The sequence below is a fragment of the Pyrgilauda ruficollis genome, unplaced genomic scaffold (assembly GCF_017590135.1).
Source record: "Pyrgilauda ruficollis isolate IOZ18807 unplaced genomic scaffold, ASM1759013v1 scaffold52, whole genome shotgun sequence".
NCBI lineage: Eukaryota > Metazoa > Chordata > Aves > Passeriformes > Passeridae > Pyrgilauda > Pyrgilauda ruficollis.
In genome coordinates this window covers 3,906,457-4,032,572 of record NW_024526822.1, presented here as the reverse complement: position 1 = coordinate 4,032,572, position 126,116 = coordinate 3,906,457, and the positions used below count along the sequence as shown (strand labels likewise).

General features: G+C 45.8%; 3 protein-coding genes across 3 annotated transcripts; all 3 read left to right on the top strand.

The window, feature by feature from the left end:
• Window positions 1-18,801: 18,801 nt before the first annotated feature.
• On the top strand, window positions 18,802-87,292 carry UBASH3B (ubiquitin associated and SH3 domain containing B). Its single transcript, XM_041480562.1, has 14 exons — window positions 18,802-19,033; window positions 63,680-63,733; window positions 64,548-64,734; window positions 65,157-65,355; window positions 68,091-68,260; window positions 69,133-69,341; window positions 72,062-72,197; window positions 72,984-73,104; window positions 75,185-75,325; window positions 79,195-79,236; window positions 79,340-79,502; window positions 80,693-80,799; window positions 82,180-82,289; window positions 84,027-87,292. Exons 1-14 carry the CDS (start codon window positions 18,891-18,893, stop codon window positions 84,162-84,164), a joined length of 1,920 nt encoding a protein of 639 aa, XP_041336496.1. The 5' UTR covers window positions 18,802-18,890; the 3' UTR covers window positions 84,165-87,292.
• A 2,461-nt stretch (window positions 87,293-89,753) lies between these two features.
• CRTAM (cytotoxic and regulatory T cell molecule) lies at window positions 89,754-100,574 on the top strand. The gene is made up of 7 exons (XM_041480561.1): window positions 89,754-89,802; window positions 92,754-92,906; window positions 94,721-94,852; window positions 97,280-97,450; window positions 99,103-99,186; window positions 99,651-99,761; window positions 100,536-100,574. The coding sequence occupies exons 1-7, from the start codon at window positions 89,754-89,756 to the stop codon at window positions 100,556-100,558; spliced, it is 723 nt and encodes a 240-aa protein (XP_041336495.1). The 3' UTR covers window positions 100,559-100,574.
• A 3,089-nt stretch (window positions 100,575-103,663) lies between these two features.
• JHY (junctional cadherin complex regulator) lies at window positions 103,664-119,470 on the top strand. Its single transcript, XM_041480662.1, has 8 exons — window positions 103,664-104,046; window positions 106,140-106,623; window positions 111,215-111,325; window positions 114,454-115,013; window positions 115,740-115,998; window positions 117,756-117,836; window positions 118,409-118,531; window positions 119,273-119,470. The coding sequence occupies exons 1-8, from the start codon at window positions 103,670-103,672 to the stop codon at window positions 119,468-119,470; spliced, it is 2,193 nt and encodes a 730-aa protein (XP_041336596.1). The 5' UTR covers window positions 103,664-103,669.
• The last annotated feature ends 6,646 nt before the right edge of the window (window positions 119,471-126,116 follow it).

The following is a 126,116-nucleotide window of genomic DNA, read 5'->3' as shown; positions in this document are numbered from 1 at the left end:
CCCTCCCCCCGGGTTGGTCTCTGAAAACCTTTTTTTTTTTTTTTTTTTTTTTTTTTTTTTTTTTTTTTTTAGTGGGGTTTTCAGCAGAGCATTTGGAAAAAGGGGGAGATTCTTTGTGGTGTAACATCAAAGGCTGCACACGAGGAATCTTGTTCTGAAGCCTCTCACCAGGAAAAGCCAAATGAATTAAAAGCTCACATCAGACACTTCGAAGACAGCAAAGACAACGGATCCAGAGGCACAGGGAAAGCTTAAAGCCAACAGTTTATGGCCAAGACTGGGGAGGCTGTGTCCTTATTTAAGGCTTTTTAAAACAGCAAAAAGCTGTTTGAAGAGGAACTGAAGGACATGCTCATAATGGGCTGTAATTTGTTTGTTTATCTGTCTGTTTTTAATGAAGGAACCGCAGAGTCTACTGGAGAATATTCGAGTTTCACTTCTGTCACCGGCCCAGCCATTCTCTAAAAGCGCTGCCACCACATCAAACAGCTGCCAGAGCTCCCTGGGAATGGGCCTTAAAACATATTTCAGAGCCCTGAGGGAAGAGAGTGGCTGGACACAGCCCCTGGAATCTCCTGGAATGCAAATCCCCTTTCAGCAGCCAGCCCCGACAGCAGCCGCGCGAGCATCCCTCAGCCTCCTGCTCCAACCTGCCCCCGGACCACCCTGGGAGGAGAATCGCAGGAGGAGGGGTTGGGATCAGCCGTGGAAGGGCTTTCCAAGCCTTGATAAGTGGAGCGGAGCTGCCGGCGAGCCGCCCACCCGCCACGGCCGCGGGATGCTGCACGTGGGATGGAGAGCTGGAGCTCCTGCATCCATCAAAGAGCTTCAGGGGGACACCTGGGCCAAAAGCAGGGCTGGCACCGGGAGGGGAAAGCCTGCAGATCGAGGTCCACCCCAGCTCAGAGCCACTGAGTGTCTGCTCCCAGCTCCCCAAGGTGTGAAACCCACACCGTGCTTCTTTGGCCCTTTTCCTTCCCAAAATGCACACCGTGCTCCTTTTGCACTTTTCCTTCCCAAAATGCACACTGTGCTCCTTTTGCACTTTTCCTTCCCCAAAATCCACACTGTGCTCCTTTTGCCATTTCCCTTCCCCAAAATCCACACTGTGCTCCTTTGGCCCTTTTCCTTCCCCAAAAATCCACACTGTGCTCCTTTGGCCATTTTCCTTCCCAAAATCCACACCGTGCTCCTTTGGCCATTTTCCTTCCCCAGAATCCACACTGTGCTCCTTTTGCCCTTTTCCTTCCCCAAAATCCACACTGTGCTCCTTTTGCACTTTTCTTTCCCCAACATCCATCATGCTCCTTTTCTCCTTTTCCTTCCCAAAATCCACACTGTACTCCTTCTGCCATTTCCCTTCCCAAAATCCACACCTCCTTTGGCCATTTTCCTTCCCAAAAATCCACACCGTGCTCCTTTGGCCATTTCCCATCCCAAAAATCCACACCGTTCTCCTTTTCTCCTTTTCCTTCCCCACCTGGGACACATCCCCGCTCCTTCCAGCATCACATCCTCCACCAGCACTGCTGAGCACAGTTCTCAAACTGCCCCGAAGTGCCCGGCAGGATTTAACCTCCCTCCCGGGTCAAGTTTTCCTCCAAGGCCACTCTGACTTTTCTCTGCCATTTCCACAGTGCAACACTGACCTCCTGTGGCTGCGGCTCCTCAGCCCTGCCCCACAGCAGCTCTTCCCTTCTCCCAGCCACCTGATCCATATTTAGATTATTTTTTGGGGGGAAAAAAAAACCCTGAAAAATTCGCCCCGTGCACATCTACTTGTGTTGTCTGCCAGCAAAAAGGGGGTGAAGGGAAACGTGCCTTTACTGGCATCAATCCCAAAAGAAAACCAACTTTTAGGACATCAAACTTCCTGTTTTGTGCATTCCTACAAAACAAGGCATGTGGTGTGCAGAGTTCTTGTGGAATTATTACAAACAGGTGGATTCCACCCCTGGTAATTTCTGGTTTTTTCCTCACAGCTGAATTAAAGCAGAAAAGGGATCTTGTCTGTGTTGGAAGTGGAGAAGTGAGGATGTACAACCACCCTGAGCAGCGCAGGGGGAAGCAGCTTCCTCAGGATTTTGTGCTTGTCACAGCTACCAGGTGTTGAAACAACTTCCACAGGGTGTTTTCCCTCCCTGCAAGCTGATGCTCTTAAACCAGAGGCAAGGTGAAAATCCCTTCTGGGAGACAAAGGTAGATTGTCCAGGAGAAATCCTGCTGGCCTGTTCTGCAGCTCAGAGCCCAGAAAAACTGGGGATCCCACAGGAACAGGGGATCCCACAGGAACAGGGGATCCCGCAGCACATTCAAGTGGTTCTAAAAGGTCACTGTGGTAAAGACTTCCAAAAGCTAGCTCCTACTCCAAAAATGTATAAGACACAGATCTCAAAAAAATCCCTCAGATCTCCAAAATCCCAAGATGAGGAGAGCTCTAGGGTCACCTCACAGGAGGAAACAGCAGATTCCTCTGGGAATTTCTCCACTCAGGACTATGACAAACCTGATTACAGGGATCCCCTGGGATGCTCAGCACGTTCCCAGCTCCAGCAGCCCCAGTCTGGCTCTCCGCACACCTCCAGACACCTGTTGGTGCTGCTGCTCCTCCCTAGCTTCAAATATTTCAGGATTCTCTTTAAAATAACCCAGAACTAGAAAATTTTCACCCTGAGCAGCAGCAACACCCCCCTCACAGACAAACAGGAATTCAGCAGGGACCAGCTCGTCACACAGAGGGAGATTTTACCTGTTGGGTGGCTCTAGGGGACCCCAAAACCCGTCGGAGTCCCACAGATATGGCTTGGGAGCTGCTCACAGGGGACAGGCAGCCAGCAGCTGTCACTTGCCATGGAAAGGACATTTTCCCTGTCATGCCAGCAGGCAGCAAGAGGGAACCGAGCCCTGCTGGCCTTGCCAGAAGCTGTTAATCACTTGGGTTCTGCCCCTGCACAGAACAGGGGCTCCTGCTGAGCTGAGAGGTCTGAAGCTGCATTTCCCCTCCCAGCCGCCCCTGTCCTGCCCCTCGTTGGGAACAGGGGGTTGTAAATGATGCATAACCCTTCTGGGCCTTCTGCCTGGGCACAGGAGCCCTCCCACAGCAGGGGAATTCAAATCTAGGTTAAACACACTTGCCACTCCAGTCAGCTCCTTAAAGCAGATGTAAAACACTTTTGGTTTTTGGTTGTTTTTTTTTTTTTGGTCACTTCTCATTAGATTTTCAGGACAAGATCAGCAAAGGCTGGAGGTGTGAGATCACAGCAGAGAGGGGCTTCTGGTGGCCCACAAGGAGAGACACCTCTGTGTGCTTCACAGGCTCCTTCTCCCACAGCTTTCAGCCATTTATAGATTCATTTTCCAGAGTTTCTCAGGGAAAAGCCGTAGCAGTCACATGAGAGGTGAAACTGGCAGGACAGCTGAGTGCACATTTCATTACCCTGAGTGCCTGATCCTTAACTGAGCAGGGTGGAGCTTCAGCACCTCCAAAAAATCCTGGGTGGGATGCTGGGATATGAAGCATCCCAAAGTACAAAAAGGCCAGGTTAGCACACAGGGCATCTCCTGTGGCAGCTCCACGGAACCCCAGAATGGTTTGGGTTGGAAAGGACCTTAAAGCTCATCTCATTCCACCCCTGCCATGGGCAGGGACAGCTTCCACTAGAAAAGGTCACTCCAGCCTGGCCTTGGACACTGCCAGGGATCCAGCTCCAGCTTCTCCGGGCACCCTGCCCATCCTCACAGGGAAGAATTCCTTCCAATATCTACCCCAAATTTCAGTTTGACCCCACTCCGCTTTGTCTTGTTGCATTTCCCGATGCAGAATCCCTCTCCAGCTTCCTTGGGCGCTCTCCAGACACTGGAAGGTGCTGTGCGGTCTCCACAAAACCTTCTGCAGGCTGAGCAGCCCCAACTCTCTGACCCTTCTCAACCTCATGGCCTTGCTCCAACACCTCCACATCCTCCTTTCTCTCACAGCACTCCAGGAGGGGCCTCCGGAGCAGAGGGGGAGAAAATCCATCCATGTCCTCTACAAAGTGGGAGCACTCAGAGCCCATTTCCAGCACGCAGTACCCACATCAGAGCTCCACAACCGAGTGCAGAGGCTGAGGCAGCGGCAGGAGGAATGCACAGCTGGAGGAGAAGAGAAGCAGCGAGACACGCCGCGACACGCTGTCATTAGGGAGTCACCACTCCCCTCCTGCAGTCACACAACAGCTGTCAGTAACATCTCCAGCGCAGACCCTGCATTAGAACACCCAGCAAATGCCTCTTCAGGCAAGAGAAAGAGAGGGCACGTGAAGTGGGTGAGGAGGAGGGAGGATATTTTGACAGCCCCGCGCGCGTTCACCTCCCCGCGCAGCGCCCACGGCTCTGCCAGAACGTGGCTTGGGACACTCCTTCCCCAGCTGGGAGGGGGGACAGGGACCAGCAGCACCCCCAGGGCCGCCAGCTGGCCAAGCCTGGCTGGCCAGGGGACATCCACTCATGCACTGTCACCTCTGGGCTCCAGATGTGCAGCTCCACCCTCCCAGATGTGCATTTTGGGTTCAGGAGGGCCAAGGGGATGCTGGATGTGCTGTGGGTGTCCAGTGCTGTGGGGACAAGTTGTCCTTGCACATGGGGATGACCTCCTGCCTTGCCTTCAGGAGCATCCAGGCATTTTTCAGGCTTTTTTTGCCTTTTTTTTTCCCAGGATTTTTACCAACCCCGTGTCCCTCCAATGATGCCATTTCAAACCAGAAGTAATTCAGAGCCCTCACGGCTCCTCCCTCAATCCTGAGCTTCTCAGGAGGCCCCACACCACCCTGCTCCACCTTCCCCTGGCCATAAGGTGCCAGCCAGCACATTTTCAGGACAAATCTTCCTCACACGGATCAAGTCCTCAAGGGTTACTGCAATTCAGGTGCCTCGAGTGTTTGCCATCAGCAGTTTATCTGAGGCAGCCTGATTATTAAAGCTTCCAGCGCAGCTTTTCCAGGAGCAAGAGCTCTCATTACGAGGCAGGCTGCAACAACTCATCAATCTTGGGCAAAAGATAATTAATCAGCACCCAGAGCCACTTTTGCAAATATAAAGCCTGGTTGAAACAAACCAAAATAAAGGGTGGGGGGGGGGGCAACCATGACAGAGCTGTTGGCACTTGCCAACTCCTCTTGATTAAACTTATTTTCACCTCCAGGTGCATACACAGGATGAGTTTTGTTAATTAAACCTGCCAGTCACCTCATTATGCATTCAATTAAAAAAAGCCTGATGCCTTGATTTTATGCAGCTGGCAGGCTGAGCAGTGACAGGCCGTGTTGTTAGAGTGCCCAACTTCTGATGGGGAGGGGAGCAGAGACTCCAAAATATAGCCAAGTGCAAGATTTGCTAATTGGAAACCCTCTCGGCGCTTTATCTTTATTTATTTATATATATATATTTATTTTGTGGGTCTAATGGATGGGTTGTTTATCAGGCAGGCTGTTCAGAGTGGAGGTGGAGGCAGAGAGTGGAAGAGTGTGTTCATCTCATTTGGAAACCCATAAAAGATGCTGGGAATATTCATGACAGGCTCTGGCAAGGTTAAGGGATGAGGAGAGTGGCACCTAGATGCCATGGTGATGAATGCTGTGTGAATAGATTAGACAGAGGCCCTGAAGCTTCTGTAAAATTGTGGGGTTTTAATTTAGATGAAAGATAGCCTTTATTCTTAAGGCATCACGCTGGGAAGAGCTGGATGCAGGTCCTGGCTCTGCTGCAAACTCCTTGCATGACCTTGAATAAATCCCAGGGCACCACTGTCACTGGGATATTTTATGAAAATCCTTTTTGCCAGGATTTTTCTCCTGACAAGCTGAGAAGCCTCAGAAAAGAAAGGTAAACAATAACCATCTGATGGCAGTGGAATGTGCTCTGGAGGTGGTTTACCAACAGGTGCATCTTGGATTGGTTCATGTGAGTTGTTTTTACTTAATGACCAATGCCAGACCAGCTGTGTCGGACTCTGTCTGTCACTAGTTTTTATTATTCATTCTTTTCCAGCCTTCTGATGTGTTCCTTTCTCTCTATAGTTTAGTATAGCACTTTTAAATATAATATAATATAATATAATATAATATAATATAATATAATATAATATATCAGCCTGCTGAGAAATATGGAGTCAGATTCATTTCTTCCCTCGTCCTGGCACCCACAAACACATCAACACACCATTCTCTAAAGGTACCTGCAGCTCCATCTGAGCCAGCCCGTGTCCCTCACCCATCCTGTCCCTTGTGCCTGGCTGGTGACACCCAGCTCCCAGAACAGCCAATTCCTGCTGTTCTACCCCACAAAGAGCCCTGGCATGGCAGATCTGGGCTGGCAGGACGAAAAGCTGAAATATTTGTGACAAAAAGCTCTACAGCTTTGCACCTGCCTCACACTGACATTTCTGAGCCAGCTTCACGCTGGCAGCAGCTCTGAGGAGTGACCTGCACCAGAGGTGACCCATCTGTCGTGCTCTGAGGCAGGGAATTTTTTTTTTTTATTTTTTTTTTCCTGCTGTTTCTGTTGTTTTCTGCAAATTTCCACTGAGCTGCTTGGACAGACAAGAGAGATTCTCTCCCAGCACCCTGCTAACATGTTAATGACATCTCTCCCTCTCAGACCCTTGTGAAAATCTGGGAATTGATGCCTACACCAGCCTTGGGAACACCTCTGGACACTGCCAACAGCATTGATTTCCTCTTCTCCTTTTCATTTTTTGGAGCAGTGCTTTACAGTTGTGCCTTTTCCCACCTTTGCTGCAGCTCCCCAGGGGTAACTGGATATTTTGTGGGTATTTTGTGCCTGATGAGGAGTGAAGCAGATATTCTAAACTCCCCCTGTGTCCTGGAGCTGACTGGAAGCATGAGGAGCTGAACTTTGACCAGGGAGATCCCTGGAGTGTTGTATGTTTGATCAGAGCATGAAATGGAGAGGGTGTTGTTGTTATTATTGTAACCTCCCCTGCTATCTGCTTTCAGGCCCCCTGTAAGCTCCACCAAGGACAAAACACGTTCCAAATCCTTGGAAAATCCCAGCAGATCTCTTGAATTACCTCAATCCACCAACACGAGAGAGCTGCTCCCAATCCAGAGTGTTCCCAAATGCAGATCTCTTGAATTACCTGAATCCACCAACATGAGAGAGCTGCTCCCAACCCAGAGTGTTCCCAAGTGCAGATCAGCATCCCATCCTCTCTTCCCTGTGGATTTATTTATTTTCCTGTCAGCAGCTGTGTCCCTGTCACAGCAAGGCCAGTCGGGGTCGGAGGAGCCACAGCAGCTGGGCTGAATGTTTTATTACAACTTCCATTGAGAAATACTTTGCCAGAACAACAAAAGGAGCTGTGAAGGTGTTGGGTTGGGTGTTCCCTGCTGGAACAAAGCACAGGATGGGCCGTGGAGCCCATCCTGCCAAATTCCCTTGGTACTGAGGCTGGGCTTGAAGGGTTTGGAGCAGCCTGGGATAGTGGAAGGTGTCCCTGCCCATGGCAGGGGAGTGGAACAGGATGAACTTTCGGGTTCCTTCCAACCCAAACCATTCTGGGATTCTCTGAAAAAGCCAAGTTTAGGCTCAGATCTGTTTTCTGAGCCACGCTTACAGTGGAGACTTTCCCATCCCAGGTGAGAACTCAGCCCCCTGAGCCAGCAGCTGCTCTGCTCAAGGAATCTCATTTCCCTGTGAAAGTTTCCTGAAAAATCGCAGCTTGGACTCAACATCTGGATGGAAGAAAGTGACAAAACAGGGGTTTTTTTTTAAGCGACCTGCCATTCTTGAATTCCAGCCGGGAACACACCTCAGCAGGAAGAGCTCATCACCTTTTCCAGCAGAGGAAGGTTTGCAATTCCCCCCACAGTTCATTAACACATCCCAACACACACAGACCAGCAGCTACTGCTCAAAAATATCAGGACAGGAAAAAATTTTCCTTCCTATCCCAAACTTCCAGCACAGGAAAATCACTGGGTAATTTTCCTGGTAACAGGAAAATAAATGGAAGGAATGGGATATGTACAGAAATATCCTCCTGTTCTTTGTCTTTCCAGCCCTTGACTCCAGGGCTTTTCTCAGGCAGAGAAAACCAGCTTAAAACATAAATTGCCACCTCAAAGGAAATCCAGATAATATAAAATTAAAAAAAAAATCAGATATTCCAAGAGAAGCTGGAAAGTTGTTTTGGTTTTTTGGGTTTTTTTTTCCCAGCCTACCACTGTAATTGCTGCTGTCCTCTCCTCACGTTCACTTGCAAGGATAAAATAGAAAAGTAGGGATCTCCAGCATCCATGAGGAAGGTTTTGAAGGCTGTTTGCTCCTCAGGGCCTTGTGAAACACAGCAATTCCCTGTGCTCAGCTCTCAGCTGACCCTGCTCTCCACCAGGGACTGCAGAGCTGGGGCTGGACAAGGCTGGTTTTGGACACCTTTATCCCCATGCCCTCACCTAGAAAATCCTGGCCTTTTCTGAGCTGCTCTTTTTGGGATAAATGTGCCCTGCTCGCTTCTCTCAGAAAGCAATGATTCAGTTATTCTGAGATCCACCTCTCTCTGTGCATTTCCCACACACAATTATTGCCCAAACAGCCAGAAGACAAAACAGAAATCAGGGATTGTGAGCTGCCTTGGAAAAACTCAATGCTGGGATTAAAATACAACCAGCTCCAGGCTCAGTACATTTTGTACCCACTAGATGGGGCAAAAAAGCCATATTCTGATTAAAAAGTCTCTCCAGGTGCTCCTTTCACTGCTTTCACCTGGGGAAAAGGTCTTAGGAATGTGTAAGGATTACAGAGAAGCTTCCACTGAGCTCCCAAAGAGAAACTCGAGGCTCCTGCCACCCTGGGATGGTCCTTTCTCAAAACATTCCTAGAAAACACCTGGAGGGTGAAGTTCAGCTCTCAGGGAGGTTTTGCAGGCTGAAATCCCAATTTTTCAGGCTGAAATCCCATTGCCAATTGCTCTGTAATTCCAAACCCCAGCATCCCAGAGCAGTTCAGTGCCTAAAAACCAAGCATTCACAGGGATATTCATCCCATGTCTCTCCTCCAAACAAAATCCCTGCAAAAACCCTTCCCACTGGACCTGCACATAACAAAATGAGAATTTGCTATAACCACAGACTGCTCTCCACACCCAGAAGCCCCAGCTGACAAATTAAATTTTCCTACCTCCAAAGGCTTCTCTTCTTCTTTATGAGGCCACAGCACAAAAATGGGATAAAACTTGGTGAAGCTTCATGAAAAAAACCCAAAATTTCAGTCTGAGGGACTGGGAACTTCCACTGCCTAAAGCCAGGGAGATTTGGTGCACCAAAAAAAGGAGAGGCTGTGCTCCTGCAGCTCTTTGTTTCCCACAGCTCTTTATTGACCACAGCCTGATTTCACCCACTCCTTGTTACACTCCACACTTGTGCCAAAGCTGACACAGAAATCAAGGTTTTAATTCCTCCTTTTGCAGGGATTCACCCACCAGACCTCTTGAAAATGCACAGAAAATCTGATTTAGCACCAAAATTTGAGTGAACTCACTGTAATGCTGCCCAGGTGAGCTGCTCCTGGCCAGAAGAAGGTTTCACCAGGTTGCTGAGAATTTTAGACTTTCTGTGCTGACAGAGAACACTGCATTGACCTGAGGTCGTGGAGAAGCTTCCAAAATTCAGTGATAGAACTGGGACTGTGAGTGTGGAGTTTGAATAGAAGTGTGTGATATCAGAGGGTGGAAAACTTAGAGTTGAAAGTTTTAGAATACAATAATATATATAAAACAAGGTGGAGGTTTTAGGGAGGAGGCTGGTCCTTCTTCTTCTTCTTCTTCTTCTTCTTCTTCTTCTTCTTCTTCTTCTTCTTCACCTTCTTCTTCTTCTTCTTCTTCTTCTTCTTCTTCTTCTTCTTCTTCTTCTTCTTCTTCTTCTTCTTCTTCTTCTTCTTCTTCTTCTTCTTCTTCTTCTTCTTCTTCTTCACCTTCTTCTTCACCTTCTTCACCTTCTTCTTCTTCTCCACCTTCTTCTCCTTCTTCTTCTTCTCCACCTTCTCCACCTTCTTCTGGTTATTGGGTTAAAAGTAAAAATAATTGAGGTGTCATTTCTTATTTGGACAGTTTATCCTTAAAAGGCCTTAGAGAGAGAGAGAGAGATGGGGCTCCATTTTTATTGTGCAGAATGGAGTGAAATTGTGGGTCCCTGCTTTGAAATGCCTCTATGAGAGCTTAACCTCCAGGAAAAAAAAAAAAAAAAAGGTTAGGAACAGCAAAACCAGGAAAAAGCCACTTTTAGTCACACTGGGATCAGGCAGCTTCAACCTCTTTCTTCATCCCAGTGAGAAATAATGAACGGGAGTCACTGTGCTTCAGTTTTCATGATTTTTCTACTACTCCATGATTTTTCTTTACAAAAAGAATTAGAAACCAGGGCTGGGACACAACAGCTGATGAAAAAACCCATCACTCCTAAAAAAAAGTCAGGGAATACAACCCTGCTGTAGGTGTCATGGCTCTGGGACAGAGCCTGAGTTTGGCACTGGTTTAAACTCCGTGGACTGGAGGGGGAAAGGACAGCAGGGCCTTTCCTTTTGGGAGAAATCTGGGGTTTTTTGTTCATCAAAAAAGTCAAAATGTCACCATCCCAGGGCAGCTCCTCTTCTCATGGTTGCCAAGCTGGGCAGAATTCTCTCAGTGCACAAAAACAGGGGGGAAAAAATATTCAATTAAATTGGTGAATTATTCAGTTATCCCAAAAAATCTTAGGGAAGGGGAGGATTGGGGGAGGGCAAATTAAAGCTGCATTCAGCAGGGTGTGGGGAGGAAAGGAGGCAGAGGAAATCCAGTGTGAGCAGCCAACAGCAGAGGGAAGTGCAGCACCAAAATCCAGCCCTGAAAGGAGCCAGGCTGGGCTTTGGGGTCTGTGCTCACAGCCAGGGGAGGGGAAGGTTTGGGGCATTCCCTGGTGGAGCCTTCCCCCTCCCCCTGGAGTGATGCTGATCCCACTTCTTTCACTCCAAATACTCAAGCAAAGGCTGTCATTTAAACCCAGGCTTAAGTTCAAAGTCATTTAAACCCAGGTTTAAGTTCAATTGCATCAAGGTGTGTTTGTAACCATCCACGTTTTTTCTCCTCTCAATTCAAGTAGTCCGTCAGCTGCTCTTTGTCACAGTGCCCCTAAAAACGACAACATTTCTACACCTAGAGCAGGAATCTGAACTCAGCCACTTTAGGACTTTTTCCTCCTGTATTTCAGAGGCTGGCACAGGAAATCCTTCCAGATTTTGTGGGGATAATGAGCTTTCAGGCTGTACTTTGAACACAGCCACAACAACTCTCCATCTTAACAATGCCACTGAATGATTCAAAAACACCTTGCTGAACAAAACCTTTTTTTTTTTTTAATTTCTTATTATTTATTTTGAGGGTGTAAAGAGGATTTTTGCAGGATGCCCTTGCATTTCCAAGAAAAACTCCGAGAAGTATATTCTAGGAACTCTAGGAGGTGTTTAGAAAATTAAAGGTCTTTGTGCTGCAATATCTTGTTGGCACTGAGGCAGCACCTCTGTCCTGATGCTTTAGGATTTTATCTTTTCTATTTTCTATCTATTTGTAATCCTGCAGTTCTTTAGTGCAGAACTCCAAACTCCACACACAGTGGGAGCTGCTGCTTCCCCATTTGGGGCAGACACACCAATTCCTCTGCAGGCCTGGCAATCAAGGACACCTCACTGCCTCAGGCCTGAGAGATGGAAACAAAAGGGAGTTGGGGGAGCAAACTTGGGGTCAATGACTTCATTAGCTGAAGCTGGAATTGGCAGATTCACCCCAAAATGCAAATGGACCCAACTTATAAAAGTGTGAAACCTGTCACTAACTGTCCATTTTTGGGTGGGTTTTGTCTGCCCTAAATGTACCTGGAGGCCCTTCAATAAATCGAACTGCTTTTAATTATCTTAATTTTGTCTGGCCTCTGTTTTTAGATAGCCCCAAAAGGCATCAGTCCAGGCAGGGAAATGATGATGTGACATCAGATCAGTTGGTGGCCATCAAGCCCTGCTGCATCCCCTCCATTCCCTCCTTTTTCCCACTCCTGACCAACTCTGTCCTTCACCAGGGAGCACCTCCTGCACCCAGCAGCCCCTGGAGCTGGGCTGTCACTGCCCCAGGGCTGCTGGTGATGCCTCAGGTTTCAGCTTTTCTATTTTTCAGATCCTGTGCTGCTTCAGTGTGTGGGTCTGGGTTCATATCAGGGGATGGGGAGCTCTCTGCACAGAGCAGGGACACAAAACAATTCCTGCTCCAGCTGGGCACCAAGGACAAATGATCCAAATCTCAGCCCAGGAGCACAAACCCCGTGGGCTGGAGAGAGAAAAACAAGCAGGATGGGAGTGCAGGGGCTGAGCTGGAATTGGACACTGAACTGCAATGTGCACATGGAGCAGAGCTGATCCCAGGGAGAGACCCCGTGAGCGCTCGTGCATTTTGGGACCATTTGGGTTCATCCTGGGTGCAGCCCTGGCTGGGCTCTTGTGCTGCCCAAGGTGCATCCATGGAGGAGATCCTTTGAATAAATCCCTGCTTTATTCTGGAACTCTGCCCAGCCTCTGCTCTAGGCCAGCCTGCACAAGTCTGTCTCAAGTGCCTTCAACCCAGACCCAGAGAATCCAATATTTTCCTTCCTATTTAAAGTAGGAAGGTTTCTCCCCCGGTCCAGTCTGTTCCAGGGCAGCCTCCTCAAGGCATCCCCGTCCCCTCCCCGGGGTCCTGCAGGGACTGGGGGGACTCAGAGGATGAAGTCCCAGCTCCCCCGGGCTGGTGCTCTCTGAAGGGAGATGAGCGCAGCGTGGAAACGCTCCCCAGAGCCAGGCAGAACGAGAAACAGATGGGCAGGGATCTGCAAACAGGAACTCTTTCCTTGCCTTGTTTGCCTCCCTCGTTTTGTTTATCCCTGAGGATCCTCACACAAAACACAAGCAGGGAAAACAACTGCAAGTGACTCCAGGCCAGGGCCGCAGAGCACGGACGCGTTTATTTTGGATGGGATGTGTTGAGTTGTTGTCCATCAAGTCTTACCTTGGGCCCCAGCCCAGCAGGTCCAGGGAATGATTTCCTTGCTGGGAATACAACAAGGATACTCTGAGTAGTAAAATTAAACATATGTGTGCACTTTTAGGATTGTCTTAATCAGGAAATCTGATTTATTCTTTTTTTTTTTCCCCAGATGACAAGAGCAAGGTTTATGCTAAATGTTATCAATCCAGATCAGAGTTTGGACTGAGTGTTTTTAATTCTCTGCAGCACTCACACAAAGAGAGAAGCAGCTGAAATCAAAGTTCCATGGAAATTTATGCTGCAAAGGATGAATGTAACATTTGAGTAAATGATTGCAAAGAGTTACACATGGAGCCACAGACGGGGGAATTTAATTTACACAGAGCAGCCTCTCTCTTTTAGCCACTCATCTAATGAAGATTTAAATATGAAATAAATTGCAGACACTTCCAGCAGGAGCAGGATGTTGGATGATGCTCATTCATTTTGAAATTGCAGCTTTAAGTTCCTCTCCAGCTACAGAAATGTGTTTATAATGGACACACGCTTACATGTGAAATAATCCTCTTCTCTAATCATTGCTAAAGTGATGTTTTCCAGATAAAAATCTTATCACAAACATTAAAAATCTGTCTCCTATGTCCCTAAGCCTGTTTGATGATTACATTAGAAATATTTCCTTTTCAAATTTTGCTTCTCTCTGCCATGTGCTGGTTGATTATTTCTGTTTCAATGAACTTTGTGAAACTTGGCTGAGCATTTTCACAGAAGCACTTCCAGGCTCTTCTCCATTCAAAGGCTGATGTTATGCACAAGGAGAGGAAAGTTAAGCAGTAAAAATAACTGAAAAATGAAAAATGAGGAAAGAAACCAAAGCATCACCCCATTGATTCGAGCTGGTTCCTGCCTGTCCTTGAGATCAAATTAAATCAACCCTCATATTATTTCAATATCCTCATATAATATTCTCATATTATTCCAAACAATTCTACAATTTCAATTCCAATTCTACAATTTCAACCAACTCTCCCAAAGAATTTGGATTATTTCAAATGACCACAAACACCCCATCCCCTTCCTTTCCAATATTCTGTTAAACAAAAGCAATTTTTTTTTCTCCAGGGAATCCAACAAGGGCCCAGGAATGCAGCTAAAAAAATCACCACCAAAAAAAAAAAAAAAGAAAAAAAAAATCCAAGCAAAGCAAAAGCCCCAAAAGAAAGAGATTTGCAGACTTTGTACAACCCCCTGCAGCTCAGCACATTTCTCTGTGTGGGGGAGTTGGGGAAATCCCAGCAGCTTTCTATTGTACCACGTTATTTCTTGGCTCAGTCCCCAGCAAATAAATGATGGTGGAAATAAACTGGGTTCACACCAGGGACAGCCAGGGGATCCAGGAGATATCCCAGCCAAGGATCAGGATCTTTCCTGCACATGGGCTGCGAGTTGGGGCTTTTTAAATAATTCATTTATTCAACTCTTCTCCTGCTAGCAGAGGAAACAGCTTCTTCTGCAGCTCAGAAAAAGTGGATTTTATACCAATAAAAGCGGTTTTTACACCAATAAAAGCAGTTTTTACACCAATGAAAGGGGTTTCTACACCAATAAAAGCAGATTTTACACCAATATTTTCATTTGCATGTGGTTTTAGCTGAATCCCACCTGGAAGGTTTGACCCAGCTCACTGCCCAGAGCTCCCCCAGCTGCTGGGCCAAGGCAGGAGAAATTCAAATAAAGGTTTGCTGAATGCAGCTCTTACTCAGGCAGGTGAAAGAACCCAGCCCTGCCTGCTTAGGAGAGGGTAAAGCCTCACTTTACAAAACCTCAGCCACTCTCCACAGCTGCTTGGTTTTTAATGACCAATAAAGGCAAATCCTGCCCTGACCACCCTCAGAACCCAGCTCTGGACTGAATCAGTGCCCAGCAACAAAATCCTTCCTCTCCCAGCAGAGCCAAAAATAGCTGAAAGCCTTTTAAAATTAATATATTCCTTTATTTCTCTTTTATTTTCAGGCTACACCTGCCATGTCCCACCCTGAAATACCTGAAGGACATTTTGCCTCTTGACTTATTCCTGCTCAGCTCCATAACTCTAAGCCCAAGTGAAGGGATTATGATGAAATTAAAGTGGATTTTTTTTCTTTATTTTAACGAGGAAAACACACTCCAAAACGGAAGGAAATCTGAGCTAGGAAAGCAAATTCTCAGTGTCCTTCTAATGGAGCTCGTGGTGCTTTTTTCACCCCACAATTCCACATCTGCAGCCGAGTTTGGAGCCCCAGCCCCAAAGGCAATAAAAGCTGGAGATGGATAAAAAATCCCCAGTCCTGAAGCTCTAATAACTCTCCCAGAGCCTAAAACTCATGGCAGAGGTTTGAGGTGAGGGAGAAATGGGGGGAAAAAAACCTCCTTTTTCATCCTTCTGGCCAGAGCACAGGATCCTGCTCCATCAACCAGCTGCTCCTTCTATTTTTAAACACTCTGGGGGACCCAAATATTGCAGAGCTGAGAGGAGGGAGCAGCTTGGCAGATGGGTGGGAAGGAAGGGAATTATCCCCGTGGGATGGGCTGGGAATAAATGCTGATTCCAGCTCCACATCCAGCCCCAACAGGTACCAAAGCTGGACAAAGGGGATTTATTCCTCAAGGCTGCTCTCAGGAATGTTGTTCTTCCACTTCCATCGAGGCTCAGCACCCACAGCACAGAAAATGAGCTGGAGTTTGCAGTTTTTTCTGCTCCCAGCTCCACAAAAACACTCCTAACTAATAATGAAATCATCATTTCCCCTCTGTTTTGGTGCTGTTTTGAATCAAGTGCGAGGCAGCTGTTGATTTTCCTCAGCCATAAATCAACGTTCCTTGACGCTTGGAAACTCAGGAGAGTGGGGAAAAAAAATAAATAAATGAATGAAAGGAGGTGAGAGGGGAGGGGAACTGCTGAGAGTAGGCTGAGTTTGATTTTTAATTTCCATTTCTTTTTGATTCTTTAGCTGGTGTGTTGCCACCTCTTGAGCAGGCAGGGAAATCAGAAAGAAGATGGACTTGCCAAGGATGGATTTGGGATAAGGGGAAAAGCAAAGCCCCTGCTCCATTTCCTGCTGCTGAGCTGTTTATTTCAGAATATTCCCATTGTTAGGGAGCAAAGCATTCCCGTGGCAGCACCAGGAGGGAGCATCAGGCTGGGAAAAAAAAGCTAAATTTGGCACAAATTCCTCAGAAACCTGAGCTCTTCCTATGGAAATCCCCCCTTCCTGCCCAGCTTTTTAAAACACTCCTCCTCAATTCTGCCCTCACCCCAGGAAGTGATAAAAATAACCCCCTAAAAATGCATTTTTCCTGTAGGTAAAGGGATAAGGATTGGAGTTCACTCAGGAAAATTTAGGATTTCCCAGAGGACACAGCCAAGGCTCTTGGGGCAGGAATTTTCACCCCTTTTCTGACTTTGGGCACCCAAAAATTGTTGCTCTAAACAGTGAGCAGCAATAAATGAACACAAATAGAAATATCTGAGATCAGGCCAGCAACACAAGGCCATGTGGGGAAAAAAAAAATGAAAAACCAAACCAGAAATGTTCTCTGTGAAAATCTGACAGCATTTTAAATAAACTGAATATCACAGCTTTCATACAAGCCAAATCATTTTGTGTATTTTGATTATTTCGCAAAATTATTGTTAATTTTGGAGGCTGCAACACATTTTTCTGGGTGTTCTCCTTTTTAAAAATTTGGCTTTCTACTTTTACTTTCTTCCCTTTCCTTATTTGATCACTGTGACAGCTTTCATTTTCAGCTCACAATCAAAAAAAAAAGAAAAAGAAAAAAAAAAGGGTGGGTGGCAGCTTTATTTCCAGGCACGCATTTGATAGCTGGGGGTAGAAAAAGAAACTTTTTTTTTCCCAAAAAAAAAGAAAGTTTCCATGTAAAAAAGCCCAGCCAGATCAAATGCAGGGACATTAAAGTTCCAAGGACATGATCTTGGCAGGCTTGGAAAATAATTTCCAGCCAGTCTCACCTAAAAAAAAAATCTGATTTTTCTTCCTTCTTGTTTGATGCAGCAGCTCATCCAAGCAAACCAACTTCAATATTGCAATTTCCCCAGTGTGGATTTATTTCTATTTGAATTTATTTTGTGAATCTGTCACAGGCAGAGGAAAGAGATTCCCATCTGGGCAAAGTCCCTGGAAGCTGCTTCCATAGCAAATTTCATTTTTATTGTTATTTCCTGGTTGAGTAATTCAGCTGGAGCACAGGAGGGAGGCCCAGGGAGAGAAGTCCAAACATTTTCTGCTGGCTGCAGATCCCTGCACTCCCCTGGGAGATGGGAAGGTGGGATCAGGATTAATTTGGGATTTTTATCTATCTTTTATGCTCTCAGCGTGGCTGGAATGAATTCATGGGTGCCAAACCCTTCTGGGGGCTCCAGCAATCCAAATTTGAGCACAAATATTGTTATTAACATGCTTAATTCTCCTCCTGCGCTAAAATGGAATAGAAAATATTGTTATTAATGCCCTTAATTCTCCTCCTGAATTAAAATGGAGTGGATTGGGTGCCTGATCCTGATTTCACACCTGAAATCCACAACTAAATGCATTTCACCCTCTGGCTTTAATGAAGTCCTTGCCAGTTAATAGTGGGGGCAAATTAAAGAATCTCAGCAACATCTGAGGAGTTAAAAGTGATTTTAAGAGAGGAACAAGAAGCACTTCTTTAGTTTGGTTTTGGGTTTTTGTGCTGTGTCTTTCTGGAGCTGGAATTTCTGTGACCTCCTTGGTTCAGGGATGGCTTTTCCCCAGGGATAAAATCACCTGGCACAGGAGGAGAATGAGCAGGGAGCTGTGAGGGGAATTATTTTCTCCCCTTCATTGACACAACAAAATGGAAATGGGCTGTTGGTTTTCCCTAATGCGAATAATAACAACTGCAGTGATAGATTTGTCATTGCCAGTATTGATTTCCTTCCCCAACATAAACTATTTTTAAAAATGCCTCTTCATGGGTTTTTATTTGCTGGCAGGGTTGGGATTTCAGGCTGCTCTCCACTGGGCCTGCAGGAGCAGGACCTGCCTGGCCTTAAAAGTGAAAGGAAAAGTGGAAAAAAGGGAAAGTCAGGGAAAAAAAAAAAAAAAGGCAAAGGAGAAGGATGAGGAGGATGAATTGAAATGGAATGAGGAGAAAAGCAGGAATCTCTGTCCCACCCAGCCCACGGGAACTGCAGGGAGGGGAGCAGAGCTGCTGGCAACACAAGCATGAGGCAAAAATTTTGGAGCACAGCTCTTTCTTCTGCCTTGAGCCACGTCCAGGTGAACCACAAAGAACATTGAGTGGAGCTGCTGAGAGAGCCCAGGGGAACCCCCGGAGCTGCTGCAGGGCTGGAGCATGGCAGGGGCGGGGTGGGATGAGATTTCAGTTTGGGGTGTTCCAACACAACCCATTCCATGAGAGTGGAAGTGGCAGAGGGAGACCCGGAGAGGCCTGACCCCCCCTCCTCGCTCTTTGTGGAGTTTGGTTGGGATCACAGAGAGGATTTCCTAAAAAAATGAAAGAAGGGAAGGGAGGGAGGGAGGGAGGGAGGGAGGATAATATATTTTTTTTTTTTTTTTTTTTCTCTTAAAGGAAACCTTCATTTCTCCCGCCCGCTCCCGCGCATCCCCCACCCACCCTCGGCGGGGCGGGGGCATCCCGGCTGCGCTGCCCGCATCCCTCCCCTCCTTCCCCTCCCTTCCCCTCGCTCCCTCCCCGCGCTGCCCGTGGGCGGTGTCGCCGCGGCTCCCCGGCCGTGTGGCTGTCCCCGGCGCTGTCCCCGAGCCCGCGGCGTGCATGGCCGTGCGCGGGCGGCGATGGCTGCGCGCTGATGGCCCAGCTCGCCATGGCTGCCCGGGAGGAGCTCTACAGCAAAGTCATCCCCCGGCGGAGCCGCCAGCACCGCGCCGGGACCATCAAACATGGCTCGTCGCTGGAGATCCTGCTCTCCATGGGCTTCCCCAAAGCACGGGCGTGAGTCGCTGCCCCGCGGGGATTTTCTCCTCTTTTCTTGCGCTTTACGGAGCGGGGAGAGGCGGAGAAGCGGCGGGCGCCGCTCGGATCCGCTGCTTCGGAGCGGCGCGGGGCCGGACGCGGGGAGGGAGCGCCCGGGAGCCGGGGATCCAGCCCGGGAAGAGGCGGGGATGCTCTGCCGGAGAGGGGGATGAGCTCCCGGAGAGGGGGGATGCTCTGCTGGAGAGGGAGGATGCGCTCCTGGAGCGGGGGGATGCTGTGCCGGAGCGGCCCGGACAGCGGGGGATGCGCTCCCGGAGCGGGGGGATGCTGTGCCGGAGCAAGGAGATGCTCTGCCGAGAGGGAAATGCGCTCCCGGAGCGGGGGGATGTTGTGCCGGAGCAAGGAGATGCTCTGCCGAGAGGGAAATGCGCTCCCGGAGCGGGGGGATGCTTCCCCGGCTGCGAGGGGATGCCTGCCCGGAGGGGAATGGACTCGCGGCCCGGGGGGCTCTTGGGCCGGAGCAAGGAGATGCTCTGCCGAGAGGGAAATGCGCTCCCGGAGCGGGGGGATGCTTCCCCGGCTGCGAGGGGATGCGCTCCCGGAGCGGCCCGGAGATGCCTCCTCGGAGCAGCCAGGGAAGCGGGGGATGCGCTCCCAGAGCCGGGGGGGATGCGCTGCCGGGGCAGCGGCGCGATGCTGTCCTGAGTTGGTGGGGGGGGATACGGCCTGGGGATGCGCTCTCGGAACGGCCCGGACAGCAGGGAATGCTCTCCCGGAGCAGGGGATGCTCTCCTGGCAGCGGAGGATGCTCTCCCGGGGCAGGGGATGCTCTCCCGGAGCAGGGAATGCTCTCTCGGGGCAGGGGATGCTCTCCCGGGGCAGGGAATTCTCCCCCGGGGCAGGGGATGCTCTCCCGGAGCAGGGAATGCTCTTCTGGCAGCGGAGGATGCTCTCCCGGGGCAGGGGATGCTCTCCCGGGGCAGGGAATGCTCTCCCGGGCAGGGAATTCTCTCCCGGGGCAGGGGATGCTCTCCCGGGGCAGGGAATGCTGTAGGACCCTCGGGATGCTCCGCTCGCCTCCTCCGGCCAGGCAGGAGCCCCGGGCACTCCGCGTCCCGTCCCCGCAGCCCGCCTGTCCCGAAGTTTGGGATGGCCAGGGAGGCACCAGGAGTTTTTGCCACCCAAAGTGAAATTGCTGTAGCTCGGACACCCGGGGGATTTTCTTTAATCCGTGCACAAGTCATCCTAAAAGCAGCGGAGCAACAGAAGCAGATTTCCATCCGCAGCCCGAAGTGGTTCGGTTTTTCTTGCCCAGTTCACGCCCTGGTGTAACCTCCCTGCTTGTGCTTATGCTTTAAATTAATCAGGCTGCAAACTAATGATAACTTAGTGAGGGAAGAGTGGCTCCTGAGGTGGGACTGCTCGCTTTGGGATGCAAATGAAACCGGGGGGATCGGGATGGTTCCTTGATCTCCCTAAGTTTTCCCTTTGTTGTTGAAACCCATCAGAACTCCGGAGTTTTGCAGCCTGTCTTGTCACAGTTTGGGGTTTTTTTATATATAAATATAGACAGGCACATGCAGTTTAAGGGCATATGTTCCTTGTGGATTCGTGGGATTGCACGGATCCACCAGCACATGCAGGAAATCTTATTTTTGTTTTCCACGGTGCTGCTTTGCACTCCTTCTGGCTGTCAGTTATCTACTGAGATCAGCACGCAGCTTTTAGACACAGTGAATGCAAATGAAGAGCAGGGCAGAGCGGTGACTTCATGCTTAGCTCGGCTGGGAGAAAAGATGGTTGGAAAAAAAAAGATGTGTATCTTTCAGAGGAGCTGGAATTTAAAAAAAAAAATCAGCTTGATCCTATGAATGAAAGTGGTTCTTACCTGCACAACAGTGCCATCAAGACTGCCAGGCAACCCTGCTCTTACCTGACTCAGGAACTGTGTCTATGGGCCACATTCCTGCCCAAAAAGAGCTGGCATTTGTTAAAATGCACTCAGAGCTTCACCACGCAAAGAAGAGATGGTTAAACACAGGGGACAAGCCAGAAAAATGGGCAAAATATCCCTAAATGCAAAAAGTACCTATTGGAGAAGCAGGTGGGTAAAGCTGTCTTGAGTTCAGGATAACCCTGTGTGACAGCTCAGCAGAGCACAGAAGGCTAAACACAGGGAGAAAGCCAGAAAAATGGGCAAAATACCCATAAATATAAAAAGTATCTATTGGAAAAGCAGCCAGGCAGGTGGGTAAAGCTGTCTTGAGTTCAGGATAACCCTGTGGGACAGCTCAGCTCTCTGCTGGGACAGGCTCCACTCATCCCATCTGAAGGAGCAAGGAGTGCCCCTGTTCCACCCTGCTGGAAATGCTACAAATAATTCATCATTAAAATTCAGACAAAAAGCAAAATGGAAATAAACCAAATAAAATGCAAGAGGTGCCACCAAGGGTAGGATGTGGATGGAGCACAGAATTGGGAGTTTGAGAGGGAGGAGTGCATGGCAAAAGGACATTTCCTAAAGGTCCAGAGAATGCTCTTTAACTCTCAGCATTTCTCTGGAAGTGGGAATGAGAACACCAAGATGACAGTGACATAAAATCATCTCCCTCCAGGGATGGTAAGGAGAGTAAAAAACAAAAAATCATCATCTCACTCCAGAGATGGTAAGAAAAGTAGCCTTAAAGCCCTTATGAGTTTTTCCCCCAAAATCTCCCCCCTCTGTTTTCTGCCCCAAAGCCACAGTTCCAGCAGGGATTTCAGTGAAATGGGAATTCAGTGGAATGGGAATTCAATGGAATGGGAATTCAGTGGAATGGGAATTCAGTGAAATGGGAATTCAGTGAAATGGGATTTCAGTGGAATGGGAATTCAGTGAAATGGGAATTCAGTGAAATGGGATTTCAGTGAAATGGGATTTCAGTGGAATGGGAATTCAGTGAAATGGGAGTTCAGTGGAATGGGATTTCAGCTCTGTGCACACAAACACGAGCCAGGCTGGTACTTAAAAGTGGTGACCATCTGTTTGGGTGGCTTATGCAAAACAAACCTCCAAGTTGTCAGACAAGTCTGTCAGGCATGTCACAAAATACCATCGCTGCCTCCTGGCTCCTGGCTGCAGCTGGGGACAGCAGGGGACAGAGGGGCAGCTCAGGCAGGGCCACAGGCACAGGGCTGAGCTGGAATCTGCATTTCCAGGGTGGTATGGGCAGAACTCACATTGCCTGGCTTCCAGCTTTACCCTGTGTGTGTTAAAATAATCAAAGGTGAAAGGCTGGATGTGATTTCCAGGTGTTGCTGATGGCTCAGTCAAGGCAGAAATTGGGCTGAGGCAGGCAGGAGCCAAGAGGGGATGTCAGTAGCAAGTGCCAAACTGCCATGGATCTTGGGTTCACAGCAAGGGGCTCCTAAAAAAGCCTTTATGTGTGCATCCCACGGGTGGTTTATGGGGGACTGGGGTGAAGGGCCCATCAAAGGACGTGTCCTTCCTCTCTGAGCTGAGACATCTCTGCAGTTAATGGATCTGCAGAGATGGCAGTGTCCCCCAGCTCACACTGAGACTTTGAGGTTTCCCCTGTTCCCCTCTCTGAAGGATTTTTTGGCACAGGTCTGTCTGTTTTCCTTCTTCCCAGCACCAGCTGCAGTTCAGGGCTGCTCTGAATCACAGGGTGAAGTTCAAACCACTTCTGGAAGGTTCTACCTGAGCATGGCACCTGCTCAAGCACAGTGTGTCATCCCTTTGAACCCTCACCACCAGCTGCTGCTCTGCCCTGCTGCCTCTTGCCAGCACACAGCCATTATTATTATTATTATTTTATTTTGCAATTAGCCCATTAGATTACGTACTGTCTGGCCCCACAGGCTGTCCCTATCCCCAGGAGTTTCTGATTGAAGCAAGCAAGGAAGGCAAAGGTGAGGTTGTAATTCCCGTTTCGCAATTCGGGCACCAAGAAAAACATTTTACCCTTGTTCACACAAGCTCTAATCAAACCCCCAGTGCTTCAATGCCTTAAACACAACACGAGGATACTTCCAGAAAGAGATTTCATACAAATGTTATTTCCCAGTTGCTCTAAAATATTATTTATCATCTTGTTATGAATTTCCCATCAGTGGTTCCACCTAATTGTCGTCCAGTCTGCCAGCCAGCACCTCTCACTATTGTTTATAATCCCTGTATATCCCTGAGAGCAGAGAGAAGAAAAGCACAAAGTAATTTACAGGCCATCAAAACCACAGGGGATCACTTACAACTCCTATGCCTGTAGAAGCAATTAAAAAAAATCCATAATGTGTCTATAAAAGGCTAAAATTGAAAAAAAAATTACTGATGGACTGCAGTTTCATTCAGGATAGAAAAAGACCTTTGACCAAACTTGAATTATTGAAACTTATTTATCCTGCATGGTGCAGAAATCAATGTGGCTCCAGAATCTGCAAGTTTTAAAAGTTTCATGTCAGGCTTTAAAAAAACATCCTCAAAACCAGAAAGTTAAAGGAATGGATCCTGCTTTCTTTGTTTTAATTCTGGGTGCACAGAATGAATACATAAATGGCTATAATGGATATAATGAATATATGCATGGATATATAAATGTATAAAATTCAAGATGTTTCAGCTGCTGCATACACCTCTGAACTCAAGGCACAGCTCTGAGATGCTGTTTCAGAAGAGATCCAGGCCTAAGAAAATGAAGATAATTCCCTGGTCCCTGCCATTACTCAGGCTGGGTAAATCACTGCCCACAACCAGAACACTTAAATTAGAGATATTGTGCTTTTTCTGTCACTGTGCTGTCTCTGATAAGCAGAAGAGATGACACAGGTGGCAAAGCTTTCCAAAACTAAATGGATCTTCCTTCCCCTCATCTGGGCCTGGAAAAGGGTTTAACTCTGTGTCCATGAGGAGGAGTTAATTCCCCTGGACCTGGATAAAACCAGACTTGGATTTGCCCTCTCAGAAACGAGGAGAATTTACAAGCATTAGAGGTTTCATTATTGTCGAAGAAATGAAACTCAGATACAAACAGTAAAAGCTTCTCTGGTGTTTTGAAAGGGATTTTAGCCTGCTAAGACATGTTTTGCTTAGTAACAGACTTAGCAACATGCAGGATTTCATCACAGCAAGGCTGGAGTCGCTCCTTCCTCTGGGCTTGGGGCTGGATTTGGGAAATGACTGCCTGGAAGCGAAGTGCTGCTCATAATTTTCAATTTTCAAGTGGTTTCCCTTCCTTCCCAGCTTTGCCTTCAGGGTGTTTGTTTTCTGCAGATACTCCTGGCTGAAACTCATCCTGCTGCAAAGACCCAGCCCAAAACCAGCCCCAAGAAGTCCCACTTGAGCCCAAGCATTTAAAGGATTTTCCTGATTCCCAGGATTTTTCTGGGAAACAAATGTGAAGGATTTTCCTGATTCCCAGGATTTTTCTGGGAAACAAATGTGAAGGATTTTCCTGATTCCCAGGATTTTTCTGGGAAACAAATGTGAAGGATTTTCCTGATTCCCAGGATTTTTCTGGGAAATAAATGTGAAGGATTTTCCTGATTCCCAGTGCCTGGTGCTGGCCCGGGGCGTGGAGGGAAACCCCATCCCAAGGGAAGAAGCTGATGGACAGAAATGTTGCTGGAAGCAGCAGCTTGGGAGGCTCCATTGAAAGGGATTTCCAAGTTTAGCAGCGCTGGAGGAAATCTTGAATGGAAAATCCAGGTGTTGTAGCCACAAGGGCTTAGGGAAAAGCTTCCCCTAAACTCTTGTCTGTGCTGATCACTGAGACAGGGAGCCGTGGGTTGTGTGGCAGGGAAACCATCTGGGCAAAAGCTTCCATTTCCAGTCCTGCCCGAGGACATTTGTGAGCAGGAGGTTCCTAGGAAGGGTTTGTGGCCTGTTTCCAAGTCTGACAGAGGGAGAGGTTCTGGAGGTGCTGCTTTGGGAAGTCGCTTGCACAAGCCCCTGCGCTCAGCTCTGCGCCTGTTTCAGGGTTTAGGGGATGGGACTGGAGCAGTCTGAGCACCGAGCTGCTCTGGTTTGTGTTCTGCAGTCCCTGGGTCAGCCCTGAGGCCTCAGAACTGTTCTGTCCATCTGTCTGGAGGGGATCCAAAGGTCTGCAGGACAGGGGCAGGGAGATAAGGCAGCAGCTGCCAGGGAGGTGCTCTGGGAAAGGCTGCAGAAACATCCATTTGGGACGCAGTCTGTGGCTGCTCTGCACATGGATTTTAATTTTTTAATTTTTTTTTTCCCCACTGGTTTTACTGCAGATCTCAGCTGTGGGACTGAGACGATTCCTGCAGGATTCAGGTTGTTCCGTGCCAGTGGCTCCAGTGTGTTTGGGGTGGGGGGATCTCCATGTGACAGTTCCTTACTTAAGAGATCCAAAGTGATAAACCACAGAGGGCTCTTATTTCCACTGTGTATTCTGAAAACTGAGGCACAGAGAAGCTTAGATATCAAATCTACAGTTAGACTGAGACTTGCACCTGAATCTGTGGAGTTTCAGTCCATTCATGACAAGACTTAATAGAACAACTATTTCCATGACATGGTACAACATTTTCAGAGGGAGGGAAACCTCTTATCAGAGGCAGAGGCATTCTTGTGATAAGATCACACTGTAAAATGATAATGGCAGCAGCAGTGCTTGGTGTTACCTCAGCGATTCAGGATGCTGGACACAGAAGTGCCATTAATCAAATGGACACAGAGGTGCCATTAATCAAACCCGATGGCTGGGAGCCCTGGAACAATCAGATATTCAGGGCAGAAAAGGTTTCTGCCACAAACATCTGAGGAAAGAGTTTAAGGACAGAGCACCCCTGCACAAAGATTGCTCAGCCAAGGTCAGGGAGTCCCTGCAGGACTTGCTGGCCCAGAGAACGAGCTCGTGTGTGTTCGGGGAGGAAAACAAAAAGCAAACTCCTTTGTAGTGCCTGCACACCCCCCACTTCACTGGGACCTGGTGTTTGAGTGTTGGAGCAGCATCACCATGTGCAGAGAGGTCCCGGCTCAGCCAGCATTCCCTGCATTGCTGAGATGTGGTTTTCAAGGCTGTCTGACTTGGCAAACGCTGACAGAGATGTCAGAGAGTTTCCTGGTCCCTGAGTACTTGGTTTGTTTTGGTATTAAAATTACATGGTGACAAGAAAACATTTCCTTGGGCTTCCGTCCCTCTGATGATTTCCTTGTCTCGGGGCCAAGGTCCTGAACTTGATCCTGCCCTCTGCTCTAGGAAGGAGAGGAACCCAGAAAGTGCAGCCCAGACCTCACATGTCACTGAGGGAGCCTGAAAAATTGCTCTGTGCCTTCTGTGCCAAAGCTCCAGGCGGTTAAAAACTTGATCCTTAGGATGCAATTCCCTCTCAAGCTTCCTATCAGCTTGGAGGGATACAGATACCAGTTTTATCTTTTCTGTCCCTTTTGCTTTCTCTTCACCTGTCTCCAGACCTGACACCACTGTCAGGAGCCAGCCTAAATGTACTGATGAGATTCTCAAGACAAAGAGTGGCAGGGAGAAGTCAGGATTTCAGGTGAAGGATTTCAGCTATCCAGCGTGTTTGACTGGAGCCTTGTTGGTGTTAAATGCTGATTCTCCTTCCTCCTTGGGCAGTGCAGCGTGTTGGGCTGTTTCCTGCACAATTCTGCCTCTTGTAAAGCCCTCTGGAAGTTCATCCCTGGATTATTGCTGCCACTTTGCTATGGAGCAGCCTGTGCTCGGAGGATGCTGCAAGCCCCTGAGAGTGGCAGAAATCAGGGGGGAATTCCATTCTTTGAAAGACCATGAGAAAAAAACCCCACAATTTTAAAAAGCCCTAAAAATGTGATACTTTATTTTTAAATATCAACTGCTAACCCTGCTGGCTCCTGAGGACCCTTTTTTGGTTTTAATTCACTTTTGAAAGTGAATTTGGACTCTCAGAGTTGAAAACACTGCCCTGGGTTTTAACTAAGAGCTCATCGTGGATGCACAGCATGTGCTGTGCAATTGCAGAAAGAATAGAGACATCCGTGTGTGTGTCTGTGCTGCACCAGTCTAATTATCCTCAACAAGCAGAGTCATCAAAGAGCTGTGCCTCAGCAGCTGACAGGATTTGGATTCCAGCACCGAGGCTCTCTGCAGCCTTTGTGCTCCACAATGGGCTGCACTGCCACGCCAGGGCTCCTCAGCCTGCTGCCTCAGGTTTGAGGTTTTATATTTTTCAGGTTCTGTGCTGCTTCAGTGTGTGGGTCTGGGCCCCTCTAGAAACACAGAAAAAGAAAAAGTCCTGGCTGTTTTTCTGTCCGCACCACGTTCTGTACTCCCTGGTAGTGCACAAAGGCTGAGGCTGGACAGCAGAAAAGTGGAGGGGGAAAAAAAACAGTGAGAAATTGAGGGAATTGCTGAAATTTCCATAACAGAGCAGCTGACAGCCTGCAGAAACAGTGTTTGAGACACCTTGGACCTCTTGGCTGTGTTCATTAGGTGCTGTCCCTTCAAACCCACTCTTAAAATTTCTCCTGAAGTTTAGCAAGTCCCAGCAGCCACAGGTGGGGCTTGAGGTGCTCCTGAACACCCACAACTCATGGTACAGAGTTTAGAGACACCAACCTCACACACCTGGGGAGCAGGAGTGCTCCTCCATTCCCATTTCCCACAAAGATTCCCAAAATAACACAGTGGCATGTGCAGGTATGACAATATTCTGTTAGGTGTGGTCAGGATTGGAATAAAATTTAAACCAGTAATTATAAATTGAGCCTGGAATGAGGGAGGGGAGATGTGTTTGATGCCTCTGCTTTCCCCAGGCACCAAATCTGTGCCCTTGGGGCTGGATTTTGGCACTGGCAGCACCTTGCAGGCCAGTCCCTGTCAGCAGAACACCTTGGGAATGCTGCTGGAAGGCTGGGGCTGAGCAAACCTTGGGAAGTCTGCCCTCTGTGCTAAACCCAGAGATGGGGAACTCTGACAGACACCCACGGCCTGGCAGGGAAAGAGGTTTAGCTGTGCTTCACTCCCACCCATCACCCCTGGCACTATCAAACACAAATCAAGTGCCGCTCTTCACCCTTCCATGAAGTCTTGGTGGTGCTCTGCTCTCCATGACTGTGCAGAATTAATCACTTGGGGCTGCTGACTGTGACATCACTTGCCAGCGTAGAGCTGGGGGTGTTTTAGGGAGATTTCTCATCTCCTGATGTGTAAAAAATGACTATTTTCCTTCCCCTGTGCTCAGTGAAACACCCAGCAAGTTCTTCCACCACTCATCCCATTAATGGGCTAAATTAGCCAAGCCCCTCAGGAATGGCTGAGACCAAGATGTTCCAAACATTTCCAGGCATTAAATGGCACTGGGAAGAGCTGAAACAGATGAGATGGTGCTGTTTTCCTTCTGAGCTGTTCCCCATTTCACCCCATTTTTGCACTTTCGTGATGCAAATTTCAAGCTGAGGTGAAACCCCTGTGATCATTTCCCCCCTGTGAGCAGAAATCTGATTTTTGTGTGCCACAGGAAAGGTAAACATCCTCCCTGCTCCAGGAGCTGACACTAAATAGGAGCCAGGAGGAGCCTCCAGAGGGGAGGATGGGGAGAAGGCAGGGAGAAGCCAGGCCCTGATCCCAGCACTGCCTCCAAAATCCCTTTTTTTCGCAGCGAGTTAGATTGCTGGGTACATCCACAGCTGCATGAGGAGCAGCTACTCCCAGATAAGCACCACTCCCATTTTATAGACAGAAAAATGCAGCTTGAGACAGCACATGGGTGCTCCTGATGCCAGCGAGGGCACCTTAATTAACATTTGCCATCCACTGGGGACAAAGGGCTCTCCAGAACTGCAGCCTCTAAGTGGTGTCAATGATGTCCTGCTCCCTTGTTCTACAATTATATTGGATTTCTGCCTCACAATCGATATTTCCTTCTGAGAGGAGCTGCCAAGCCCCAGTAAGTGTCAGCTCACAATATATTAGCCAGGGATAAGCCAGTTCTCCCAGGCTCCATTCAAAGAAATCTCCAGCTAACCCAGATTTGGAGCTGGTTCTTACTCACACCACTCCACGGGCAACAGGAGCAAGCCTGGCAGTAAATGGAGTTACAGCTGCACCTAACAAATCCCATTTCTGTTCCTTTTACAGCCTCTTCATAGCTGTACCATAAATGCATTCATGTTCTGAGGGGCAAAGCCTTCCAGGAGTGTAAATCAGCCCAGCACCATTTCCTTTGTTGGAGCAATAATAACACAGCAGCTGAGCATCTTCCCCAGAAATAACCCAACTTTCTTTGCTGGCAAAGTTTCCTTTAGAGAATTGGGTTTTTTATACCACTCAGGGAATGCACAAAAAAGCCTGAGCATAAAAAGAGTCAGCACCAAAGCCTCTGGGAGGGAAAATATAAACCCCAGGTGTTTCACAGCACATTTACGTGTTGGGACAGTGGAGTGTTTTATAAATAATGACTCCAGCTCCCTGCCTGGAGCTGGGGCACACAATCCTGCTTTTCCAGGCACATAATCCTGCTTTTCCAGGCAGGGGGATCCATGGGAGCCCTGATTATTTGTGTCTCAGACACACCAGCCAAGCACAGCAGAGGGTGAGGCAGGCAGGGCCCCCAGAGTGGTGGTGGCACAGGACTGCTCCTTCCCATCCACAGCAAACACAGGGGTCCATCCTCTGTCCTGCCTAGCCATCAGTTCATCTCTGATGAGCTGCACAATCAGGACCCCTCACACCCAGCCGTAGGGCAGGATTTTAAAGTGTTGCTTAGATTTGGTGAAAAGAGTGTGATTTGCAGGGGGGAAACGACCTGCTCCCCTTGGTATTGCCTGTTTTCCCCCTGAGGTAACATTTTCTGCTTGCATGGGAAGGTCAGACATTATAGGATCCTTCATTTCATCACCCAGCTTCCCAAAGAGGAAGAGAGGATTTAACTCCCTGACTTCAGGGATCTTTCCCATCTTCCTGCCCCAAAGCTGCTCCTCCTCACTGAGATCAAAACACTTTTTGGGAATTCCAGGGGGAAGGATGATGAGCTGGAAGTGCAGTGTGCCTGGGATTCAGCTGGACTCACATATTCCTGCTGAAATTTGCCAGCTTTTCTTGGCACAGCCTGTAACTCCTCTGGAAGTGCATCCCACGTGGAGGAATTTGCTCTTCACCCTGGCTGTGTCCTGCCAGGTCTCTGCTGTGACTCAGCCTGACCAAGGGCACGGGGGCTGCTGAGATCCTCCTCATCTCCTCCTGGGCAGCTCCAGGGAGCAGCTGCTGATTCCTTTGCTCCTTCTGGGCGTTCAGAGAGCCCCATCTGCTGCAAAGGGAACATTCAAAGGGCAGGGCCGAGGCTGCCCAGAGAAAATGTGACAACAGGAGGGGGAAAATGAGGAATCTTTCACAGAAAAGTATCAGCCCCAAAGAGCCTGAGGTCAGGCTGGCAGGGCTAGGTTTGGAAGCAAATTGTGGGATCACAAAGCATGGGAACAGGATTGCCATGTCTTAATATTCCCACCCCCCACCAATCTCCATGACAAATGCAGATAAAATTCTCCTGGAGCTGCTGCCACTGCTGCTTCTCCAAGCAGAGGAGCAGGAGCTTGCTGAGGTGTCATGGGATTTCCCTGGATGACAGCTCAGGAATTTTACAGATTTGCTGTCAGCAGCTTGTTTTGGGGGAGAAGGATGGCAGAGATGTCACCTCAGCCCCTCCTCATGGCCAGGGGGGCTGTGCAGGCGTGGGGAGGGATGAGAGCAGTGAGTGCCAGAGCACCCAACCCAAACCCAGCACCAAAACCCTCTCGTAATTCTGTGGGAGTGGGGAGGACACTCACGGGGCTGTTTCATCCCTCTGACAGCAAAAAGTCACTTGAAAAACTTCTCAGATCTCACAGGAAACTGAAATGAGCAACACAACTGAGACCCCAGTGCAGAAAAAAAAACCATCTTCCCTGGTTCCTGGAGCCACAGCCAGCTCCAAGTGCAGGATGCTGCCTTCTTTTGGCTTCAGAAGAGCAGTAACTCGCTGTCTCACAGGTGTTCTGGAGGATTAACCCATCAAAGATTCAGGCTGTGACAGTGATGGGGCACAGGAGTTGTGTGTGGACCACACAAAGGGCAGGATTCCCCCTTGGATCACCAAAAGCCAAAAAAAATAATCCCCTAAAAATCTAATTTAGCAGCACCTGGGAGGAAGTTGTGTTGCTGGGGTTTGGGTTTATTCACTGAAAGGAACTAATTCTGAAAGCTGAGGGCTTTGCTGTGTCTGGAAGCCAAGGCCTTTGTGGAAGTCCAGGAGGGATGAGCTGAAGCCAGCAGCCACTCTGGGAAGTCTTGGCTAAGGGATGCTCAGTGGCTCTGCAAATTAAGCACCTCCCTGAGCATGAAAGCATTTTAAGGTTTTTGCCTGAGGACACAAAGAGAGGCTCTGGCAGCACTCGGTTTGAATCTGGGTGATTTGGATTTGCCATCAGGCCATAAATAACCCCAAAATGTGCTCTTAGGTGGAAATTAGCTGCTGTTCCAGGCATCCACCTCAACCTTCCACCCACTGGATATTATTAGTTTTGCTGCAGCACATTCCCAAACCTTGCAGGACCTTTGATGTGACTTTCATTTCGGTAATAGACATGAAATTTTGTGGTTTCTTAGGCTGGATGTAAGTGATGGTGAGGAAGCAATCCTTTTTCCATGCTGCTTTATCTTCCCCTTGCTTGCAGCACATTAGCTCTGAGTGTCAGGAGCACGCAGAGAGTTTATTTGTGGAATATCTCTCTAATCACTGAAGTATCTGAAGCAGTGGAACAATTTAGATGAGCTTACGAAAACGGGATTGAGTGTTGTGATTAGATAATTGTCCCTTTGCTTCAAGGTGTGAGTCAAAGCAGAGACAAGTTTTTGGTTGCAGTGAAAATTCCTGAAAACTGTGGCTTTCGTGGTGGTGGTGGTGGTAAAACAAGCAGAGAATATCAGCAGCATCCCAGCTGGGTTTGGGAGCTGCTGGGGAATGTTTAAGGGATAAATATTCCTGTCATTTTGGGGGTTTAGGGCAAAGCTGGGCAGAGGGAATGCTCCCAGGTCCCCACATGTGATCCCACCTCGGGGGAGGAACCAGGATGGATTTTGGCGACAAAGGATTCAGAGGTGCTGCTCAGGCTGAAGCACACGAGCAGCTCTGGGGTCACTCAGCACAGCCTTGGGGGAATTTTGGTTTTCAGTCCAGTGCAGGGTGGACTCTGCTGAGTCCCTTTGGTGCTGGTGTTACGTGAGCTAACGGCCACCCCACAGAGCTGCTCCCTTATCTGGATCAGCTCTAATTTCATTTCCTCCTGGGTGTTGATCAGGGAGGGTTTTTCTCTGATGTGTTGGCGCATCCTGTTTGGGCTGAAATGTGCAATTCCATCCCCTGGCTCTGCTCACTGCTGGGCCCTCATCTCCTGGTGGAGGAGCAGGTTTTGAGCACAGGCATTGCCCTGGAGGAGCTGTGGCTGTTCTGCCTCCTCTGCGGGGTGAGGAAGGCAGAGAAATTTCCAGCAGCTTTCCTGCCACCAGCAGGGTGGTAAGTGTTATCTCCATCCCCCTCCGCGGCGAGGGGAGTGCAAGGACAGAAGGATGAAGCTTCTGTTTTCCAAACTGGCTGTCAGTTTTCCGGGTTTCCACGTGGCAAAGCAGGCGTGTGTGAGCTCTGCCAGGTGCATCCCGCCCTCCTCCAAAACCCTTCCACGGCTGAAATGGGAGCATCCAAAATCTGCACAGGCTCGTGGCTCGTGAGCCCGTCCCTTGTCCAAAGCCAAATCCCCAGTCCCATCGGAGCACACAGCCTGGGATGGGATGTGTGACAGAATCTAGGAATTCAGGAGCTGTTTTCAGTGGTGGTTTGGGGCTAGATTTTAAAAAGTATTCAGGCATCCAGACAACAATTCCATCCCCTCCTTGGTGATTCTCTCAGCTCCCACAGCCAAGTTCTGCACTTTCCTGCCTGCCAGATTTGGCTGCTTATCTGAACTGGCTCCTCTTGTACCTGTGGTGTTACAGTGCATCTTACAATTCAGAAAAAATTCAGAAAAAAAAAAATAGGTTTATATTCTACCTGGTTCAGGTTAACCTTTCTCTTTCAATGCTGCTGCTTAAGATCTTCTAACCACATGGAGGAGGAGGGGGATCTAACATCGAGCACAAGAGCTTTCTTTCAAGATGTAGATTGCATTATAGGAAATGAGAGGCAATAATCAAAGGAAGTCCTTCATTCTCGTTATCAGCTCTCGTTTCTCACGGCAGAGCACTTCTGTGTCTGCAGCACAGCCCCTCTCAATTCTCCTCATTAGAGGTGGGGCCTCATCCCTGCACCCTGTGCACAGCCACAATAACCTTCCCTGAGCCAGCATGGATTTTTTTTTTTTTTTTTGCCTTTACCTTTAAACAACTCATTTTCAAACCCAGCCAAAGACGCAGCTCCTCTCCCTCAAAAATCAATTGCTATCAGAGCTTCCCTTTGTCTGGCCTCGCTCAGAGCACGCTGCCTTGAAGAGGAATCATTCCCTTGGATTCAGCAGCCTTTGCAAGCATTGATTTTCCTGCCTGCCTTGTGTGCTGCTGATATCCCAGGCAGCTCTGGGAATGTGATAAGCCTGGCCAGGAGATTGGCAGCTGGTCAGGAGGCCAGGCTGGGAAGGGAAGGTGGAAATGTTTGCGGTAGTTGGCGACAATGAATCTCCTGTGCTGGTGGCTGAATGGGATCTGTTGGGGCATGCAGAGATGGATTTGTGGGTTCTGATTTAAGAAAGCCCTAAACATACATTTGCATGCCATTGATCTCAGTGAATGGCACAGACTGAGGTAAAGGAATATTTTGTTTCTGCCTCCCTGAGCACAGGCTGGTTAAGAACAGAGTCATTTCCCCACTCTGCACGTGTCCACCCAGCAAACCCAGTCCTCAGAGGCGGCTGTGCTTTGCTGGCACTGCTCAAAGTCTGCAGGCAGCACTGAATTAACTTTGGGCTTGACTTTCAGGAGGCTCCTGGATCCCTGTGAGCACCTCTGTCACCGCAGCACGCTCCCCGTGCCAGGGGACACCTCTGCCGAGGTTTGGGGAAGCACAAAGAGCAGAAGTGGAGGTGGCCGTGGCCACCACGAGCTCCCACATGGCTGCAGAGCACAGCCCTGCCCAGGGCTGGTTCAGCACCTGGGAACACGAGGCTCCTTTCCTCCCCACCGCGTTAACGCTCCCCAGCCCTGCTCCTCAGCTTTGTCAGGGGCTTGCACAGGTATTTCCCCTTTTCAGGGTCTCTGCTTCTGCAGAATCTCGTATTCCCATGGAGTGGTGGCTCAGAGCACTGAACGCATCCCAGAAATGCTCCCTGGCTTGGTTTCCATCCCTTCCCTCTCCCAGGAGCGCCGGAGGGAGCACAGCAGGAAACTGTTCCTGCTGGGGCAGGAAGCAAAGGTCAGAAATGTGCAGCTGTAAATCTGCCAGCAGTGGTTATTTCTGGGGTCAGCTCTGGTGGCAGCAGTGCTCTGGTGACAGGTGATCTGGCTGCTGGCCCACCCGAGGTGAAAAGCACTGTTGAAATTGAGGATTTTTGTGTCTTCCTCTCCCCCGCTCTTTGTGACGCGCTCAAAGGAGAGGAACGGCAATTCTCCTTCTCCTGAAGCGTGCAAGTTTTAGAACTGCTCTGACCTTTCAGAAGTCATGTTCTTCTGGTTTCTTGGATCACTTCTGAATTTTCAGTATCTCCACAATCTGTACAAGCCATAAGAGAGGGGTAGAAGACAGTGGAGGTGCCTCCTTCCACCCAAGCACTGATATTTGGGTTTTCTCCCTGCTCTGCCTCCTCCCAGTCCCAGGGAAGTTGTCAGGACTCAGCACAGGGGCAATTTGTCTCCTCTGCCCTCCTGAACCTGGGGAGGGAAAGGAAAAGATTTCTTCCATCCCTGAAGCACTTCTGCAACTCTCCAGCTCCCCTAAAATGTCCTGAGGCAGTGGAAAATCTTTCCCAACACAACAGATCTGTAATGCTGAACATCCCCGAGGGTCCTTAGGGCTGGTAGCTGTGAAAATACACAGAAATACCTATTTTCTATCTGCATCCAGGCATGTGCAGACATTTATCCCCACAGACACAATGTTCCTCCAACAGATATTTGAAGTTAAGCAGCCATTTGTGGCCAGTGTGTGGTTTGCTTTCTTCTGTATTTTTTTCCCCCCTCTCTACAGCACGAACCATCAGAATTAGAAGTAGAAACCATGAGAGCGTGTTGGTTTGGAAAAGAACACGAAGCGTGACAAGAAACATCACGCAATAAAACTGAAAAATGCATCTCAGACCCAGTGAATTATGGTGGAGGGTCTGTGGGGTGAAATGATTCAGCCACCAGGAAATTGTGTGTAAAAGCTGCCACTGGAAACATGAACCTGTCCTACAACATATTTGTAGGTCTTGCTGACCACACTTGGAGGAGCTTGGTGAATAAAGTCTCACCTTTGCACATTTATTAACGTTTCCATTAGTCAATTCTAATTTTAATTTCCCTCTCTTAATGCATTTGTACTTTAACCACAATGTGTGCCAGTAAGTGCCACCCTCAGTGCACCATCTTCAAAGCACTCCAGAGGGTTTGCTTCTGGTTTTAAACACAAAAGCTCTCGAGCTCAGATCTCAGATTGTCAGAATAAAGATCTGCATCAGCTCCAGAGGATGCCCAAGGCTCCTGAGCTTTTATTTTAGGTGGCTTAAGCCATATCTAGAAACATCTAAACCTGAGTTCTGGTTCAGCAGAGAGGACTGAGTTTTATTGGTGAAATAGGACTGAATTGTATTGGTAAAATAAAGTCAAACTTCTGCTTTGCCTCTCTCCCCAAAGATATCCAAGCCCTCTAGTCCTCAAACACTCGTGTGGGAGCTGCTCTTGTTTTTATTGAGAGACCTTGGAGAAAGCATGGACATGACCTTAACTCTCTTAAATGCATTTGGAAGAGTTTAGTTATTAATCCTAGCGTAAGTTTTGACAGTTGGGTCAGACAGATTTAAACCCTGGCCTTCAGGAGGGATTAACAAAGCCATGGTTCATCTGGGCTGGGCATTTCCTTGCTGTGAGCCCAGGTCCCAGGCTGAGGCAGGAGTGTAATGCAGATTTCAAGGATAATATTGCAAAGACATGTAAAATCAATGGGAGCAGAGATCTGGTTGCAATTAAATCATAGCAAGTACAGTTTAAAATCTAGAGTTCAATCTTACTGATTTTTGAAGGGAAAGGAGAGATCTGAGGACACAAGTTACTGCAAGCAAGGTCTTGGTGGGTATTATTGAGCTTAATTCCCTCTTGATGGCAAGCCAAAAGCCATTTAGCAGAAGTGGGAAATCCCCCTTCCCCCTTTCAGATAAAAAATTATCTGAACATTTCAGTGTGAGAGTCTTATCTGCCTGGTATTCCCCTGTTCTCCTGGCTGCCAGCCTGCCTCACTTCTCTGTTAAATCCTCTGAGCTCAGCCTTGCTGGAACACCCCAGAAATTCTTCAGCAGGAGCAGGAGTGAGCCATTCTCAGGCAGAGCAGTGATGGGCTCTGCTCTGAGCCAACCCTGGGGTGAGCAGAGTTATAAACCAGCTACAGAGTGCTGGTGCCGTGTGATAGAAGCAAATCCCAGTGCCTGATTCCCTGGATTCTGAGCTGAGCCTGTTCCTGGGTGGGTGATAACAGAGAATTGGGAGTGGAGGGGAAGCAATCCAGGAGTGGCTGTATTGTCGTGTGATGGTTTTGGATGCCTAATGACACAAGTTTGGATGCAGTGGATTGTGCCCTAAAAGTTTGTATTGCTGTCCATGGACTATAAGAAGAGCCCAGACAAATAACTAGAGCAGATATCTCCACCTGCAGAATCACAGAATATCCAACTGCAGAGACACAGAATATCCAATTACAAGAATATTCTGAGTAGGAAGGGGCCCACAAGGACCATGGGGCCCACCTCTGCCATGAGTGTCCCCAGAGGGATCAAAGCCACAACCTTGGCATTGTTATCACCATGCTCTGAGCACCTGAGCTGACCTCAGGCTCAGGCAAATCCCACCCGCTCAGGCCCAGAAACTTGGATGCACAATTCTCCAACATTTCCGGGTATAAGCACAGAACTTCTCTCCCAAGCGTACTTCTTCCAACACAACAGGAATCCAGGAATGTTGGGAGGAAATTGTGGTATTCACGTGCCCTCTGGACAGAGAGAAGCCGTGAGAGAAGCAGAGAAAAGAATGATCAAAGCAATTCTTATCTCGTTTGCTGCTCCTGTGTTTGTGCTCATGTGGAATGTGTTCTGGAGATTGTTTACCCAAGGTGATTGCTTGATTGGATTCTGGTGGAATTATGTTAATTAGCCTGTCAGGTCCAAGCTGTGTCCTGACTGTTGGGAGGCAGTCACGAGTTTCCTTTAGTATTCTTTAAGATTCTTTCATTCCTTCACTGGGGACCCCCTGCAATTTCAATAGCAATTCTGCCCCATTCTGCAGAAGAAAGGAGCCCCTGTGAGCTGACGCTGCACCAGCAGGGAGCTGCAAGGGGCTCAGGAGCAGCCCTGCAGTAAAAGGAGCCCAGAGCCAGGCTGGGATCCCTGCCACCCCCTTTCCTCCGACCTGCAAGGGAAGGTCACAGCCTGCAGGGTGGCTGGGAGCAGCAGACAGCTGGGCTGGCACTTGCTGGCAGATCAAGGTGTTGCTGTGGCTGCTGCGTGGGTGGGAAAACTCCTTCCATCCTTGGTGCCTCCTTTGTTTGTTCATTTGTGGGGACACTTGGGAACGGGGCTTGTTCCAAGAGCTCAGCCAGGTGAGTGTCACCGAAGGGGTGTCGGGGACAGCCAAAGGTGGTACAGAGACTCCACCATCAGCAGGCAGGAAAAGGCACTTTTTTATTTGAAATCCACAGTTCTTACAGAAACAATGCTGGACCTAAGACCTGATTGGCCTTTAGGAATCTTCTCTCACCTATTGGTCAAAAAGGACAGCTCTTCTTGTAAACATCTTTGACAAACAGACATTGGGATAGTAATTGTTTTAATTCTTTCTCTGAGCTTTCTCACAGCTTCCCAGGATTTTCCTGGGAGAGCTGTGTCTCTCTCTGTTCAGAGGATGTGTGATTAGCACAGGTGAGCACAGCTCATGGCCAGCTGCCTTCTACCCCTCTTCCTTCAGAAAAGGAGGATTTTCCCTCCCCACAGCTTGTAGGAAAATTATGAGAGGCCAAAAATAGCTGGGCAGGAGCAGGACTATGGAGATGAGGAATCCACCCCAGTCAGCTGGGCAGGAGCAGGACTATGGAGATGAGGAATCCAACCAGATGGGCTGGGCAGGAGCTCTCTGATGGTGAAGATCTGCACCAGATGATGTGCAGATCATCTGGTGCAGATCTTTTAGGATGAGTGAACCTTTATTCTGCAACCAAATTCAGGCCAGATGCTGGGATTAACCCTAAAACTTCTCCCTGCAGGCCTGGGAGGGCAGAATCTCATCTGACCAGGGCCCACTCGGAGGCTCAGCAGCGTTTGAAGCTGCTCTGGGGCTCTGCTCTCAGCAGGTGCAGCGGTCGGAGCTGACAGAGGTTCAGCTGCTGACGGGATGGAAAAAGAGTCACACAAACAGGTCTCAATGTTCAGCTCTGGAGCAGAGCTCAGAGTCATGTGAGTGACCAAATATCAGAAAATTTTATAACCGCTGGCTGCCCCCACCCAACCCCCCAGTCACACATCCTGCTCACGTCTTACCCTGGGCTTGGAGTGCTTGATTTATATTTATTTAAAATTCTATCGTTATATTTTATATTTCTATTTTAATTTGATATTTATATTTTGTATTTGAAATTTTATATTTATATATTTATATTTTCTGTTTGTATTTTATATATATTTATGTTTATTTATCATATTTGTGTAATATTTGCCACAGAAAGCCCCTCTACTTATATTCTTATTTTTACCAACGATTCCACTGAAAAATGAGCGTTTTATGCAAAATCCTCAGGGCATTTCACAGCACTGCATGATAAAGGTGTCAGGGGGACACCCTGGGGGTGCAGACTGGGGTGTCCTGGGTGAAAGCTGCTCTCCAAATCCCCATCCCCCTCTCTCTCCGGGTGCTGCAAGCTCCTGGCTCCAGCTTGACTTTCCATTCCATTTCCATTCCATTTCCAGCTGGAGCCATTCTGGATTTCCCTCCTTGGTCCTTGTCAGCCAGCTGGACCCTCCCAGACACGGCCAAGCTCGTGGCAAAGGGGAAATCCCAAAATGATGGTGCTGCTGCAGAAACCACCCAGCTTTGGGAGAGGAAAACTCAATAAACAACACCTGAGACCTGCACAACACACCTGACCCACTTGGTCTAGGAGTTAGGGGGTCCCAAAGATGGATTATTCCATCCTCTGTCCCATGGACTGTTTGTTCCCTCCTCTGAGCTGTGAGCACTTCAGGGCAGGGAAGACAAGGAAGGATTGTGCCCCATCCTCTGAACAAGCATCAGGGCATCTCCCACCCTGAATATTTCAGCATTCCTGGGCAGCCTGGCTGTGAGCAGCACACAGAATTCAGCTCTTAAACTGTCAAAAGCCATGAGAAAATATAGTAAGCAACCCTGTTTGTTTGAGAGGGGGTTGGGGGATGTAGGTGGCATCATCTTAAATTGGTTTTTTTTTACCCCCAGTCACATTTCAGTCTCTTGACTGTTGGGTTGTGCCGTGGTCTGTTACTATAAGACACGAAAAAACACGATGCAAACACGCTGCTGTTCTGGAGGTAAAAAGGGCAGTTTTTTTCCTAACTCCACCATTTATAGATTTCTAAAAGTGACAGTGGATTGGAGGGTGACAGTGCCACCTCTCCAATGACACCGGACAAACCAACAGTCCATCAAATTTCTCTTCCTCTATAAAAGACTGCAAAACAATAAGTTATTTACATAAAGTGTGTGAGAAAGTTCAGTTCATTACACGAATATAAACATCAGAAGGCTTAGAAAAATCTTTAAAAAATCAGCGTGGCAGCGCTTTAGTGAGGATGGATGGTTCGCTCCTGCGGAGAAGGATGGAGCACTCGAAGAAACAACACCCCGTTAGTTCTGAGCAGATTTAACACCCCTGCCAAGCTGCCATCTGCCACCGAGGAGGGGAAGGAGGCTGCCAGGGCTTGACTGCCTCCTTTGCTTTGTTCCAGGCAAGCTGAAATGTGAGCTCACACCCCGCTCAGGTGTTGTGCCTTCAAAAGAGCATTTCGGTGGCTCCTCGGAAATGAGAAGCTCTGGGGTTTGTGTTGTTGGGAGTTGTCAGTTTGGGGGCTGGAATTGCATTTTTTTTGTGCTGTAAACAGGGAAATGGTGCTGTAAGGATCAGGAGATTCCCTCTGGTGCCACAGCAGTGGTGCCACGTGCTGTTTGCTGTCTGCTGAGGCTGTCAGGGCTCAGAGAAATGCAAAACTCACAGCAGCTTTCATCTTGCCCCACTGACAGCACAGGAAGTGGTTCTTTGAGTATTTCCTACTCAGCTGCGAGGAGGAAACACTCCCAGGGCAGGACTCCCCAAATGTCACCTCTCAGGTGCAGACCACGGGGCTGAGGGGAATTGTGTTCACAGGGGGACACCCCCAGAGCATCCCAGACTTCTGCCTGCCCCAGAATCCCAGAATTGTGGAGTGGTTTGGACCTTAAAGATGATTTGTTCCAAGCCCTGGATGGATGGCACGCACTAAACCATGGGTTTATTCCCCTCGTGGAAGTGGAATTTTGAAATCACTGTGGATGTGGCACTTGGGGACACGGTCAGTGGTGGCCTGGCAGTGCAGGGGGAAGGATTGGACTCTGTGATCTCACAGGTCCTTTCCAACCTTAAATTATTCAGGGGGATGAGGGAAACGATGCCAGAAGTATGAGCTGAAATGCTCTCCTTTTTTTGGGGTGGCCTGTCCCTAGCAAGCTGTGAGCATAGAAACCACCAAAGAAGTTTGTTTGGTCTTTCAGCTCCTTTTGTCTCAGAGTTCAGTCATGGTGTGGTGGTTAAAACAGCAAAAAATTGGTTTTATCAGCTCTCCTGCCCATTTGCAAGGTGAAAATGAGCAGAGCCCATTAAAACAAAAAGCAAAACACATTCAAGGATATTCCTCTGCTGATAAAACCCAAATTAATGCTACAAAGGTACTGATATGCAAAACACATGAAAATCAGAATTTTCTGGGAGCAGCTGGACCAGAGTGTGGCTGTTATCACTGCAAAAGTCTTTAGAGAAGAGGAGAGACAGTTCCAGGGATTTGAACTCTTCACCACGTTAATAGCATTCAGAATGTGACTCAGTCAGATGCTTCCATCCCCGGGGAGCCTGGATAATTCCACATGAAATTTTCCTGTGTGTGCTTCCTCCTACTCCTCTTTCTGAATGATGTCCCCAGCATTCTGCCACAAACATTTCTGCTTAACTCTTTGCCCTGGATGTATTATAATCCACAAAAAGACAATGCCTGAAGGTGCAAACAACAGGAGCAGAAGGAAGATGAGATGTATTTTTATTTCCTTCTAATATTCAGCAAGCAGGATGGGAGAATTCTCTCATTCCTTGTTCTCTCACTGAATTACTGTGTGCTAAGTTTAGCTGCTGAACCCATTTGTGCTGTGGTTTTCTCTCTCTTAATGAGGGTAATGACTACCTGAGACAGCAGCCTGGAGTTCAATCCAGTGACAGCTGCAAAGCATTCAGAAAAACTCAGGAAATTGGGTGCAGGAGCGCTGCTTCCCCTCCAACCAGGGAAAATCCACCTTTATTCCAAAGTGAAATGCCGTCCCTTTAAGTCATTAAATACCTAACTGCCACACAGACACACTTAAAGAAATTATTTCAAGTTATTTCTGGTTGTGTGTGGGAGGTGGGTGGGGGATGAAGTTGATACTTGGTGGTTGGAGCAGCCTTTAGCCTCTGCATCTCCCCCTGCTCTGCACAGGAGCCTGGGGGTCTTTTCAGCCCCTCTGTCTTTGCACAGGAACTTTTTTGGGTTTTTTCAGTCCCTCCGTCCTTGCACAGGAGCTTTCTTGATTTTTTTTGTGCTCCTCTGCCTTTGCACAGGCAGTTTTGGGGTCTTTTCAGCCCCTCTGCCTTTGCACAGGAACTTTTTTTGGGTTTTTTCAGCCCCTCTGCCTGTGCACAGGAACTTTTTTTGGGTTTTTTTTCTGCTCCTCTGCCTTTGCACAGGCAGTTTTGGGGTCTTTCAGCCCCTCTGCCTTTGAACAGGAACTTTTGGGATCTTTCAGCCCCTCTGCCTTTGCACAGGAACTTTTTTTGGGTTTTTTCCGCCCCTCTGCCTGTGCACAGGAAGTTTTGGGGTCTTTCAGCCCCTCTGCCTGTGCACAGGAAGTTTTGGGGTCTTTCAGCTCCTCTGCCTGTGCACAGGAACTTTTGGGGTCTTTCAGCCCCTCTGCCTGTGAACAGGAACTTTTGGGATCTTTCAGCCCCTCTGCCTTTGCACAGGAACTTTTGGGGTCTTTCAGCCCCTCTGCCTGTGCACAGGAGCCTTTTAGGTTTTTTTCTGCTCCTCTGCCTATGCACAGGAATTTTTGGGTTTTTTTTTTTTGGGTTTTTTGTGGGCACACCACTCTGGGAGCACGGATGTTACAAGTGAGCTGTGGCTCAGGAATTCTTTCAGGGATGGGGCTTTCAGAGGAGGCTGAAGGAGCTGAGGAAGGCTTGGCAAAGCCAGGTGGGTGGGATTTGGGAGGCTCCCACCTCAGGGTGCTGGGAAAAACCCAGCTGAGGTGCTCAGGAAGAAAAGAATCACCAGGAATTCACTGAGGCACCTCCGGGAGGGAGCTGTGGGCACAGCAGGGACATGCAGAGCTGCCCTGAGGGAATGAAAGGAATAAAATGGGAATTAGGAGTGGCCTGGCTGGGACCTGGGACTGGCACCCAGTGCTGCTCCCACATGATGGGGATGATGATGATGATGGTCCTTGCCAGAGCTCCCTGCTCCCAGCACTCTGCCCCAAACCCTGCTTTCAATCCATGCAAAAATTAAAGAGAAAAAAACCCCTTCCCTGAGCAGCCAGAAGGGAATGCAATTAAGGTGGCCTCGTGAAGCTCATAAAGGCTAATGCATGAAAATAAGCAGACAAATTACGAGGGAGCATTAGGAAGAAGAACATTTCTAATTGTGAGGTCGGCTGGCCCTGTTCCTTCAGCTGAGCTGGAGAGGGAAATAAAAGGATCCTACTGGGAACAATTCTGGGCAGGATGAGTAAGATGGAAACTTCTTCTCTACAATATAATGCACTTTTTCAGCCTTTCTCCAGAAATCCAGCCACGGTTTCTGGCTCTTATTTGTGGACCCGTGTCCTTCAGGAATTAAAATCTTCTTTTGTTTCGGCTGAGCTGTTTTCTCTCTCCCCTCTGGATGTTTTCTTAGCAGAGGACTTCATGCAGGATTCTGATTCAGGAGAAAATAGGAATATCTCCCATCCTTAAACTCTCAGGCACTGCTGGGATTGCTCTCCAGCTCCTACTGACATATTTGGCTCTTCTTTTGGGTTTGTTTTCAGATCTTGGCTGCTGCTGGAGCTTGAATTACAGAAATACCACATGCACAGAGGGATAAAACCCCAGCACCTTGTTCTCAGTGTTTCCTGCCACAAGTCACATCTTCTGCCTGTCCTGACCTTCTTCCCAAGCAGTTCTTGTGTGTGAAAACTGGGAAACCATCCCTTAGAATCCATCCCCAGTCTTTGGGTTCTTGGGATCACCCAGCAGCTGCCTCTTTTCCAGGCTGGAAACCAGGAATATCCCATTTGTGACCCAGCAAAAACCCAGCAAGCTTTCCCATGGGAAAAAAAAATGGGAGAATTGGGGTGTTTGTCACAAATGTACCAGAGATTAAATCTTGTCCAGGGTTTTTGTGCCTGGGTGGGGAATGTGAAATGAATATGAAAATATGAATATGGATACGAAAGTGCATTTTTATTCTGGATCTCATCTCTTCCAAGGCAGCTGCAGGGCAGAGGGGTGGACAAATAGTAGCATTATTCTGGAGTGTGTGTGTGTGTGTGAGTACATCTCACACGCTCAGGCACAGGGAAGGAATCATGAGATGCTGCTTAAATAAGCCTTTGTGCAATTTTTATCTACGATTTTCCACTGTGACTCACCATCATTTACATGTTATCTAACACCGAGAGTCGCAGGTTTAGGTTCCTTTCTGTTCTTCTGGGGAAGGGAAAAAAAAAACCAAAAAACCAAAAAACCCCAAAAAAAAAAAAACAACAACAACAACAAAAAAAACCCCAAACAAACAAACAAAAAACCCCTTTTTGGAAGAGGTTCCTGCGGCTGGAAGGAGTTAAAGCTCTCTGGAATAACTGTCAGCAGCCGATTGTGTCCGGAGGAGCAGCAGTTACCAAAACCCATTGCAGGCTGCGGGCTGCAGGAACAATGCCTGCATTGTAGTGCCGGCACAGCTCTTGGCACCCAGATAAGCCGAGAGAAAAATCATGTTTTGTTGCTTACGGAAGTGCTGGAATCCATGGAAGGGTTATTGTTTGAGGGCCTTTTGAAGCCAGTCCCAGCCCTTTGGGGTTTTTTGGGGCGGTGGTGTTACCTTTCCTCTCCCAAAGCCAGCCTGCCTCCAGGTGACCTCCCGGGTGAAAAACACCGTTTATTCTGCTCCGTGAAAATTAAATTAAATTCTTAATTTTCAAAAGGTTTAATGAAGGACAATAGGAGGCAAAGACGGTAAAATAAAAATTATTTTTATAATAAGTGCAGGTGTGTCTTGCACTCAGCTAAGAGCACCCCGTCACCTTTGAGGATACTCCTTAAATACTTTTTTTATTAAATTACTTTGTTGTACATCTACTCCTGTATATTCATGTATTCATAGACTCTTATGTATACTCCCAGTTTTCTATAAACTATTTACATATTTCAGGAATTATTTGGCATGGCCCCTCTTTGGGTCTGCATTTTTAGTGTGCCTGTTCCTTGGATGAGGTTTTGGCTCTTTTTTTATCATCACTTTTAGCCTGGGCCTTGGTCTGTACTTTTTTTAGATGGCAGATGTTGATAGTTGGTCTATTAATTAGTAGTAGATAGTTCGTAAATTACAGTAATTATAATCAATATTATATATTATTTATACTAATAATTAATAGTAGGGGCCTCTTTATTTGTTCAGTGGATGTTATCCTGACTGAACAGATAATTCACTTATAACTATATAATAGTTAAATCTATAACTATTATTATACTATATTACTATACTATTTATATATAACCATTATTATACTATATCACTATATTATTAACAGTTATATGAATAACTTATTTTACTGTATCACTATATTATTAGTAGTTATGTCTATAACTATTATTTTACTATATTACTATATTATTAGTAGTTATATCTATAACTATTATTTTACTATATAACTATATTATGAATAGATATATCTGTAACTATTATTATACTATATTACTATAACCCTAATACTTTCAAACTAAAAATAAAGTTTTGACTTTCTAAAGTTAAAATACTTTAAAAACTATTATATAGTTAGTAATATAATAACTAACTATTACTACTACTATGTCTAAGTTTTTTGCTAATAGCAGAAATAAAAGCAAAGTTAATTTAACGTTATACATATAACATTCATCTTAATATTTGTGAAAAACCAACAATATAGCATGTATTTATTACACCCTGCAAGCCCAAATTTCCATCACAAAGGTCTGAAATGTTGGGCAGGAGGCTTGAACAGAAGTTTCTATTGTCATCAAAACACCTTGCTCCCTAAAAATAAATCCCAGTTGGAAAAAAGTTTATAAAAAAATAATCCCAGCTGGAAAAAAAAAAAAATAAAACAAAAAATAAATCCCACTTGGAAAATTCTCTCTCTTCTCAACACTGACAAAAATCCTGTGTTGGGTTTGGAAATGGGGAGCTCTCAGGCAGGAAAAAGTTGATTTTTCAGGCTACATAAAGTGCTTAATCCTCATGGGTTTGGACAAGGTGTGAGGCTGTCACTGGTCTGGCTTTTATCCAGGAACTTTTATTCCTGGTTTTAGCAAATGTCCTCCAGGCTTTAAAAACCTCAGGGAAGATTTTTCTGTGTGGGAAATGTCTGAAATAATTCCATTGACGTTGATTTGAGAGGAGGAAAATGATGGGAGCTTTAATGAGGAGGTTTTTACATGGTGGTGGATTAATGGTCCCAGAAATGCTCTTGGAGCTCTCCCTGTTAATGGCACAGAGGGACACAGAAAATCAGCCACATCCCAAAAAACTGCCATTAATTTTTAATAATTCTGGGGAACTGCCACAAAGCTCCAGGGTTGGAGTTTCTGATCTTTTTTTCTCTCCATCCTGCACCTACTCCAACAGAAATCTGCAAAACTCAGGCTCTGACTAAGGGCAGAAACTCCTGGGCCTGGCTTAAAGACTGAGATTTAATTATTAGAACATTAAAACTTGAGATTTATTTTCGTTCCTGTGAGGATTTAGGACACACTGAAGTTGTTTTCTTAAGCTTTTCTTGCCAGACAGGAAGGACATGGATTGACTTTGCCTTTTCTAATGAAACTCATTGATTCTGAAATAATCACTTGATATTAGGAGCTGTGCCATTAAAACATCAACAACAGCAAGAAAGAGGTGAAATTACAGGAGCGAGGAACTCGAATAATACAAACGTGAAAAGGCTTTTAAAATTCTTCAGAGGTGATTATGTCCTCCACACTTTGCTGATTTTAAGTGCCTGATTTCATTTGAAGCACTTCCCTTATAAATTACACACTTAAAAACCTGCTGATGTTGCCTCTAATACTTACAAAAACATCCAATTTTTTACTTTTTTTTTCTCCATCCCCCATTTTATCTCAGTTTTCCTTGGACAGATAATTTCAGGCAGTAATTTCTTCTTCTTTTTAACCTCAGGAGCAGCAGATTAAGTCAGTTACAATTACTGGGGTACAGTGCACAGCCTGCAGAAATCTTCAGTTTGTTTTGCAACAGAAAGTTTATTTTCCCTCGTTTTCATTAACTTCACACCTGGCATTACTGATTTGGAGCCAGATTCAGTAGGGAGCTGTGGCATTTCACACACTTGTCCAAAATTCCCACACCTTTCATTAGAAATGTTCAGGCCAGAGCCATTTGGAAGCCACTGGGAATTTTTTCAGCAGCTTTTGGAAGAAATTCTATGGTAACCTAAAGGAAAGGCAAAGACCTCCCTACCTCTATTTTGAGCAGAGGATAAAATGCACCCAAAAATAAATAGATTTGTCAACATCAAGCAGCAGAATAGAAGCAAATCCAGCACGAGATTGAGTTACTCCAACCCCCTCAGGACTTTAATAATCCTGCTTTTCCTGGAGATTTTCCCTTGCTGCTCTGCAAGGAAGAAAGTTCTCCATTAGAAAAGGCAAGTAGATTTGATTTCTTCCCTAGCCCATCCATCCACCTGGGTGCCACACCGAGCTGGGGTTTCAGGCTGGAAATGATGAGGGAATTCATGAGATTCACAGAGGTTCTGTGTTTGTGTCAACACCCCAGAGACAAAAATAGGGGAAAACTCAGAGAAGCATAAATGTGTTCATATCCAGAGCAGTCTCCACAAAGAATACTTTGTACAGTCTTTTTGTTGTTGTTGGAGTCTTTTTTTTTTTTTTTCTCTTTCCCAGAAGCATCAGCAGTTCCTTAGGCATGTAATTTATGAGAGGCTAAAATCTAAATTATGCATCAAAAAGGGAGAGATGCAACTTCAGGGTAATAACACATTGCAAAAATAACTTCAAATGCGTAGTTCAGAGCAGCCTATAGCAGTGCCCAGTCAGCAAAGGCAGCAGAGAAGTAAAAATTACTCTTCCTTACATTAAAAAAACCTCTTGTGGAGATCTTTATTTTTAAATCTGACAGCAGCAGAGCTGGATCCTGCAGCCCTGCATCCACGGGGAGGGGTGATCCTTCAGAAATGCACTGAACAGAGTATTAAATAATGCAGGAAATCGTGGTTCAGACTGAAAAGTTTATTTTTTAGGTTTAACAGAAGAACTCTAGCACAGCCCAGGGCTGGTGTTTGTACAAATAAAAGTCCCTTGAGAGCTCTGAGATCCCTTTTTGCCCTCCTTGAGCTGCTCTACAGCAGGGACAGACCTTCCCCTGCATTTCACTGCACTTCGGGGTGGCTGATCTTTCCCTAAGAATTTTTTTACCCAAAAATTATTCTTATTAAAAAAACCATTATTTTAAATTTTTAAACTTATTATTTAAAACTTATTATTAATAACCTTAGTTATTAAAAATTATTTCAGAAAAAACTATTTCTTACAAAAGGTATTTCGCAGAGGATCAAGAAATGGTGAGTCAGACTCACCCTGGGGTGTGCAGGGACCAGGCTGGGAATAATTTACCTCTCACAATTATTTATTTTCTGCCTGCCTGTAGCAATTAGAGAGCCTTGCACTGTGATTTTTGTGAAGGAGCCCTGGGATAACATCACCCATGGCAGGAATTTGCACTGCCAGGGGGAATCTGTGGGTTAAACATGCAGGAAAAAAGGATGGGGCACAGCAAGAAAAGGCAGAGGGGAGGAGGAATTTCACATAAATTGAGGTGGCAGCAGGAGATATCCAGGTCTGGATTGCATCTCATTCTTTTTCCAGACCATGAAGGATCTGAGCTCTTTGAAAAGGCACCCAGAGCACAGCAAAGGTGCCCTGGGACCTTTGGGATGGGGACAGGGCTGGAGCAGGTCCCTGATCAGAGGGGACGATGCCACCAGCACAGGGTGAACAATCCCTGCCTCCACTGCTGGGCTCTGGAGTGGTTTCCTCTCAGAATTCCCTCCAGGGAAAAAAAGTCTGTCCTTGCTGGAGCAGGAGGATTTTGAACTGTGCCACAAAAGGAGGGATTCAGCCTGAAATGGCACCAGGAAAGGGAAAATGGGGAAATGTGGGCATAACCCAGATAAAAGGAGGGATTCAGCCTGAAATGGCACCGGGAAAGGGGGAAATGGGGAAATCTGGGCATAAGCCAGATAAAAAGAAAGGGATTCAGCCTGAAATGGCACCAGGAAAGGGAAAATGGGGAAATGTGGGGACAACCCAGATAACGGGAGGGATTTGGCCTGAAATGCCACCAGAAGAGGGGAAAATTCGGAAATCTGGGCATAAGCCAGATAAAAGGAGGGATTCAGCCTGAAGTGCCATGAGGAAAGGGAAAAGTGGGGAAATCTGGGCATAACCCAGGCACAAAGGAAGGGATTTAGCCTAAAATGGCACCAGGAGAGGGGAAAATGGAGAAATCTGGGCATAACCCAGATAAAAGGAGGGATTTGGCCTGAAATGCCACCAGAAGAGGGGAAAATGGGGAAATCTGGGGACAACCCAGCCACAAAGGAAGGGATTGAGCCTGGAATGGCACCAGAAAGGGAAAATGGGGGAATCTGAGCCCCAGGCAGGGAAGAGGCTCCAGGAAGGGGTGACACAAAGCCACCCTCACTGTTGTCCCACTGTGAGCAGCTGGCACCCAAAATAAAAAGCAGATTCTGCTCTGGGGGCCCAGATGGAGCCACTGCAGCTCCTGTGGATCCAGCAGAGCTCCTGGGGATTGCTGCCAGCAGAAGTGCAGGAGCTCATCCTCTGCAGCTCCCCTCAGCTGCAGGGGCACAGTGCAAGTGTGAAACCCTTGTCTGGGAGGTGACAAAACCCTCTGGCTGCCTTATGCTGTCCTGGTAGACCAAAAAAACCCATCTTTTTGTTTTTGGATACAGCTGGATATAGAAAAACAGCAATAAGGAGAGTGATAACTCAGGGAGGTGACCTTGGACGTGCAATTTCTTCTCTCAGCTTTTAGTTTCTTGTCAGGGCTGTGCTGGAAATGAAAGCCTTGACTATCACAGCGAGCAAATTCTTATCCTTCACCAATATCAGGGCTCCAGTTAAATGTCAGGGCCAGGGTAATAAATTTTTCCCTCTCTCCTTCTCCTCCTGTGGGTATGTTTACAGCTCCCAGGGAATGCAGTTGTTGAAATACCACCAGAATATGTGATCACACTGTCAGGAGATCCAACAATAATCACTGATTAAAAAGGAAGAATGAAGAGAGTAAGAGCTGGTGGCAGCATTGCTAAATGCTGATCAGCGCTGTAAGACAGCCTTTGATTTTTTAAATTAATTATACATTCCCTCATACTTTGTACTGCTGTAGATTTAATTGGACTCCTTATTTTTAGGCAACTCCAGCAAGAGGAAGATAGGATACAGCTTTCAGCAGCTCAGCTCCAGCCTAATTCTGCCTCATTCGATGCCACTGGGAGCAAAATTAGGCTGATGCTGAGCTCCTGTGAAAGCCTCGTGGTCTCTGTGCAGCTCAGCACGTTCACCTGCCTGGCAGGATGGAGGCATTTCCACCCAGGAATCCAGGCAGAGCTGGGCTCAGCAGACAGAAAAATCCCCCAACCCCCAAATGGCACCGAGGTCTGTGTGCTACCCAGAGAATTTGCCCAATAATTCACCTCAGCCTCACTCCACGTGATTTATCTGCACCTTGTTCGCCAAGGTGCTGTGCTGAAGGCACGAAATGTTAAACTGCAGAACAAAGAGGATTGCACTGAAAAAAGGGTCTGGTTTCAGCTGCAGCCTGAAATGCTGTACTGCCCCAGGGACGTGGGGACACACAGCAGGGACACCTGCACACTCACAGAGCAATCCTCTTTTGCTGGAACCTCCTCATCTGAGCTTGCCAGGGCTGTCCTGTGGGGCTGCTGGGAGCAGTGGGAGAGGAGGATGAGGAGGGGCTGTGCCTGTGCACACCCTGAGCCGCAGCTGCTGGCCCTGGGTCCTGCAGAGCTGCACCTGGCAGCTCTTCACTGCCCTGCTGGCTGCCTTCTTCTGGGCCTGACACGGTGCTTGGGATGGCTGGCCTGGAGCAGAGGCTGGACCGAGCTAAAGAATAAAGCAGGGATTTATTCAAAGGCCTCCATGGATGCAGCATCAGACAAGTTCTTCTTGTTAAAACACACATTCTGCTCTTCTGGCTTTCCCAGGACAGCATTTCCTGCAAGACTCCCTCTGCAGCTGTGCTGTTCACAGTGCTGCTCTGCTTTATGCACAGCCCAGCCCTGCCTCCCCTGTGGATGCACGGCAGGAGATCCACGTGTGGAGCTGCTGAGGTACCTCTGGGCCTGTGAACAGCAGCTCTGGGAATGCCAGGACCTCTCCCAGACCTTGCTGTTCCCGTGGCTGCAGCCTGTCCTAGGGCTTGAGATATCCTCTGATGCTGGATTACCTCCTAATCTTTCCCAGATGGGGCACTCCTGCAGCTATCCAAGAACCTATTTTTATTTATTTTCTATCATACAGAAGCTGCAAGACGTGAAATAGCCTTGAGAGCTCTGCCACACTGGGTTTGAAGACCCCAGTAAGCTCGGGAGTTGTGTGAAGTTGGGGAGACCCAGGGACACACACGGGGTGCAGCACAGTCCTGTGAGCCCCAGCTCCTTTGAGAACCACACCTGAGAGAGGCCTCACTGCACAGAAGAGGTTGAAAGGTGTCCAAGGCCAGGCTGGATGGGGCTTGGAGCACCCTGGGATTGTGCCAGGTGTCCCTGCCATGGCAGGGGATCAGTGGAATTATCTTTAAGGCCCCTCCCAACCCAAACCATTCTGTGATTCCATGATTCTGTCACTTACCAGGCATGCCTTGCTGTATCAGCCCCTGAAATTTACTGCAAAGAATTCCTCTCAACTGATAGATTCTCCTTTCTTGCCTATTTTCACAAGACAGCTCTTAAATATTTACCAAAACGGAAGCTCACATGAGTCTAGGTCCTTCACCATGACCACAGGAGCCTGCAGAGCAGACTAATCTTTGAAAACCAAGAGAGCTTTGCAACCAACCTTTGTAAGCACCTGCCACTCATTTTATTTATTCATTTTTCTTGTTCCAGCTCCCAGGAGCCCACTCTGACAGTGGAGGGAGGGGTCTTGCTGGAAGCACAGATATTATTTTGAAGTAGCAACACTGCCAGGTGTTCTTCTCCTTCCTGATGCTGCTGTGAGTGCCAGTGGCTGGAATTGTCCCTGGATCAGTGATCCCCTCCCAGGGCAGGCTGCCTCCTCGGCAGGACGGAAAGAGAGGCTGCAACAGATGGAAAAAGAGGCTCCTTGTGTGTTTAGGAAGGAAAAACTGCACTTCTCAGGCTGCTTTCTAGATATCAGCCACACACGAAAACCCAGAGAAGATGGGGCTCAGCTCTCAGTTGTAAAAGGTTGAGGGGTCTTGCTGGAAGCACAGATATTATTTTGAAGTAGCAACACTGCCAGGTGTTCTTCTCCTTCCTGATTCTGCTGTGAGCGCCTGGAATTGTCCCTGGATCAGTGATCCCCTCCCAGGGCAGGCTGCCTCCTCGGCAGGACGGAAAGAGAGGCTGCAACAGATGGGAAAAGAGGCTCCTTGTGTGTTTAGGAAGGAAAAAGTGCACTTCTCAGGCTGCTTTCTAGATATCAGCCACACACGAAAACCCAGAGAAGATGGGGCTCAGCTCTCAGTTGTAAAAGGTTGTTTTTTTTCCCCCATGAATAATTTTAGCAGCACACCCCCACAGCAGCGCTCGCCGAGGTGCGGGGGAGAGCTGAGCTCTGGAAATGAGGTGCTGCTCATGGGGGGGGTGTGTCTGCCTGCCTGTCTGTCTGTCTGTCTGCCAGGACCTGCCTGCAGAGCTCAGCCTGCACAACGAGGGCTCCGAGGCCAGCATCCGTCCCACACAGCCCTGGCAGTGGCAGGAAATGTGTCCCCGCTGCTGGGATGAGGTGTGAGCTGTGGGAAAGGAGGAAAATAAAACATGGGAAAAGCCACTTCATGCTCAGGCAGCGCAGCTCAGCTGGGAGGGCTCGTGGCAAAGGTCTGAAGTGAAGGGAAACCCCAAATGTGCCACTATTTAGGTGCAATCATAGACACCCCTGGAAATTTTGGCCAAGGATGTGTCTCTGAGCCCACACACAAGTTTTTCTCAGGAAAAAAAATGAGGGCTCTGTCCTTACCTATTCCCACCCCATCTGACACCTCTTAGGTGTCAAAAATTAAAATTACGGTGGTGTGAGGAGGGGAAAAAGGAGATTTCGTTAGACTGTAGTACCCACATCACGTTATTGTGGACACAAAAGCACAGAGTTGGAGCTGAACACCTTTCTGGTCAGCGCTGTGAATCTTGCAGGATTTCAGCAGGGCTCCAGCCCTGGGAGTTCCCATCCCCTGTGCTCAGATGTGCTGGGCACTTTTTAAGCCTTACCACTGCTTGTGTTTACCCAGGTGGCTCGCAGAGGCTGAAATGATGGGGGGGAGACCTGCTGAGCTGGTGTTTTATGCTCCACACCATGGCTGTGTCCTGCTGAGGCCTCTGACACGGCTGCAGAACCATTCTGCTGTTAAACAAACATTTGGGGACATGGGAAGGTGAAGTTTTTCGCCAAAAAAAAAGATAATTAAGCCCTGGAGTGACCAATTCTTTGTGGCAGCTGCTGGATGGGGCAGTCTGTAATTAAAGGCTGTGAGAGGGTGAAGGAGGGGAGGGGATGCACTGGGACCACGCCGGGGATGTGCTGGGCTGAGGGCTTTGCCAGACCTTTGCTGCTCGAGGGGATTTCTGTGAGCAAACACCCCAGCAAAAACCACACCCCTGGCTTCTCGCCAGCACCAAATCCCCAGGTTTTCAGGGAGCTGAACAAAGTTCCTTTTATCACAGCAAACACTTGGTTTAAAATCCTTGGAAATGGTGCTGGAAGGGAGAAGAGCCCCAAAGCCTTGATGATTTTTAATAACCTTGCAGCACCTGCTTTGCATAAGAGCAGGGCTGGAGTCTGTAAGTACATGCTTGGAGTTAAAGAGATGCATAAGTACTCTTTGGTGTAGGGATAATTACTAAATCCAGGTCTCATTAAAGTCTTCCTATTGCTTTTTTTTTTTTTTTTTTTTTTTTGTAATTCGCTGACAGATTCTGCAGGATCAGATACAGGAATTAAAAGGCTCTACACTTAGAGCTGACAGGCCAGAACAAAATCAGGAAAGTATGCAAGGAAATCTTCCAAGTCTGTGGTGAAGTTTTCTCATTAAATTCTTAGATCCTTCTTTATCTCATTGTTTCTCACTTTATCACAATTTTTCATTTCCTGTTCCCTTTTAGGCTTCAAACTTATTTATTTTTAATGTGGGGATTTTTTTAACCCTTCCCAAGTGAGGACTGAAACTTTTTGGAGTCTCTTGGTTAGACCTCATGTAACAAAAAATCCAGATTACTGAGCTAGACACTGCAGGGTCATTTTTAATATTTATTCTGGTATTAGAGTCTAAAGTCTGGCCACGAGTTTACAGCTGATCATGATTATAACAGCAAAATAATTGCACATTTTTACAGCTTTTTTATCACCTGAGGACTCCAAAGTGACCTGAAGGAGACCAAATCCAGCTCCCCAAACTGAAATTCAGAGCAGAGCTTGCTGCCTCATTTGTTTTCTCTTTCCCCTGGTGGAAACTTTGACTTTAGCTGTATCTCAGTGCTGTAACCACACACTTCAAAATCTCTGAGGCAAGAGCCCGAGCCCTGTGTGTGTTTTCTCACCCCCACATGGGGACTCCCAGCCCCAATTCTGTTCTGGGGGTGTTTTAGTCAGTGGCAAATGTCCCTCATCATCTGCTGCATTAACCCCTTTTCCCCCTTTTCCTACAGCATTTTGGGCTTCTTTGGCCAGATCTCCCATGTGAATATTGACATAATAAATATGTATATAATTAATATTGACATGATGAATATTGACATAATGAATATTGGCATAATTAATATTGATATAATGAATATTGACATAATTAATATTGATATAATGAACATTGGCAAAATGAATATTGGTCTTCACTAGATGACCAAAAAAAAAAAAAAGTGAGGAATAATAATTTGGAATAATTATAACATGAATTTTGTGTATTACTGAAAACAACAAGGCTTCCCAAATTTCCTGAACAGAGCTGTCTAGAGCAGGAGGCTATTTTGAGTCTCTCTTTTTGCCTTTGACCCAACTATTTCAGCACCCCACCCTTCTTCTTCCTTCCACCTTCCTTAATTTCTTAGACTTCCTTCTTGCTGCTTTGCCTGAGTCTATTTTAGGTGTGAGAGCAGGCTTAGCTTCATGCCAGGCGTCCACTTCCCATTTTCCCTCTCTGGCTTTGCCTTTTCAGCAGAGCTGTGAGCCCACAGGCACGCAGAACCTCTGAGAGTCCCCAGCATGGGCACACACTGCCCCCAAAGAAGGGAAAAGCAGCACTGAGGGGAAAGTAAGGGCTCAGAATGAACACAAAAAATGATCAGGGAAAAGAACGTCAAATTAGGCTGAGTGCAGATGTTGGGCTGAGCTCACCCATTTTTTGGCAAGCACAGGATATTCCCTTCTTCAATGGAGAGAAAGGGAGGGAAACAGTGAATGGATTTATGGATTAAATTCTTCCCCATGAGGGTGGTGAGGCCCTGGGAGAACTTTCCAGAAGCTGTGGCTGCCCCTGGATCCCTGGAAGTGTCCTGGAGCACCTGGGACAGTGGGAGGTGTCCCTGGTGGAACCAGATGATCTCCAAGGCCCCTCCAACCCAATCCACCCCAGGATTCCATGATTTGGTTGTGCAGGACCCAAGCTGACACAGTTTTGACCAAAACCTGTTGTTTGCACCTCAAGCAGAGCAAGTTCAGAGCAACGCTCCCGCCAGCCCGGCGAGGGTGTGTGGCACACAGAGACCTGGAGGGATTTTACACCCCAGGTTTCCTCACCAGATCCAAGGCGAGCAGCTCAGTGCTCTGTTTTGGGGCTTTGGGCCGTGTTGTCTCTGCTCAGTTCCTCTCTCAGCCTGGGAAAAGCTCCCCTGAGCTCAGCTTTGTGCAGGGCAAAGCCGCTCTCCACCGCAGCTCCGCACAGGGCTCCTCCAGGCAGGAGCAGCCCACCAAAACCTGCTGAGAGCCAGTCCCAGGAGGTCACATCCTTGGTGGCCATCAGGGCTCGGGTTCCTGGTACAGCCCCGTGTCACCAGCTTCACAGAACAGCAGCTTTCTGGCAAATTGTGCAACTGCGCCGCCCCCAAACTTCCTGTTTTGAAACCCCAAGAAGCTGGAAAATGTTAACACTGGCACTTTAAAGTGCTACTTGTGGCTTTGCTTTTTATTTTTTTTTTTTTTCCCCTTTTCTTCCTAAAGAAATTCGATGTACAGAGGGGTGAATGGGGCTGCTGGAGGACTGGGGGCACAAAGTTCCCCCTCCCTGAATTGGGGTGTGGGGCAGCAGGGGCTGGGCACTGGGGGCAGTGCAGAAGGGCTGTGACAGATGGACAGGCAGGAGGTGGCAGTGGGACATTGGTGACATTGCAGCAGCCACCTGGCCCCCTTCCCATTCCCCCAGCAGCTCCACCGGCCCAAACCCACTCCTGGTGGGAGAAAGAGAAAAAAAAGGGAAAAAAGAAAAAAAAAAAAGCAGAGCTGTGGCAAATCTCATTCCTGGATAGGGAGAGGAGCAATGAGGGAGAAGAAAGCGCCGTGTTTGCTTCAAATGTGGGACTTAATTTCTTCCCAATCAGCTGACAACTGCTTCCTTTCCTGGCTATCACCGAGCCTCCAGATGGTGCCTTGGAGCATCCTTAAACCTCCAGCTTGGCTCCTTGCAAGGACATTGTCTTCCTGGTTAGCTAAAAATGGATTAATGGCTTTGAGATGAAAGCTGCTCCCTGTGAGTGCCGAGCTCGTGGTCAGTTCTGGCCGCTGTTAAAATCAGGTTTTGAAGGGGACGAGCCCCTGCTGAATGAGCTCCAGTTGTGTGTGGATTTATTTGGTTGCTTTCCCAGTGGTCACAATTCTGCAGAAGGTTTAGCAGCAGCAGTTGTTTCTCACCTTCCTTCACTGAGCTCCCACTGCCCTGCAGTCACAGGTTTGAGTCTGAACCGGGCAGCTGAGGTGCTGCCAGTTTTTGTGGGTTTATTAGGGAATGGTGAGACATCATTTTCTCAAATTCCCAGCTTCAGGCCTCCTGCTATTTTCAGAGCTTGTTTGAGCAGCGCTTTTAGATTAGCACATGGGGAGAGAAGCTAAAGGAAGTGAACCAGGAAGCCAGACAGCAAATATCATCCAAAACAGAAATTAAAAAGAAAACCAATATCAGGATTATAAGCAAACCTAAGGGCAGGGCCTTGCAGCTGAAGGGGAGAATGAAGGGACAGAGGAATTTTGATGGGGTGTGACCGATTCAAATCAGCCCAAAATCCTGAGCCTTGTTCCTCCTCCATCCTGCAGGAGCTGGACAGCCAAGCCCACGCCTCAGAAAAAGCTGCACTGTTGTTGTTCTGAGGAAGGGAATATCCTGCTTCCTCTCTAAACCCTGTCCCTCTTTGAAAATGGTGAATGGCTGCTACATTCCTGCCCTTATCCCGGCCACTTTTTACAAGCCTGTGCTTCCCTCTCCTCGTGCTTTAACAAGCTGGCTGAGCAGGGGATTAGGGGATGACTCGGTGCACATGTGGGGAGAGAAATCCGCCTTCAAAATCTTACATAACTCCAAAAAGCAAGAGGCACGTGCCCAGGCCCTCATTCTCTGCACACAAAAATCACCATTTCATCCTCCTCCTGTGGCCAGGCTGCAGTTTGCTTGTCCTCTGGAAAAAATAAAAATAAAAAAAAAGGAACACTTGAAACTGTGGAGACTACAAACACACATTATTACCCACATTTCCCTTTTCCCTCTCCTCCCTGCTAGCAGAGCTCGCTATTCCAGAGCTGGGGATAAGCAGGCAGCCCTTGGGAAGAGGGAGGAAGGGAATTTCCAGGCACCTTCCATAAACACTGCCGTGACCTGCAGGATGCAGCACGGAGAGCTCGCAGTTCCCAGGAGCTTCCCCTCTGGAAGTTGCTGCGTTCCAGGCAGGACCTGGGTGTTTTCCACAGCTGGGATCTGCTGCTGGCCCCTGCTGACCTCAGGGCTTGGGGACAGCACGTTCCCAAAGGGGACCTTGGGGTGTAAAACCAGCTGGTGCTCCGGGAGGGGACATGGTTGAAATTAAACTCAGTGAGTTCCACGCGAGCAGGGATTTCTCTCTGCCATCAGGCAGGAAAATGGAGAATTTAGGAGGCCACTGAAGTTTTAAGTGCAATCTTTTGCAAGTGAAATTTGTCTTTTGCCGAGTTTTAACTTCCGAAGGTGGTCAGCCTTCCTGGAAACGTTAATCTGTGATTTGGCTGGGTTTTGAAGATGAATGGAAATCACAGACTTTCTGCACTTATTAGATTCTCTTTTGCTTAAAACTCAGTGAAGGGAGAGAAATTAATTACCCTGCCACGCTCTCATATCAGAGTCGTTCTCCTCACAGAAACACCACGGGGGTTTTGTTGTTTTTTCCTTCACAGATGCAGAAAAGGAACATCCCCAACCCCCTGCCCTAAACAGGAACTGGATCCCTGGTGATATCTTCCTGTCCTGGCCCTATTTATAGCAGCAAGGTCACCCAAATAAGAACAGAGGCAGCATCATATGATTTTTTTTTGGGGGTGGCTGAGTGAGTTGTGCATGGTGAGGATTCAGAGGAGCACAGCACATTTAGGGGGAACACCTCACTGTGGCCATTTCTGTGTGCAGAATAATTAAGAAATTCGTGGCACCCAGGAATTTGGGTGAGTTTTTTTTCCTACTTCACAGAACCAAGTCATTAATTGCACAGAAATTTTCCTTGCAAAGCCGTTCCTCAATGTGCAGTTGTTTAGTGAAAGCCTAAAACAGACTCATTCCCCTTGCTGGACTGTTAATAAACAATCGATGAAAACTGCAAAAATTCAGGGATCTGTAAAGGTCACTTGATGGGCAATTTGGAAAAAAAACACACAAAAAAATAATGGGAATTTTCCTGTTTGTGGAGAATTTTTGACAGTTTTACTGTGGGTTATAGAGCAGAGTTTGAATTTGGGACCTCCCACTCATGACTTTGACATCTAAGGCAAGAAGAAATTTAAATATTTAAAAGAAATTTAAATATTGGGCTCCTGACCTGCACCTGCACTGACAGATCTGCTCCAAACAGCAGCTGCAGCCAGAAAATTCCTATTTTTTCCCATTCCCTGGAGCCAGCCAACATTTTGCTTTCTATTCTTTTACCAGAAACCAACAGAGATGCAAGAAGCCAAGCTTTAAATAGATACATAGAGCTAGTTGAATATATGTTTATATAAATATGTTTTATAGGCACAAACAAGGAAAAACCAAGGTGCTTATTTTGTATTCCTAAGGAAAAACGCTCTGTTTGACAGCATCCTTCTTTCAAACTCATTTGGAATAAATTATGGGCTGTAATTCCTATTTTACCCTCTCAGGCAGGCCTGTGAGTGGGACCTGATGAAGAAAAAGAAGTATTTCCATCATATTTTTTTAAAAATCTTTATTTACGTAGCAAAATATTTGATGGGCCAAAGACTGAGTGATGAATTCATCCCTCTGAGGGGTTTTGCTCAGGGGGAAGGAGTTTGTGGGGGCTTGAGGGGTGGGATGCAAGGGCAGAGTTGGTCATTTTCTCTCTTTCCTGCATCCCTGCAGGGCTCAGTCCCAAATCCCTGGGTACCTGTGGAGCTGGGTTTGAGGCAGAGGCTGCTGCTGGACTTTTCTGCAGCCTCTGAGAGCAGAAATTCCAAATAAAATCAGGTCCCTCTCGCAGGCAGAGCTCTGCTGATGGCACAATTAGTGAAATTAAGGAAGAGCCAATGGAAGTCCCTGCTGGGGCGTCAAGCCCCTGAAGTTTGCACGCTTTTTTAGTGATGTATTTTTATCTGCATTATATTTTATCCCAGAACATTTCCCCCCATGCCTTGGTATTGCTGTTTGCAGTGTCTTCCCCACTGTCTGTTCACCCTCCTTTTTTAAGCTGGGCTTGGATAAAGCCCAACACTTTTTAAACTGGACTAGAAGCAGAAGGCTGAGCTCTCAGCAGAGGGAGGATTTTTGTGTGGTTCTTGTTATGGTCAATGCCTCATTCCCCATTACAGTCATTTCCTCTGAAGCAAATGGGATTTGGCCATTATATTTTATGTTTATTGATACATTTTTCCCAGCTCCATTGACATTCCCCTTTTTTTTTGTTTTTTTTGTTTTTTCCAGCCAGAAGTGACAGGAAGCCAGGAATCCCCCAGCAGTAAGGAGTGAAGTGCTGCATCCCTCAGAGCTCTGTGCTCTGCCTCAAAGTGGGGTTAAAATTTGCACATCAGTGTGGGGGCCAGGGCAGCAACACCAATTCTGCTGCAATATTTTGGGGCCAGCTGTTTAGCTGAGATATTTCCTGGCAATATTTCACCCTGTTTAACCAGGGACTGAGTGGGGAAAGGTTTTCCTTGGGCCTTGACACTGAGGAGTGTCACGGGCAGGGCTTTGAGGTGGAAGAATCAATTTAATTCTTCCTGGTGAATAAAATACCTGCTGTGCATTTGGAAGTCATTGCTGTTAGGGTTTTCTTTCCCCTTCCCCAGATTCTCCAGAGCTGCAGTTGCACAGAACCTGTGCCTTGCTGTCTGTTCGAAATGATTATTCCATGTTGCTGGGTGCTTTTAAATTATTTCCCTGCACTTCATCTCAGAAGCCAAGAGATGGAGGAGCTGGGTGCCCCAGGGGACCAGCAGTGCTGCACAAAGCTTCTGAACCCATTTTGCATCACCAGAAACGGTTACTCAGTGATACCATCCAGTAAATTCTGAAAAAAATAAGTAATTTTCTTCCTTTTTCCTCTTTTCTGGTTCATCTGAGTCACTATTTTTTTTCTACAATGCTCCAGCCAACACTTGGTACCCAGCGTGAGGAAATGTGAGCACCTAAGCCATAATTTGTCACCTAATTAAGTGACCTGATTTTCTCAGGAGCAGGATGCGTTTTCCAGCTCCCACTGCACTCAGCAATTGTGAAAATCAGGCCACTTTGGCATGGCTGGGACCAGTTTTGAGTACTCAGCTTCTAAAAAGCTGATTTTGGCCTGGGAGCTGGAGGATGGGTCCTCTCCAGGTTTTGGTTAGGGTGGGATTTTGGGAGGGAAGCAGAGACTTACCAGTCATCAGCACCATTCCTTGCACTAAATTAAAAACAAAAAAACCCAAACAAACAAACAAACAAACAAACAAAAAAAAAAAAAAAAAAGGAAGAAGTCTCTCATTTGCAGGTCCTGGGATAAAAATATCCTCTGGCTTTGTTTGCTTTATGCAGCATTTCCTCCTCACACTGAAAATTAAATTGACAAGGGGGTTGGTTGTCCCTGTGGATGATGGAGGCAGCTCTGGAAATCCCAGGTGAACAAAGGTGTGGCTCCAGCCTCGTGTTCTCTGCCTCCCCTCAGGGTCCCCAGCTCTGCAGGAGCTGCAGTTAATTCCAGCAGAGCTCCTCTGTGGGGTTTGTTCCAAAGAATCATCAGGTCATGAAGGAAAAGAGTCCCTGAGGGGGGGTGGGAGAACCTGGACTGTGCACAGCTCCTCCAGAGCTCTGGGCAGAGGAAATCCCGGAGAAACTGCTCATTGCAGGGCCAGAGCTGCTCTGGGAGGGCAGGCTTCACTGCCAGACTTCAGGGGAGAGTTCTGCAGAGTCACATCTGTCTTGTGAAGAGCAAAGACAGCCCCGGCAGGAGGGGAGGGAGAGAGCAAGGGCAGAACAGCAAATGATGGAAGCAGGGCAGGAAGAATCCCCAGGCATTGCTCCCAGAGAGGTGCCCCTTATCCTTTAGAGAGATCCTCCTTATCTTTTAGAGAGATCCTCCTTATCCTTTAGAGAGGTGCCCTTTGTCTTTTAGAGAGATCCCCCTTATCTTCTAGAGAGATCCCCCCTGTCTTTTAGAGAGTTCCCCCCCATCTTTTAGAGAGGTGCCCCTTATCTTTTAGAGAGGTGCCCCTTATCTTTTAGAGAGGTCCCTCTTATATTTTAGGGATGTGTCCCTTATCTTTTAGAGAGGTGCTCCTTATCTTTTAGAGAGGTGCCCCTTATCTTTTAGAGGTCCCCCCTGTCTTTTAGAGACATTCCCCTTATCTTTTAGATAGATTCCCCCATCTTTTATAGAGTTCCCCCTTATCTTTTAGAGAATTCCCCCTATCTTTTAGAGAGTTCCCCCCTATCTTTTAGAGAGGTCCCCCCTATCTTTTAGAGAGATCCTCCCTTATCTTTTAGAGAGTTCCCCCTTATCTTTTAGAGAATTCCCCCTATCTTTTAGAGAGTTCCCCCCTATCTTTTAGAGAGGTCCCCCCTATCTTTTAGAGAGATCCTCCCTTATCTTTTAGAGAGTTCCCCCTTATCTTTTAGAGAGGTACCCCTTATCTTTTAGAGAGATTCCCCTTATCTTTTAGAGAGGTGCCCCCTGTCTTGTAGAGAGGTGCCCCCCTATTTTTCATCTCCTTTGCCTGAGCTGCTTTCCAAAGCAAAGCACTTTCTGCTTTGCACAGAACACTTTCCAGAGCAGAGCAAGGTCAGCAAGGCAGGAGCCCCAGCCCACAGCGTTCACCACCCCAAATCCACCAAATCCATCCTCCCAGAGGGCAGGTGCTGGCCCAGCACTGCTGATCTCCAGGGAATGCTGGCAGATAAGGGCAGCAAAACAGCTTGGGGAGGAAGTGTATTCATCACCACACATTTGCAACACAGCTCTTTATTTTTTTTTTTTTCTTTTTTGTTTTTTATCATTATCAGCATTATCTTTCTGCCTTCCTCTTACCCTCCAAACGAACCAAAATGTGTGTGTTCAAGGGGTGGGGAGGCTGAAGCACAGCTGAGTCAACAGCACATGGCTGGGGGCTGGGGGTGACCTTCAGGAATGTCCTCTGGGGGTGTCAGAGCATTTGGAAAGCACTGCAGACAGAAGGGGTGACACAAGCATGGCCACAAGTCCTGGAGGGTCCCTGACCCCAGACCCACGGGCTGGAGCCTGGATCTGCTCCCTTTCCCTTTAGGAAATCACCTATTCATGGGGAATTCTGCACCCTCCCCAGCTGAGCTCCTGCCTCTGCCTCATGACCCTAAAATTTCTGTCATTTTCTGCCTTCTTCACTCATAATTCTCGCTCCATTTGGGTTCTGGGTGAATCCCTCCCTTTGGCTGTCCCTGGTGCCACAGGGCTGAGCTGATCCACAGCTGCTTTCCCATGCTGGTGTCGAGCACTTGGAAAACATAATTCCACGTTTAAAGCTGTTACTTGTGCTGGTGTGCTCAGAAAACTTGCTGAAGAGGAGAGCTGGGTGTTCCCAGCTGGAGGGAAAAGGGATTCAGAGACATCCTGAAGGGAAAGAAGCAGAAGAGCAGTTTGAGTACAGCAAGGACTAAAGGGAACTTTTCTAAGCTGGAAAATCTCTGTTTGTGCCCTCTCGTGGCTGTTGAATTTTTCTCCTCCTCACTGCAACTCCTGCATTTTAAGACCCAATTCTTTGGGTTTCATGCTGAAATTGCCAGCAAAGAGACCATTAAATGCTGGTGTTTCTCTGTCCAGAAAAAGTGGGGAAGTGGGAAACCCAGAGGTCCATAATTCGTGTTTTGTGCTGGCTGCATGACTTTGTCCTTCAGTTTATGGGGATTTGACAGGTGGCACATCCAAAAAAAAAGCCCCAGGGGTTGGAGAATTGGAAAGGGCATCCCATGAGGGCCCAAATACACAGCAATAGACCCAGCAGCACTGAAATTCTCGTTTTATTTTGCTCTCTCTGCAGACAAAAAGCGCTGGCATCGACAGGTGGAAGGAGTGTTCAAGCAGCATGCGACTGGTTGGTATGAAGTAATAAATGTTAAAAAGTAGCAGAAATTGTGGATTTAGGGTTTCAGCCATTAGAATGTGGCATGTTTAAACAGGGCTGTTGTCTGAAAAGCACCTGCAGAGTTAGTGAGGTGCTGTTTAAGTGCTGGAAACGAGCCTGGTCTGAGAGGGGTTTGTGATCTGCAGCAAAGGTGTTATAATAATGGTTTTTTGGTTTGTTTTTTTTTTTTTTAATGACTAAGCAGAGGTAACTGAGTCAGCAGAGGGGCGAGGCAGCTTCTGTAATTGCCTGTCACATTTGAGTCCCCAGGGTTTTGGTCAAAGTCCTTGAATATCTGGGAATAAGGGCTTTATTCAGAGGGACCATCATCAGGCAAGGCCCTCCAGGGAGAGTGGGCTCTGTTAAATTCCTTTGGCTGCCCTTAACTGGAATCACTGGGGGGGAAGAAATTCCCAAGCAGGTGGGAAGGGGAATAGGTGAGAGAAGGAACCCCCCCACTCTGCAGCTGGGAACTGCCTGCTCAGAGACATGGAGTGACTCCTGGTGCTCTCCTCCCTGTGTTCTGCACTCTGAAAGGCAGAAAAGGCAGAAGCAGTGACCTGGCTTGGATCTTCAGAGCATCAGCCTGAAAGTAAACCCCAATTTTCTGTGTTGCTGAGCAGTGCTAGTGGGCTGCAAGTGAGGCAGAGCAGCTCTGCCTGCCCGGCCAGAGCCGCATTTTCCCATGCAGGGACAACGAGCGGCAGCATGGGGGGAGCTGGTTTTGTTGGGGGAAGAAAATCTGTGACTCTCTCTCGATTTAAGAGCTCTTTCTGCCTGCCAGGCTCTTCTCCCACGTGGGTGACCCGTTCCTGGATGACACCCTGCCCCGGGAGTACGTGCTGTACCTGCGCCCCACCGGGCCCCTGGCGCAGAAGCTCTCCGAGTTCTGGCAGCAGTCGAAGCAGATCTGTGGCAAGAACAAAGCTCACAACATCTTCCCCCACATCACCCTCTGCCAGTTCTTCATGGTAAAGCGCAGCTCCTCTCCCCTCTCTGCTTTAGCCATTCCTTGCCAGGCTCAGCCTGGAGACTTCAGCCTGGCTTAGGGAGGGGCCGGGGGGATTTTGCCGATGCCTGGGCTGCTGGAGGAGGTAATTGTTTTTTTAAGCTGCTGTTTTCAGGGAAGAGCAGCAGCAGAAGACTGAATTCTCATCCTCTGCAGTGATCCTCAGCGTGAGAATGGGTGGGGGGAGCTTGGGGAGGTTACTTGGGGATAGCTGATCCTGCTTTGAGGACAAGGGAGGGGCCAAGGATTTCTAAACATAGATTTTTTTACTTTTTTTTCCATGCCCCTGTGCTTCTTCTCACTGCATGAGGGGAAAGGTAGGCCACTGACACCCACCCACATCCTCTCCTTTCCTGAGCCATGCCTGTCCTGCTTCCTTGGCAGTGTGAGGACAGCAAGGTGGACGCTCTCACGGAAGCCCTGCAGGCCACGGTGATGCGCTGGAAATGCAAATTCCCTGCCCCGCTGCCCCTGGAGCTCTACACGTCCTCCAACTTCATCGGGCTCTTCGTCAAGGAGGAAAGTGCTGAGGTGCTCAAGAAGTTTGCTGCAGACTTCGCTGCAGAGGCGGCTTCCAAAGCAGGTGAGTGACTGCTCTGGCAGCTGCCAGGTTGGGCGTTGTCAGAAAAAACAAAGTTTGGGTGCCATGAGAGCCCATCCTGGGCATTGTCAGAAAAACAAAGCTTGGAAGGCATGAGGTCCCAGCCTGGAGAGTCAGAAAACCAAAACTTTGAAGTCATGAAGGAGCCGAGCCCGGGCATTGTCAGAAAACCAAAGTCCGGAGGCCAAAAAAGCTCAGCTTGGGCATTGTCAGAAAACCAAAACTTTGAAGCCTTGATAGAAAACCAAAACTTTGGTGTCATGAAGTAGCTCAGCCTGGGCATTGTCAGAAAAACAAAGTTTGGATGCTAAAAGAGCTCAGCTTGGGCACTGATAGAAAACCAAAGCTTGGATGCCATGAATTTGGGGTTTGTCAGAAAAACCAAAACTTTGAAGCCATGAAGGAGCTCAGCTTGGGCATTGTCAGAAAAACCAAAACTTTGGTGCCATGCAGGAGCAAAGCACCTGCCAAAGCTCACAGTTTGGGCCTTTCCAGAACCCCAAAGCTCTGATGCCACCAAGAAGCAAATCTCAAAAGCAAATCCCTGATTTTTAAGTGAAAACTCAACACCCCAGTGGGTGCTTTGGCTTTTCAGCTGGGAGATGTCTCACCCTGAGTTTTCAGTGCTGTTTCTGGAAGGGAAGCTGACATTTGGTGGTTCTTTACCCTTTCACAGAGCTGCTCTGAGCCGTTTCCTGCCCGCTCGCCGCCTCCAGCCACCACCACAGAACTTTCCCCGGCCATTTCAAGGCCGTGGTTGTTTTTTCACTGCGTTTTTGAGGTGTGAAGAGGGCTCTGGGAGAAGACCCCAAGTGTTCTTTCCAACCTCAGAGCTCACAGGTGCTCCATGATCCTCTCCTGCTTCTGGAGGGGGAATAACCAGAACCTTGTCCTCTCCTCTGCTGAACAACCTCACTGAGTGTCCTCCAGTCACCTCCAAACTGGGAAGTCCCAACACGCACAACACCACAGTCCCACCCTCCATCACTGCAGAGCTCAGCTTGGCCTGCCCACAACACAACTGGTTTAGTCCTTCCAGTCCCAGGCTTATCCTGGAGCTTAAATGCATCAAAAACGCAGCAAATTCTGCATTCCTGGGGTGTTCCCGTGCTGGGCAGGCACCCACAGCCATGCAGGGATGCTGTGAGTCTGTCCCTGCCCCACAGCAGGGAGCCAGAAGCTCTGGAAAGTTCTTTCCAGAACCTCTGGAATGTGTTGCTTTCACCTGACCTAGAACTTCCTTTCCCTTTAGAAGAAGGAGGGAATTTTATCTTTAAAAAGAAGGTTTTGGAAGGTAGACATTGGGTGGGTCCAAGGACACTGCAGCCATTGAGAGTGGGATCAGTGTTTCCCTCCAGCACAGCCAAAAATGTGATTTTTACCCAAAAAAACCCCACTGACCCAGAATAAAGAAGCATTTGTGGCTTCCAACAATCTTCTGCCCCGAGACTGCTCCAATTCAGGCCAAATTGGGGTTTTTTAGGGGAAGGCAATTGCTGCATTGCAGCCACAGCTTGGTCAGGTTATCACATTAAAGTCTCTGGGGTTTTTTTTTCAGAGATCTTGAGCATATTTTATTGCTGATGAAAAACAACAACAGAAAAAAGATGGATGAGCTTGCAGAGCTACCCCTGGCTGGCACTTGGAGCCAAGTCTCTGAATAGCTGCAATTGTGACTGAATAATCAGTCAAATCTAATTGCAATTTTTGGTTGAATAAGCATGAATAAATTACGTGCAAACAATGTATCCTGTGATTTCCTCATCTACTGGAAGAGCCCAAATATTTCACATATTTTCACCTGGAATCATCTCCTGATGCAGATTCTTTTTTTCTGCAGGATCATTCTGAATCATTATTATGTTTCCACAATTTGGAAATACTTCACCCTCAGTGACTAAACTGATAATCCAACTAATGCCCAAGGAAAAGATTTAATCAACTTGCACAAACCTGCAAATTCCATGGATTTGTAATTTAGTGCAGCAGAGAGAATGATAGAGGGAGAGTAAAAATCATGCTTTTTTACCTGCTTATTTTGGAAAGATCCTCGGCTGCTCATAAAAACCTCCTGGATTTTCCTACCTGGAAAAATCTCTTTTTTCTTTTGGCAGGAGATCCTGCGTGTCCAGAGCTGCAGTAAGGATTGTCACACCCCCCGTTGTTTGGCAGTTTGCAGGGATGCCTTGTCTGGCACCCTGGCTGAATCAGACCCCAAATCTCTGATATTTTCAATATTGGAGACCTCCTGTGGATGCTGACAGTCTGGTCAGAGAGAACGTCAGATAAACTTTCCCAAGCATTGCTCTGGGGGAGCTTTGAGAAAGCTCAGAGAAAGAATTAAAATAATCTTTAATCTTTGCAGCTGGTGTTTTTAACTTGTTTACTTGCAAGATGTTTACAACAAGGGTGTTGTTCCTAATTAGCAAAGAGGTGAGGGGTATTGACTGAGGACCCACCAGGTCCAGCTTTCTCAGAACAGTCTATAAAACAATGTGATGTCTAAAAAACAATGTGATGTCTTTTCTGTTGCCTTCTGAGAAGACCTTGGAGTCTGTGTTGCTTTATTCAGCTGTCCCTAATACAACAGCAACAACCTCACACTCCCAGATTCCAGCTGAGCTCCAGCTTGTCCCACTTGAGCATCTTTGCAAGTGCAGCTCTGTTGGAGCTAACCTGGCACCAAGGGGTTCTCAGCCCTCCTCTCCCCGTTGCAGATGTCCACGTGGAGCCCCACAAGAAGCAGCTCCACGTCACCCTGGCCTATCACTTCCAGAGCAGCCACCTGCCCACGCTGGAGAAGCTGGCCCAGAGCATCGATGTCAAGCTGGGCTGTGACTGGGTGGCCGCGATCTTCTCCCGCGACATTCGCTTCGTCAACCACGAGGTAAACTCCTGGAGCTCCTCTCACCCCAAAATATCACCCCTCTGCTGAAGGTCCCCTTCCATTTCACAGAATCACAGGATAATGAGGTTGGAAGAGATCCCTAAGATCATTGAGTCCAGCCCATGCCCTCACACCTCAACCAGACCATAGCACCAGGTGCCGTGTCCAGTCTTTTTTTAAACACATCCAGAGATGCTGATTCCACCACCTCCCTGGGAAGAGCATTCTTTATTTATTATTCTTTTGGTGAATTTTTTTCTTAATATCCAACCTATACCTTCCCTGACGTGGCTGAGACTGTGTCCTCTGGTTCTGTCAGTGCTGCCCGGTGGGAGAGACCGACCCCACCTGTCTAGAACCTCCCTTCAGGAATTGCAGAGAGCAGTGGGGTCACCTCTGAGCCCCCTCTTCTCCAGGCTAAACAGCCCCAGCTCCTTCAAAAGTCCCTCATAGGGCTTGTGTTCCAAGCCCCTCACCAGCCTTGTGGCAGCAGCTCTCTGGCCACAGAGAGGAACAAAACTTTCCTAGGAATCATTCTGGGAAAGGCTGCAAGAAGGTCAGAGGAAAGAATGAGAAACAATTCTTATCTTCACTTGCTGATTATTGTTGGTGTTGTGCACACGTGGAATGTGTTATGGAGATTTGTTTACCAAAGGGTGGTTTCTTAATTAGCCAGTGGTGATGGTGTTTTAACTAAAACACCAATCAATTCCACCTGTAGCAAGCTAGAATATAAAAAAGAGGAATGGGTTTCATAAAAAGGATTATTATTCAGCCTTCTGTAATACTTGGAGTCTATGCTAATTATTACCCAGCCGGGGGCCCATTTGCTGTGATCTCCAGTAACAACATTTTGTGCTTTTCTCCCCCAGACTCTGCAAGTGATCTACCCCTACACCCCCCAGAACGACGACGAGCTGGAGCTGGTCCCAGGGGATTTCATTTTCATGTCCCCAGTGGAGCAAACCAGCACGAGTGAGGGCTGGATTTATGGCATTTCCCTGGCCACTGGCTGCTCGGGGCTGCTGCCCGAAAACTACATCACCAAGGCGGATGAATGTGGCACCTGGGTGTTCCATGGGTAGGTCAAGCTGCTCCTCCCCTTTCCACAGCTGCAAAAAGGGGCTTAGGGATGCCTGGAGAGGCTCCCTGGAGCAGAGGCTGGGCAGAGTTAAAGGAATAAAGCAGGGATTTATTAAAAGGCTTTCAAAGGACACACCTTGGGCGGTACAAGAGCCTGGCCAAGGCTACACCCCAGATGGACTCCTGGTCACGAGTTTTCACATTTTTGTAAGTTTTGGTCCATTTCCATGTTGGGTTCATTGTCCAATTCCAGCTCCAGGTGATGCAGTCCCATCCTCCCAGGTTGCTCTCCTCCATTCCCTGCTGTTTGCACTTTTTGGGCTGAAGCTGCAGAGCTGTCCTTGGTTCTGGGGCAGGAAAAGGATTGTTCTGTGTGACTGAGCTGTGAGAACTTGCTAACATTTTATATAAAGTTCAAAGTCACACACTAAGGCAGAATCCAGAAAATATGTGGGTTTTATATTTTCCAGAATCCGGAAAATATAAAAGCTCAAACTTAAGGCAGCAGCAGCAGCTGGGATTTCACCCGGGGCAGCGAGGAGGGATGCTGAGAAGGGCACTGAGGGGAAGGAGCTGGCACACAGAGCCTCATCTCATCAGCCAAGGAGCAGCAGATGCTCTCCCTTAGCGTGGGGTGAGAGGACAAGGTGATTTTTGCAGCTGAGATGTTGCAGCAGCTCTTTGTGACTCGCAGGCTGAAGGAGCTGCAGCAGATGGAGGCACCTCTGGGGTGGGCCTGCCATCAGCAGGGTGTAAATTTGAGAGTTAATTTGGGAAGAGACGTCTTCCATGCGTAATTCCCTGCTGGGAAGGACTTTGGATCAGCAACTTTCCTTAGGATATTTAGCAAGATTTTTAGGAGCTTGTTGTTGGCTTCAGTGAGAATGCAGCCTTCATCTTTTAATTAAGGTTGTGCCTCTTGATTTTGGTGGGAATTCATTAAATAGAATGCTGGTCCTGAAATCACTCATCCCCCCCTCATTTATCCCTGCCAGAGCAGGGGAGACAAGGCACCATCCAGAGGTGGAACCAGGAAAAGCCTTTTTTTGGGGAAAAGCCTCCAAACAATGGCCTGTCCTTAGGAGATGACTAAGCTGGAGCAGCCTCAGCAGTTTGTGTTTTCCAGCAGCTCTGGAGACAGTCTGGTGGCTCTTCTCCAGGCACACTGAGAGTTTGCCTCTGCCTCATCACCATTCCCAGCAAATCCTGCCATCTATAAATAGATGCTGGAGCGTTTGTGGCCTTTATTGAAAGGCTCAGAGAGAAAGAAAGGCTCAGAAATTGTGTGGCAGCTCCTGGGGGCAAAGGGAAGTGGGGTAACCAAAAAATCCTTGGTATTCTCCAGACCAGTGTCCTTAAAAAATGTCATATGGGCAAGGCAGGAAAGGGATTAAATGGGAGGAAGGGCTGACAGCTGGGAGAAATTCACTTTGTGCAGAAATAGAGATGGGTCCTAAGTGAGAATTGAGATTCTGTTCACATTGAGATTGTGTTCACAGAGATATATTCAAGTTCTGGGGTCACTGAGGATGGATCAGTGCTGACTCCAGTGCTCCACCTGCATTTGGACAATGTGGGGAACAACTCAACAGGGCTAGCCCCTGTTGGGACCTCAGGAATAATCCAGTAGCTCAGTGTCATCCTTGCACCCTAATTCCAGCAGGTAATAGCTCAGGACCAACATCATAGTGGGTTTTTCCTCCTTTAGATCGTATAACTCACACAGGTGACCTATTTTTGTCCCACTGGCAGAGTCACTCGGGGCTATTTTACCAGCTGTGACACCCCTGTGAGATTTTATCCTAGCTGCTGCTATCAGGGAGCAGCTCCTGCTGCATTTAAGGCACTGAAAAGTGCCAGCTCTGGCAACTCTTTCTGTCAAAGTAAATGACCACATCCATTACCTGATAATGTTCCTTTTTTTTTTTTTAATGACTAAGCAGAGGTAACTGAGTCAGCAGAGGGGCGAGGCAGCTTCTGTAATTGCCTGTCACATTTGAGTCCCCAGGGTTTTGGTCAAAGTCCTTGAATATCTGGGAATAAGAACTTTATTCAGAGGGACCATCATCAGGCAAGGCCCTCCAGGGAGTGTGGGCTCTGTTAAATCCCTTTGGCTGCCCTTAACTGGAAGCACTGGGGGGATAAATTCCCAAGCAGGTGGGAAGGGGAATAGGCAGCACTGAAAACTGCAGGAGCAACAGGGCTGAGTCCCTGCCAGGGGGAAAAGCTATTTTGGGCACAGAAACCCTGAAAACTGCCCAGGGAGAGGCCCCAGGTTTCTGCTGAAGCCACAGCTTGTGCTAAAAAAAAGTGAGTGCAAACTCCCTGCAGCCATTAATTCCCAAACTTGGGAGCACAAAGCCACAGCCAGTGACACGGACAGGTCCCCAGTGGTGTTAGTGAGCATCCTGTGTTGTCAGGAGGGTCCTGGCAATGTCCATGAGAATATTCCAGGGTGGGGAGAGCCTCCCAGGCCAAAGTTTGGGAATTGTTCTGTGAATTGTTTCTAAGGAAACCAGCCCATGGAGATGGAATTGGTCCCCTCACATGTGTGCATCACCTGGCAAGGTGCTCTCAGGGCAGCACTAAAACCCCAATAATAATGAAATAACATCACAACAGTAATTACCACCGGCTCCTGGAGGCTACAGAAACATCCTGGGAGCAGCCTGAGCACAAAGAGCATGCCCAAACACAATGTTTTTCTATTTTTGGCAGGTCCTACTCCATTCTGAACACCACATCTTGCCCATCCCTCCAAGCCTTTGCTGATGGAGCTCTGGAGAGAAGGCAGCAGGAGGACCAAGGGCCAGGGGATGCTGGGCCCCTCACCATCATCTGCCAGAACGTGCAGGTGGGGACCCCACAGCCAGAAATCATTAGGGACAAGCTTCCAGTGAAAGGATTTTCCCTAAAAATTTATCTTTTCAATCCCTGCAGCACAAGTTACAGAGTTTTTAATGACACAACCGCATCCCCAAACTGCCTCTTCAGCTGGGGTGGCAGGACCCCATCCTGTGCCCCCCTCCATAGCTTTACACCACCTATAGTAAACATAAATATACCAGGATTATATGTATAGATAAATGTATTATGAATTCCCAAAGAGCCCCACAAACCCATAAAAGCAGTAAGTCCTGCAGCCTTCCCTGGGATGTTTGCACAAGGGCAAAGCAGGAGGAGCCTGCTGCTGGCTCCTGTGGCTTGCTCAGGTGTCTCTCCTCTCTGCTGAAGGTCAAACCTGCCGTCACTGTGATGCCTGGAGCAGAGGCTGGGCAGAGTTAAAGGAATAAAGCAGGGATTTATTAAAAGGCTTTCAAAGGACAAACCTTGGGCTGTACAAGAGCCCGGCCAAGGCTACACCCCAGATGGACTCCTGGTCACGAGTTTTCACATTTTTGTAAGTTTTAGTCCATTTCCATATTGGGTTCATTGTCCAATTCCAGCTCCAGGTGATGCAGTTCCATCCTCCCAGGTTACTCTCCTCCATTCCCTGTTTGCACTTTTTGGGGCTGGAAAAGGATTGTTCTGTGTGACTGAGCTGTGAGGAGAGCTGCTGACACTTGATCCGAAGCTCAGAGTTATGCACAGAGTCTGGAAAATATAAAAGCCCCAACTGAAGGCATCAATTCCCTTGCAGCCCCTGAGGATAAGCAGCCAGCCGGGCCCTCAGAAGCGCTGCCTGTTCGTCTGCAGGCACGGCGAGAGGATGGATGTGGTTTTTGGGAAGTACTGGCTGTCCCAGTGCTTCGATGCCAAAGGTGAGCCCGGGGTGCTGCATACAGGTAAAACCTTACAGAAGAAAGGCCTTATTGTCGTTGGGTTTGCAGGTCCCCAGGATGAGGGAAGAGATGAATCTGACTCTGTATTTCTTAGAAGGCTGATTTATTATATTATGATGTTATATTATACTAAAATGCTATACTAAAGCTATACTAAAAAGAATAGAGATATGAATACATCAAAAGGCTAGGAAAAAGAATGAATAATAAAGCTGTACTAAAAAGAATAGAGAAAGGAATACATCAGAAGGCTAGGAAAAAGAATGAATAATAAAAATCTGTGACTGCTCAGAGCCTCGACGCAGCTGGACCATGATGGGTCATCAAGTAAAAACAATCCACATGAGACCAATCAAAGATGCCCCTGTTGGTAAACCATCTCCAGAGCACATTCCACAGCCATCAGATAGTTACTGTTTGCATTTCTTTTCTGAGGCTTCTCAGGAGAAAAATCCTAGCAAAAGGATTTTCATAAAATATCATGGTGACACCTTACAATGTTGTAGTTGAGAAGGTCACAACACAAAGCAACACTCCATTTTCAGAAGGTTTCAAACCTGTTTTTATTACAGCATGGATGCTTTTTATACAATCTTACAAAACTCTGCAGTTTACACTTTGCTCATTGGTCAGGAGAGACAAACAAAGTGCTCATTGGAACAGGCAGTTGCAGGTTTCTGTTATTTATCCTTCTTTCTTTCTTGGTTTCTGTGTCAACAACTTTGGTAGAGAATTCTTTCAGGGGTAAATGTGGATCCTCTTATCAAACTCCTCTCTGGCTCACAGAAGTCGCTGTAAAACTCTTCCACGTTATAAAATTAGGCCTTGCTATTTCAGCTGAATTAACAGGTAGCCTGTTAAGTTCCCATGGAAAAGAACCACGAGAATGGCTTTACATAACAATCTGTTCTTGTCAAAAGGCAGCTTGCATCTGTGAAAACAAAGAAATCCACAAAGAAAAAATGCGAACACCTGTGTAAAGAGAGTCATAGCACGTACACACCTTCTAACCAATGAATTGAGTGGCAAGAAAGTTAGAATTTATTCTAATAATTTAGTTAGTTTTATTCTAACCAACCTGAATAAAACACAGTAACTTGGAAATTGGATAAAAAATAGGCTGTGACGTTAAAGTGGAGCCTTTGCTGCTGGAACTTTGAAGTGTTCTGCCTGTTGTTATTCACCTTTATCGTTATATGGGGGTATCCCAGGATTTAGTGGAGGAAGGAGAAGTGGCCACTGCCTGGTGGAAGCTGTGGGTTTTAACACAAAATGGTGATTTTTGTGCAGCCAGCAGCAGCAAGTCATCCAGGGAGGAAATACTCCATTTGGCAATATTTGGGAAAATATTGCAGGAGTGATTACACCCTGCAGTTACATCACCAAAGAGAAAATGCAGTCGTGATGCTGGTAGTCAGTGTTCATGAAAACATTTGCTGCCATCAAAGAAAAATTTTGCACTGCTGGCTCTCCTGAAATGGAGCCATTGACTTGTTAAGTGAAAATAACACTGCTCAGAGTGGGTTTTGGGGCATAAATTGCTGTTTTCAACCCGGTATTATGCTTGGGTTTCATACCAGTGAACAAATTATAACTTCAGGCTCTGTTGGCTTAGAGTTGATCAGAAATCTGTCCTAAAAGTCTTTCTTCTATTCAAAACCACCAATACCTTGTAGTGAAAGGATAATTTAACAACTCCCTTCATTCTACACTATGACTGAAGTGCTGTGGTGTTCTCACCTCCTGTAAAAGTGGAATGTTTGTTGTGGGATAGAAATTACTTTCCCATGGGGAAATCAGTCCTACAAAAAAAATGTTAGAACCTTAGCAACATTCTGTGCTGATTTTGAGCTGGTGAGAGGTATTTAATTTAATTTTTGTGAGATTCCTGATGGATTTACAAGGGAAAAAAAAAAAAAAACAAACCAAAACTACTCACAAGCCAGGCTTAGGCAGGACCTGCACAGCACAGCTGAGGTGGTGGGAGAGGGGAAAATCAGGTGTGATGTCCCTGCCTCTGCCTGGGGGAATAACTGCAGCTTGGCACCTCTCCCTGCAGGCAGGTACATGCGCAGTAACCTGAATATGCCTCACAATTTACCTCAGAGGAGTGGTGGTTTCAGGGATTACGAAAAAGATGCTCCCATCACCGTGCTGGGCTGCACCCAGGCCAGGCTCGTGGGTAAGTGCTGCTCAGCAAGCAAAGCTTGCAGCTGGACGAGGGGGGATTTGGGGGGGATTTTGGGAAGGAATTGTTCCTGTGACTGTGGCACAGGTTGTCCATCCATGGAAGTGTCCAAGGCCAGGCTGGACAGGGTTTGGAGCAAGCTGGGGTTGTGGAAAGTGTTCCTGCCCAGAGGTTTTTTGTTTTTTTCCATCCCAAATGATTCCATGGGTTTGGAGCTACCTGGTTTAGTGGAAGGTGTCTCTGCCCAGGAGGTTTTTGGTTTTTCTAACCCAAATGATTCCATGGTTCCATGAAGATCTTGCCCAGGAAGCTTCATTATTTTCCTCCCACTTCCTCCCATTATCTTCCTCCCCATCAGAGAAAGGAAACGTGCAAGGCAGGAAAAAATGGATTGGATGCCCTGAGCTAACGGGATTTAAATCTTTCAAGGAGCTTTGCAAAGTCTCTTCACCCTCCCCAGCAATTTCCCTCTTCCAAAGGAAACCTCATCTCCTTCAGCTGCTGAGGAGAAGGCAAAGCAGAGATGTAGGACTGGGGGAAATCAAAGCCATCAAAGGATGGGTGCCGTGGGAAGATTGTGTTATTATCCACATTGTGGAGCAATGCAGCAGTGTGGCTGTCACCTCCTGCAAAATCTGCTTTTTTCACCCAGTTTGCCACACCAGTATCCTTTTATCAGTCTGCCTGGCTTTTTATTGTCACAAATAACTTCCAGTGTTCTCCCATCCTGCCTCCTGAGCCTGCTGGTTTGTGCACAGACACAAAATCCTCTGCCAGGAGCACGTCTTGAGAGCTGTGATGAGGGAGCCCAGCCCCTCAAAGACACGAGCTCTGAGCATTTCCTCCAACTCAGATCCTTCCGAGCACTCCTTGCTGGTCACATCCAAAGTGGGGCAGCTAAAATTATCCTGCCTTTTCTGAACACAAATAAATCACAGTGCAGCAGCAGGAGGGTGCTCAGGCTCCACATGGCAGCGGGGTTTGCAGTCTGCACAGGACAGAAGGGACCCTGTGAATGTCACAGCACACTTTGCTGGTGGCATTTGGGGGACAGGACACACTTAGGGTGGCATTAAGAGCTCCAAGGACACTGCTGATGGCACTCAGGGACAAGGACACACTTTGGTGGCATTAAGAGCTCCAAGGACACTTTGCTGGTGGCATTCAGGGGACAAGGACACAGTTTGGGTGGCACTGAAGAGCTCCAAGGACACTTTGCTGGTGGCATTAGAGGGGTCTCTGGACACCCTTTCCTGGTGGCATTCAAGGGGTCTGAGGACACTTTGCTGGTGGCTTTGAAGAGGTCCAAGGACACATTTTGCTGTGGCATTCAGGGGTTCAAGGACACACTTTGCTAATGGCAGTAAAGGGGTCCAAGGACACACAGTTTGTGACATTAAAGGGGTCACTTTGCTGGTGGCATTCATGGGGTCTCAGGACACATTGCTGGTGGCAGTAAAGGGATTCCAGGACACATTTTGTGGGGAATTAAAGGGGTTTGAGGGCACACTTTCCTGGCGGCAATGAATGGGTCCAAGGACACTTTGCTGGTGGCATTTGAGGGTCTGAGGGGACACTTTGGTGGTGGCAATAAAGGGATTTGAAGACACACTTTGCTGGTGGCATTCAAGGGGTCCCAGGACCCACTTTGCTGTGGCATTCAGGGGATTAAGGGGACACAGTTCGCTGGTGGCATTCAAGGTGGCAAGGACGCACTTTGTGTGACATTAAAGGGTTTTGAGGACACACATCAGTGGTGGCATTAAAAAGCTCCAAGGACACACTTTGTGTGGCATTAAAGGGGTCCAAGGACACAATTTGTGTGGCATTAAAAGGGTTTGAGGACACACTTTATGTGGCATTAAAAGGTTCCAAGGACACACTTTCCTGGTGGCATTTGGGGGATCTTAGGATACACTTTGCTGGTGACATTAAAAGAGTCCAAGGACACATTTTGTGTGGCATTAAAGGGGTCCAAGGCACAATTTGTGTGGCTGCTGGTGGCACTGAGGGGGTCTGGGGACACACCTTGCCATGGCTTTCAAGGGTCCAAGGACACGGCTGCAGCTGTGGTGGCACCGTGTGACCTCCACACGATTCCTGTGATGACCCAAGCCCTGAGCAGCTCCTGTGACACGGGGCTGGCAGATGTCCCTCTCCTCAGTGTCCCCTCTTCTCCCAAGGCGTTTCTAGGTCAGCCTGCCATGGTGACAGCCACTGTCAGCGTGAGTGTCCCCTCCTTGCTGCCACGCCTTTTCCAGAAGGAAAATGTGCCTGCTGCTCACTGCCAGCCTGAGCAGATCCCTGCTCTCCTTGGCTTCTGCAGGAAAATGAAAAACCCCGATACAGGAATATTAAAAACCCTGATACAGGAACATTAAAACCCTTATGTAGGAATATTGAAACCCTGATGTAGGAATATTAAAAACCCTGATGCAGGAATATTGAAACCCTGACACAGGAATATTGAAACCCTGATGTAGGAATATTAAAAACCCTGATGCAGGAATATTGAAACCCTGATGCAGGAATATTAAAACCCTGACACAGGAATATTAAAAACCCTGATTCAGGACCATTAAAAACCCTGATACATGACTATTAAAACCCTGATACAGGAATATTAAAACCCTTATGTAGGAACATTAAAAACCCTGATGTAGGAATATTGAAACCCTGATGTAGAAATATTAAAACCCTGACACAGGAATATTAAAACCCTGATGCAGGAACATTGAAACCCAGATGTAGGAATATTAAAACCTTGAAGTAGGAATATTAAAACCCTGATACAGGAACATTAAAACCCTGATACAGGAACATTGAAGCCCTGATGTAGAAATATCAAAAACCCTGATACGGGAATATTTAAAACCCTGATGCAGGAATATTAAAACCCTGATGCAGGAATATTAAAACCCCTGCTATTAACACATTACCAAGCCTGGCAGTGGAGGTGATTCTCATCCTGTTGGCAGTGGTCTCTCCCAGCTGTGTAATGAGATTTATGCTAGCAGGGACTCCAGCCCACTGAATTCAGCTGGGTTTGAGTTGTGTTCAATCCTTTGATTTATGGCTTACAAATGCAATTAAATTAAACCCAAGACCTTTACAATTTTTTTCTGGCTGCTTTTTTGGCCAGACCCAAAGAAGCAGCTCCTTGCAGTGCCTTTCACCTGGATTTATTCACAAAAATCAATTATTATTATTATTATTATTATTATTATATATTAAGTGACTGGCAATCATTATTTCCATAGCAATATATTTTATATCAGCACAATCCATAAGGAACCCTTTTCTAATTGCACCAGCTGCCAACCAGAGCTTGACATTCATTACACGTTCATTCATTCATACATTCATACATTATTTTATCATTAATAATTATTTAATTATTTACAAATCAATTGTAGAGCATACATTAAACAAACACTTAATTTTCTATAGAAAACCAACAAATTAACAAATACCTGAAGCATTAAAGCTGCTCTCTTCCTTCCCATTGCTATCTGGCCTCCTCTCCTTCTTTTCCAGGTAAACATCCTCCTTTTTCAGGAGAACAGCCTGGAGATCCAGGTGGAGCCAGGCTTGTTTCAGCGGACCATACACATGAAATAAATTTAATTATTTTTCGTTTTTATAGTGAATATTCTTTTAATTCTTTTAATCAATTCTAGGGCATTCTCTCATAGAATTCTGTCCGTTTCCCAGGCATGCAGCAAGAGAACACACTGAAGATCCGCGTGGAGCCGGGCCTGTTCGAGCAGACAATACACATGAAATAAATTTAATTATTTTTCATTTTTATAATGAATATTTTTTTACTTATTTACAAATCAGTTCTAGGGCATTCTCTCAGAATTCTGTCCATTTCCCAGGCATGCAGCAGGAGAACACGCTGAAGATCCGCGTGGAGCCGGGCCTGTTCGAGCGGACAATACACATGAAATAATTTTTTTTTTTTCATTTTTATAATGGATAATTTTTAATTCTTTACAAATCAATTTTGGTGCATTCTCTCAGAATTCTCACTGTTTCCAGGCATGCAGCAGGAGAACACGCTGAAGATCCGCGTGGAGCCGGGCCTGTTCGAGTGGACCAAGTGGGTGTCGGGGAGCTCGCTGCCCGCCTGGATCCCGCCCGCGGACCTGGCCGCAGCCACGCTCAGCGTGGACACAACCTACAGGTACCGGGGCTGGGGGCTCCGCGGGGCTCCGCACCCAGCTCTGCCCGGGGGCAAGTGCAGTGCTGGGGGGAAGAGCTGCTCAGGCTCTCGAAGGAAACTCGAGCAGGCTCGAGGCTGCTGTGCTGAATGTGGCCTGAAAATTATATATAAATATATATAAATATATATATATATATATATTTATATATATAAATATATATTTTTTAAATTTATATATATATATATAAATATATATATGTATGTCTATGTGTATGTGTATATGTATGTATATTTATATGTATATATACATATAATAATATCTATAAATATATAAAATATGTATATAAAATACATACATTACCTGAAAATTGTATATTTTATATATATAATATATATGTGTGTGTATATCTATGTTAAAATATATATATATTATTGTATATATAAAATATATATAAATATATATATGTCTATATGTATGTGTCTGTATATATGTATGTATATATATATGAAATCATATATATAAATATATACATATATAAAAATATATATATGACCTGAAAATTCTGTATTATATATATAGAATATGTATGTGTGTATATATATAAAAATATAGATACATATATATATGTATTAAAATCTATCTAAATATATATGTATATATATTATGTGCATAGGTATATGTATGTGTATATATATATATATATAAATGTCTATACATATATATTAAAAATATATATTACCTGAAAATTCTATACAATATATGCAGACTATATATATGTGACCTGAAAATTATATTTTATATATATATATATATAAAATATTAAATATATAGATAAATATATTATAGAATAGATATTATTTTATCTATTTATATGTAAACTATATAAACATATGATTGTATAGAAAATATATACACTATGTATGAAATATATAAATATTGATAATAGATCCAATTCTTGATATTTATATAAATTATATAAATATAATTATTTATTAAAAATATATGTATAAAATAAATTTTGGCTTATTATAAACCAAGATTCCCATATCACTGGCAATTCCTCCTGATCACGGAGGTTGCACACACCTCACAGTTAGTTAGAATTCTATATTTGTACAATTTCCGGGCTGTGTTTTTCTCCTCCCAGACCCCTTGCAGTTAGAATTCTTTATTTTTACAATATTTCCCGGCTGTGTTTTTCTCCTCCCAGACCTCATATTCCCGTCAGCAAGTTGGTGGTTTCTGAGTCTTACGACTCCTACATCAGCAGAAGCTACCAAGTAACGAAGGAAATCATCAGTGAATGTAAAGGCAAAGGTGAGTGCTGCAGGGGGGATGGCAATTCCAATATTCCTGAAATCTTTCCCTCTGAGGGGATGAATTCCCACCTCTGGATCTCTCATCCTCTCTCCCAGAAGCATCAGAAAGTCCTGAGCTTTAATTCCAGATAAACTCCTTTTACAGGAGAGGGCCAGAAAGTTAAATAGCAGAATTATTTTAGGCATCCCATTGGAATGATGGGAATTTATTCCCAGGGGAATAAATGAATTATTTTTCAGATACATCACCTTACAAGAAAGGGCCAACAAGAAAGTTAAATAGCAGAATTATTTTAGGGATCCCAACCCATTGGAGTGATAGGAATTTATTCCCAAGGGAATAAATGAATTATTTGCCCTCTGCTTTGTGTTCCCAGCACTAAATGGGGCATTTGCCCTCCAAAAACCTTAGAACATTTCTCCAAACACAATACTGAATTTTTTTTTTTAAATCCCTAGCTGTCGTTGTTGATCCAAAACATTCTGAGAATCCCTAAATTCTGGTGTTTTCACTGATTTCCTCTCACTGACCTGTCTCTGCCTTCTAAGCTTTGATATGAATGGTTTGCACACAAAAATCAAAAGCACAGTGGGGCATTGCTTGTGAAGGATCTCGGAAATGGAAACGCAAAGCTGCCACTGTGCAAAGCCAGCAAGTGAAATTAAAGTGTTTGTTGTAACAGGAATTAATTTTTGCCTAGGCAAAAAGCATCTGCTTCCCAACACAGCTGAAATCTCACTGGAATTCTTGTTTTTTCCAGAAAGCATTTTTAAACCAAGTAGGAGTGAGTTAACCACTACCCTGAAAATTGAGAAATGCTCTAAACATGTTAACAAATCCCATTTTCCCCTTCATTCCGTATTGTATTTGCAAGGTGCCCCGTGGCAGGAAGGAATGATTAATCTGTCTCCATGTTCTCAGAAGGCTAATTTATTATTTTATTGTCTATATTACACTAAAGAATACTATACTAAACTATACTAAAGAATACAAAAAGGATACAGACAGAAAGCTAAAAAAATAATAATGAAAACGTGTGACTCTCTCCAGAGTTCCAACACAGATTGGCCAACGAGTCAAAACAATTCAATGAAACAATCACCTGTTGGATAAACAATCTCCAACCACATTCCAAAGCAGCAAAACACAGGAGAAGCAAATGAGATCAGAATTGTTTTCCTTTTTCTCTGAGGCTTCTCAGCTTCCCAGGAGAAAAATCTTGGCAAAGGGATTTTTCAGAAAATACAAATGTGGCAATTCTCAGTTTGATGTGTTGTTGTAAGATGAAGTGTTTTAAAAGGCTGCTTGATCTGGGGCACCAGCCCCTAAACCTGGCTTTAGCTCCCTCCTCAGGCTGCCTTTCTCATTTTGTCTCAGGAAACAACATCCTGATCGTGGCTCATGCATCCTCCCTGGAGGCCTGCACCTGCCAGCTCCAGGGGCTGTCACCCCAGAACTCCAAGGATTTTGTACAGATGGTCCGAAAGGTAACGGCCAGCGGGAGCAGGGCCCTGGCTCTGCAGAGACAAAACCAGCTGGAAATCTGCTGCAGCAGGGTTTGGGCTGAGTTTCACTCATTTCAGGAGTCAGGAGGGTGAGGGAGAAGGGTTTGAGGGGCTGGGACAGAGTGTGGGGTCAGGGACCCTCCTGAGATGCTTTTGCAGGGACCCTTTAGGGCTTTTTTGAAGTCAGGTGTCCATCTAAAATGGGTTTGCAAGGACTATTTGTGCTTTGTGGGGTCAGATGCCCACCTCAGTTTGGTGTTTTGTGGGGTCAGATGCCCATTTAAGATGGGTTTGCAGGGACTGTTTGTGCTTTGTGGGGTCAGGTGTCCATCTAATATGGGTTTGCAGGGACAGTTTAGGGTTTTGTGGGTTCAGGTGCCCTCCTGAGTTTGGTGTTTTGTGGGGTCAAGTGCCCGTTTAAGATGGGTTTGCAGGGACCTTTTAGGGCTTTGTGGGGTCAGGTGCCCTCCTGAGATGGGTTTGCAGAGACTGTTTTGGCTTTGTGGGGTCAGGTGTCCATCTAATATGGGTTTGCAGGGACAATTTAGGGTTTTGTGGGGTCAGATGCCCACCTGAGATGGGTTTGCAGAGACTCTTTTGGCTTTGTGGGGTCAGATGCCCATTTCAGATGGGTGTGCAGGGACAGTCTGTGCTTTGTGGGGTCAGATGGCCACCTGAGTTTGGTGCTTTGTGGGGACAGGTGTCAACCTAAGATGGGTTTGCAGGGACCTTTTAAGGCTTTGTGGGGTCAGGTGTCCACCTAAGATGGGTTTCAGGGACAGTTTGTGCTTTGTGGGTTCAGGTGCCCTCCTGAGATGGGTTTGCAGAGACTGTTTTGGCTTTGTGGGGTCAGGTGTCCATCTAATATGGGTTTCAGGGACTGTTTTGGGTTTGTGGGGTCAGGTGTCCATCTAAGATGGGTTTTCAGGGACAGTTTGTGCTTTGTGGGGTCAGGTGCCCTCCTGAGATGGGTTTGCAGGGACTCTTTAGGGCTTTGTGGGTACCAGGGGCTGTGCAGAGAGCCCCAAATCTCTCCAGCACAGCCAGCCGGGCACTTCAGCCCTACAGCACCTCCCCTGCTCATCTAAAGAGATGTTCACCACCAAAAGGCTGGAAATTATAGCAGGTTTTTATTTCTTCTCCTTTCTTGCCCTCTGCAGAGGCTCCATGGGGTATTCAGGGCTCATCTGGGAACCCCTGAGCTGCAGGAACATCCACATTTCCCCCAAAGTTCAAACAAAACAGGAACAAAAATGTTCCTGAGCTGCAGGAATGTCCACATTTCCCCCAAAGCTGTGCTGGTTTGGGACCACATTTGCTTTGAGCTGGTCCCTATTTTAAAGCTGTGTTCCATTTAAAACAACATTCCGTTCAAAATTACGTTTTTAAAACTGAATTCTTAAACCTACATTCCATTCAAAACTGTATTTTTAAAAACTTCATTCTTAAAATTACATTCTCAAAACTACATTCCATTCAAAACTGCATTTTTAAACCCACATTCCAAGGGCATCATCTGTTTTTTGGGTTTTTTTTCCCAGTGTTTTGCACAGGCAGTGGTGCACAGTCTGTCAATCACCATCTGAAAATGGACTTTGGGAGGGGGAAAGAGAGAAAAAAGGGTGAAATCCTGGAGTGGCACAGCAGGGCTTCACCCCTGGGGATTCCACAGCTCAATCCCTGCTTTTTTTGCCTTAATTCCCACCTCTCTCCTCACAGATTCCCTACCTGGGCTTTTGCTCCTGTGAAGAACTGGGGGACACTGGTGTGTGGCAGCTCACAGACCCTCCCATCCTCCCTCTCACCCATGGACCAACTGGAGGCTTTAACTGGAGAGAAACCCTCCTGCAGGAGTAGGGAGCAGCCCAGCAAGGACAGCCCTTCCCAGCGCTGGAGAATGGCTCTTCTTCTTCCTTGTGTTTTACTGCCAGCAGGAAAAACCCTCCTCATCTGTCCTGTGGCTCCCTCCAAGCGTATCTCACACAGCCACAGCCCTGCCAAAATCCTCATTTACAACAAAATGGGCTGATTTGAGGTGGGGGGGAAATATTAAAATACAGCTCGAGGCTCTTGCACGGCTCGGGGTTGGTTTCCTCACCTTGAAGGAGCTCTGGTGACACTTTCACTGCCACTGCAGGGACAGGGAGCTCTGTGTGTGTCAGGCAGGATGCTGGGGGTGTTTTCTCACTGCTGTTTTTGCAAGGTGTCTGCACCTTTTTCAGCACCTCGTGCTTGCTCCTCTCCCAGCCCCCAAAGCCTCAGCACCTTCCAGAAAAAATAAAAGGGTTTTATTTCCTTCCCCCAGGCTGGAAACGAGCCCAGCGTTGCCTCTGCAGGCTGCCCCAGGTTATTCCTCCCTCTCCTCTGAGCAGAGATGGGAGTGCTCAAAATGTGCTGGATGTTGTGCAGAGATTGGTTGGTATTCAGGAAAATTCTGGATCAGAGGAAAATTCTGAGTTTCATATCTGTTACAGCAATTCCAGCTTCCCTGAAGAGGAGAAAAAAACTGGGCTGAAAGGAACCCCAAAAGAGGAGAAACAATTGGGATGGAGGAAACCCCAAAAAAAGGAGAAATAACTGGGGTGGAGGAAACCACAAAAAAAGGAGAAATGATTGGGATGGAGGAAACCCCAAAACAAGGAGAAATAATTGGGAGGAGGAAACCCCAAAAAAAGGAGAAATAATTGGGATGGAGGAAACCCCAAAACAAGGAGAAATAATTGGGAGGAGGAAACCCCAAAAAAAGGAGAAATAATTGGGATGGAGGAAACCCCAAAACAAGGAGAAATAATTGGGAGGAGGAAACCCCAAAAAAAGGAGAAATAATTGGGATGGAGGAAACCCCAAAACAAGGAGAAATAATTGGGAGGAGGAAACCCCAAAAAAAGGAGAAATAATTGGGATGGAGGAAACCCCAAAACAAGGAGAAATAATTGGGAGGAGGAAACCCCAAAAAAAGGAGAAATAATTGGGATGGAGGAAACCCCAAAACAAGGAGAAATAATTGGGAGGAGGAAACCCCAAAAAAAGGAAACCCCAAAAGAGAAACAACTGGGCTGGAGCAACCCCGGAGGGGCTGAGCTCCCCAGTTTGGAGCTGCCCATCCTGTCCCTGCTCAGCCCAGCCTGGCCAACATCCCAGCTATTCCCACAATCCACAGGACAAATATCCCATTATTCCTACTTTTAGGACTGTGTAACACCCCTTAGGCCACTCGTAAGTGCTTTATCACAGCAGGGATGGAACTGAAAAGTCAGGGAGAAAATTTAGGACAGGGCAAGGGAATAAAAATAAATCCTGTTCCTGTGTGGTTTTATCGCTGTCAGGTTCATTTTTAATTGGCAGTTAAACTATTTTTGGCTGTGTGCAGACATTCCGAGGAGCATTTCTGGCTTGTTTTCATCCATGCAAAAAAAAAAAAAAAAAAAAAAAATTAATTAAATATTTGACAATCACACCAAAAAAAAAAAAGAAAGAATTTGGTTGCTGAGGCGTCTGAATTCTCCAGATTTTTTGTTTCATGCCAGCAAGGTGTAAATTGGGGCAGGAAATATTGTTGTATTCTTATATTTATTGCTCAGATCCTGCTGGAGATGAGTGACATTAAAAGGAGTTTTTCAGGAGCACGAAACAGAGAGGGAGCAAAAGCTGAATGCACAATTTGAGTGGTGTCAGCTGCTCTTTGATATAGTAATAGAGAAAAAAAGTGTTCTGCTTGAGGAGGTAGATGTTAAAATACTCTTCTTTAAGAAAATATATATATTTTTGGATGTTTGGGAAATATTTTGACAATTGTAGTCTTCGTCTCGAATTAGGTGTCAAGAATCACAGGGAGAAAAAATCTTATTTTCTTCAGCATTTTGAGTTTTCTTGGGGGTTTTGTGTTAAGCAGTCTCGTGTTGAAAAGGCTTTTTGGGTGGGAAAAAAAGAGAAAAAATGTTGTTCCTTTTAAATTTATAATTGAGAGGTTAAGAAGACAAAAGAATTGCTGCTTCACTTTCACCCCGTTAATGTGGATTTAATGCTCATTAATGTGGATTTAATGCTCATTAATGTGGATTTAATGTCACTCCAGTGGTTTGTCCCAGAACATTCAACTTGAGCTCGCCAAAATCTTTTCCTTCACTGTGAGCTGCATCAGATCCCAAGTTTATTCTAACAGCACTTCCCAGGTTTCTCCTTCTCTCCACAATTAAGGGAAAAAAAAAGCTGCAAACCTGCCAAGAACAAACAGTTAATTTTTATCATTTGCAATGTATGGCTTAGAAAAAAACAAGAATTAAATGGACATTACACCCAGATCAACAGAGCTTCGCTTGTTTATGCAAAATGAGGATCCAGACCGTGATAATTTCAGTAAAAATTGGTATTTCCCTTTTCACTCCAGGCAGCAGTTTCAGACAGAAGCTGGCTGAGGCCAGGGGACTCTGCTGCTGGGAAATTGCAGTGAATTTGAGAGTTTTTATCCCCAAACAATGCCTTTGGTTTGTGGTTTGGTTTAATTCCTGTCTAAAGAGGCACAGAGGAAATTATCAAGGTAGGAGGGATGGGGGAGCAGAGTGCTGGGATGGTGTCACTGAACAAAAATGCAATTAACAGTGGCTGTTAATTAACAGGTTGGCTGCAAAGGCTCTAAATCACTTCTTGCTGCTCCCCACTTCCTCAAATTCATCCCCCAGGGACTCTTCATAACCCACAACAGAAAATACTCAGCCAGTTCCTTCATTATTTCCCCTTAAAATGTATTTTCTGAACTTTCTCTCCATGACATCTCTTCAGACTTGATGTTATCAACAGCTCCTTTTTCTTTCGGTTTTCTTTTGTTTCATTTTCAACCTGTTGTATCATTCTGTTTACTACGGATTTTATTTTTTATTTAGTGTGAGCAGATTGTATTTATTTGAGGAAAAAAACCAAAATGTTTGCTGTTTAAAAAAAAACCCCAATAATTGTATTGCCAAAAAAAAAGCTGTAATTACCTGTGACATCTGTATTTTTTTATTTTTGGGGATGGGGCAGGCGGGGTGGGGGGTGGTTGTTTTTAATCTCAGTTTTGAGTGCTAACAACTGTTAAAACAACCACTGCGTTTGAATTTGCTTCTCACATTAAACGGAACTCTGAAAAGCCAGACGCAAATATCTCGAAGGTGATTTAATCAAGATGCCAAGCGCCCTTCCTATTTCAGATTTCCTCCGGAGCATGGTGGGATTTTGAGCTGCGTTTTCCTTTTTTCCTGAGGCTGAAATTCACTCACTTGACAGCAGATGGCACAAAATTCCCCGACTGCGCTTCTCCGGGCTCAGGGATGCGGTTTTCCCTCTGAATTCAGATTTTCCCCGGAGTTATTTCCCTCTCGGGTCTGGATGTGTGGAACTGAAGCCACAACTTTCAAGCCAAACTTACTTTTCCAACACATCTTTCTCAATCCGGATTTTCATTTTCATCATCTTTCAACCCAGCTGCTTTTAAATTCACGACTTGCAGCTCTGTTTTCTAGTAAAATCGATTCATGATGATGACCACAACAGCCACAGCTTTCATCAACCCAATACCCACTGAGTGATGCACCTGAAGATTTCATGGAAACAGGTCCTAATAAACCAGGAATAAAACACACCATGTGTTTATAATTAATTTTCTCCACTTCACTCAAGCACACACAGGTTTTGAACAATAAATATCAAATTAAATTCAGTTTATTTTGACTGTAACAGTCGTCCACACCAAATTTTGAGCAGTTGCAAAGGAGGGCCGGAAGAGGATCTGCCAAAAATTCTTTTTGGGGAATCACAAATCACGAGATAAACTTGGATAAATGTGATGTTATCACACCCCTGGGGGGACACCAGGCTGGAATCATCAGACCTGCAAGGGGAAACCCCAATCCTGTCCCCTGGCACCTGCTGGTGTCCCCATCCCTCCTCCCAGCACCTCCTGCCACAAGCACAGGCAGCAATTCCCTTTTCCCACTGCTGCTCCTGCAGCATCCCCGCAGGCACAGCCCGCCAAAAAACTCCGGGCAACGCCACAGTGGCACAAAAGTGACATTTTCTTTTTAGTCCAAGCATTTAAAATGGGTTTTTAGGCAGCCTTGCCACATCCATGCGTGACATTTTTTAGTCCAGGCATTTTAAATTGGTTTTTAGGCAGCCTTGCCACATCCGTGAGTGTCATTTTTATAATTCAGGCATTTAAAATGGGTTTAAAGCAGCCTTGCCACATCCACGAGTGACATTTTTTAGTCCAGCCATTTAAAACAGGTTTTCAAGCAGCTTTGCCACTTCCACAAGTGTAATTTTTATAATCCAGGCATTTAAAATGGGTTTTAAGCAGCCTTGCCACTTCCACGAGTGACATTTTTTTAATCCAGGGATTTAAAATGGGTTTTCAAGCAGTCTTGCCACTTCCACGAGTGACATTTTTTTAATCCAGGCATTTAAAATGCTTTTTAAGCTGCCATGCCACATCCACAAGTGGCGTTTTTCTTTTTAATCCAGGCATTTAAAATGGCTTTTAAACTGCCTTGCCATATCCACAGATGGCTTTTTTTTTTTTTTTTAATCCAGGCATTTAAAATGGGTTTTAAGCTGCCTTGCCACATCCACGAGTGACATTTTTAAATCCAGGTATTTAAAATGGGTTTTAAGCTGCCTTGCCACATCCACGAGTGACATTTTTAAATCCAAGGATTTAAAATGGAGTTTTAAGCTGCCTTGCCACATCCACGAGTGACATTTTTAAATCCAAGGATTTAAAATGGGTTTTCAAGCAGCCTTGCCACACAGCCACCAAGTGCGTGCTGCCTTCCTCACCTGGGGAATGACATCCCGGGGATCACAGCAGCAGGGAGACCCCACCCCACATTTCCCTGCCCTTTTCCCTTCTCCCTGCCCGCATCCCCCGCGCTCAGCCGCTTTAGGGACCGCGCTGAGTTTGGAGTCCCCGCGGCTGTCGGAGGGACCCGTGAGGTCACCGTGTCTCGGCAGCCACACAGAGGAAACCGAGCTGGGGGCAGAGGGAAGGGACAGCGGATGAAGTCACCGAGAATGTGCTGAAAAGGGACCGGGGACAGCGGCAGCCCCGCAGAGAGGAAGCCGAGCCCAGCTCAGCTCATCTCAGCTCAACCAAACCCAGCTCAGCTCAGCTCAGCTCAGCTAAACCCAGCTCAGCCAAGCTAAGCCCATCTCAGCCAAGCCCAGCTAAACCAAGCCCAGCTCATCTCATCTCAGCTCAGCCAAGCCCAGCTCAGCCAAGCCCAGCTCATCTCATCTCATCTCAGCTCAGCCAAGCCCAGCTCATCTCATCTCATCTCATCTCATCTCATCTCATCTCATCTCATCTCATCTCATCTCATCTCATCTCAGCCAAGCCCAGCTCAGCTCAGCTCATCTCAGCCAAGCCCAGCTCAGCTCAGCCAAGCCCAGCTGAGCCCAGCCCAGCCCAGCATGAGCGTGCCCGGCGCGCTGCTCACCGTGCCGCTGCTCCTGCTGCAAGGTAAGCCCGGGGTTATCTCAGCCCAGCTCTCCTGGGAAAACTGTTCAAGGCTGTGCTGCTGGTGTCGGGGTGACAAAACTATAATGTCACCCCATTTCCAATTTTGTCACCCCGTTTAGGGGTCAGTGAGCTCGCTGAGTCCTAAACCCAGGATCAGTGAGACCGAGTTACTCCTGGCACCTTGAGGTGACAAAGCATCGGGGTATCCTAAGATTCTGCCTTAAATTTGGTCAGGGGATCACAGCTTGCATTGCCCGGGTCAGAAATCCAAGGGTGCCTTTGCTGGTGCATTGTGTGAAGTTACAGCAACTTAGGGAGAACTTGCAAAGTGCTTTGAAAAAGAAAAGCACTTTAGCTGCTCCATCTCCTCACTCCTGATAGAGGAGGCAGCTTATTTAGAGCTCCTTTGTGTTTGGAGGCAGGAGTGTGACAGGTTCAAGTTTGTCTGTGCCAAACAGAGGATCCAGGAAGGATCTAACAGAGGATCCAAGGGAGGAAGGAGCAGGGCAGCAGTCCATGACAGGATCCCTGCAGGCTTCACTCCTGACCTTGGCAGCAGAAATGGATGCATGATCCTGGGCCTGGAGCAATGTTCTCCCTCCCTCCCTGACAGACACTGGAGCAGAAAGCACTGCAGGGCTGTCACTGACAATTTGCTGATTCTCACTACAACCCCTCTCCTCCCTCTTGCCCCAGACTTCTGCAGGATGAATTTGTAGCTGCTGCCTTGGCTCCCAGAATTAATTCAGCTCCATCCACAGGTCAGCAGGCAGGACAAAAACAACTCATTAAATGGGGTGGCTGTGGGTTACAATCTCACAGATAACTGCATCAAAACTCATTAAATGTGATGGCTTTGTGGGTTACAGGCTCACAGATAACTGCACCTGTGAGAAATAATACTTCCAAAAAATTAAAAGGTTTATTAAAACCTTTTCAGAATACACCGTTGCATTACTCATCTATAACAGCACTAAAACCAACTAATTAAACAGGATGATTGTGGTTCACAAGCTCACGGATAACTCTGTGCCAAAATGAACTCATTAAGCAGGGTGGCTGTGGGTCAGGATCTCACAGATAACTGCACCAAAACTGGCTCATTAAATGGGGTGATCGTGGGTTAAAATCTCACAGATAACTGCACCAAAATCATTAAATGGGGCTAATTGTGGGTTAGAATATTGGATAACTGCACCAAACTCATTAAATGGGGTTGATTGTAGGTTAGAATCTCACAGATAACTGCACCAAAGCGAACTCATTAAATGGTGTGATTGTGGGCTACAATCTCACAGATAACTGCACCAAAGTCATTAAATTCTGAATCATAAATCATATCTGTGGGTGCCAGTCTCACAGATAACTCTGCACCATGCCCTCAGTGCAAGGAGCTCTCAGCCACTTCCTGGGGGCTCCAAGAATAGCAGCCAGAGTAGAACCACTCTGCTCGCTGCATCCTGACATTCCCAGCACCAGACTGCTGCCCGTTCTTGCCAAGGACCTGTCACTTGATGGCAGAGTGCTTTTTCCAGGCGGGATCCACATGGGACAAAAGCCACCCCCCTGGAGCTGCCGTGGGGACATGTGCCACGTTTGGTGACCACAGTGGCTGCAGAGCAGAGCCCCTCTGCTGGGAAGAGCTGCCCTGTGAGTCACGCTGTGAATAAAACCCATTTTCCAGTGGTCTCCCGTGGAAATTACATTTCTGCCCCGCGTTGGAAAAGCAAGCAACACCCGCAGCTCTTCTTGCTCAGCCTGGCTGCTGTCACCCCCAGAGGTGTGATCTGCCAGACCCCACGCTGCTGCTGGTGACAGGAAACCATCACGGGGACAGAAATCCCCGAGGGGCTGTGGAAAGCCACACGCAGCCCCCAGCTGCCTCTAAACAACTCTCACCTTCCTGCCACAGCTCCTCTCAGGGACAGGCACAGCCGCAATCCCCGTGGGAAACTCCTGCAGGGAGACAGGGCTGGCTCTGGAGGAGCAAAAATCAGCTCCAGCAAAAATCCTGACCAAAAAAATAAAAATTAAAAAAAAAAAAACACCATAATGTCTGAGCGATTTAAAATTTTTAAGAATGTGAAAATCTTCTCCAAAGCCCAGAAATACTCATTTCCCCAAAGTGCAGTGGGAACTGGCAGCCGACAGCTACGTGGAAAATCAAATCAAAACACACGAAACAGGAATGAAAACAAAACTCTCCTGCTGCCTGTTTGCTCAGCTCCAAGCCAGGCACCAGTGTTAGAATTCTCCAGGGCACGGTTTTTGTCTGCAGAAGGCGTTTCATTCCAGGTCATCAAGTATTTTCACAAAGTGTTTTATCTGCCTGAGAGAAAAAACACATTTTACTGCTCACCTGTGAAATGAGCTGGGAGAAGAGAGAGTGAAATTTCCTTTTAGTAACCTCTGCCAGGCCAGGTTTGGGTTTATTTCAAAAGAAGTTGCATTTCTGAGTAAAAAAGCCTCATTTTTAGAGGTGCTGGGGAATCATTCATTGCTCATTGACACGCTGAGCAAATGGGACATAAAATCAGAGAATGGTTTGGGTTGGAAGGGACCTTAAATATGATTTAGTTATAATCATGGAATAAGTGAAAATGCAATGTTTGTGTTTAAATACAGGTTGAGAGTGCATTAAATGGGTCTGCTTCAGTTCTTCATTGGCTAATAATGAAATATTTTCTTGGCTAATAACTAAAATTGGCTTAATAATTAAATTAGGTTGTGCTGGCAGGTGGAGATCCCAAAGCTTTGTCACACAGATGACCTGTGATCACCTGTCCAATGACAATAATTTATTTATATCCCTCCAACCACAATAGTGGCAACGTAGAAGTATTAAAAAATCATTGCAGAAAAGGAAAATTAACACATTACTCTGTGCAAAATATCCCTGCTTTGCTTCATGTCACAATTTCCAACTTTTTTTAACCCCTGGTGCGTGGCAGGGGGATTTCCAGGGGCTGCCAGTGATTCTGTGACTCTGAAGCAAGGAGAAAATCTAAATCTCAACTGCACCTTCAGCACCCTCAGCAACGACAACTTCACCCTGCAGTGGGTAAACCCCAAGAATTTCACCATTTTCCTCAACGCCCAGCAGGGTAAGTGTGAAACCCCAGCGTGGTGGCACTTCCCACCAGGGCTGGGGACACTGAGCTGGCCCTGCTGCCACCCTGGCCAGGGGGGTGCCCAAAGTGCCAAAGGGGGGGTTGCAGCTGGGTCCAGAGGATCCTGTCCCTTTGTGGTCACCAGAAATCGGTGCCTTTTGGGGCTGCCAAAAAGCAGATGCCAGACAAAATTAAAATCATTAAAAGCAGTTTTATTTATTGAAGGGCCTTCAGGTACATTTAGGGCAGACAAAACCCACCCAAAAATGGACAAGTTAGTGACAGGTTTCACACTTTTATAAGTTGGGTCCATTTGCATTTTGGGGTCAATCTGCCAATTCCAGCTTCAGCCAATGAAGTCATTGACCCCAAGTTTGCTGCCCCAACTCCCTTTTGTTTCCATCTCTCAGGCCTGAGGCAGTGAGGTGTCCTTGATTGCCAGGCCTGGAGAGGAATTGTTGTGTCTGCCCCAAATGGGGAAGCAGCAGCTCCCACTGTGTGTGGAGTTTGGAGTTCTGCACTGAAGAACTGCAGGATTGCAGGAAAATATAAAAACTGAAACCCTGAGGCACCGGTTCCTTCCCTGGAGGGGGTTGAGCTGCAGCCCCTTCCTGGCAGAAGAGCAGGGGTGGTAAATGATTTCCTGATGGAATGGAAACCCCCAGCAGCAGAGCTCTCCGTGCTGAGCTGCAGCCTCCAGCAGCACCCAGAGGCCAGCACAGAACCCACCCTTGGCTTTGAGGGGACAGGAGGGGACATTCCCCGCAGCCCTGACACTCCTCCACTCACTGGAATTCGGTGCAGTGCATCAGGAGGAGATTTTGGGGAAATAGCAATGATTTTGAAATGTGCTGGCAAAGCTGAAGTTCCCATTTCTGCTTTCCCCCCTCCCATCTCTCCATCCTTCTCTCTCCTCCTCTTGGTGCAGATGAAGGGTGAGGAGTCCCTCGGCCTTCCCCCTCTGCAGCTATTCAACATTCCTTGTCAAATCCTTTCGGTTTTAATTATAAGATACCTGGGATTCACCCAAATTGCTGGGATTTCCTTCAGCTCAGTATTTTGTCAAAACCTCAGCTTAAAAAAAAAAAAATAAAAAGAGAAGTTTTGAGGTCTCTTCCCCCTGATATTTATTTGTACAAACCCCCAGTTTCAGTTCAATTTAAGGGCAGAAAGTTGTTTTCTGTGCTGCACTTGTGGGAAAAGTTCATGGACTTGTTGGGCTGACCTTGAGGGCTCCTGTAAATTATGCAGCAGGATGAAAGGATTAAAGATTAGAAAGTCAAGAGAGAGAAAGGAGAGTAGAGGTGCCCTAGGAGATGCTTTCATTAAAAAAAAACTGGAACTTTAATCCAGGACACCCAGTCCCCTCCTGTGGCCACAGAGAGTGGGCACAGAAAAAAGCACAGATTTTTTTTTTTTTCCAGAAAAATCCTGGAAAGTTGTGTAGAAGCTGTTGGAAACTTAGAGGAAAATAATTCAAACAATTATTATCTCTCTTTCTGTGACCATTGTTTATAGATATGGTTCTCTAGAGTGTGTTATGGATAACCAGCAAAAGTGTGGGAGAAGTTTTCACTTTGAGACCAGTCAGGTCTCAGGTCCACCATTGTTTCTATAAGAACTGTAGATTTCTAATGATAAAGTGTCTTCTATGCCTTCTGGATCATGCAGTCAATGCTAATTATTCCCCAGCTGGGGGCCTGCTGCCACACCCTCCAATAACGCTGATGACAAGGAAAAGGAGAAATAATTCTGATGAAAAGGAGTAGAAAATGCCCCTAAACTGATCCTAAATCTCCCTGCTGCAGCTGCTCCATCCCACCCCGTGCTGGAAGTCTCCCAGGATAAAGGAAGAGGCATCAAACTCTCCTGCTACACCCAGGGGGGCAGACCCCAGCCCCAGATTTCCTGGCTGTTGGACAACGGGATCGAGCTCCCAGGTAAGAGCTCAAAGACTCTTCGGGCACTAAAATTGTTTTTTTGTCAGTTTTGGGTGGTTTAAAGATGCTGGAGGGTGAAATATCAGCTGGGTCTGCCGCTCCTGCCTACAGCTCGGGGCAGGTCTGGGGAACAGTCAGCACGAAATTCCAGTGGGATTAAATAAAGCCAAAATCCTGGAACCTCAGCGCTGAATTCCACTGGGATAAAATGAAACAAAACGCTGGAATTTCAGCATGAAATTTCACTGGGATAAAATAAACCCAAACCCCTGGAACCTCAGCTCTAAATTTCACTGGGATAAAATAAACCCCCAAATCCTGGAATTTCAATACTGAATTCCACAGGGATAAAATGAACGCAGAATCTTGGAATTTCAGCACTGAATTCCAGTGGAATAAAATAAATCCAAACCCCTGGAACCTCAGCACAAAATTCCACTGGGATAAAATGAACCCAGAATCTTGGAATCTCAGCACTGAATTCCAGTGCAATAAAGCCAAAATCCTGGAACCTCAGCACAAAATTCCACTGGGATAAAATAAACCCAACCCCCTGGAATTTCAACACTAAATTCCACAAGGATAAAATGAACCCAGAATCTTGGAATCTCAGCACTGAATTCCACTGGAATAAAATGAACCAAAATCCTTGGAATTTCAGCATTGAATTCCACTGGAATAAAATGAACCCAAAATCCTGGAACCTCAGCACTGAATCCCACTTATTGGAGATAATTCCACTTATTTCCCTTTATTTGAGACAAAACAACTCCCAAAATCCCGAAGCCACGATTTTCAAAGCCCCAGCAGCCTTTTTTCTCCTTCAGCCTGTCTGCTGCACAAATAACTGCCATTCTAGCAGTGCTATAAATAACATTATTCTACAAATCACTGCCTTACCAGCTCCAGTGCACACCTGTATCAAAATGTGAGAAAAACACTCAGGGATGCAAATGGCTTTTCCTTCACACATCAACAAGCTCTTACTTGTGTTTTGCATCATCAAGCAACGTATTTAAAGCTGAACCTGTAACCTCCCCTGGCCCAAGATGGTTTATTTTTAAATTAGAGCTCTAGAAAACAGCAGAGAATTGTGTGTCCTGGCCTGAATATAGATGGAAATTAGAGTTAATAATAAGAATAAATCAGGCTGGCTGATAAAACCTGGGGGGTTTTAATGCAGAAAAGGTGAACACCTAGAGCAGTGCGTGGTAGAAAAGCAGGTTTTTAAATCCTGCCTGTGTTTGGGAAGAGCTGGGCTGTGTGTGAGGGCCTGGGAAGTCATAAAAACCTCAGCATGCCCCCCTGATTTTTTATCTCTGTCTCTCACAGTGTTTTTCTAAAACCAGGGGGTTTCCCAAGCCTGAAAGCACCCTGATAAACTGAATTATTAGTGACATCACAACACACAGTTCAGACACTAAACACCTCCCGCAAGCCAGCACTGCATTTCTCCAATATTTTAACAAAAACCGCTGCTTGCCTTGACCTCCTCCTCGCCTTTGGAGCAGAGGGAACCCCTGAGCTGGCACCTCCCAGCCCAGCACAGCCCCACGGGGCCCGAGCTGTGTCTGCTGCCTTGCTTTGTCTGGGGCTGCCCTTCAGAACAGCCACACTTACATGAAAAGGTGGGAGACAAAAAGTGAATTGTTTGAAAGATAAGAAATCATTGCCCTACTCCACTATTTCTCCAATTTCTCTGGTTTTCTCCATTTTTTGCAAGCTTGGAGTAACTTTTCTTCCTTCCCCTTTCATTCCCAGCTTTAATCACTTCCTGCAAATATTTACACTAATCAGAAAACAGCTAATAAATCTTAATTACTGACAACACCAGGGCTCAGCAGGGGCAAAGCAGCTGTAATTACTGAGCTGCTGCTGACAAAGATGATTTCTGAAATCCTTTTGGAGCTCTTACCTGGCCCTGCTGGGGATGGAAAAGAGGGCTGAGAAATGCTGATCTGGAAAGGGTTCATTTGGAAATGGGGAATTTCTTTCATTTGAGGGTGACAGAGCAAGGGGAGCATCAGAGCTTCTGCACTATAAACAAATATTTCTAAATATAGAAATTATATTCTATAAATCATTTTCTAGGAAATTTCTATTTGGAAATACAGAAATATTTGTGTCCTTCAGGTAAAGATCTGAAACACCTTCCCCTCCACTAGGGCTGTTCAAAGACTTCTCTGTCACATCAAACACACCTTTTTTTTTCCATATCATCAGCATTACCTGGAGTAATCAGTAACACTGGGAATCCCATCAGACTCCCCTAATTCCTTTTGGTAAGGCAAGGAATCCTCGGGTGTAAATTCCCACAGCTGGAAAAGGGGAAGAGTCAACCTGTGCTGTAGGAGAGCAGGATTTCAGGGTGATAGAGATGCTTTTATTTATTTTATTTTTATTTTTTTCCTCCCAACGGGCGTGCAGGTGACACCAGGCACCAGCTGGGAGCTGATGGGAAGAAATGGAGCACAAGGAGCACGCTGAGGATCCTCAGCTACAGCCCCAGAGGGACAGCCAGCTGCATCATCCAGCACCCTGCGCTGGGGGCACGGAGGCTGCTGGCATCTTTCCCCTTCCAGGACCTCCCCAGCTCGGGTACTGCAGCTCCTCCAGCTCTGCCTCTCCAGCCCTGAGCTGGTGAAAATGATGCAGATGCACACAGAAGTGTGGGGTCTGCTTTAAAGTGAGGAACCTGGGGCAAAAAATAAGGGTTTGGAGCTGTTCCTCGGTGCAGAGCTGAGCAGCAAGCTCCCCACAGCCATGAGCACCCCCAGCTCCTCAGTCATTCCTCTTTATCCGTGCTTGCACCAGCCTGTACTTCCCGAAATCAGGAGATTTTTTCCAGCCCAATCAAAATCTCCACAGCCCAAATAAATCACCCAAAACCCCACCAAGAGTTCTGCACCTGCTTAGCATGACAGGACCTGCAGTGACAAATAATTGGTGCTCTGGAAATGCCCAAACTCTTTGTTTTTATTGGTTTAAAAGTGATGTATCAATGATCGCAAACATCACAAAATGAATATATCCTGGTAAAGCCTGCTTTGATTAATCCTGACACGTGTCAGGACAGCATCCATGGAAAGGGAGCCTCGATCTTGTATGGGGAATGGAACCAGAGGAGCTTTCAGGTCCCCTCCAAGCCAAACCACTCTGGAATTCTGTGGCTTTTACTGGGTGTGAAAAGGAAAGGGAAATCTCTTCTTAATGCAAAGTTTTGGTACACACAGCACACACCATCATTTCAGCATTGCAAAGCAAAGTTAATGCTTATGTATATCATCAACTATTATATATTATTCTTATTATATATTATATTATATATCTCTTCTCTGTCTATATAGATATAAAATATATAATTTTTGTGAGGTGATGCTGTATGAGATGATGGTGATCTCTTGTCAGGCTGAGAGACCCCCAATTTGTGACTCCTCTCTCAAAATTTTTCTGACGGTGATCTCTGTCAGGCTGATGAGATCCCCATTTTATAACTCTCAGGATTTTTGTGAGATGATGGTGATCTCTGTCAGGCTGAGAAATCCCCAGTTTGTGGCTCCTCTCTCAAGAGTTTTGTGAGATGATGGTGATCTTACTCGGGTGATAAATCCCATTTTGTGATTCTTCTCTCAGGATTTTTGTGATGGTGATCTCTCTCAGGCTGATGAGATCCCCAGTTTGTGACTCTTCTCCCAGGATTTCTGTGAGGTGATGGTGATCTCTCTCAAGCTGGGAAATCCCTGTTTTCTAACTCTTTTCTCAAGATTCTTGTGAGATGATGGTGATCTCTGTCAGGCTGATGAGATCCCCATTTTGTGACTCCTCACTCAGGATTTTTGTGAGGTGATGCTGTTATGAGATGATGGTGATCTCTTGTCAGGCTGAGAGATCCCAAATTTGTGACTCCTCTCTCACAATTTTTCTGATGGTGATCTCTGTCAGGCTGATGAGATCCCCATTTTATAACTCAGGATTTTTGTGAGATGATGGTCATCTCACTCGGGTGATAAATCCCATTTTGTGACTCTTCTCTCAGGACTTCTATGATCAAGGCAGAGGGTGAGAAGGAATAATGGGGGAAAAAATCTCATTCTCGCCACTAATTTTTGGGGAGTTTTAATTAATTTATATCATTATTTACTTAATTTTAAATTAATTTATAGTTTTAATTATTTCATTTTATTTTTATTTTATGTTATTAAATTTTAATTATTTAATTATTTAAATTATTTTTGTGGGCTTTTCCACAGAAAATGATGTTTCACAGCAGACACTGGAGAGTTATAAATCCAGATCTAATGAAGACAGTCCAGGCCATGAGAAGAATGGACAAGGTAAGAAGCTTTAATTAACATATTCCTGTAAATATGTTCCTGTTTTAGATAATAATTGATTATTTTTATTTAATTATAATAAATAATTATAATAATAATCTTATAAGTGTTCTAATAATTATAATATTCAATTAATATTATAATATTTTATTATAATAACTAATTATTGTTTCTTTAATTATAATTATTAATAAATCATTCTTGTTTTATTTAATTGCTGATGACTGTGGCCAGAGCAGGTGGCAGCCATTAATAATATATAATATATAACATATAATATATAACATATAACATATAACATATAACATATAACATATATTACATATAATATATTATTATATATGTTATCTATCATTATATATTATTTATATTATATCTTATATATTATATATTGTATGTTATGTGTTATATGTTATATATTTTACATTATCTATTATATATTATAAATAATTGTTGTATTTTAGCTGGAAATCCCAAATCCAACCTGCAATATGTAACAGAAGGACACGTGGAAACCCCAGAGAAGAATTTGGAAACCCCAGAGAAAAATCCCAAAATCCCAGCGAAGAGCCCAGGTGCCCAAACCACAGAAATAAATGGGGAAATGTTCACCTGTGGCAGGGCGACAGATGTGTAAGGGCGGGGAAGGTGCAGGAAACTGCAAATTCCTGGTGTTTGTGTGAAAGTTTTCAGGGCTCTTGATTTGAAGGAGCAGGAGGGACAGGGAGCTCCATCCCAAAGCCACCTGCGGGTGGTTTTGTCACCCAGCAGGGCGGGGACCTGGGGCTGGTGCTCCTGGAAACCTGCAGAGCATGGCAGGAACCCGTGCCATGAACAGCTCAATCCCTCAGGTGCTCCTGGAAACCTGCCCTGAGCCACCTGGAACCTGCAGAGCATCTCAGGAACCTCTGCCACCAACAGCTCAGCACCCCATGTCCTCCTGGAAACCTGCCCTGAGCCACCTGGAACCTTCAAAGCACATCAGGAACATCTGCCACCAGCAGCTCAGCACCCCATGTCCTCCTGGAAACCTACCCTGAGCCACCTGGAACCTTCAAAGCACATCAGGAACATCTGCCTACAACAGCTCAGCACTCCATGTCCTCCTGGAAACCTACCCTGAGCCACCTGGAACCTTCAAAGCACATCAGGAACCTGTGCCACCAACAGCTCAGCACCCCATGTCCTCCTGGAAACCTGCCCTGAGCCACCTGGGACCTGCAGAGCATCTCAGGAACCTGTTCCTCAAACAGCTCAGCACTCCATGTCCTCCTGGAAACCTGCCCTGAGCCACCTGGGACCTTCAGAGCGCATCAGGAACCTGTGCCACCAACAGATCAATCCCTCAGGTGCTCCTGGAAACCTGCCCTGAGCCACCTGGAACCTTCAAAGCACATCAGGAACCTCTGCCTTGAACAGCTCAATCCCTCAGGTGCTTCTGGAAACCTGCCCTGAGCCACCTGGAACCTTCAAAGCACATCAGGAACCTCTGCCTTGAACAGCTCAGCACCCCCAGCAGCAATCAGCGCCCTGGCTGGACACCCAGGCCCAAATTAAGATATTTCGGATCGATTTTGTCACCTCCTCTGCCACCACAGGTGCTACAAAACAACTGTGACTTTTCTTTTCTCCCTGGAACCCCAAACCTGGGTTTGCAGCTGGATTTAACCAAGCTGGGAAGCGGCCTGATGGCTAAAGGGTTAAAAATAAATAAAAAACAACAGCAATCCAACCCAAATTATTTGATGATTTGATGGTCCTGTGAAGGGGATATTCCCCATGGGCTGCCCAAATGCTGGGGTGAGGGCAGCAGGAGAGCTGGGACTCCTCCAGGGCTTTACAGGAGCCCTTCCTGCCCCAGGAGGGTAAAAGCAAATCCCTAAAATAAAGGAAATGTGAATTACAACGAGTTTTCTCATTTGCAGAATGTCAAAAATGCGTTTTTCTCACAGAGTCCCGGAGCATTTGGGGTGGGAAGGGAGCTCTGGAGGGTCCCCAGCCCAACCCCCCTGGCCAGGCAGGGTCACCTGGAGCAGGGACAGGGGACACATCCAGGTGGGGCTGGGGTGGCTCCAGCAGGGAGAACCAAAACCTCCCTGGGCTGCTCTGCCACCTCCGTGGGAAGGAAGTTCTTCCCCTCCAGTTCTTCCCGTTCTTTCCTGCACTGAGAAGCCCAGAACGGGACACTGTAAATCTCATGAAATAAAACTCACTCGAGACTATTATTTCTCACTGGAATTACGAAAAAATTATGGAAACTGGGGTTTGAATACCCAATGAGATAAAAGGCCCTGTGTATTCCATTTTCCAATGGAAATAATGTCATATTTGAATGGAAACAATTCCATATTTCAATGGAAATTATTCCATTTTTCAGTGGAAATAATTCCATTTTTCAGTGGAAATAACTCCATATTTCAGTGGAAATAATTCCATTTTCCAGTGGAAATAATTCCATATTTCAGTGGAAACAATTCCATTTTCCAATGGAAATAATTCTGTTTTCCAATGGAAATAATTCCATTTTTCAGAGGAAAGCGGCTGCTCCCGGGCGCTACCACAGCGCCCGCGGCAGGGGGGGAACCGCACTCCCCCCGCGCCTGGTGGGTGCGGCCGGCGTCCTCGGGGTTGCCGTGGCAACGGGACAGCGCGGCACGGCCCGGAATGGGCCCGGGCCGGGAACGGCGGGGACAGGGACAGGGACACGGGACAGGGACACGGGAACGGCGGTGAGAGGGACAGGGATACGGGACAGGGACACGGGACACGGGAACGGCGGGGACAGGGACAGGAACACGGGACAGGGACACGGGACAGGGAACGGCGGGGACAGGGACACGGGACAAGAACGCAGGAACGGCGGTGAGAGGGACAGGGACACAGGACAGGGACAGGGACACGAGACAGGGAATGGCGGGGACAGGGACACGGGACAGGGACACGGGAACGGCAGTGAGAGGGACAGGGACACGGGACATGGGAGACGGTGACAGGGACAGGGGCACGGGACAGGGACATGGAATAGGAGAGAGAGACATGGGAGCAGAGAGGGTGAGAGGGACAGGGACAGGAGACGAAGGACAAGGACACGGGACAGGGACACGGGGCAGGGCACCAGGGGATGGCAGACTGGGAGAGGGGACGGTGGTGAGGGGACAGGGAGGCAGGATCAGGGACAGCAGACCAGGTAAGGGACATGGAAGAGGGGACCAGGGACAGGAGAGCGGGATGAAGGGGACTGGGACGAGGACACGGGAGAGAGAACAGGGACAGGGGACAGGGACGGGGACAGGGGGTGAGGGAAAGGGGACAGGGGCCATGAGAGAGGAGATGGGGACAGGGGACCAGGACAGGAGATCAGGGACAGGGTGTGGGGACAGGGGACAGGGTGAGGGAACGTGGGATTGGGCGTGGGTGAGGACACTGGGGCAGGGGACATAGGACGGGGTGAGGGACATGGAAAAAAGGACACAGGAGAGGGGACTGGGGCTGAGAGGAGGCAGGGACAGGGAGCTGGGGACAGGGGAGGCCTTGGGGACACAGTGGCTTTCCTCTGGGACTGAGCTCCTGCTCCAGACCAGGAGATTCCCCATTCCCTGCCCATCCCAAGGCTGCCATGGTCACTGATGGGAGCAGGGGACACAGGGGACAGTCCAGGTGTCTGCAGGGCTAAAACATCCAAAATTCTTTATCCCCAGGTGCTGAGGTGACACTGCCTGTGCACTCTGACCGTGCTGGTGCTGGGTGTGCTGGCACTGGAGCACATCTGAGCACTGAACATCCCAAAACATCCCAGCCCTGAACATCCCAGAACATCTCAGAACATCCCAGCACTGAACATCTCAGAACATCTCAGAACATCTCAGAACATCCCAGCACTGAACATCCCAGAACATCTCAGAACTGAACGCTCCTTTTCCTCCTCCCACCCCGCCTTGGGAATATCTGGCAGTGCAAACGACTTCTGATCACTTCAGCTGAGTGTAAAGAAACTCTCATCCTAATTTAGGCAGAGCTCCAGCTCTCCTGTGCTCCCTGCCACACCTTCTGCTGATTTTACATGGCCAGAGGGTCTAAAGTTGCATGAAGAGAACAAACAAAATTTATTTTGTCCCTCAAAGTTAACAGATAACAGATGCTTTGTCTCAGCTTCATTTTCTTTGTCGCAAACTGGTTTTGCATTATTTATTACCACCAATAGTGGAGATTTCATAGCAGTAAATCCTGTATTTGATAGGTAAAGATCTTGACATTATTGCTGAAAGGAGAATGAGTGGGAATAAAGGAAAATCACATGAGAATAGAGAAATCTTTGAACAAGAGAAGGTCAAATTCTGAGCCTAAGCCAATGGTAGCAGCTTTTCAATATTATTAAAATGTTTTCTGTGTTCTCCAAACAAAATGCAGCTGTTCAATATGATTAAAATGTTTTATGTGTTCTCCAAATGCAGGGCTGGTGTGACCCATCAGTGCAAAACAGGGGATGAATCCTTCAAACATGAAATACATTTCAGTCTCTTCCCCACACACTTACGCCACAAACAACATCCACGTCCCTCCAAAAATCCTCGTGCCACCCGTTTTCCAACCTGCCAGCTGGGAATTGGAAAGGAGCTCTGCCTCCAGCCTGGAGGGTTCCCAGGATTCTGACTCGGAGAGCCTGGAAAAGGAGAGGCAGCAGCAGCTGGCACTCCAGCAGAGCATCCTGCAAAATCGGGAGCTGCTAGGGCAGGAGGCTGGTGACACCCTGGAGGATGACAGCTTGGATGAGGACAGCTTGGAGGATTTGAGTTCTGAAGAGAAAGGAGCTGAGTACGACTCAAAAAAGAAAAGAAAACCACAGATTTATGGCACTGGAAGGTAAGGCAAAAACTTTAGTGGAGCAGAATAATTCTGACACTTTTAACCTGATGTTCCTCAAGGCCACGTTTAAACATCCTTCAGAAAGCGTTAACTGGGTACATAAAATAAAATTGAATATCCTGGCATATGCATGGAAGGTTTAACCCTGGATAAATTGGGAATAATTCTCGAGTTTAAAGGGATTACATTAAACCCCAAGTAATAACAACGTGCAGTTTCAATTTAATAGTCTACTTAAAATAAAATGACAAACAAATGAAGGCTAAATGATTAATAGCATGCTTTTATTCACCTCCTCAACAAGCAAAATGGCCAGTTATTGAATATTTTATTGTGAGTGCAAATGATGTTAATTGTACTAGAAACATGCTCTAATTTTTAGTAATTTTTTTGGACTGAATACTGTGCTGAATGTGAGGCTCTTCATTAAATGGAAATTTGATTTTATTTTGTTTGAACTCAGCCCAGTAAGTACTCCAGTGCAGTCCATTAAGCAGAGCAAATATCACAGCACATACATATGAAACCCCCTCTCTACATCCATTACCAACCTCGGAATTTGAAGAGGAAATGCTGCAGCTGTTGTCTGCTCACCACACTTTTGTTGAGGAGCACCGAGTCCATCCAACCTCCCCACGGAGCTGGGGGCAGGAATAAAAGGTGCCCTTTTTTGTCTGGGGATGATTAGGGATGAAGGAGCTCTTCACACTCATTTTGTCCCCGTGCAGTGACCTGGGCTGAGTCCCACAATTGGGTTCTGTGCACACATTTCAGCACAAAGGGACTCTTTAGCATTATCCTCTGCCATTTCAATCATTGCAATTAGCTCACATATTTCTGTACTCACTTCAGAGCAGCCTCACCTCGTGCTGTTTACCTGCAGCCTCTGCCAGCTGGGAATAATGATGTTTTCCCTGGTGGAAATCAGCTCCAGGAGACCGTGGCACCCTTGCTCACCTGGAAAGCAAAGACAAACACATTATTTTGTTATTAGGAGCCACTTGAAATATAGGCAGAGGCATGTAGCTCATTGAGAAAGGATGGATAAATGATTTATTTTTTTTTAGTATCATTAACAAGGCCGCAGGTTGGGGAATCCAGCAGATTTCTTTAACAGGAGCTGAAGAATTAACCAGATTTCAGTGCCTGTAAATGTCCTCTGGCAGAGTCACCCACAAACCAGGGCTGTACTGCAGGTCCAGGGAAGAAAAAATTGTGTTAAAGCTTTTTCCTCTCCCATCCCTTCCTCCTGCCTCTGCCTGCACATCTCCTGGAAGCCTGCTTGGATGGATTTGACTCCTGCAGTTGCTTTTCCTCCCACTGGATCAGAAATTGGATCAGAAATTGGGGATTTTTTAAGGCAGAGCATCTGGCTTTGCTTTATGACAAATGTAACTCAGAGCAATAATTTGGCCACTTGTTAAAAAATTATCAAACACAGATTTTTCATTTATGTTTTTCTAGTCTTATCTAATCACCACCTGTTTTTTAATAAAAACTGATTTTTAATCTTTTCTAGAAGGAGTTTTTTACTCAAAGCATCACGATGTTTCACAGGAATGAAGAGAGAAAATAAGAACACAGAGCTGGAGGCTGTTCTTGTTTGGACAGTTTCAAAAGGACACTTGAAAACTGATTTTACCAGGAATTTCACTTTTATTTCACTCAACAGAGCCTTTGAAGAAGGAACAACACAAATTGTCTTTTGCAGACTATATCACTTTTAAGGAGACAACAGAGCAATGCAATTTATCATTTCACCTTTTAGCTGATTCTACTATTTCACCTTTTAGCTGTTTCTACTAGGATTTAAAAATTTCTATGCCAAATTTAGGATAATGATTGTATCCCACTATGCTCTGAGTGTTAGACCAATTTATCATTCACTAATGATAAAAATTAAAAAGGAAGTCCTGCCTAAATTTCCTACCAAAAAAATCTTTGATAAAACTCTTCTGATCCTGGTCCCCTACTGAATGCACTGAAATAATTCATTTGGCCACAGCAGGACATCTGTTTCTACACTGAAATAATACAGAATTTGTACAATTGATGCAGAAATAATTCAGTGTTTGTTTTTTTTTAATTAGGAAAAAACTGCCTGTGGACAAATATTCCAGCCTGAGGTATAATCCTCATTGGAAGAATGCAAAAAAGGGAGCAGATTTTTTTGAGGCAGAGAAGGCATCCCAAATTTTTGGAGGAAGCAGTGGGGACTTTTCACTGGATTCATTTTATCTCCATTCTGATGGCTCCTCAGAAAATCATGAACAGGAGGCAAAGACCCAGGATGCACTCCCAGAGTTTGGTCCAGAATTACTCAGCTTTTATGGAGCAAACGTGGCCAGCGACAAACCTGTTGGGCCACAAGCCAAAAGGGAGGAACCTGCAGATGGATTTCATTCCAAAGATAATCCTGGCCATGCTTTTCCTCCTCAGAATCAACAGGATCCACCCCAAAGAGCAAAAAAAAACTTTGTGAGAAAAAATAAACGGACTTTGGGGTTACAGTCAGCGAGGATTAATTCCTATCTTGAGCTGCACAATAAAAAGCAGCAAGTTCTTCAAGGGCAGGTGGGTACATTTATAAATTCCCTCATTTCTACAGATTAGGTCTGCCTGGTGTTGAACTCTCAGCTTTGCAGAGGGGAGAAGCAGATTTGAAATCCATCGTGCAAGTGAGTGACAGCTTTAGATTTCCAGGGGGAATCTTGTTCACCCTTTGTGGGATAATGGACAAATCTCCAGCTGCTCCCAAGCCCAGGGGTGGCCACGTTCCAGCTGCCTGTTCCTGGCCAGGGAAGTGTCACAGATCTCACACTGCTTTTTATCTTGATGCTAAGGAAATTCTGTCTTCTTTCCTGGCACCTGCACTGCCCCTTTTCATGGCTCTTTTTATGCTGCCTCTCATTTTTTCTGCTTGGCCAGCATGAGTTTGATAATGTTACCATGTTAATGTTAGCATTATCAACATGAGTTTGTAGTGATTCTCTCTGCTATGCCTTATTCCAGATTTTTCTCAGTGGAGCAAATGCAAAGTTGGTTAGAAAGAACCTCAAAGCCCACCCAGTGTCACCCCTGCCATGGCAGGGACACCTCCCACTGTCCCAGGCTGCTCCAATGTCCATCCAGCCTGGCCTTGAGCACTGCCAGGGATCCAGGGGCAGCCACAGCTGCTCTGGGCACCCTGAGTGAGAGCCTCCCATCCTCACAGGAACAATTCCTAATTCCCAATATCCCATCCACCCCTGCCATGGACAGGGACACCTTCCACTGTCCCAGGCTGCTCCCAGCCCCAGTGTCCAGCCTGGCCTTGGGCACTGCCAGGGATCCAGGGGCAGCCACAGCTGCTCTGGGCACCCTGAGTGAGAGCCTCCCATCCTCACAGGAACAATTCCTAATTCCCAATATCCCATCCACCCCTGCCCTCTGGCACATTCCGTGTCCTGTCCCTCCATCCCTTGTCCTTTTTCTGCTTGGCCAGCATGAGTTTGATAATGTTACCATGTTAATGTTAGCATTATCAGCATGAGTTTGTAGTGATTCTCTCTGCTATGCCTTATTCCAGATTTTTCTCAGTGGAGCAAATGCAAAGTTGGTTAGAAAGAACCTCAAAGCCCACCCAGTGTCACCCCTGCCATGGCAGGGACACCTCCCACTGTCCCAGCCTGCTCCAATGTCCATCCAGCCTGGCCTTGGGCACTGCCAGGGATCCAGGGGCAGCCACAGCTGCTCTGGGCACCCTGAGTGAGAGCCTCCCATCCTCACAGGAACAATTCCTAATTCCCAATATCCCATCCACCCCTGCCCTCTGGCACATTCCGTGTCCTGTCCCTCCATCCCTTGTCCCCAGTCCCTCTCCAGCTCTCCTGGAGCCCCTTCAGGCCCTGAGGGGCTCTGAGCTCTCCCTGGAGCCTTCTCCTCTCCAGGTGAGCACCCCCAGCTCTGCCAGCCTGGCTCCAGAGGGGCTCCAGCCCTGCAGCAGCTCCGGGGGTTCCCCTGGACTGTGCTTGGCCTCAGCTCCACGAGGTTTCCATGGGCTGATGGCCCAAGCCTGTCAGGATCCCAGATTTGATGCTGGACATCAGCACTTGTGTCTGGAAGTTCTGACTGGTGCACGGTCTCAGCTAACTTGTGGCAAGGTTCAAGAGGAAATGTAATTACAGTTCCTAATGAACCATTAGAAAGGAGTTCATTGCTTTTCCTTGCTACTTATTATGCATAATGGGAAGGGAGGGTGTCACTGAATCACTCCACACAGAAAATTCTTACCTTGGAAAGCTCCAGGGATGTTGTGCTTCAAGTGACACCTCTGCCAAGGCTAATGAAGAGTTGACACAACATTAGAGGGAATTTTCTGACTTCATTCCAGTGGCAGGAGTGATGGACAGGATTTTTTTTTTTCTAGTAGAGCTATTAAGAGCACTTGTTTTTTTCAGTTCTAATTTGGATGATGGTAAAAATAATGAGTGTGGATGGATGCTAATTAGAGCTATGTTGATATGATTATGTTTGCTATTCAGGGAATTCTGGAAATATTTCCTGTCTAAGTGCTGGAGCAGGGGTCAGGACTTCATTGTGCAGACATTGTTTAAAAATATGGAATAGGCAAAGGAATCAGTCAAAATCAGGGCTATGAGATAAGATCATGTGGCTGAAGTGGCCTTGGGGACAGCAGAGAGGTGACACAGCAGGCAGAGGGGTCCAGGAAAGTGTGTTCCTGACCTCGACGAGTTACAGGGAGGTTGTGGACTTCCCATCCCTGGAAGTGTTCCAGGACAGGGCTTAGAGCAACCTGGGCTGGTGGAAGGTGTCCCTGCCATGGCAGGGGTGGGACAAGGTGGGCTTTAAGGTCCCTTCCACCCAGGCATTCCATAATTCTGTCATTCCATGAGTGGCATCACCACTGCTGGCAGCCACCCCTGGATCTGCTGCAGGACAGGCAGAAGTTACTGATTAATTTACTGTTAATTGACAGTTCATTTACTGATTCCTAACCAGATGGCTCAGTCTAGTTGGAAGGGGTGAAAAAGGTCCTGAGGGGAGCATCGTGGTGGTGCAGGAGCCAGCTTTGGTCACCCCACCCGGAAAACTCTGTCCAAAAGTGCAAAACCACCAAGTATGTGAAGAAACAAATGAGCCACGTGTTACCAATCAAGCTGTGCTTCCCTAAACTGATTATTCTGAGCTTTGCAGGGGGTTGAAGCTGAATTTATTGATCTGCCCACTGCTGGGGTTGTGGTAATGAAATGGTGTTTGCTTTGAGGGCAGGACTTTGTGCACAACTGAGTTGAAATACTTCCAGCCTCGTTCTGCAGGATTTACATTTACAGACGACAGCTTTACCAAAACACACCATAAACCCGCGCTGGTCTGTGCATTTACCAATTCATATAGCATTTTCTACAGCATCAAGTTCTTTGCAGTGTTGCCTGATTCCTAAAGAACCCCATGATGAGTTTCTTTGAGAGAGAGAGAGCGAGGCAGAAGGAGAAGCAGTGGCCCAATCTAGCTCAGCTGTGCTCAATCCGAGTTGCTTTCCTACCTCCAAGCCCCTTACTTCAAAGCCAGGAACATAATGTACAATTTTTTAATGGCTCTAGAGCAAGGCACTCAGACTCTCTGTGCACTGAGCCTTCCCTCGGTGTAAACACCTAATCAAGATTGCCTGTGCTTCAACAATAGCAGCCAAATGCAATTCGAGAACCACAAGGCTTTGAAGTCCTCCCTGCAAAGGCTGGTTTGCCAGTCTGGGATAATGACATGCCATGATTGCTGCCTTTGTTGTATCTTTTCAGTGGAGAAGCAATTATGGGCCTCAATTTAACAGAATAGGCATTACACAGCTTATGATTCTCAAAATGCAATTTCATTTGATCATTTTCTCAATTTGATTGGTATTAATAGAATGGTTCACAAAAAAAAAAAAAAAAAAAAAAAAAAAAAAAAAAAAAAAGGTTAAAAAAAAAAAAAAAAAAAAAAAAAAAAAGGAAAAAAGAAAAAAATGCTGGCAGAGGTTGTGTCCTGTTCCTCTTTCAAAGAGATAATGTAGAAGTATGTTTTACCTGCCCAGCACTCCATCAATGCACTGAGTCGGTTGGTTCCACCAAAAACATCTTATTCACTGCAAAGCTGTGTCTGTCCACAGCTCAGGAAAACCTCCGTGGTATTTTTTAATTTTCTTGCGAATTTTTCCCAGGGATTTACTCTGAATTTGGAGCCATGAGATCACCCATAAGTTCAGCAATAAACCCTTCCCACCTTTTCTTTCTGCTCTAATCTCTTACCCCCAAAGTGAGAGGTTCAGCTTCCCACTGATGATTTCCAGTTAATAATTCTCTTGAATAAATCTCTCATAAATATCTTCCCAGTGCCACTTCTCCTGTGGGACCACTCTGGGGTGGAGCAGAGCTTCCTGTCACAGTGACACTGCCCAACACACTTCCACTAAAATACTCAGCAGGATAGTTTGGGACAAAAATATAGAAATTAAAAAAATGTTAAAAATTGGTTTTCCTGCAGTTTTATAGATTAAAAACATGTTCATTTCAAGAAAAAGATTAATTATTGCTATATTTACAAGGGCATCACTCATCTTTGTGCAGAGATAACTGCACAAACTCAAAAAACTTGCTCCAAATAAATTTGCAGCCGTGGTTCTGTGGAGCTATCCTTTTTTGTGAGCTTGTTTTGCCAGGCTCTGTGTATTCCAGACTTTATTCCTGCAGCTCCCCCTGTGCTTTTCAGCCCCATTATTGTGTTTTTCCAGCTTTTCCTGCGAGCCTCTCTCGCTGAGGCTGGGATGTGTGATTGCCTGGCCAGGGATGGTTTCTGGCTGCTTTTCTGTTATTAGGTGCATTTCCTCCATGGAAATGGAGGTGCTCAGACATTTGAGACTTTCTGTGCTGCACAATTTTCCTTTCTTTTATTCCTCTTAAAAGTAGAAGGAATCATCCCTCCCTTTAATTGGGTTTTTTGCTTCTTTTTCTCCTTTAACCATTTCTCTCCTTGCCATCCTTCCAGCAATTCACCATTTCAAAATTTCGTCATTCCACCGTTTCAAAATTCAGCATTTTAATTTTAATAGGCCACGAATTATTTCTCCTTATTTCCCCAAGATTTTAAGATCCTGATTGCTGTGACCATGAACATTCCTGGTTTTTAGGTCACAGATCCTCCACCAGTTGATGAAGAACCACTCCAGAGTGTCCCAGCATTCCAGACTGGGAAAATGAAGCCTGAAGACAAATGGTACCCAAAAGGACAGCAGCTCAAGGTTCCTTTTTGAGAGAATTTAATAATTGAATTTATCATTTTAGAATTTGAAATTTTATAAATTTAGAATTTATACATTTAGAATTTTTCAGTTGAAATATATCTATAAAAGCACTGAATTTGGATGTTTAAAGCTGTCATCTTGTGGCTTTTAAAGGAATTATTACTGACAAGAAATCCTTAAATATCTATCAATAGATAAGCGCTGCAATTTAATGTATGTGTGCTTTATGTACTAAATAAATTTAAAGCAAAATGCCAGGAAATTCTGAGCTCACAGAATCTGTTATTGTCTATTTAGGAGATTATTTGATAATCTAAAATTACAAACTAGTGCATGGTTGTGTTTGATGGTTTGGGAAATTCTGAGCCAGAACTTCACCATTTCTTCCTGATTTGTCCCCTAAAATTAAGGGGGAGTGAATTAATTGCCAAAAACTAGAAAATGAACCAAATAATCTCCTAAATAAATTTGCAGAATCTTCCCAAACCATCAAACACAACCCTGGACTGTTTTATAAGTTTAAGTTATCAACCAAATTATCTCCTAAATAAATTCTCTCTCACAATCCTCCCAAACCATCAAACACATCCATATACTAATTCATAATTTTAGATTATTGACCAGATACTATCCTAAATAAATTCTGGCTCACAATACTCCCAACCCATCAAACACAACCATGTACTAATCCTTAATTTTAGATTATCAACCAAACCTCCTAAAAAAGTTCTCACAATCCTCCCAAACCATCAAACAGAGCCTTGTACTAATTTATAATTTGAGATTATCAACCAAATAATCTCCTAAATATATTTTCAGAATCCTCCCAACCCATCAAACACAACCATGTACTAATCCTTAATTTTAGATTATCAACCGAATAATCTCCTAGATAAATTCACAATCCTCCCAAACCATCAAACACAACCGTGTACTAATTTATAATTTCCGATTATCGACCAAATCATCCCCTAAACAGACAATAATTTTGGCAGCAGCCAAACTGGGAGCAGTCCAAACCAGACAATCCCACTTTGTGCCAGGACATGGAACTCCAGGAGTCAGAATTTCCCAAACCTCCTGGACCTGGGTGCATTTCCCACCTCCATTAATCTGATTTTTGAGTGAATTTGCTGATCTAAAATTACAAACTAGTGCATGGTTGTGTTTGATGGTTTGGGAAATTCTGAGCCAGAATTTATTTAGGATAGTATCTGGTCAATAATCTAAAATTATGAATTAGTATATGGATGTGTTTGATGGTTTGGGAGGATTGTGAGAGAGAACTTATTTAGGAGATAATTTGGTTGATAATCTTAAATCATAAATTAGTGCAGGGTTCTGTTCAATAGTTTGGGAGCATTCTGACATAGAACTTATTTAGAAGATGATTTGGTTGATAACTTAAACTTATAAATCAGTCCAGGGTTGTGTTTGATGGTTTGGGAGGATTCTGCAAATTTTATAAGTTTAAGTTATCAACCAAATTATCTCCTAAATAAATTCTCTCTCACAATCCTCCCAAACCATCAAACACAACCCTGGACTGATTTATAAGTTTAAGTTATCAACCAAATTATCTCCTAAATAAGTTCTCTCTCACAATCCTCCCAAACCATCAAACACAACCCTGGACTGATTTATAAGTTTAAGTTATCAACCAAATTATCTCCTAAATAAGTTCTCTCTCACAATCCTCCCAAACCATCAAACAGAGCCTTGTACTAATTTATAATTTGAGATTATCAACCAAATAATCTCCTAAATATATTTTCAGAATCCTCCCAACCCATCAAACACAACCATGTACTAATCCTTAATTTTAGATTATCAACCGAATAATCTCCTAGATAAATTCACAATCCTCCCAAACCATCAAACACAACCGTGTACTAATTTATAATTTCCGATTATCGACCAAATCATCCCCTAAACAGACAATAATTTTGGCAGCAGCCAAACTGGGAGCAGTCCAAACCAGACAATCCCACTTTGTGCCAGGACATGGAACTCCAGGAGTCAGAATTTCCCAAACCTCCTGGACCTGGGTGCATTTCCCACCTCCATTAATCTGATTTTTGAGTGAATTTGCTGCAGGGGCTGCTCACAGAAGAGCCCCGGAGAGACAGGAGGATTTCAGCCCTTGCAGGGTTTAATGGGTTGAGAATGGATCTGTGGATTCCCTGGAAGGAAATTCGAGTTTTTCCTCCAAGTGGGCAACGCCTGATGCTGTAATTGGAAAGTGAGAGATGGAAATGAATTTCAGATTTAGAGTGTGGCAGTTTGGCTCTAAATGGGAGCCCTGGTGTGCTTGAATTCTTGAGTTTTGCAGGGAGGAGTGCTTGGGTTAGAAATAAGATTATTTTTATAATTTATAGCTTATTATTATTTTTATAATTGATAGTTTATAATTAGTTTATAGTCTATATAAGATTTTAATAATTTATAATTTATGGTTATTTTATAGTTTTTATAATATAATATTTTATAATTTATAATAATTTTATAATTTATATAAGATTGTTTATGTAATTTATAATTATTTTTATAATTTATATAAGATTGTTTATATATTTTACAATTTGTAATTATTTTTATAATTCATATAAAGTCATTTATATAATTGGCATCAGGCTGTTCTACCACGGGCCAGTCTAACAGTGTGTACAAAGCCATTTTCCCCCAAAATTTGACACATAAAAAGCAAGAAGTGATTTGATTTTTGGAGCTTTTTTTCATGTGTTTGACAGAGAGGTGTCACTTATCCACAAGGTTAGATCTGTGCACTTTAAGGCACCATTTTTGCACCTCCTGCAGATAAAATCCACATTTACCACACCAGGTTTGCATCTGCAAGGATCTGATTTTACACTCCAGTGCTGCAGAATTTATCTCAGGCAGAATAATTCATTGTGCAGCACCTCAATAACATCTCTGCTCCTTTAATATTTGAATATTAATATTGAATATTTGAGGGTTCCTTTAATATTTGAATTTTGGGTGAAATCCAGCCATGAGCAGATCCAAGCAGCACAGAGGGATTTTGATGTGAGTGATGGAACTTCTACGTGAATATCTCAAATACCCACTGGGAAATTCACCCAGCTGCTGGTGACTCGTTTCAGGAGCAGCACAGGTTCCTGCCGAGAAGTAAAGCAGGATCCAAGCAGCCTCTCAGTGGAAGAGCTTTCCCCAGGGGTGATGGCCAAGAACCCCCAGGAGCAGCAGAAGCAGAGCCCTGCATCCAGAGGCACCAGCAAATCCCGGGATTCCAGGCTGCTCCCCCTGCGGAGGATCCCAGCTCAGCCCTGAGTCCAAGTTCTTCTCTTGGCCCAGCAGGAAAACCCCAAAGTGGCTTAAATCATCTCCCAAATTCAACCCTTACCATGCCTTCCTATCATTTTCTCCCAATATTCCAGAATTTTTACCCACCAGAGGTTTTAAATCCTGAATATCCCAGTAAGGAGGACAAGAAATACCAGCATGACTCTCCAGCTGGAATTCCACATGAATTCCCAGCCAATGCCATCCCTGGGCAGCATTTTTCCAGGAATAACAGCAGCAGTGGCCAGGCACACCCAGAACTGGAGAATATTTCATCTGATTTTAATGCAATTTTTCAAGAAAGGGTGAAGGATCAAGCGCTGCTTCCAGATTTTAAAAATCATATTCATGAGGATAACAGGTATCAGATCAGTTTGTGGTGAGGATTTAAGTGATAAAATAATATTATCATAACCCTGTGATGTCCAGAAAATAAACAGATGGGCAAGAAAATGCTTTTAAGTCAAAAGTATAAAGTTATTTTTTCTACAAATCTGACATTATATTTTTCTACTCATTGAAGATTCGTTATAGATTTTGATTTTTAAATGTGGCATTGGAAAAGGACAGCTCTGTCCTCCAGGTATGGAAATTTCCACAACTGAAAGTTTCCTTCTAGGAGGCTGGGTGGGAAAGTTTCAAATATAGATAGGGAATGGCATTGTGCATTAATTAAGAGTTTGTAGCAAAATTGGCTTTGCAGGGTGGATATCCAGGGTCAGTTCTGTCCCTAAAGGGGAGAGCAGGAAAATCCTCAATTATGTAGAATTTCACCTGTCTTGATTTTTTTTAAATGAAGGTTTTATTTCACATAAACAAACAATTCTATCAGTACTCAGCATGCCTGATCCAAAGCCTTTCATTGGCTTTAATCACCTTTGAATCAGGCTGAAATTTCCCCATTTGTGGGTTTTTTTCTATTTATTTTCCATATCCTTGGATGCAGGCAAAGTCATTTATTGTGAAATCCTCACCTTCCCATCTCCCTGCTCCCTTATTCCATGTTCAGGTTGTCTGCTGTGTGTAAATTCAGATTTTTACTGGTTTCCCCTCATTTTTTAAGGCCTTTTCCATGTTTTCTTCACAGCTCACCAACAGCTGCTTGCAGAATCTCCCATCTGACAGAAACGAAGGAGCAGCATCGGCCAAGAATTTCTGATTTTGAGGATGATTTTGCTGGCACGTGGCTGTGGGGTCTGTTCCCTCCTGCCCTGCCCCAGGGGCAGAGGGGCTCACAGGGGGATTCGGGAAGAGCTGAAGGAAATCCAAGGAAAATGAGACGAAGCAGCTCAGAAGGGTCTCTCCTGCAAAGGGAAAAGCAAAACCAGCCCAAAGCCAGCAAGAAGGTGAGGAAATAGATGTGGGTTGGGTGGTTTAACATTTCTATTCCCCCTCTAACGTTTCTTCTTAATAATCCAAAGGTCTTTTTTTTTTTAAAACCCTATAAATAGGGACTGAGAAATGTTGGAAAAGCACATGGACACACAGCAAAGCATTAAAAATCATGGAACAAAGGTAGAAACACACACTGAAATTATTTCAGAGCAAAGGGATCCACGTGGATCAGTCTGGTTTAGACACACAGAGCAGTGTTTGTCCTGTCGTTTATCCACAGATAAAATCATTTCGGGTCAGGCTGTTTGTGAGGAGCAGCAGGCAGCCTCAGATCTCAGCCATCCATTATCCTGCTCACGCTCCTTTCTTGTCCAGCTCAAATCTCCTGCTTTCCAAGAGATTCCAACCCCAAATCTGGAGGATTTGCAAAGCTAACAGCATAAACATCATCCCAAACCTCCTGATGGTCCTTATTAAAACTTGCATTTCTGCCTCCTCCGCTTGCCCACTTCTCCTGGTGTCACTTAGCACAGCTGCAGGGCACAGCAGAAGGCTGCCCATGACAAATTAAATGTTTGAGAAGTTTGCTCCAGGTCTCAGGGCAGACAAACTAAGCTGGAATAATGATTTCATGCAGTTTGGGTGTTGCTGCCTGAGTGCCTCTAAGAAGATTTGGGATTATGGTGGTGACTGAAGGGCAGATCTCCTTCCCTCTCTGTTCAGGCCATTGTTTCTTGTCCCGTGCTCGCAGCAGTTTTCTCACGCTTCACATGTGAGGAATGCACAGAGAATCAGACTGGTTGTGCTCCCAGCAAAATCCAGCTTTTCCTAATAAACAAATGCACTCATGCTCATTGCAGCAATGAGGAACCCCTGGTTTTGTGGGAGTCAGCGAAATTAACTCCTCACTGTACCTCAGATTAAAAATTAGTGAGTTATAGCATGTAAGAACAGGGATAGCTGACACAAAGAAACCTCAAATAGGAAATTTAGTGCATAGAATTAATTTCTCTGCCGTTGAGTTTAACTTGAACCTGTGTTTTGAAGAAATGTCCATTTTATTTTCATATAGAAATTGGTGCTCCTGCCTTACTCCGCGGTTGAAATTACCACACAGATGATCATAATGAGCTTCACTGACAAGTTTTTAAAACATAATTCCCTTCTAAAAATGTGGTTTTGAAAGAGAATAAAAATATTATGGAGGCATTGGAGTCTTTGTGTGATGTCCTGCAGTATTGGGTGGCACCACCCACCACTCCTGCCTTCCCTGTGCACTTGTAAAGCCTTTGCTGTGCAGCAAAACATGGATTTTTCAGCTGCCTCTGGACAATTTTCCAGTGCAGCTTTGAGAACAAGGAAAGGTTATTCTCACTAACATCATTTGCCTGGTTTTTGCCACCAAAGTCAGGTAATTTTATCTACTTCTCTTACAAAAAAATTCTTTGGAGTCTCATTCTAATCACAGTCAAATGAGTGGCTTTAGGCTGTTTCACAATAAAGCTCACAAAAGGTCATTTTTGACTGAGAAAATATCACTTTGTGATTGGGATAATTGGCAATTTCCCACCTGGATCCAAAGGAAATTCTGTGTCATTTGACTTTTGCCATTAACTCAGTCCTGTTGGTCACTTATTTAAAATGAGACGTGCCAGGGGTGGAACTGAGATTGCAAATGAAATCCCGAGGTTTCCACTACAAGTCTTCCTTGAATTATTCTCTCTGTGAAATCATATCAAGGAAAATCTGTTTGCTGTTTGGTTTTCAGCTGGGTAGCTCCAAATTCTACTTCAATCTGAACATGAAGCTTGGAGGCCTTGGACCTGACTATGAAACAATCAAAGAGAAAGTGAGTAAAGCAAAAGTGGATTTAGGCAGGGGAGAGTGGCAGAGAAATCATAATTTATGATTATCTGGGACTTTATATCCTTGGCTAGCTGGAGATGCTACAGGAAAATTCAAATAAAAGCAAAGACAGCTGTCCTGGGGATAATTTTAACCCTCTAATTTTTAAAATCCAGAAATAGGAATTAATCAGGGCTAATTGCACATCAGGAAATGACACACTTGTAAAGATCCACCAAATGTTCCAAGTGGAAGCAAAAGTTGTGTAAACACGAGAAAATATCTGTCTGCACTCTGAAATAGAGGCAGATTGTTCAGGACAGAATAAAGATGGACCTGTCACATTTCTGCTGAGCTCCATCCTCTATTCAGTCCAGGCAAAAGCTCTTAAAAGGGAAAAGCAACTAAAAAAGCTGTGCCATTTATCAGGGCTTCCTGTTGTGTGCTGAGGAGGGATCAATGGCAGAGCCAGGTTGAAGAGCAGCAGAGGTGGAAATGGAATATTGGTGGGAAAAGGCTTTCATTGATGGATCCCCCCAGCCACTGAATTCCAGGCTCCTTCTCTGCTTTTCTCAGAAAGAAAAGCTAAAGCTGCAGAAGGAATATTCCAGGCAAATTAAGGAGTATAACATGAGGAATATTACTGTGGTTCAGAGGCTGCCTGCAAAGCCCCAGGTGTCTTCAGTGTCCAGGCAGAAGGTAAGAGCTGAGTCCCTGCCCAGGGTGTTCCTGAGGGGTGCAAGGGAGGACTGCAGGCTCCAGGACAAAGCTGTGAGCTCAGTCATATCAGAATTCCTCAGTTCCTTGCGTTTATTCCCGAAAATAAACCACTAAGAGACAAAACTTTATTGTTTGGGTGGCAGAAAGGGGTTGGATTCTTTTAGGGGTCTTCACCAGGAAGATGAGGTAATGCAGCTTCCGCTGGAGACGTGAGGTGTTCCCAAATCCCTGCAACACACAGGCACCAAAACCCATCCCAGGTTAAACCAGGGCTCTGCCAGCTCCAGCATTTCTGTCAAACTCTTCCCATTCCCTCTCCAGTTCCATGTTCCAGACATCATTTTGCTTTTTAATTTGGATAGTTTAGTATGTTATGCACAACCTGAGCTTGTCCTGTTAACCTGCAAAACTTCTGCCTGAGGGCAAGAGCTTAATGAGACTGGGAAAAAAGTTTATAAATGTAATAGATTCGTGTTGCTCTTTATTTTTTTTCAAATAAAAGCACTTCCTCAGTGTCTAAGGTGGCTTCCAGTGGTGCCAGGAAGCAAATCTTGGGCTGGGTTGTGTTGCAGTCACCACTGAAGAATCTGGGATTGAATTCTGTCAATCAGGATTTCAGATCAGGAATTCAGAGAGACCTTACTCAACCCACCTAAATATTTTTTTGAAATCTTGTCCAGGTTTTCTCTTGCTCAGTTCCCCCAGTTTTCCTGCTTTTAGGCTCTGGAATATGCCAAGAAGATTCCAAGACCGAAGACTTTCATAGCGAGGCGATCAGAGCAGGAGCTGAAGGAGGTTCTGCCCCGGGCTCCAGCTGGAACCAGCTTACCCAAAATCCCATCCCTGGAGTCTTTGTGGAGCAGGCATGAGAAGGAGAGGGAAGCTGTGGCTGCTTTTGAAGCCCTTCACATCTTATAGGTATTTGGGAATCTCAGGGATCAAGGCAAAAATGCCTGAGTTGTTTCATTTTCACGTCACATCTTCATTTCCCAGTCCGCTGAAATTTAAACTGGCTTAAGTTTAATTATTTTTAAATGTTAGAATTTGTTCTAATTGTTCTACTTGTACCTATGTTGTTTAATAAATGGACCATTTGCATTTATAACATTTTAAATACAGTGCTCTGTTCTTTTGTTAGAAAATATTTTATTAGAAATTTAATCCTCTGTTCTTTTTGTTTGAAAGAAATGATCTGACAGTTGCATCTTTCAGACCAGTCAGCTCTTGGCTTGTCACAGCTGGATCATTTTTAAACATATAAACAGACAGACATATCTACAAAACATTAAAAATAAACTTCTGTTTCATCTGATGGTCTTAACACCAGCAATATTTCTCTTTCTTAAATGCAGAAGAGACTTTTGGCCCGAAATAAAAGCAAAAATAATCCATTGCTACTAAAAAAAAGAGCAAAAATATGCTCCAAACACAGCAGTTGGTAATGACACAATGCTAATTATTTAATTGTTACTCTGTTGTCTCTTAGTGAAGAATTTCCACAATAAAAACAAAATTTTGAAGCTTCATTTGGGACAAGAAAATTCCAAACCAGTCCTGGCTGAGCATGCAGACAATCTGGGATTAGCCAGGAGCAGTTGGAGAATATATTGGGTAACTGAGGATAATTGAGAGCTGCATGTTTGAGAGGAAACAGCTTTTAACAGATTAAGGCTGTAAAAATAACAACAAACAGATGGGTTTCTTAGGGTGCTTCCATTTCTTTAACTCAGCAAATTATGAATTAAGTCACCATATGAAATGTGATTAGAGCACACAGCGAGGGAATTTGGGCCAAAACCTGCTGGAAAACAGGCTGGATAAAGGAATAAAAACCCAACCACCCTGTGATGATGTGGAATTGTTTTATCCCATTTATTGGGTGTTTGTTTTATGGGGGCTCCCAATTTAATATGGGGAAAAGTGATTCCAATTCTGCCCTTCCTCGTGGAGAAGGGACCTGGCCTTGCTTTAAACCCTCCTGAAAGGCAGGAACCTCCCCTCCATTGTTGAAACATGCCCTTGGATTCACAGCTGGAAGTTCAGGACATTTTAGGGAATATTTAGACAACCACCCTGTGATGATGTGGAATTGCTTTATCCCATTTATTTGGTCTCTTTTTAACAGGAGCTCCCAATTTATTATGAGGAAAAGTGATTCCAATTTTGCCCTTCCTCATGGCCTTGCTTCAAACCCTCCTGAGGGGCAGGCACCTGTTGAATCAGCCCCTTGGATTCACAGCTGGAAGTTCAGGACATTATAGGGAATATTCAGACAACCAGCCTGTGATGGTGTGGACTTGCTTTATCCCATTTATTTGGTCTCTTTTTAATGGGAGCTCCCAATTTAATATGAGGAAAAGTGATTCCAATTCTGCCCTTCCTCGTGGAGAAGGGACCTGGCCTTGCTTTAAACCCTCCTGATGAGCATTTTTGGGGAATACTGAGACAAACCCAACCACCCTGTGACGATGTGGAGTTGCTTTATCCCATTTATTTGGTCTCTGTTTTATAGGAGGCTCCCGATTTAATTTTGAGCAAAGCAATCCCAATTCTGCCCTTCCTCATGGAGAAGGGACCTGGCCTTGCTTCAAACCCTCCTGAGGAGCAGGAACTCCCCTCCTCTGTGAATCAGCCCTTGGACTCACAGCTGGAAGTTCAGGACACTTTGGGGGATATTGAGAAATATTAAGAATATTTTGGGAAGCCCTGGTGGAAGAAGCATTGTCCAACACAGGAACTCGGGTCAGGCTGCAGGAGGAATGTTTTCCATGACATTTTTGTCACTTACAGCATCCAATTCCAGCTTCTGAACAGAACCTTCCTCTTCCTCAACCTCTTTTCCCTCTCCTTTGGGCACTGCCAGGCTGGGAAATGCTTCCATGTTCTTCTTTCCTACTTTTATTTTTTTAAACCAAACTGTAACACTCTGAAGCATTTCTGCTCAGGGCACCTCAACTTGTTGTTCCTGCTCAAAAGTGATAATCCCCCCTTAATCCAAACCTCAAGTGCCTGTTTTAATGAAACCTTCAGATGAATATCAAAGAGCTATTTACTCGTATCTAATATTTTAATTAGATTATATTCTCAATTTAACCCATTAAAGCCCCTTTGATGAGCTCCATGTTCAGTGTTTAGCCCCAGATGCTGGAGGTAATGAATATTGGACCTTTGATTTAATGAGAACTTCTGCCTTTCCAGCCTGACTCCCTTTGTATCCCCCTTTTTTTTTTTGCTTTTCTGCCCTATAGAATTCATTTAATTGAAGAAGTCTCTTATCACCACACATTAAGGAACCTAAATTAGCATCCCTTTTCTGATGAGAAAATGCAAGCAGACATTTTCTCTTTGATCTGAGGGCTGAGTTGAAGTAGGCAACAGCCCCCTGAAAATGAGCTGATGGCTGCATTATTTGGCTGCCATGCAGATGTGTCCATGTGGTGCAAAATGCTTAATGTCTTAATTGATCGTCTTCCTCCCTGGCTGGCATCCTTCTCCCAGAAATTAGGGGAGAAATCTGTTCATTTGGGTTTTTTGTTTTACTAAAACAATGAATTTTTAGGAAATATTTAAGTATTAAACCTGTGAGAAATTTGGATATGATACTGCATCTGGAAGAGCACATTTTTTATATATTTTATTATTATTTTAATAACCACTTATTATTTTTTTTTATAAACACTGATGATGGTCATCTCACAAACCATTTAGGAAATCTGTTTGTCCTGGTGTTTTGGGTGTTTTAAATCCCACAAAGTGACATTTTTACATGGAATGAAAATCTTTTAACCTACCTCAATACAAATTCAGACTTTCCCTGCATTTCACAGATATGGCACAAAAGAAAAAAATACCAATGAGCATCCACCTCAAAAGTGGCCAAAATTTAATGTATTTCAGATTAGAAAGGCAAAATTTAATGTATTTCAGATTAGAAAGTCAAAGGCCAAAATTTAATGTATTTCAGATTAGAAAAGCAAAATATTTAAATCAAATCAGCCCCAGCAGAGCCAGCAGGATGCACAAAACCAGAGAATCCCAGTCTGGGGCAGCACCTGCAGTGGTTCCAGGAATGGTTTCTGGAATGGTTTCAGGAATGGTTTCAGTGGTTTCTGGAATGGTTTCAGGAATGGTTTCAGTGGTTTCAGGAATGGTTTCAGTGGTTTCAGGAATGGTTTCAGGAATGGTTTCGGTGGTTTCAGGAATGGTTTCAGGAATGGTTTCAGGAATGGTTTCAGTGGTTTCCTGCAGTGGTATCAGGAATGGCTGAAATGTGAGCACTCGTCCATGCCACCACCAAGCTGTGTGATAAAACCTTAAAACCAACTTTTTCCTTGAAGAAATGCACCCTGCCAGGGAGAACAGCCACTGTGGGTCAGGATCACACATTTGCACCCTCCTGCCTTCCCAGGGGTTAATGCTGGGAGCAGCTGTGCCCAGCCCTGCAGGGCACCACCAGTGGCTCACCCAAGCTCTAGAAACAAGATAATCCAGGAAACAAGAAATCTAGAAAAAAGATAATCCAGGAAACAATAAATCTAGAAACAATATTGATCCAAGAAACAAAATATCTGGTAACGAGATGAAGCCAAGAAACAAGAAGTCTAGAAACAAGATAAACCCAAGAAACAAGAAATCTAGAAACCAACCCAAGAAATAAGAAATCTAGAAACAAGATAAACCCAAGAAACAAAAAATCTGGTAACAAGATGAATCCAAGAAACAAGAAATTTAGAAATAAATCCAAGAAACAATAAATCTAGAAACAAGGTAAACCCAAGAAACAAGACATTTAGAAGCAAGATAAATCCAAGCAACAAGAAATCTAGAAACAATATTAATACAAGAAACAAAAAATCTGGTAGCGAGATGAGTCCAAGAAACAAGAAGTCTAAAAACAAGATAAATCCAAGAAACAAGAAATCTGGTAACAAGATGAATCCAAGAAACAAGAGATTTAGAAACAAATCCAAGAAACAAGAAAATTAGAAACAAGGTAAACCCAAGAAATTCAGAAACAAGACAAATCCAAGCAACAAAAAAATCTAGAAACAAGATAAATACAAGAAGCAAAAAATGTGGTAACAAGATGAATCCAATAAAGAAGAAATTTAGAAACAATATAAATCCAAGAAACAGGAAATCTAGAAACCAACCCAAGTAACAAGAAATCTAGAAACAAGGTAACCCCAAGACCAAAATCAGCAGCTTTTGAAGCCAGGACCATCCAAGCAGGAGTTTGCAGTTGGTTGGGGTGGTGCTGTTTGTTGTTGAGTCTAGAAGAGAGGAAAAGCTCCTCAGGACATCAGTGATAAAAAAATGCTCTGAATCCAGCAGGCAACAGAGAGAAGTGAGGAGAGGAATCACAAAAAGAGGTTTACATCATGCCCAGGTTGTTGCTGGGATTGGCCATGGGTTATTTACACCTTCCCCAGCTCCTCCATGTGTGTGCAACAGTGAGAAATTCAAATTATTTGCTCTATAAATGCCCTTTGAACCTATATCTGAGCTGCTTTTATGAAGCTCTGGCCACAGAATTAAAAAATTGGGGTTGGAACAGCTTTCCAAACCCATAAAAGTTCAAAATGTTTAAGGCAGCAAGCAGGAAAGTGCTCAAAATCAAAACAGAAAACAAAGGTTCATGGCAGGGTTTTATGGATTGGGGTTTGATTTTCTATAATGAAAACAACAACAACAAAAAAGCATTAGCCACTTGTGTCTTAAATTAATCACCAGAACACGATTTCATTTCAGAAAAACTTACTGAAGAATTTTGATGAAAATCAGTCTTGAAAAATAGGAAATCCACTGACATTTCCTGGTTCCAGCAATTATTTCCTGTGAGTCACTTCCACTCCAGCATTCCCCACATGAACACATTAAATGTTTTGGTTTTTTAAGAAGAGAGAGAGCAGCTCTAAATCTCTTCCCTACTCCTCAAGTTTCTTGGGGAAGAGCAGGGAAAAGTCGGCTTCTTGGAATAAGTCAGGATCCAATAATAATTAATTTCATTTATTCCAAGTGAAAAATTCTCTGAATAAAACCTCATTTCATTTATTCCAAGTGAAGAAATCTCTGAATATTTATATTTTTATTTCACATTTCTATCAAGTGAATTGTATCATTTATATCGAGTGAGATACCAAATTATTTCTCATTTATATCAAGTGAAAAATTCTCTGAATAAAACCTCATTTCATTTATTCCAAGTGAAAAAATCTCTGCCAGAAACAAAAACCGCCTGCCCAGCCCTTCCTTTTCCCCAGAACCATCTCAATTTTCCAATAACCTGTTCCCAAACGTTGCCCAGACTCTCTGGAAATGACATTTTTCCATGTCCAGCGGGGCAGGAGCTGGCTGCTGACACAGGGGATTTCTCTGGCAGTGAGTGTTTCCTTCAGCTCTCTCAATTTCAGGTGTTTTTGCACCAAACTTTGTGGGATAAGCAGATTCCCAAATCTTCCTGTTCCCTGCAAGGCTCTGATGTCCCGCTGGGATGGGGACATCCCTGGGAATGGGAATATTCCCACTCTGCCTGTGTGGGACCGCTTTTTAATCTGATTTTTAGCTTTAATTGGCAGCCAAGGTGCCTAAAACCGCCCTGAGGTGAAGATGGTTGCGGGGTTTGTTTTATTGATGGGCAGAAATATTTTGGGAAGGGAGTTCCAGGAGTGGCAGGGGAGCAACAGCAGAAGTTTGAGAGGTTTTTGAGTCGTGTTTTGACCTTTTCCTCATAGATCTTGCACCTCAGGGCAGAGCCAGGCCAGCCCCGAGCCGTTCCCGACCCAGGAACAGCAGCGGCAGACGCGGCCAAAAAAAAATATCCCATAAATATCATGTGGATCCCATAAACATCATATAGATCCCATAAATATCACGTGGAGCTGATGTTAATTTTAATAATTCCCATTGAAACGCGTGCTGGGGGGGAGAATGACAATAATCACAGAGCAAAATACACAGGAACAGTGTGAAAATTCCAGGTTTTTTAATTCCCATCGCTTCCCTGCCCACGGGAATTGGGAGAAGGGGAGAAACCGGAGTGGGAGCGGCATTTCCAGCCGGTTCTGCTTCAAACCCCGCCGACCAAAGTGGTTGCTTTAAAAATGCTAATTTTTCGGGAGATTGGTGGCATTTTGTTAGTAGAAATAATTGTCCTGAAAGGATTTATTAAAAGCAAGCAGCTTTTCCTGGAAAGGTGGATGGGTATTGGGGGTTTTCCTCTACACAGTGTGTGATCTTTATTTTACATGTAAAAAACTAGAAAGGCAGACTGACAAAAAAAAAAAGGAAGCGAACACACACATTTCAATCGTCTATATTTTATATATTAAACAGGAAAATTAAACTTTTTCCCCTCACAAAACGACATGTCCCATCATCCAAAATGCCCTGAAAGTGCTAAGAACGCCAGACAACCCAATGAAATTCCCGCGACAAAAACCCCCAAAAAAATAAGGAAATAAATTAAATAACCTAAGGAGACACCGCCACGCCGCCGTGGTGCTGCTGCAGCAGGGGATTCTGAGCCAGCACAGCCCCTGCTCCAGGCTTTTCCCGGCGAAAT

Bases quoted from the DNA above. Each gene is read 5' to 3' on its own strand.
- UBASH3B (XM_041480562.1), top strand. From the start codon at position 18,891: ATGGCCCAGCTCGCCATGGCTGCCCGGGAGGAGCTCTACAGCAAAGTC. The intron at 63,734-64,547 runs GTTGGTATGAAG...TCTGCCTGCCAG, and splicing joins GTTCAAGCAGCATGCGACTG to GCTCTTCTCCCACGTGGGTG. The intron at 64,735-65,156 runs GTAAAGCGCAGC...CTTCCTTGGCAG, and splicing joins CCCTCTGCCAGTTCTTCATG to TGTGAGGACAGCAAGGTGGA.
- CRTAM (XM_041480561.1), top strand. From the start codon at position 89,754: ATGAGCGTGCCCGGCGCGCTGCTCACCGTGCCGCTGCTCCTGCTGCAA. The intron at 99,187-99,650 runs GTAAGAAGCTTT...GTTGTATTTTAG, and splicing joins CCATGAGAAGAATGGACAAG to CTGGAAATCCCAAATCCAAC. The intron at 99,762-100,535 runs GTGCCCAAACCA...TCAATCCCTCAG, and splicing joins AATCCCAGCGAAGAGCCCAG to GTGCTCCTGGAAACCTGCCC.
- JHY (XM_041480662.1), top strand. From the start codon at position 103,670: ATGAATCCTTCAAACATGAAATACATTTCAGTCTCTTCCCCACACACT. The intron at 111,326-114,453 runs GTTCCTTTTTGA...GACTCGTTTCAG, and splicing joins CAAAAGGACAGCAGCTCAAG to GAGCAGCACAGGTTCCTGCC. The intron at 115,014-115,739 runs GTATCAGATCAG...TTTTCTTCACAG, and splicing joins CATATTCATGAGGATAACAG to CTCACCAACAGCTGCTTGCA.